This window comes from Prinia subflava, chromosome 3 (assembly GCF_021018805.1).
Source record: "Prinia subflava isolate CZ2003 ecotype Zambia chromosome 3, Cam_Psub_1.2, whole genome shotgun sequence".
Classification (NCBI taxonomy): domain Eukaryota; kingdom Metazoa; phylum Chordata; class Aves; order Passeriformes; family Cisticolidae; genus Prinia; species Prinia subflava.
In genome coordinates this window covers 5,699,408-5,842,590 of record NC_086249.1, presented here as the reverse complement: position 1 = coordinate 5,842,590, position 143,183 = coordinate 5,699,408, and the positions used below count along the sequence as shown (strand labels likewise).

Below are 143,183 nucleotides of genomic sequence, written 5' to 3'. Positions count from 1 at the left end.
GCTTTACTTTCTGAGAAATTAGAGGAGAAGACTTAAAAACTTCCTGAAAATGTAAATAGGGTATCTAAAATGGATGGTTGCATATTGTTTATATGCAACAGCCTTTTGTAGGTGATTAAAACATTCATAGAATTGTTAATTATATTAACTCTAATTCTCTTTCAGTAAAAATTAGATTTCTGATATTCAAAGCTAAAAAAAACTCTGAAACTGGTACATCCCATTTTGGTCTTATATTTTACAAAAAATGGGGTTTTCAATGACTGCAGAACAACAGATTCAAAAGACAATCTCACACGCTACCAAAGCATCAGGCTTGGGGTCTATCGCAGTCTGATTCCTCACACACGATTGTGAGTTTACATACTCATGTATAAGCACTACAGATTTCTGGCCTTGGTGAACTGCCTTTCCTCCCACCAGAAAAGGACTTTGTAGATGTGACAGCACAACCCCAAGCACCATCAGATAAAGCTTCCCAAAAGGCAAGTTCTAAATTCTTTTTGCTGTTTGAAGAACACCTTTTATTTTTCTAAACTGGCTACTGAATTTTGCAGAGTTGCATTACTTTCCTAAGCTGCACATGCTTTTCATAAGAAAAAATTATACTTGGAAGTACTATCAAAGCTTGTCTTCCTCCTACCTAAATGTCTTCTTCCTATCAACCCAGGGACAAAAGGTTGAATTTTATTCCAGATTTGTGACAAAGGAGCCCCACTAGTTGGGCGATAAGTAAATAAGAATTTGGTCAATGGAACTGGCAAAACTGGCTAAGAGTCACATAACCAGACTAATGAGCTAGTTGCTCCTAATCCTTCAGTGGACTATCATAAGTCCCCTCAGAACCTTGAGGTACCATACAAAAATGTCCAAATGTACAGGTGGAGAAAGAAGCATTTGTCACACTTTAACCAAGTACTTTGAACTACACTTGTGGTGATACTTCTGAAGGAAATCTGACTTTTTAATTGGACAATTTCCATGGAGGCAATAGCAGTGAAAGTAGATATGAAGTCTGAAAATGAAAATAAAACACGCACCTATTTGAGGTCACTGCAACAGATGAAGGAACAGAGCACCAGATGAGTGGATGGGGCTTGAGGACTAGAGGTCAGCAGATAAGATAGGAAGGATACATGCTTTATTCTGATGATAGGGGAAGGAAGACAGTGCCAGAAAAGGAAAGAAGAAAGTCACACCAGATCTTGTGAGCTTTTTCTTTATTATGTTGCAAGGGAAATAACAGGAGGTTTTATTTCATTATATTTAAACATGACAAGATGGTCACTGTTTCCAGTGATGTCAAGGACACATTTTTAGAGCTGTTCGAGAAGACAGCAGGGAGCAATACATGTATTTCTTCATGTAAAGGAAACCTGACAGCTGTACAAAAGGCTGTTACAAAGGTTCAGCAGGAGGAAACGTGTCATTTCTCACCACTTCCTGATAAAGCATGATTTGTATTTCTGCATTTAGCACATAGAAGCCAAACAGTTTGCAGTGCTGGAGTTGCTATGCAGCTTTTAAATCCAAAACTGAAATGCAAGTATAGCATATAGGCAAAACTATACCATTACATAAATCCAAGATAATGGGAGTAGAAAAGCCTCAAAGTAAATGCTCATCTGTGGTTCTGGCCTTGTGCTTTTGCCAAGAAGGCCTGGCTCTGGAGTAAAGCTGCAGAGACCAGCTGCTGCCCAAAGTCTCTCACTTATATCACTACTCAGCAATATTGCCAGAAGTTGGCATGGGCAAGTACAGCACTCATTCAGCTTCTTCAGAGAAACAATTTTTAGATTATTCAAGTGATCAGTTTCAAAACAATTGCTTATCCGAATCTGAACACAGGCAGACTGAAAAGTACTGTCAACCACAAATGGCTGGTGCAAACCACAGATAAAAACATTTGCTTTTTAGCAAAACCCATTTAAGACGAGAAATAATTAGTTTGGAAGCATGGTGTAAAGAATAGCAACCTGGGATACATTTAAGAGAGGGCAAATTAACAAATGTATTCTACGAATATTCTAGAGGCAGTAGACTTGGAGGAGACAGAAGCTTTTATTATGAAAGCTCTTGTTCTACTGCCTGTAGCAATCCTTATCCAAAGCTTAATGAAGACAAATTTAACATTTCCACAAAAGGAAATGATGTTTTGCATTGAGCTCTTCATACCTATGTATGCCCACTGGGTGATATCAAGTGAATAAGGGTTTGGGACTTGGAGCTATTAAAAGCACAATAATTGAATTCAAGAATAATTTAGGTTAAAAGGATTCTCTGAAGATCATCAGATTCAAAGCCCTGCTCAAAGAAGGTTCAATACAGAATGAATTTAGGTAAGACAATAGTCTTTCATTGACAGGAATTACTGGTTTGCTTTCTTCCTAAAACAACAACAAAAAACCCCAAAAATTAATACCTTAACTTGGGTCTTTTATCCTCCTCCACTGGGCTGTGTCCCTCACCCTACACACATATACCATGAACAGACAGACAACATTTTATCACAGGTTTAAAAACTGTTCACTTCCCTGCCCACAAATGCAAATCTTACGCCACAGCTATCTGTGCCCAAGATTAGTAGGAGTTTACTCTGAAGCCGAGTAACTGGTTTACCAGAGCTCTGAATCATCATTTTAAACCTGAGGTTTGGAAATTTCTAAACCGCTTTTTTCTGGCTACCAAAATTTTATATTCACCTTGGAATTTTTGCTTGCCACTCACATATTGCAGCCATGTACAAGACTGGTTTCATTTAGAGTGGCACAAAGTGACAGGTAATTTCCCTAAAATCTCTAAATTAGATCACACTCTTACTATGACATTTTAACTTCCTCTTAAAACATGTGTTAGTAACAGTAGGGAAGTTATAAAAGTACATCAGTTTCTTTAAATTTACATACAAAAAAAGATCTCCAAAACTGCCTCATATATAATGTCTCATTTCTCATACGGGCTTTCTTGTTACTTTTTGATTAAATAACAGAAAGGTGGTTGTTGTTTTTTTAAGTGGTTACTGGGAGACCAAAGAGAAAAGAAGCAAGATTCAACTATTTATGAACTCTGCACAGGAGCTGATACTTTATTTCAGAAGGATGGATAAAGAAAAACATATTTCAATCAAGGCATACTTAGCAGAAAACTAAATGGGCATTACTTAGGCCTTTTAAAAACTGCTTGGAAAGACTGTCTCTACAATTCAACCCTTATTACTGATGTAAGTAACTGAAAATTCTAAAAATAGATCAGGTAATTTAATACATAATGATGATTCTTTATCCTTGCTTTTACTGAATATGTTTCTATTTCATTATGTGATTTCTTTGCAGATTTTTGAAACTGCTGCTTTCTATAACTGTATATCCTTGTTTGTTTCCAGAGGAGAACTGATAAAAGGCTGAAAGAAGTAAAAAAGTGTTTAACCTTGGTCAAAAAGATTCAGCACAATAATTTTATGGTCAAAGCATCAGTTAATGGCCTGGTTAATATTATGAAGCAATTAGCAAATAGTTCAATACAGCCAATTATATTCGTTAATCTCCTTCTACCAGTACAAGGGTGTAACAGCTCTGCATATGGATTCTAGACCAGCAACTAAATCTGTCCAACAAGTTTTCTTTCTGCTCGCTTATACCAAAATCCAAAGGAATATTTGCTGCCTAATCATCAACCTCGCATACTGATGAAACCATGATTGTGTTTTAACTCTGTTCTTCACTTCCTGTTAAAGAGTCAGCTCTCCTGAGAGGCATTCTTTTCGTAGTTAAATCGGAATAAATCAAGTCATTTTTGGCTTTGTTTTTTGGGGAGTTTAAAACATTTTGAGAAACTAGGCTTATATTAGAAGTCTTCATTGACAGATATCTAAAGAGATACAAAATATGGCTAGACCATGCTGCAACCGGTACTCTTCTTGCTCACAGCAAGCACAATGCTTGCTCAATGCACTCTGGTTCTCTCTCTAAAAACAATTGCAGGTTTGACTGGGTTTAAATGTACAGCAGATGGTGTCTGTGTATTTAACTCCAATAATTCCCTTTTTGATGTCTCTACATCCTCTGCCATAACTTCCTGGTATTTATTTATTTTTTCTTCTTTTTTCTTCTTTTCTTTTTTTTTTTTTTTCATTTTTCTTTTTTCTTTTTTTTTTCTTTAGGTATATCAATGGGAAAACCCAGTGCTTTGAGTTCTTTTCGTCTCATACTCCAGTCTCTGGAGTTCTGTTGGCTGTACGTTGTTAATGCTAAGCATGATAGGGGTTTTTACCTATGGCTGACTCCTACATGTTAGCATTAACACTGTACCATGCCTCTTACCAGAATTCACACGGAACAAGCTGTTGCTGTGGGAGGAGAACAGAATTAATGAATCAGTCAGTGCTATGCTGGGAAAAAACCTCTGCTCCACATGTAAAAAGACAAGTTGTTCTGCATACAGGCATGCTTGCTAGAATGCTTGCTAGGTGTAGATTCCGGAAAAGCAGCAAAAAATAGCAGCTTTGTGTATTAGCAAGTCCTTATTAGTATGTTGAATGTGTAACATTTTGAATGCAACAACCTTACTTGATCACTTTTTAGCTCTTTTGGTTTTACTTCCTACACAAACATTTCGTTTCTTCATTTTTATTTAGGAAAGAAAAAGGATGGATTATACTTTTGCCATGTACAATTTCTATTAATTTCTATAGAATTTTATCATGTGTAAGAGAAAAACTGACAGAAAATATTTCTTTGAGATTCCATAGTCAGTTCTTTAGGAGAAATAGGTCAGTGGGTCATTAGGAGAAAATGAATATACCTTTAGTTTATTTTAGGATTACCTGTGCATTTTAAACTTTTAGAAGTCTTAGAAATTGTAGAGGAACCGGAAACTATTTTTATATTCATTTTGTGGAAGGTCAAAATGGTTCCTGAATATTCACCATCACAAAACCTGAGTCACAGAGCCAGTCCTTCAAACTCTCCCTTACCTCTACTTTAATCTACTTGGGGAGTAGTTTAGCTATGAAACATTAATTTGATGGGAGGACAAAAAGGAAAACTAAAAAACAAAGTACTCACCATTAATTAAGAAATATGGTTTATGTTTGTGCTGTATCAATATAATCACCTCTTTCTGCTATCAATGTTCTGCCTGTAAATTCCCAGTACCAGGAATGATCACAGAGCACTCAAGACCACAGAAACTTACAAATCAATGGTCTCATTAAAAAGTATCCCATAAAAAGAGTCTCACTGAATGTGAATTTTACAGACAGAACTGCTGTGGGGCATAAATGTTTTCCAATTCAGGCTCTAGGTTAAGTGGCTCCTCCACGATGCATACAGCTGGGGAACCATAACCACCAAAAAGGAAAAGCCACTTTTATCCCTTCCAAAGTTAGAGCCATAGCTCTGAGAGGGAATTCTTGAAGTGGTGCAGCATATTTTGGTAAAGAAGAGCATACTCCTATAAACTTTCCAGAGAAAATGGCTTTAAAAGCAGGAAGAAAATTTTGGCAAAAGAGAGAAAATCTCATTTCTTGGATGACACTTAAGCTCAGTTTGATTTCCCTGTTCATTTGAGGCCACATTCAGCAGTATCCATTAGCTGAAGCAAAGACCATCCTAGAGCATCTATCCTGTAGACACATGCCAATAGAAGGTGTCTTAAGGCAGAAAACAGATATTTCCACTCACCGTCCTGATTCATAGTCATGCCATAAAAATCAAGTATTTTTTCCCTCACATTTTCTCTCCTTAGAAGGTAAGTCATTTGCAAACTTAAGAAATAAATAGCAATTATAAATATGGTCCAATGTTATACCAATTATGTGTATTCTTTCTGCATAGCCGATTCCTCCAAAAAGCAGACATAGTTGGGTTGTGGATATTATATTATCAGATACTCAAATAATAGCTTTTCTTTTCACTCTGAAAAAATGTTAATGCTGTCCATGACTGGGGTTAAGTCTCATGAAAAGCCACAGCATGATAGCATTACCATTTTCAGATGTTTGGTGTTCTTCAGGAAATATCCACTGTCAACTCTTCCTATCAAACACCTTTATGCTGCCAAGCTCCTGTGTCTGTAAAAACTAATAAAATAAATTTAGCAAGTTCACCTGCTTGAGATATAACAAAGTACTGTGCTGAGTGGAATAGTTCTAGGTAAATTACCAAAAAGCAGTAGATTACTCCTTGCCATAAGTTAAAATGGAAAAGGAAACTTGTTCTGGCTGCTGTCATGAAAGGACTTTATGTCTACTGATGATTGTTTTCATCACTTGCATGGCTTCAATTTCCCAGGGAAGACTTTTATTGCCTGATAAGAAAAAATAACTCTTTCTTAGCATTTAATTCCTTCTGTTATGAAATAAGTCATACTATATCCTAATTGCCTTTTCTATCTCCAAAATCCATGATAACATGAAATACAGAATATTTGTTTAGAAAAAAAAATCTGGTTGGTTATATGTGTCAGCTGGAACTGCTCAGCCTTCCTACTGCCACCTCTTAGGATCAAGACATCATGTAGCTTTAACCTTAATACAGGGTTTTCTTTTTTGGATAAAACCAGTAAACAAAAGGGAAAAATTAGAAGTGTCAACTCTTTCAAACAAAATGCAGGAGGAACAGCTTGAATGTGAGAAGCCATGAAGTTACTACTGAGATATGCAATAAGGAAGAAAGCTTTAGTTCCTGCCTTTTCTCCTGTCATCATAAAATCCTGGAATGGGTTGGGTTCAGTCACTTAAAGATCATCCTGTTCCAACCGCCCTGCCACAGGCAGGGACACTTTCCACTGGACCAGGATGCACCAAGCTCCATCCAATCTGACCTCAAACATTTCCACGGCTGAGGTACTCATAAGTTCTCTGAACAACACGATCCTGTGTCTCACCATTTTCACCATAAAAAAATTCTTATTTATTCCTTATCAGAATCTGGCCAGTATCATCTTCTGCTCATATATGTTGGCTTAAGTGACCCTGCCCTCCCCTTTCTCCACTTTGCAGCATTGTGTCCTCCTAAGACTGTTCCTTACCTTTAGCTGGTTCTGCAGTTCTTTTGCTGAGTAAAATCTGCCTCTTCACACACAGAAATTTAATAAAAATAAATAGCCAAGAAGGGGAATTGGCTAAATTCTGCAGTGTCTTTTGCCCATCTATCCATCCCTAATCCCTGCAGTTTCCTACAGTGTTCAATATAGCAAATAACATCTACTTTCTTGTCTCTTTTTGAACTGATCAGTGATGGTGTCTTCTGACTATTTCCAATGGAGAAGATTGGGCTAGGCCCCAGGGTAAGCACGAGAATGCACAAACATCCAGAATCCACACTCAGTCAGAGCTTTGCCATACCCATTTTGGTATTTTATATAACCCCGTAGCTTGAAGTTTGGTATACAGTGATAGTTGCAGGTATGTGTTGGATTATAGCCCCAAACAGCCAGCCAGGCTGGAACTACCCTGCAGTTCAGAAAACCGAAGTCAAAAAGAGAAAGGAGGCATCACTCTAACCCAGCTGCTGCAACAGCCCTCTCAGCAGACAATTTCAGCATTTTATGCACCAACAGTCAATAGTAAAAATGGCCTTGAGCTCAGAGTTGTATCTCCCTGTTGCTCTGTGGCTGCGGGGGGAACTGAGCACTGCTTCCATTTGTTCTCACCCTCATCCAAGGAATGTTCGGGACTTTCCTAGCAGTGTCACCACTTAATACACATCAGGCAGTACTCAAAATACCCTATAAGCCACCCCCCAAAAAACCACAGATGTTCTTGCTTGAACATGTGGCTTTGAATCCCATTTTGGCAGAACAGACTTCAATCTACATTCCTATTTCAAAATGTGTTATAGTGAGAAAGAAATGAACACTATTGCCCAGTTCTCTTAACTGTTGCTGTTCTCTGTGAGAATCCTGGTGCTTTTCAAAGGCATCCTCCAGCTACATCTCTCCCTAAGGATGACCTGCCTTCTGGACCCCATGGAAGTCAAGGTGTGAGATGGTGGAGAGTTCTGTAGAAGTTTGAGCTTCCACCTTTTAATGCACAGGCCTAAAGGGAAGGGTCTGCTACAGACCTCAACAGCATTTTCAGTATTGTAGTCGTGCACTTGCAAAAGTCTCTTTTGTGGGGATTCACCTGTGAGGCGACTTGTCTGCTCCTCCAACCAAAAAAACCTCAAACTTCAAACATAACAAGCAAACAAAAAAAACCTCTCCCCAGTCCCCCAAAAAGAACATACCAGAAGAGCTCTGAAATTCCACCTAGAGTTAAAAAGGTACATTCCTAAGGGACGGCAGCACTCTCACTGTGGTGGAATCCAGAAGGAATTCTAGATACACAAAATAGCAAGCAGACATCAGGGGACTCTCTGGGCTGTAATAGAAGCTTATGATTCAAAACAGACCACCTGGACTGGATCTCAAATCAGATGGCAAAATTTCACCAGTCTTGGGTTAATCAAAGATGGCAAGTAGTGCATTAAACAACAAACAAAAACCAACCAACCAAGCAAAATTAAAAGAAAAACTCAACAGAACTCCAAAAAACAGCACAAACAGCAAATTTTTGTGTTTCTTAAGACTAGAACCAATGCCTGCTTCTTCAACAGCACCAGAACAACAGGTTCAAAGCCAAAGTACACTCTGGCTAGTTCAATTTAATGAAAACATATAGAATGTGTAAATATGTTTGTGTACTTTCACGGTAAACTTTGAATCAACAATCTTATCTGAAAAATAAGCATCTGACACCATTGTAAAAAATCCTCTGCAACATTATTCAAGAAGAAAAAAACCCATCAGTTTTCCAAGTATCCTGAAAAGACATGGGTTATACCTAAATGTATTTTACTGAACTGCCACCCTGCTCTCACAAAACAGTGGTGTTAACTGATTAGGAACCATGTGATGCAGTTAATGGTAAAAATAATAACTGGGATATAATTCAGAGAAAATATTTTCACTTCAAAAAGTAATAATAATCTCCTCTCGTATAATGAGAACAATTCTAATGAGTTAGGGATGAAAATACAAAACGTTAGAAAACATCTAACAAAACCCTCTTGTGAAATTTAATTGAAGTCACCATATTTAAATATCAAAGAAAGAATACGCATAATAAATCTTACTACACTGGGGATGCAAGTAATGAACTACATTCTTGGTATTATTCTGGAAAACAATCTTTAACTGCACTTGTGCAGCAGGAAGAAATAACTCCAAGAACTTTCCAATTTTCACATTCTGCTGTTTTTGTATTGGTAAAGCAATGGCAATTACATACCTTTAAGGTTATCTTTTTAATATGCTATTTGTCTCAATTTTCAGTTGCAGCAGGACACATCCATATGGATAGACACATGCAATTACTGTTGTCCAGGTAAGGACAGGGGCAACTTGCAAGTTATTGCAGATAAAATATTACCTTTCCTCCCTCAGCCTTTTTTTCTTCAAGGAAATCTTAATGGACTGAAACATCTTGTATATACCTGTGTCTACTTATCTATGATTTAGGTCAAAGAATTCAAATTAATTACCCATGACATTTTTGTATGAGGCACAAACGAGTCATGTAAACATTTTATTATGTACATTTAGAGGTTCAACTTAAATTGATAGTTTTTTCTTCTTCAGTTCCATCTTTTGCCTCAAGACACTGTGCTGCTGCTTCCAAATATTCTTCTTCAGTGACCTGCAGAAAGATAACAAATTTGTTATATTTAAAAAAATTATCTCACCCTCCTTGATCCTGAAAATCCTTGCTTCATTTTGCCACTGTAACAAAAAAGGACAACCTACAAAGACTTAATCTTCTTTGAAATTTAACAACCTGAAGGACTTGATCTGAAGGCACTAAAACAGCTGCTCTATTTTAATACTTACAAAGACATCCCTATGTTTAAACATGTCTTGATAATGGTTATTTGGTCATATGTGGGTTATAATATTTTATAGTTCTATTTACCTTAAAATATTTTTAATTGGACAAACCATATCGATCAAATAGTATATGATGTTTTTTTAAATGGTGTAATGCATTTTAATAACAGACCTCAGAAACAGTGCTACCATGTCCTCTAATAAACAAGCAGATGGACTTCCAATTTCCATTCAGCTGTGAATATTTCCATTCCTAAAATTACGTTCTTGGGAATACTACCTGCCTCTAATCATTCAAATTGTCCTCTATCAGAGCATACCTTTGTATTTGGTAACACGTACTTCACCACTAATAAGACTTACCAGCCTCTTTGATCTTTCCAGCAGTTTGTGCCACACAGTGTGGTGAGCCTGTGTGAAATGTCATTAAATGATGTTAACAGAGGTAAAAAATAATTTTATCATAGAATATGTTCTGACAAACGTATAGAAATGATAGTGCAAAACCATAATAATGCCCGGTTCTAAGGCCTCAACTTACAATTTCAGTGTCCAATTTGCCCATATTCATGTGGGGACTTGAATAAATGTCTAGCCATCACATGCCCCACCCCTGGAGGTGTTCATGGCCAGGTTGGATGGAGCTCTGAGCAACGTGGTCCAGTGGAAGATGTCCCTGTCCATGGAAGGGGAATTGGAACTGCATGGACTTTAAGGTCCCCCCATTCCATGGTTCTATGATTTATCCACTGTGTGGAATCCTTGAGGGGTTAATTGGCAAAAATGGGAATTATGCTTAGAAAGGGAGCAGAGATGACCTGAAGAACCCTTGAAAACTTCTCCAACTAAGACAATAGCACATGTGCTAGATCACAAGATGAAAATCGTGTAAGTCAAGAGGAATGGGAATAAAGACTCCCTGCCTCCACCTTCAGTTCTGCAAAGCCTTTGTTTAAGACTCACTAGAGCTAAGACCTTTTTGTTACTGCTACATTTTACTTTGGTGCCATGAAATTCTTTGAATGGTATACTTATCATGACTATAAATACAAAGTTCTGCTTTGTATTTTAAGCACTGTCAGTAGCCTTGATGGCAGAAGACTGGCATGCACAACTTAGGCAAGCAGAATGAAATATCCACACAGAAATTATATAACCAAAACAACACTTTCCATACTGAAAAATAATATCATAGGCCCTTCTCATGCAAACTTTTCTAGTTCTGACTGCACATCCACAACAGTTTCAGGAAAATGAACCCCAAATATCCAACACAGTCATCATCATGGGTCCTCCCTTGCTATGGCTCTCAACTATGAATTCCATTTAGCTACCAACACAGCATCTAACAAAGACAGGAACATAGGCAAAATGCTCTAATTTAAAGAAGGAAAACCTGTGCAAAATGGATTACTTACCTTCAGATGGACTGGCAAGGACACACCCTGGAATCTCCTTATCAATTCGGACTGATCAGTCTGAAGATTATGGGCTGCTGTTATCTCATACTGGAAACAGAAACTTGTCCTTGGAATATGAGGACCTTCACTAACATCTACAAAGTCACCAAACCTGGAGGGACAAAAAAAAACCCCTCAGCTTATATGTCACATACATTTGGAGCGACTAGGAGACTAGGTTTTATTTTTGATTAGCAAATTCCAGTCAAGAGCAAGAAAATACACACAAATCTCAAGCTCAGCATTTTTAAGTTTCCTAAACCGTAAGTACAGGTCACACTATTCCCTCAAAGGAACTTAGGAAATTTAAACCTCAAGTCTAGGAAATGACCTTAATTTTAGGAAATTTTTGATGCCATGTTGGCTCTAAAACTGGGATAACTTTCATTCACGAGAGAAAGATTTGTCTCCAAGATTGCCTGTTTTCCGCAGCACAGTGTTTACAACCTCCACAGTTATTTTCCTTTCCCGTTCTTGAAAAACTGCAAATCAATTAAGAGAGACAGCATAGTACAGTAAAGAAACACTGAGAATGAATCTCTCCCAGAAAGCAATAGGTAAGGCCATTTTCCCCTTTATTGAGCAAATTAGAGTGGGAGGAAGAATGATGCAACATTGTTCTAAAATTTCAAGAACCACCACTGAAAAGATATCTGTTCCTTTAGACAGATGTGAACTACAAAAACAAATTAAGAACTCTTTAGACATCTACAAAACTGAATATTCTACAATGACCTAAGATAGAGAACTGCCTGAGATACAATACAAGCTTCCCGCTGTCTTGATTTGAAAGACAGGTATCTGCTAGGGAGGGGGCAAGACCTCCCTAGAGATGGAGAATTCAAATCCCCTCCCTCCAAATTATTCTAATTTAGAAAATTAAAGGGGCTTTCAGGCAGAGCTATGGGGATAGGAATAACAGTTCTTTACTAGTATATATGACAAAACAAACAAACAACTATAGCATTAATAATAAACAGAACCAGGAACCTCAAGGGCTTTCTTTCACAAAAAAGCCCGGGGCAGTTTGATCTCAGTGCCCCTGCAGGACTCCAAGAGAGACCAAGCTGGAAGGGTGGAAAGTCCCAGGCTGGTGGATGAGATCAGATGCTTTGCGCTGGTTGCTGGAATGGCAGGGATATCCTGGCAGGGCAAGGCAGTGCTGGGCTACAGAGCAGCAGGAGAGCCTCAAAGCTCTGAAGGAGCAGTGGTGGTGGGGGCAGGACTGGAGAAGGCGAGCTCAGAATTCCTGGGTACACGAGCAAACGATGGTAGATTTCCCAGGACAAGATGGAGAGATGACCATGAACTCTTCCTGCAGCGAGCGGCAGCCTGAGCATCCTCCCCGATGCTGAGTGCAAGAGAGAGCAACTTCCCCCCCAGCTCTTTTACCTTTCCCAAAGCTCGCATTATTTCACCCCTCTGAGAGAAACTCCCAGAGACCCAAAAAGAAAAGGTTAGCCAGGTGATACAGTGTTCTTTGGCCACTTCTTTGTTTTAGTCAATGGCTAAGCAATTTGTCTCCTAGGAACTTATGAGGAAAAACTTCTATAAAAAAAGGAAAAAAAAAAAAACAACAAACAAATCTAACCCCCAACACCTGCCTACAGACTAAAAACTCTGTATCTAACACTGTATCACCAGGATGCTGTTCTAGTCTCATCTCCACCACTACAAAGCAGTAACTTGTAAGTTACGAAGACCTTGACAACTTTGAAAGAAAAGTCCATTATAAAATGCTAACTCTTGTTTTCAAACCAGTACCTGGTTTGTATTTTATTTAGCCTGTCAAGCTCTAGAGATTTATTTCATTTTCATGTAAAAGCACTGAAAGCAGTAAGACTTCTCTGGCAGTTACCACCCTTAACATAACAAAAAATAGAAATGTAGTATCACAAAGTATCACAAAAGAATGGTTGTTTCAAAAAAACCAAACAAACCACCCCAAGCAACTTAAGACAGACATAGCCAGTAATGAATACAAGTGATCTTTAAATTTAAAACCATCACAAGTTGTTGGGAAAGATGAAGTAGAGAAGCCTTGTAAATATGATGGTTTAGATTCTGGGAGTATGAAACCAACAAGTGAGATAGAAATGAAGGCAAGCTTTGAGATGTGAAATACCAAGCCATCAGCTAGTGAACAATGGTGTGGCTAGCTGGGGGCAATCTCTCTTGATTAAACAATACCCTTCTGCTTGCCAAAGGTGAAGTGACAATTCTATTGGCTGTATGTAAATACTGTGAGATTTGTATCTTGTATTAGATTTGTTGGTGCAACACAGACTATTCAACTCAGAAGGACATTTATTGTACGGTAACCAGAACCTCTCCCTCTTTTCCCGCTCTCTCTTGGCCTGCTTTAGCTGTGCTTAGCAGCTACAAGCAAGGCAAGGCCCCTGCACTCACAATAAACCACGTGTTCTCACAGCTGCTTTACTTAAAGAGATATTTTGTCGTTGTCCCTGCCATCACCAAGAAGCTCCTACAACGAGTAACTTGCTCTTCTCACTTGCAGAGAGTACTTGCAATATACTCAAATGTTCCAGTCAATCATTACAGAATGAGAGTTCAGTTTTGCTCACCTATGTAATGGTACAATTCCTTCCGTGTTCTGAGAAGCTTTTCTTTCTATCATCTCCATTTTGTATCTGGACAAGAAAAAAAATATTTTAAAAAGCCTCATCTTTAACATCTAGTTCTTATAAGAACACTTCAGAAATTAATTTAATTTATTTAAAATTCCTAAAAATCATGCTTGTATTTATGTGAGCTTCCAGACTGGTTTAAACTCCTAATGACAACACATATTGACATGCTTCATTAACAGACCTGTTAGCTAACCTCAGTTCATGGAAAAATTACAGAGATTTTACTGAGCACTGCAGAAAGACACTTTACAAATAACGTAATCATCAGGCACAGTTAGTATGGGATCCTGAGACAGGATGTTTGGAAATGGTTCAATGCTGTGCTGGGAGGCACAGTTCAGACTGGAGATTAAGAAGCATTTCCTTAGGCAATGGTGTTCAAACACTGAATGGGCTTCTTGGAGTGGTGGTGGATGCCCCAAGCCTGTGACTGACTACGAGGCATCTGGGCAACGTCTTTAATAATTTCCTGTAACTTGTCAGCTCCACATCAGTCAGGCAGCTGAACTAGGTGGTTGGTGTAGGTCCCCTCCTATTGAAACCTCTATTCCAGTCTATTTTATGCGTATTTCATATGAGGGCCATGCTCCCACAGCAGTTTTATTCAGAAGGACACAAAGGACCTACTACTACAAATAAGAGTTCTTCAGGTCACCTGTAAGACTAGACACCATGAGATCACCTAAACTGATTTTATGAAATGTGTAGCCCTCAACAGCTGGTCGTCTGCAATACAGCAAAGTGTTCTCTGTGCTTTCTGTACACAATATCTAAAGGTACCATCAAAAAAATCAGCTCCCACCTGCTGTCAATGCAGCTAACAGAGTGGAGATGATGATACATATATCATACTAAAATCATCTTCAGCATTAAGCTAAAAAATTTGCTATTTTGCAACTTCATCGTAGCTTAATTTTGTTTCACAAATTATTTATCATTCTCTCCCCCTACATCTCCCCAGCTGCCAAAATGCTGTGCACCAGAAACATGGCTCAGGTATTTTTTCAGCAAAGAAGTCAGGAGGTTTTGAACAAACATGTTTTTATAGCACAGACCAAAGTATTTTACCCAGTTTCCCCCTGCAGAGTTCAAAAACTGCATTTCATCAAATCTTCATTTGAAGATACCAGGACATGAAAAATGTACATTTCTGAAAATATGGGAGCCTTTCAGCAAAGGCTACTATGTCAAGGCTAACCACCAGAGTTTCAATTTAACAGCAGTGGAATCTTGAAGCTCGCTAGTGAACAAAAGAAGTCTCAGTCTTTCAGTTTGTCACAGAACTACAGCCAGTAAAGGTGGCTGGTGTTGGCCTCTGGAGAGAATAGTAAGAACTAAGTAAGTTGGTGGAAAGAGAATGGAGACAGGCTCATTCAGAGCAGTGGGAGAAGTACCTTCTTACTTCACCTGTTACATCTTATTTTAGATTTATAGAACCAAGCAGAGATTTGACTTGATTTCTAATTGCCTCTTTGAAAGAAAGGCAAATTCAGACACTCACCTATTATGACGAAACATTTCACGTGCTACTTTTGCTTCAACATGCAGTGTTTCAAAGGGCAGGTCTTGATAAATTAGCTTTTTGGCATCCCTTGTAAGAGAACAGAAGTTGTCCTAAAAAAAGGACATAAAAACTGTAACCACCTTTTCACAGCTATAGTAAACAGATAAAGCACAGCAAACACTAAATATTAGTCAAAACAACAAAGATCATCTACCATAAATCCTACATACAGTAATTTTACACTGGAGTGTCTTACTATTATCATAAGAGCTCTACAGATCATCACTGTTTTAATAGACAGATTCAATGCCCAGTCAAATAAATAGGCAGTTTTCCATCAGAAACAATATTTATTAAAATGCCCAGGTTTTCCCTACATGGTACTACATACACAGTCTTGCTACTGTTACATACTCATCTACGTATCTTGTTTCCCAGAGTGATGTCTTCATTTACAGACAAGCTCTATTGTGATAGGTCAAAGTGAAAAAAGGTACTGAATATTTAATAAATAAAAATTGGTCACCTTGGACCAGAATCCAAGGTTCTGCATAATTCAGACCTACTCATAAGTAAGAAATTGTTTTGAGGTGAAATTACATTTAAGATGTCATGTAGAAAATATTTCTAACTAAATTAGTTCAGTTGCAAGATCATATTGAAGAAAAATTCTGCATTGTACCAATATTACTCCGCAGCCATACACACCTCTGCTGGTTTTTGGGCACAAGAACAAGAACGGGCACCAGATGGGTGAAATATCTGTGATCACAAACAGTTCTGAGATTTAGAGTATTCAGATTATTAGATTTACTGCAGAACATGAAATCTAAGAAAGCTATTAAGGAGAGCTGCAGCTGAATCTGTTCACAGATCTTATTCAACAACAAACTAATTCTGCTGTAAACCACCACAAAATATGTCTTATACACACTTTCATTTTCAGAGAGACTCTATTCACATAAAGACTGTGGCTGCATCTACATTACCAGACAAGAGTAGCTGAGGAGGAACAAATCTGTACAGCAACAAAAATGGCACTGAGGTCCCAATGGCCCCATCAACTGTTTCTGAACTTCTACTTCAGACTAGAATGTTCTCTAGCTCCACAGACTTAAAGCCTGAAAGCATGTGGAAGACAGCACAAGGTTTATTTTTGCCTGAAAGGAAACCTGAGGGCATTCTGCCATAGCACCAGTGTGTGGTAAATGCAGAGATCAGTTCCCAAAGACTACTCTAAATGCGCACTAACAAAAAGGGAAAAAAAGCTCTGTCCCTTCTCCTTTATAAAAAAAGAACATTTGGACAAGGACACAAGCTGTAGAACTCTTTGGGTTTACATCTGAGAAGTGCTTACGTTTGTTGGTTTCCAGTCATTCAGTTTATTGTCCAAAACTACATCATAACAGAAAGCTCCAGAGATCACTGCAATTCCAATCCAAAGACAAAAATATTCATGTTTGTAAAAAACATTTGTAACAAAGTATACATTTCACAATCATACTATATTCTTACAACAAAATGAATGAGAAGAAAAACAGAATTATCTCTAGAAATTAATTGTAAATCAAAAGTTTTCAGCTCTGATTGTACTATAAAGTGGCAGACTGAACTTGTGTTGTTTTAATTTCACTGAATGAGAAAGTAATTTCAGAGAAGTTTTAATGCAATGTCAGTATAATAGAATCTCAATAAAGTGGGGAAAAAATACAGTGCTTCACAAAACTGCTTCTAACACTGCAGAAAAAAACCAACAGCATTCACTTTAAAAATACTTCACCATTTTTCCATTGTATTTCTCATAAAATAAATGTGAGCTATCAAATGATAAAGAGGAATTTTTTGCATGGAGAAATCAGACAATATTAGAGCTGTTTATCCATGACACAAGCATGTCACAAATTTCTGGTAAAGGCAACACAAATTTCTCTGACAGCCATTAGAACACTCTTTTGTGTATATTAAGTTATGGCTATTTAGAAATCAAATCTGTCAACCCAGTAAGATCACTATTTCTGTACATGCAATATAATGACATAGCTGAGTACAGCCAAGATTATTCCAAATTCTGGTAGAACTGAAATGTTTACCTATACTTATCAATCAATTACAAATGTTAAAACTGCTAAAAAAGAAGCAGTTATAGCATTCCACACGATCAGCAACCAATCGTCTCATATATTAAATGCATAATTATGCATGTTTCGTTATTGAAACAACCTCCTCTCTTGTGCATTTTCTCACTTTTCTAAATCTTAGATCACAGATGAGCAGTAGTTGCTAAATAAGCTTGTTTGTACCTCAATAATCTTCCAATTTGGTGTAGACACTGTCACTTTTAGTAACTTAACTGCTGGACAAGCTGATGCAGTTATTAGAGCAAATTCTGCAGAAACACGTCACATCACATCTAGAAGCCTTGCTCATGTCACTCCACAGTACAGAGGTTTAGTTACTAATTTCAACTATGAAATCCTAAGTGGTCTGAAACCCAGTGGCCATATGGACCAATTTTCTGAACATCAATAACAAAATTATCAATGAGTGGTTATTATAAATTAAAGGAAAACTACAACAGCATGTAATACGCATATCAATGCTAAATACCATCAACCATTGGAAAAAAAAGCCTCTGATTTTTTTCTAGGTTTGGTTATTAAACACTCACTTGAGAAGCAGCAAAAGACAATCAATATAAAAAACTTTTATCACCTGGCACTTCTGGAGCTTTAACTAAGTTGACTGAGTATTCATCCTTGAAAGCTCGCTTTAGCACACATGCCATGATCATGGCACAGGAACGCCAATATGCCTGCAAAGAGAATTTCACAACATGAATTTATTGCCTAGAAGCTAATTATTCCAAAAAAAACCCCAAAACTTAACTGGATGATGCGCAAACCTAGCATTCCAGCCCTGGAATTGTTCAAGGCCAAGTTGGACAGGGCTATGAGCAACCTGGTCTAGTGGAAGGTATCCCTGCCCATAGCAGGGGGTGGAACTGGATGAGCTTCAAATGTCCCTTCCAACCCAAGCTTTTCCATGATTCTATGATTACTTTCTTTAGTATTTAAACTTCTATTCAGAGATGATTCTCCAAACAGAATCAAATTAAAAAATAAAAACTGCACTTAGAGTGCAAGCCAGATGTAACCCTAGATATACTTAAATCTGAAATCATAGAATAATACAACAATTGAAAGGAAAGCAAACAATTCACCTAGCCCCCACACTGGTCCAGCTAATTATAGCCATGATGCACCATTAAAAAAACATTAAAAATGTCTAAACTTTAATGACAACAAAGTTCAAGAACGCAGACAGGCATGGAACTGAAAGGTGCACACAGAATCAAGTGGTCATAATCAGGGCTACTTGCAATGAGACAAGGTACAGAGAACCCGGTCACCTACAATGGAACAAGACAATAACTTACCTTGTTTACTTCTTCTGGATCTTCATCTTTGAAGGTAAGGAACTGAATTTCACATGATTTGGTCAGGGGTCTGTACATGTCCCAGACTTCACCATCCACAAAAGCCAGAACAGAGTTCTTGCAATGCCATTCACTTAAATCTAAAGAAAGTAAAAAAAACCCTCAAGTATTAGTTAGTTATTAACCACATTTCTCAGGATCAGCAGTTCAGACTGCTGTATTTCTAAAAACTGCAAGTTTCATATTTGTAAATGACTTGGAAGGATGAACAGTGAAAAAAGCATCCAAAAATTAGCTGTTTCTATTTCAACTGGCAGAACAACATTCACGAGAAGTCCATCCACTTACGCATGGCACAGCTGTATGGTGTAGACAGAGCCTTGTTCATGACAAACACACTGCCAGGAGACAACTTCCCAGTGTATTTCACTTCAATTTTCTCAATTCGTGGGTGAAGAGACAATTGTCTCTCTTTTTCTTTGGTAAAGAGCTCATTACGCATCCGAACCACCTCACCAGGTGTCAGCTGAGTGAAAGCTGGTGTGGAGATGTACCCTGGTGACAAGAGAGATACTGAATAAGCAATAATCCTGGAGTAAGCAATCCTGGGGTGAGTCCAGCAGAGCATCCCTCTTATAAGAAAAGGCTGAGGGAGCTGGGGCTGTTCAGCCTCAAGACAAGATGACTGAGAGGGGACCTCATCAGTGTCTGTCAGTGCCTGCAGGGAGGGGTCAGAGGATGGACCAAGCACTGCTCAGTGGTGCCCTGCAACAGGACAAGAAACAAGGGGCAGAAATGGAGGCACAGGAAATTCCACCTGAACATGAGGAAGAACTTTCCTGTACAGTGACCAAGCACTGGAACAGATGGTCTAGAAAGGGTGTGAAGTCTCCCTAACTGGAGATATTTCAGAACCATCTGGATGCACTTCTGTGCCATGTGCTCTAGGATGATCCTACTTGGGCAGAGAGATTGGACCAGGTGACCCACTGTGGTCCCTTCCAACCTCAACTGTTCTGTGACCCATTCTGAGTTTTCAAAGCCTCTTTATAAGGTGTTCGTTCCTACAGCACTACCGATCACCCACCTGTCTGTCTCAATATGTAAAAGGTAGCACTTCTGCAGCTCTAGCAAGTGACCACACCGGGCCCCTGCACTGCCTGCACAAAGTCACAACAGGAGACTCTGAGGCAGTAAAAGGGCTCAAAGAGATGATGAGGGGTCTCAAGCATCTCTCTTATGAGGAGAGACCACAGAAGCTGAGCCTGTTTAGTTTGGAAAGGAGAAGACTGAGAGAAAATCTTATTAAAGCATGTAAATATCTCCAAGGCAGGTGCCAAGTGGTTGGTGCCAGACTCCAGTGGTGACCAGCAACAGGATGAGAAGCAATGGCCATAAACTAAAGCACAAGAAGTTTCACTTCAACATGAAGAATTTCTTTCTATGGAGAGAGGAGGAGCACTGGAATAAGCCGCCCTGGGAGGGTGTGGAGTCTCCCTGGAGACATTCCAAATCCACCTGGACACGTTCCTGTGTCACCTGCTCGTGATGACCCTGCCCTGGCAGAGGACTTGGACTGGATGATCTCCAGAAACCGCTTCCAACCCCAGCTACTCCGTGCTTCTATGCGAAAGTTAATGTCGCTCCCTGGCTGAAAAGGCCCTTCCCTCCCCCGCGACCTAATAAAGGCACTTCAGTCCCTGAAAGCACCGCCGCAGTACGAGCCCGAGCTCGGCCCGGCCCCGCACTAGCGGCTCCCGGCTCCCTCCCGCAATCTCGGCTCCCTCCGGCTCCCTCCCACACTCACGGCTTCCAGCCCGCAGCCGGCGGGCGCCCCGCAGCCCCGCCATGCTCCACGGCCCCGCCGCGGTGCCGTCCCCCGCGGTTCCGCCGGAAACAGCGGCAGCAGCCGCGCGGTTCCGCCGCTCTCCGTGTGCGCCCGCCGGGCGGCAGGAGCCTCCCGCGTCCCGCTGTGACCGCTCCCTTCAGCAGCCCCACAACGCAGCCCGGCACAACGCAGAGCCACAGAAGGTATTCTGGTTTGGAAGGGACCCGCAGTGATCATCGGAGGATGTCATACTGGTGGGTGAGAGGCTGGACCTGCCCCGGCCTTGTGCGCTGGGAGCCCAGAACCCCCCGTGTGCTGGGCTCATCCACAGCCCCGTGGGCAGCAGGGCAGGGAGGGGATTCTGCCCCTCTGCCCCTCTGCTGAGACCCCACCTGCAGGGCTGCATCCAGCTCTGGGGGCCAGCACAGCAAGGACAGGGACCTGCTGGAGCCAGGCCAGAGGAGGCACCAAGGGGATCAGAGGGATGGAGCAGCTCTGCTGGGAGGAAAGGCTGGGAGAATTGGGATTGTTCAGCCTGGAAAAGACAAAGCTTTAGGGCGTCCTAGTTGCAGCCTTCCAGCAGCTGAAGAAAACTTACAGAAAAGAGAGTCAAGACTATTTACCAGAGCTTGTAGTGACAGAAAAAGGGAAAAATGGCCTCAACTGAAAGACAGTAGGTTTAGATTAGATATAAGAAAAAAATTCTTGCCTGTGAGGATGGTGAGGCCCTGGTACAGGTTGCCCAGAGAATCTGTGGCTGCCTCATCCCTGGAAATGTTCATAGTCAGGTTGGATGGGGCTTGGAGCAACCTGGTCTAGTGAATGGTGCCTCTGTCCATGGCAAGGGGTTGAAACGAGGTGATCTTCAAGGTCCTTTCCAACCCAAACCATTGTGTGAATCTATGACTGTGATTACAGTCCAGCTCCTAGCCCTGACCAGTGCCCTGGAGAGTAGTTCTGAGCATTACTCTAGGCAGGAACATAATCCCAGAATGTTGTACCTCCACTATTCACCACCTGCTCCCTTTTGCTAACACTGCCCACCTGCACTGGGTTTGCATGGCTAGGCTTTGGGAGGTGAAGCAGGGGAGCTACAGGAGAGCACCCCTGTATTTTTATCTGAGAAGCTGCCAGAAGCTTTCCCGGTGTCCAACAGAGCCAATGCCAGCTGGATCTAAGGCAGACTCACTGCTGGCCAAGGTGAACCATCAGCAACAGTGGTAGTGCTCAGGGATAACAGATTTAAGAAGGGAAAAAAGTTACTTTTCAGCAGCAATTGTTGGCAGATAAGGAAGAACTGTGAATGTGTGAGAGGAACAGCCCTGCAGACACTAAGGTCAGTGCAGATGGAGAGGGAGAACATGCTCCAGGCACCAGAGCAGAGGTTCCACTGCCCACAGTGGAAAAGTGTGAGTCCTCATGAGGAGCAAGCACCGGAGACAAACTGACTGCAGCCCTCATTCCCCATCCTCCTGCATTACTGAGGAGGGGAGGAGGTAGAGGAATCAGGACTGAAACTGAACCCCGGGAAGAAGGGAAAGATGAAGGAAGACTTGTTTTTATTTCTCACTTCCCTACTCTGATTTGTCAGTAAATTAAATTAACTTTCCTCGGTTTTGTCTGGTTTGCTGGCGGTGGTCATTTGTGCGTGATCTCTCAACCCGCAAGCCCTTCACTATATTTTCCTTGTCCAGTTCAGGAGGGGAGTGACAGAGTGGTTTTGGGGAGCACTTGGTGTCCAGCTACGGCCAACCCCTCACACCCCCAACGGTCCTTCTTCCCCAAAAGATAGAACACAAGCAGAAACTAGCTGCTGCCCATGCAGGAAAACCATGGTTCAGGTTAAAACAATAAATTTATGAAATAACTCATGAGTTCATTTTGATTCTTTACAATTTAGCTGATGATGGTCTTCATCGCAATCTTCAGCTGACAATGATATGAGTGGCCATCATGAAGTCAGGGTCAGACAGTTACACTGAATTAGTGTCATTAAGAGCTAAACATGTAATTAAACTCAGCATCAAAAAAAAGAAAAGACATGGAAATTTTCCACTGTGGAAACATCTGTGGAGCAGTGGGACAGCTGGGTCCCCTTGGTACCTGGCACTGGCTTCCTTCTTCATCTGGGCTCTCATCCAAAAAACCAGGGGTGTGAATATGGTAGCTATTTGTGCCCTTTGTTTCATTAGGGTTAGAATTTCAGCAAGTCAATCATCCTGCTTCCTTATTTTTAAAACAGGTTAAATACAAGTCACTTAGAATGATGCTAATATTTGCATAATTACAGCTCACCTACACCATTTCTCCTATTAACTCTAGGAATCATATGCAGACAATGATCACATGACAATCATTTTGGTTTAAATGGGAAAAAAACCAAGCAAAACAAGGTTACTAGTTTAGGGTATAAAAAGAACACTTTAATATTCTATGCATAGATAAATGCAGAATGTTCAGAGAATGAGAGACAGAAACAAACCTTTTCTGTCTGTCTCGGGGAGTACTGAGCAACAGGAGTAAAGTCCTACTTAATACTGCACACTCCAAGGCACTGAATGCAAGATCACGGAAGTGATACAAATTACAGGATCAGTACTGCTGAAAGATGTTTTATTCACACGATTCACATTATTTCTTATATTAATTTCCATGCACAAGCAAAGTGAGAGCAGTAATCCATAGCCAGAAGCAGCAACAGCTTGTAAAACAACATGCAGTGTAATTACATCTTAAGAGGTGTATTCTTCATAATACCATAGAATTATAGAATCATGGAATCATTAAAGTTGGAAAAGACCTCCAAGACCATCAAGTCCAATCTTCAACTGAATACCACCATGTCTACTAAACCATATCCCGACGTACCACATCTACTTATTTTCAGAACACTTCCACCACTTCCCTGTGCAGCCTGTTTCAATGCTTTACAACCCATTTCTGTCACAAAATTTTTCCTAATATCCAACTTGAACCTCCCTTGGCACCACTTAAGACCATTTTCTCCTGTCCTATCACTTGTTACTTGGAAGTAGAAACCAAGCTGGCTACGCTGTCCTGGGAGGTAGTTGTAGGGAATGATAAGAGCTTTCCCTGAGCCTTCTTTTCTCCAGGACAAACAACGCCAGGTTCCTCAGCCCCCCCTCATCAGACTTGAGCTCCAGACTCTTCCCCAGCTTTGTTGCCCTTCTGGACATGTTCCAGCATATCAATGTCCTTCCTGAATTAAGGGGCCCAGAACTGAACACAGGATTTGAGATGTGGCCTAACCAGTGCTGAGTGCAGGGGACAGTTGCCGCCCTGGTCCTGCTGACCATACTTCTTCTCAGACAGGCCAGGTGATGTTGCCTTTCTTGGCCACCTGGGCATGTGCTGGCTCATGGTCAGCTGCTGTAACCAGCACCTCCAGGTCCTTTTTCTGCTTTCCAGCCACTCTGCCCTAGCCTGTCCAGCAGGGGATTGTTGTGACCTAAGGGCTGGACCTGATAATTAGCCTGGTTGAACCTCAGACCCCTGGCCTCAGCCCAGTAATCTAGTCTGTCTGGATCCCTCTTGCAGACCCTTCCTGCCCTCCAGCACATCGACATTGCCACCCAACTTAGTGTTACCTGCAACCCAGTGGAGATGCCCTCATCCAGATCATTACAAAGATATGAAACAGGGTTGTTCCCAAGACTGAGCCCTGGGGATGCCACTTGTGACCTGTTGCCAACGGCATTTAACAACACTCGCCAGAACTCTCTGGGCTCTGCCTCAGAGGCATTTTTTTCTCCTAGTATGCAGTAAAGCATTATGAGCAGTGTGCCAAAATAATTCTGAATTCTTCACCAGCAGCATTATGGCTGATGCAGTGTCCACTGTTGCTTAGGTTGAATTGTGTCCTACAATGCCATCCAATGTGATGGATCTTTTTTAGAAATGTGCCTTTGATTGCTACTAAGCTGCCTACTCAGTGGTAGTAATCTTGCAAGTTCAGTTGAAAAAAAAAAGGCATTGATTCTGTACTTTGCAAGTCAGATAAAATCATACAAGACATTCCAGAAAATGAAGGTGGGGTGTAGGGGTTTCACTGAAAAAACTACCGAGAACAAGTAATTTGTATTGCTCTTTACTTGTTCTACCCTCATATTTTGTGGACTTCTTTGTTCAAGTTTGGCAGTCCTTTCAGGTACGAAATATTTTAACAGTCTAATAGCAATACAGTGTTCTATCACAGTACTCTAGTCCATTGCATTACAGCCAGGCAACTAACTCATGGCATGCTATGTCTTTAAACAGCCATCAGTGAGGAAAAAAAAAAATCTGAAAATGGTTTTTTGCTTCTTTTCTCAAAACTATACTTGCTCACAATTTTTAGTTTCAAAGTACAAAATAAGCAGATAATCTGTCAGATAAATCAGATTTTTTTTTCTCCAGATATGAGTTAAAACAATTCACATGAAGCAGCTATAAAAAATAATAAAATGCCACAGAAGTCAAACGGAGACAAGGCCTTCTGTAACCAGGGGAATGGACAGCCATTAAAGCAATACACCAGGACATTGTAAAAAACCAAGTATGGTGATAACTGAAATTACAAAAGAAAAAAATGTCCCTTAAGGTGGAATTATCAGTCTATCCACACACTTACACATGGCTACTGATTATTCTTTACACCTAAAGGGCAAGGTTTTCAAACTGATAGATTCAGTGTACTGCAGGCTGGCAGTCAAAGCTGCACGAAGAATACATTGCATATCAATCAATGGATTTTAGGAAAAATATTTGTGACATGGATTATAAAATATGTATATTGGCAATTGAACTAAATTAAATGGAATATGTTTTAGTAGTTTTACAAAATAGTTTTCCATCAACTTGCTATGCCTGGAATCACATCAGAATGGTCACTTTACAGGTGGGTGCTACTGTATTCATAATTTATTGGAGCAAACATATGTGACAACAATTTAGTATGCTTAGAAAAAGTATGTATACAGAGATCTTATGCACAGGTTATGGCACCAAATCTCAAATGGCATCTCTGACCACTTCAAACATAAAATTTCTCTTTTTACAAATATGAAAAAATCTGTTTCTTCTTCATTAAATATGGAAAAATATTCAAAGGTATCTTCTTGATCAAAGCCTGAACCATGTAAGTTTCAACAAAAGTAAGCTCTTCAACTGTCCATATAAAGAATGATAGGCATGTGAAGCAGAACAAAGACTCCACAACCAAAGATTATGAAGTAGGTATGCTTTACTTGGGGCCCAGAACACGGGGGATAGCTCTGCCAAAGACCTGTGTGCCAAACAGAGCAGGCGCTCTTGTTCAAATGCACTTAAACTCATATATACTTATGAAAGTTTCAACATCGCCTATACATATTTAGAACCTATCCCCGCCTGCTCTCGCTTCATATGTTAATCAGCTTTTTGTCGGCCTGTGCTTGCGCATTTTCTCCTGGTGGTCTCGAGCGGGGGTTGCTGGATGAAGTAAAAATCTTCCTCAGGTGCCCGCAGGATGAACCTGGGTTTTGCACAGGCTCTCTTGGTCCCTCACTGTGCTCCAAGGCTGCTGGGCATAGTCTAAACTACAAACCTAGGTTTATTCCAGTTTTTGAGCACTAGTTTCTACTTATCAGTCTTGAACAAATGAACAGGTCCTGTTTCTGTATGGCAGAGGATTATCTGTTTTTAGCACTTGATTAGACAGCAAATTATAATCTGTTTAAATTTAAGTTCCCTATATCACATGCTTATGCACAGGATTTTTTTTTTTTTCTCCCTTTGTGGCTCCATATTCTATATCTTCCCCACTGCTAGTTTTATCATTATCAGGCACAGTTATCAGCAAACCTGCCGGGTTGTCTTCTATTATAGATAAACCAAGAGATACTAAAACATTTAAAGCGCAATCATGGTAGGAAAGCACAGGAAGAAAAAGGAAAAGCAGTGTAGAACTGTAATCCTTTATGCCTTCACAGGGGTTTCACTCTGCAAACAAGAGAGCAGCCACTCCAGATCATCACACATCTATACTGCCTGCTTACCAATAGGATAAAAAATATGTGCTTTCTTACATGGAACGAGGATTGTATTATTTAATCTACTTAAATTCAATAAGTAAACTTGAGATATGCCTGAATGAGATATACTAGGGAAACATGGTCTTTTGTTAAACGTTTTTCTAAAGTTATTTTTAATGGCAGTACAAGGATGAACATTCATTATGTCTCCCGCAACTATCTTCTAGTCTGGCATGTGTAAGCCATAACAAAGAAGAGATTGCATAGAAATTAGCTTCTTACTCTTCAAGGTGCTAATTAAACAGCCAGTTCTCTTCATGTACTGCAATGCTTTTGCCCCTCTTCTATGCAGGTTTTTGAGAGGAGGAATCACAGTCATCTTCCTTGCTAATCTGTCTGGGATAGGTGTTTGAGTATCTACATTGCAACACCTTTGCAACCAGATTTAGCAGTTCTAATTTGTTATACTGGTTTTTTGTTGTTGTTATTTTACATCAAAGCTATTGAAAAAATCAGCATGCAAATTGTAGAAGAATAAATCTAGACAGATTTTGTTCCCCCTGCAAAATAAAACATATTTTGAGTGGAGAAATCACCAAAAAGGGGTTTTTCTTAATATAATTTAATTTCTCTTTATTCTTTTTTGGTGTCCTATAGCTAGGAAAGATAAAATGTTTCCAGAGTGAAGAGTCAGAGGCTTATGGTGTTTCACAGAATTTTTGCAAATTATTTTTCAAAACAATTTTTTTTTTGTTAGGTGAGGAGAATAGAACTCTTTGTGTCAGGGACTGAAGTGATTCATGCTTTAAACATTGTTATGAAGGAGTTTTGCTCATTACAGGAAAAACTCTATAAAGAAGCTACAACCACAGAAGCCCACCCCTCCTTGAAGATGCCTGACTGGAACTTTGCACTGTGAGTTAAGCAGCCTTGATGAGATAAAGGCAACATTATGTTCAATCATCTCAGGTCTAGGGTGAAACAAACAAGGATGAGGGAGAGGAACGCATCCACAAGAACGCCAAATGCAGCAAAATCATCCCTGGCTGGGTTTGGCTGGGGGAGACCACAGCCCACAGAGACTGCATTTACACAGAGTTCCCCCCAACTGAGGAGAGAGGAGGAAGTTTCGACTGTGTGGTGTAACCTCTGGTGAGAGGCAGTGAACACTCATTCTCCCTTACACAAACCATCCCAGCTGTGAAACCTCCAACCCCACAGGCCACATCCAGGGGACATTCATGTGAGAGGCCGCTGAGGGGGTGTCATAATTCATCAAAGATCCCCAAAGCACTCCTAGAGGCCTTGCACCACAGGACTGCACATGATGCAAAATAATGCAGCAGATCCAGAGTCTGCTCCAAGAAACTGCCCCCACCCTGGGGGAGGTACCCGGGCATTCCCAGCTGGCCAGGTCTGAGCATGTATTAATCCACTGGATTCTATGCTTTTCCTGGAGGGACCTTCACCACAAAGACCAGCTGGAGAGGATCAACAGAACATCGTTCAGATTCACACAATGGTGATTTTTTTTTTTTTGATCTGTCTCTGTTACTCGCTTTCTGTTTCCCCAGCTCCCTACCACTTTTCTATTTCTTTCTTTCTTTCTTTTTCTCTCTCCCCCCTCTCTCTCTCTCTCATATTTACTATTAAATAAAACCCATAATATTGACTTAGGCATATGGTCTTGTTTGCACCTTAATTCAAGCATTTCTAATAACTAAAAATTGGACTGTAACACAGTGATGGTGCAATAATAAAAGAGGTAAACTTTTATTATTAGAACAGACTATCATCAGCACTTCATATTTGCAATAGAAAGTTTCATTAACAAGAGGAAGAATTCCATTGCAATGTAAGAATGTAGATTTATCTAAAAGAGTGTCTAATAAAATGAGGACAGTCTTTCATTTTATTAATTCCTGGGATTGTTACAAAATATCCAAATCTTGAAATCATATTGCAGTTACATTCAATTTTTCAAGGCTTTTCTATGCAAAGAACTTGACTAGAACAGCTATCACAAAATAAGATAGCTATTCTTGACTTGCATTTTATGTGCAGATGTTAATTATAGACTATTTTTATTATTCTAAATAAGGAGTGTCTATGGAAAGTTCTCCAAGAATAACTGTTAAACTGAGCATCTCAAACAAATTCTTCCATTTGGGGTTCCATGTGTTATTTAATGAAAACATTTCTACTACATTCAACTTTAAAAGATAAAAAATACGGATAGCAGTCTTGTCCTCTTCTAAAAAAAGTACTTAACAGTATTTTTAAGAATACCATTGTTGGGCAAAGTACATAGAGAAAAAGTATTAAATTAACTACACGTATTACAACCCCTTTTCCCATAATTCTGTAAATACCTTCAAAATATTGACATTTAATTGCTGATGTTTCCTGCAGTTGTATAAAGCAAACAGAGAAATCATGATCTAGTCATTGCTGAAATAAAAGAAGAGAATGGAAAGAAAATATAAATTGTACTAGAAAAAGTCAGAGAAAGATGGAGGAAACAATCCTGTGCAGTAGGAATTTGCTTCACTTGCAAGAGAAATGAAACAGTGAATAGAAAAAGGAAACTTTGGTCTGACCTCATGTTTATATAAAATCTTTTCATTTAAATGGATTTACTATAGTATGAGAGCTGTGTTAATGTTAATCACAGAATAACAGAAAGCTTTAGGTTGAAGGGACCTTAAAGTCCATCACATTCCACCCCCTGCTATGGGACGGGACACCTTTCACTAGACCAGGTCACTCAGAGCCCCATCCAGCCTGGCCTTCCAGACTTCCAGGGATGAGGCAGCCACAGCTGCTCTGGGCAACCTGTGCCATCATGCTTAAGGGCAACCCATCCCATCATGCTCACTGTAAAGAATTTCTTCCATATGTGTAACCTGAATTTTCCCTCTTTCAGTTTGAACCCATTACTCCTCGTCCTGTCACTACATTTTCTGATGAAGAGTCTCTCTCCTGTCTCATTTCAGATACTGGAAAGCTGCTGTGAGTTGTCCATGCAACCTTCTCTTTTCCAGGCTGAGCAGCCCCAAATTTCTTAGTCTGTCTTCATAGGGGAGGTGTTCCAGCCCCCCATCAACTTGGTGGTCTCCTCTGGATTCACTCCAGCAGGTCCCTGTCCTTCCTGTGCTGGGATCCCAGAGCTGGATGCAGCCCTGCAGGTGGGGTCTCACCAAAGTGGGGCAGAATTCCCTCCCTGCCCGGCTGCCCATGGGGCTTTGGATGCAGCCCAGCTCATGGGGGTGGTCCTGGACTTCCAGTGCATATTAGTTTTTCATCAGTCATCAGTATTAATAAGATCCTATTGCCTATCCTTTAATTTAATTCCATACTGCCATTTTCTTAACATTTCCCATGTTTGTAACTTTTCCACCACTCTTGCCATATATTTAAATGTTATATCAAGACAACATTTCCATCGTCTGACTAAATAGTGATGAAGTCCTACTGAAGTCAATGAACCTTTCTACATGACTAAAGCTATCATGTTCTTGGACACACAAAAAACTTTTCTGTTTTCAATGGGACAGTTTTGATATTATTAAATGCATGTCATCATACCCATAATATAGACTGGACATGTATGCAGATTTTTAAAAGAAATATTACATGCATTTTGTATAAATTTTTTCCACATGAAAAACAAACTAAGAAGATTTTGCTGTGAAGAGCATCATGGCATTCTACTTCCTTGCTCACCATTAAAATAGCTGTTAGAGATTTTATTTATAAATGATCTTTCTTCATTTTGTTGCCCTATAACAAAAAATAGCTGACATTGCTGTTGTGATTACCACCCCCCCCCCAAACTTGCAATACTTTTCTTGTTATAGAACTACTTTACATCAGTTATAATGCATGTTTAAGATGTTATTGGAAACTACTCAGATATACTATTGGCATGATGAGCAATTTTCCTTGATTCATAAATTTAAAGAGCCATTACAACACCTGTATAATTAACCAAAAACTCTCCCAGTCTGATATAAAATAATAATATAAAAGGTTTTGAAGGTCACCGTGTGACCCACCACCTGCTTTAGGTGGGATTCTATCCGGTCCAGCTGTACATACAGGCAATACAGGTGTACATACAGGTGACTTCTTTCACCTTAAAAACGGCGCCTCACCCTCACATGGCTTTTTTGTTAGCCATAATATTCGTAATTTTTGTTAGCTGTAATATCCAAATGTTTGTTCCATGATTTCACCCCGATATCCCTCCTTCCACCCCGGGTGGGGTTTGCCTGAGGGAAACGCACCAAGAGGGACAACGCTCTTCTTTGAGAAATTAAACCTTTTCCTAACGAAAAGTTTATTCTATTGCGACGAATGTCCCTAAGCTTATGAAAATGTCCCAGCTTAAAAATAAACAAATAAATGAACAAAACGGGGAGAAGAGGTGCTGGGTTCAACACAACAAGGGGCGGTAGAGGAGACGGATACTCCCGGAACCGCTGCCTGACACGGCTCTAGAGCGGGCCACCAGGGCACGTCTCCGCCCCAGCCCCGGCGATCGCAGCGGGGAGACGCCTCCCCAGACGCGTTAAAAGTTTGGGGCGGCTCCGGGCTAGGAGGAGGCAGAGCACGGCTGCTTGCTGCAATAGCTCCGCGGGCGCTGAGCCCCCGGCTCGCCGGGCACCGCCCCGCGCCGCCTCCGCGGGAAGATGGCGAGCCGCGGTCTGTGCCTGCTGCTCCTCGTCTGCCTGGGGGTCCCGAGCTGTAAGTGGTCGCGTCCCTGTCCCGCGGGGCTGTCTCGAACCGCCGCCTCCTCCCCGCCCCGCTACGGCGCTGGGCTGTGGGGGAACGGCGATCCGTGAAATCTCTGTGTGTATGTGAAGGGGGATGGCTCCTGGAGGTGTCGCTTCCCCTCCCTCGTTTCGGAGCCAGAGGGGCCAAGTCGAGTCTCTAAGAGCGAAACGCAAACGAGCGCGTCCCCCGCCACGGCCGGAGCGGTGTGCGCTGATTCTTGTCGTGTGTCTCTTGTTTTCGTGCAGATGTAACCTGTTTAAGGCCGGCCTTGTTGAGTGCAAACTTTAGGATGCGGGCTGCATAGTTTGTTTTTCTGATGGCCTGTACAAGGTGAATGAACAAGGGGAGGAAGCGCGTTTTCTGTTGTCAGCATTGGATGCTGCATCTTCGGAACAGATTTGAGTTTTCAGTATTTTTATGACCCTAGCTCCTTAAAAACAAAACGGTAAGGTTAGCGTAAGTTGGACAAAGATTGCCCAGCCAGAAAGCATGCATAAATAATGGGAAAAAGCAGATTGTGGGGCCACATACCTGCAGAGAACCACTGAATTAGCACAGAGTTGGTTGTGCCAGTCATCATAAGGCTGTCACTTTCAGATCCCATCTTAGAGTGCTCCTGTTCTATGCTTCTTGTGTCTTACTATGTTTTGGGGAAAGGGCTGTACGTGAAAATAGTGTTTTGAAAAGATTTATGTAGTACAGTCTTGCAATGAAATGACCACCTAGGACCAGCCCAGGATGGGTTCTCAATCTGCTGTAGATGTGGGACATCCATGGTATTGATGCTGGCTATATTTTGAGGTTTACCTTTCATTCCTTCTAATGGAACATTACCTTACAGAAAGCTCTGTATGTGTATATTCCCTTTTTTTCCCCAGAGTCCTGCAGTGAAGAGATTAGAAGTTATGCATGTCTGATAGGTCTTTGGCTTGGAAATTTTTCTTTTCCTCACTTTTTTCTCTTACAAGACTTTATGGAAATGTTGGGCTGTTAAATGAACAGCTAGTGCAGAAATTCTCTTTCATATATTAATAATAACAATAATAATGAACTTATTACTTCATTTTTTCTTAACTGTATGATATATCTGAGCAGGTGAAACTGCTGTGGGGTTTTTTTTGGTGACAGGTTTCAGTGTGTTCAGGCTGCTTAGCCTTCTGGTTAGTTGCCTGTTGGAAGTGCTGGCTTTGACTGCTAAGGAAATGATAGAGGGAAACCAAAGTCTGGTGCTGATGTTGTTATCGAACTTGGAGGTTTCTTCTTGCTGGGCTTTTTTTTTCCCCTTCCTGTCCCAATTCCAAAGAAACACTAGTGGAAAGCAAGTTTACAAGCAAGATGCTGGTAAGCAGTCTTTCATGAATTGACTGTAGGTGCGTGGGTGTGCAAATGCCTATAGTTTGTGAGAGACGGAGGAAACCCAGGCAGAAATCCAGGCAACCAGAAGTCTGCTGCTGCTCCTGTGGCTGGAGCGTGTTCACATGAACAGTAAGGCTGAGTAATTCTGGTGTCCAAATCAGGCGTATGGGCTGATGAGTCTCTTATGTGGGACCCACGTGCTCTGGAGATGGTGGGGAATGGGCAGAAATTAGTGAGGAAAAGTAGTGGCTCATACCTCACAAGCAGCATAGGAATCAGCCTCTTCTCTCAGGCAACCAGCAACGTGGCAAGAACATACAGCCTCAGGCTGAGTCAGAGGAAGTTCATGCTGGACATCAGGAAGAACATGGAAAAGATTGTAAAGCATTGGAATGGGCTCTCAGGGAGGTGAAAGGGTCACCATCCCTGGAAGTATTCCAGAAACAACTGGATGTGGCACTCAGTGCCCTGGTCAAGTTGTGAAGGTAGTGATTGGTCAAAGGTTGGACTCAATGATCTTAGAGGTCTTTTCCTGCCTCTATGTTTCTGCAATTCTGTAGTTATATTGTGGAGCAGGTGTAGAGAACTTTCTTGGTAGCTGAGCTGCAGAAATTAAAAGCTGTGTAAGATAGTCACAGGGCATCAGCATAGCCAAGGTAGATGAAGTTTGGATTGCTTTTCATTGAGAACTTGCTAAGAAATATTCATGACCATGCAGAAATTCTAGTTTCTGTGAGCTGATCTTCCCTTCCACCTTTAATTTAGGAGAAAGTAAGGGAGCTGGGGGTCTTCAATCGTTCTCTCTCAGCACAAGCTTCTGGAACTGACATCTGAAAGTTGTAAAAGATGCCACAACATAAGACTTGTGAGCTCTGTTGTCAAGACAGAATATGTATAGAAATTATTGTTATTAACCATCATGGCTTCATGGGAGGAGATAGTATGCACTGACTATATGTGATACACAACTGATGTTCTCAAATTTGAGAACCCTCAGTCTTCTGTTGAACCCTCTGGGTTTGCTGGATTAACTTGATTTCTGAATTAGGCCATATTCAGGTGAGATGGGATTTCTTTAATTTGTAAGACTGCATATTTCTCCAGCAATATCTGTTCAACATGATGCTATAAAGCAGACAGCCTGGTTTTGGAGGAGGAGTGGGGGAAGAGGCATCAATTGACTGTTCATTCTCTTGCTGGTTTAGGTGAGTAAAGCAGTATTTCTTTGCTAAAGGCTGCTCAAGGTTTAGAAACATGCACAGACTCTTAGACACTCCAACAGAAGTTGTAGGAGAATAAACTGCTAATATATAAACAAACAAATGAAAACTAATTACAAAAAAGCAATGTTTGTTTCCAATCTTCAGCCTAACATTTTTCATTTATGATGGTGGTGAGACTGCACAAGATACCCAGATGCTTCTAAAACTGATACAAATTGACATGGTGGGAAACACTACTTCTGTCTTTAGAAGGGATTCATGTTTCTCTCTAGCTGATTTAATAACCTTTACAATTTCACCCTCTTGCTTAGATCCTCAGGGCTCAGAAGAAACTGGCTGTGAGTTACTGGCATGCCTCTCAGAAATCATGGCTTTTACTGCATTTCAGCTGGTCATGCTGTTTTCCTTAAACCTGGGCATGCTGCTTAGAAGGGGCTCTGTATTCCTGAGAGGTCTCAGCCAGAAGTGTTGCTGTTCTGTCTCTCTCCAGTCTCTCTCCAGCAGAGAGGAGGCAGAAAGAACTCTTCCTTGGCTGGCCCCATGGTATCGTTCCTCTAGGCTGCTGGCCCCACAGACTACTATTGGATGTGCAAAAGAGAAAATGAGAGTGGCTGTCTTCCCTCGCCGTATACAGGAGACAAGAAACATGCCTGGAAATATTACATCAAGACAGTTGCAATTCCTTGTTTCTTTTTTTAAGGTGGATGTGTATGCAAGAGGAGGACTTGCTTTTGTTATTGCTTGGCGTCTGAGGTCCTGTTTCCTCAGCTTTTAAGTTGCAACAATTCTTTGTTCATGTTGTGGTATACATATTTCTGGTAATTGTAAATATCATAGGGCATCTGGCATTAATAATGAGAGTTAAAACTACCACCGTGATTAGCAGATCTAATTGAGCCTGCATGAAGTCTTCCCATTGGCTATTTAACTGAATTACACAAAAATATTTATGTGATTATTTCCTGTATTACACCTGTAATTCCTGCAGCAGCCTGTTTTGGTAGCTGCCAGGTTCTGCTTCAGAAACTGGCTAATACCAGTGCAAATGATTTGGTGAGAATACAGAACCGAATACCTGGTTTCAGCTTTCATGACCTAGAGCTACCAAACTTGTCTGTGTCCACTGACTAACTCCAGATGTGATTTGGGGTGTGTGCAGACTTGTTTTTAAAGAAGTGAACTAAAGACATTACAGTAGGCTCTTATCCTGCCTGCAAGGATGCCCCAGGTGTTTTGGTTTCTTCTCAAGTGCTGGTGGTGACTAGGGAGAAGTCCTCTTGTGAAGTATGGGAGAATCTTCTGGTACATCTGATATTAAGAATACTCAGTTTCTTCATAAATTCACATGAGTAAATAATAGTAGTATTTCTTCACTGAAGAGAAACAGTGACATGCATGTGAACCTTTTGCAGCAGCAGTAAGCAAGCTTCCTTTATTCAAGGGGGAGTAGATTTGGGTTGGTGGTGCTTTTAGAGAGCCAGGAACAACTAGTAATACATTTCTGCAGTTGAGATGTAAAAGTTTCCATCTGGTACGATCTACTTAGAATCCATCAACACTCAAAATGTAATCTTTGTGTTGGAACACTTCTGAAGACAATTGCTCCCTGCACATGATGAACCCTTTTAGGAACACTTTTTTAAAAGTAAGGCCTAGTGTCATACTTTCCCTTAGAAATGCTAGAGGTGACTCCAGTACAAATTCTTATGTAAAGGAAGGTTACTTAGAAATATGCACACAGCCAGAAATGTCCACATTGCGATATAAATATCTCGTATATTAAGGCAATTGAAGCACAAGGTAGACATTTGTATTTGTCCTTGCAGGTTTGCCAGGACCATATGGAGTGGCTAAACTCCCTTGAAGTTCACTTGAAGTTATATAATGATATCAAGCAAGACAAAATTTGCATAAAAGAGTGTCCTTGTGGATGTGTACAATGAGCTGACTTATTGCTGCTTTTTCTCATTTTGCTGGGGTTTTTTCCTCCATCTTTATGGAGTATTGCATATATGTGGGAAAAGAGATGGTTTATAAGTTCTTACTGTCTAGTTCAATGGCTATTTCAGTACCATGGGTGAGCACTTTTATGGAAACTGAGGGAAATGTTATGTGGAAGCTGTCTATTTTGTTTCAAGTCATTTATTCTGTTCCGGTTAGCTCACCCCTTCTCCTGCCACTCCCACCCCAGTTTTGTTAAGCTGATTTTGTTACCATTTTACCTTCTGGCATGTCTTCTCCCATCGCCAGTACTTTTGAAAGAACCATCAAAACATTTCTGCAATAATCCTGTCGTCTTCCTAAAAGCACTGTGATTGTGCTGTAATTCCACTTCAGGAAGCTTAAAACAAATATTATGGTGCCTTGTAATCAAGACAAATTATTCGTTTCCTTTATCTAAATGCTGGGTTTTTAAAGAGAATGGAATATGTATTTCAAAGAATGAGACAGCAGATGAGGCTGGAGAAGCATTTGGATGATTGCCATAGCTTGTATTTCACCTGTATTTCCAAAGTCACTTTTTTTCCTGGAGGACTCCAATTAGTTATGTCACCTCTGTGGTCACAATATATCATCAGGCACTCAAGGGCTTACATAAAATTTCTTAAGCCAAGCAGAAAGTAAGCTTGGCAGCTGAACATCTGGTCCTGTTCACTTGTTGGTTTCTAACACAGTGAGAGGTGAAGGAACTTTTGGAGAAAGAAGAAGGGGAAAATGGCAATTTCTGAACAAGACAAGTCATGTAATAATCATAGTTGTTGAACCACTAGTAAGTCAGTAAACCTTTCTGGTTAATAAAAATTAAAGCCGACATCAAATTTCTCCCCAAAATTATTTGCAGGAGAAAACACACACACACAAAAAATAAATCTGGTAATGAAACTTTTTGAATGATTGCTTTTTAAAAGTTCAAAACTTAGCAGTTTTTAGTAAGACATGGGAGAATAAAACTTGAATTGAAATAGCAATTTGATTCTGAATGTTTAAAGAGGTAGGAAACGGTCAAATTTGAGCTGGAAAGAATAGACCCTACAAGTATGAAGTTTCAGTAGATATATTTCACAGCTCTTAGGTGGATTAACATCTTAAGGATTGAAAATGCTTTTGGCCCCATCCAAACCACTGGATAAGATTCAAAGGGGAACAAAACATTTTTTTCTGGGTGGAAAAATGATGTATTATAGGGTTATTTTGATACTAGATAATTTTAACAAAACAGGCTATATTTGGTGTTCACAAACTTCTACTCTATTACTTGGAGGTAATGATGGAAAATTCTTGAGAAATTACATTTGCTCAAATTAATATAATACACAATCCAAAATGATAGTGTTTCATCTTACAGAAAGTACCCAATATGAATTGAGAAACAGTCTGGGGAGTGTTATGCTAAGGACTTGTGTATGTTTGTTAGGGTTGGACAAGCGTTTGTGCTTGGCATACTTGTAAAAATATGAGGAAAATATATGCAGAAAACCACAATTTAAATGCCTATTATGTGAGTCAGACAGCAGTTTGCCACTAGAATATATAGACAGTACTTGTCTCTGGAGGTCCTGGCTCATAACTGAAGCCTTCTAGTAGTTGGCAAAAATGAGTAAAATGTTGGAGGTTAGGATTTTTCCTTTTTTTTTTTTTCTTTCTCCCAAGGAATTGTCTTCCATTTGTTGCCTAAGAGATGAGGCAACTTATGAGATAAAAGATGTAGCTGAGAGGAAGAGAAGGAGGAAGGGTGCAGTTGGCCACCCTCTTAGCTGAAGGGCTTTCTCTTGGGAAGTGCAGAGATACCGTGAGATTTTGGCTGGGGAAGTGGGAGGGTGAGGGCACTGGAGCTGGGCTCAGCTCCTTGCTCTCCCTTGCTGTCGGGACTAGAGGAGAATGGGTGGGCTGGTGCTGCTGTCAGGAGAATTCGCTGCCTCCATGAAGTGCTGTCCTTCACTGCTTCTCCTATTGTGAGTGAACCTTTGCTCGTAAGAGCAGCTGTTGTACCTTTTCAACACCCGACCTCACTGGAAAGGACCCTCACCATCTGCGCAGGTGCATTATGAGAAAACCCGGGATGTCCAGCCACTGCAGAGGGAGCATCTCCCGGCTGCCACTGTGCAGTCCCTCTTTTCTGCTGCTGCTTCAGGCGTTTTGCTACACTTTAACTTGACAGCCTGTGTCCACCCACATGCCACAGCTCAGGAGATTTTGCTACACCTTGTTTGGTCACCCCAGCTGTGCTTGCCTCTGCTGTTCCAGCCTCCTGCTCTGAGGTTCCTGCTATTGTCCATTTTGCCATCTGGAGGAGCACTGGGACTGGCTGTACCCTGCCCCCCGACTCTATTCTTCCGTGAGCTTGTATGGGAAGCCCCATTTCTCTTTCTCCTGCTGGCTGAGCTGCCACGACCATGCTGGGAGGGACTAAGCTCGTGTGACAGCGCCCCCTGCAGCCGTGGAGGAATCATTGCACCTGCCCTGCCCGGCCAGGAGCCAGCAGTGCCCCTGCTGGCTGTGACAGTAACTGCACTAAAGGCAAGGTTGCTTGATGGATGAGAGAAGGCTGTTAATGGGTCTCTGGAGGTTTTTTTTGTTTGCGGTTGTTGTTGTTTGTTTGCCTTGTTTCATACATACATATATATTTATATTTTCCACTAAAGCACTGTTATGCCTTTTCTTATATCTTTACCTGAAAGCCCTGTAATTTCGAAGTTATAATAACATGGAGGGAACAGGGTTATGTTTTCTATTCCAAGGGAGGTAGGGAGGTTCCTGTCTTTCAAACCAAGACAAAAAAATCTCTAAAACTATGTCTGTAGAATGCATTCGTGTGTTTAGGTGCATGCCCTGGGTCACTTTTGTGCTCTGGTACTCTTATGTTTCCATGAAATGGTCTTAAAAGTAAATACTGATTCTTTGCATTTTAGACTATTGGACCACCTAAGCTGATTTTTCTGCCCTTTCTCCAGTCTTTGAGGAGGCCACCCACAAAGGAGAGAAAGTCTCTCTTAAATTACTGGCTTATTTGTGTCTCTTGTTTAATGTACCCCTGAGCCATATTGACTGGGATTTTGGGAAGTGTAACAGGACTTTGATTCAGCTTTGATACTGTCCAAAATAGGGGTGCTGAGCACTTCTGAAACTGGGATTCAAGCAACCTGTCCAAGTTATTTAATAACAAAAGGCAATATTCTGTATTTGGGCAGTCTGATTCTCTGCCTAAATAGAGAAAAGTCTGGGTGGGGATGAGAAGTGATGACTTTGGTGTGGCAGGACATAGGAGTGCTGCTGGCCAGGAGTCCCTGCAGTGTTACCCTCTGAGGGTGGTAAGACCCTGGCACAGGTTAACCAGAGAAGCTGTGGTTGCCTCATCCCTGGAAGTGTCTAAGGCCAGTTGGGTGCAGCCTGGAGCAACCTGGTCTAGTGGAAGGTGTCCCTGCCCATGGCAGACTGGGTGGAACGAGATCTGGAAGAAGGTATATTCTTTAATAAGTTCTACCAGGTAAATGCCTATTGTTTAATTGCTTGAAACTTACAGTTTTCCAGTCAGGAATTAATACTGCACATAAACAATTCCATCTTGTTTCAGATGTTTGCAAGACTTGTAGGAATAATAAAACAGAAGAGGATTATCTCTATACCTGAAGTATTAGAATATCAAAAAGAGACATCTCTGATATCTTCTTAGTGCTGTTTAAAAACAAAAACATGTGAATAATGTTGCTGGGTCGAGTTCTTTTGTTATGTTATTGGTTTATTGGAGGGGTGGATGGTTGTCTCTGTCCACTGCTCATGCACATTTTTTTCCCCCCCAAAACCAGACATGTATCACAGGGTTCCCCTTGAAAGGTAGGGTAAATCTCCACTTTTTTTTTTTTTTTTTCATTATTTTTTGTTTCTTTATGCTCTAATGTCTACATAAAGCTCAATTAAAAGTCCATTAATAGCAATGTTCAGATGGTGGAAGAGTTTATGCAAAAAAGGTCTTTATCCTGCAGGGAGCCTGAGTAGCTTTCCATTTAAATGTCAGTAAATATTTTCATGTGAAAGGTAAATGCTTTCTTTTTAGTCAGTATTTGATTATTATTTGTATCTTGCAATGAATGCTGCTGTGGCATCTGTTCACTAGCATAATGGTCCTCCCTGGTGTATTAATGTGAGTGACTGAATCATGAGAATCTCATAATCATTTGAGAGGCTTCTCTGAGGAAAATCAGCATTTCAGTATTGGAATAGAGCAATACAGCACCTGAAAATGTAAAAAAGGAGTTTTACATTAAAAAAGGGTTGGGACAGACAGGTAGTAGCAAGTGCTTATAAGATTTTGATGATGCTGTTGTATTATTGGAATGACTAGTAAAGCAAAGACATTGAGACACTCCAAATTTTCTGGTAACATCAAGTTGATGCCTGGGAGAAGAGGTAGAATAGGGAGATGCATCTGGAATGGAAGTATGGTTAGATATCAAAAAGTGGCCTTTTGGGCTGAAGTAGTTCATGGGTTTGTTACTTGCCAGTCTAAGAAGCCTTCACATAATTCCACTTCTAAGTCAATTGCGTGTTTTGGGGGTTTTTCCCCCTTTCCTAAACAAGACCTACATCCTGGACATCAGCTAGTGCTGTTTCAATCACGTGATACAGAGCTTTTTCTGAACTGTGTTAGGCATAAAGAGTAAATGGAGTTATTCTCTATGTGTTCAATGAAGTGTTGTTGAAATGATGGGTCAGGGTATTTGCAGAAGTTAATGTCCTTATAGCACTTTTCTTCAGGCTCTTTCAATAAATAATGTTTTGGGGGATAAAAAGTCATCTGGGAAAGCTCTGTCAACAGGGAATCAGCAGTATTTGTAGAGAGACTAAAAACTTTTTCAACTCTGCTTTTTCCCTGCCACTGCACATTGTTTCTTATTTCATTTATGTTCCGACTGTATCTCTAGCTGAGTCCTCAAAACAGGAACAATCCACACACAGTTACTACTCCCTTTCTAGTTGTTTCAATTCTTAGGCACCTTTCCAAGGGTTAAGAAGGGAGGGAAAACAGTATTAAAGAGCCTTTGCCCAGTTGCTGAAAGACAGTGGCTTTCTAACATAAATAGCTTTTTGGAGGACTGAGTTTTGTGAGAGAATGAAGTCATGTCTCCACAAGCATTTACACATATTTAAAGTTTATTCAAAGCTTTGAAACTATGTGAACAGAGAACGGGGAGAGAGACAGACAGTTCTTGTATGTACAGACTTTCAGGTGCAGAACATACCTTCTAAGCTAACCCTGTCTCAAGGCACACTCTTTAAATTATAGTGTGTTCAGTGTAGATATATTAGTAACTTAAACACCCTCGGTTTTGGTATGGGACTAATCAGTTTTGAAACAGGAAAAATTATCTATTGCTTTATGTTGCTGTTAAAGCTGCAATCCAGCCACTGTTTGCTGTGTTTGAATCCCCTGTACCTTTATAGAGCCCTGCTGAAATCTTGCATGTAAAAAAAATCTGATTATTTTAGATTGCCAGTTGTGTTGACTGAAGAGTAGACAGTTTGTTCTTAAGATGCCTCTGCTGTGGAGTGGGATAAATGTGCTGGGTGAACACATAGTCTCCAAGGAAGTTTTATGGCTAAATGGGTTAAAAGGCTTATTTATAAAATTAGACTGTTTAAGTAGAAGATATGTGTAGATTTGGCTATGAAGAGTTGCATACAAAGAGTTGCATTACAGATCTGTAAACTCTGAAGTCGATAATCTTCCCCATATAAGAGTCATTAGTTTTGTCCTGTAAAGGACAAAAAAATGAAAAAATGTTAATTTCTTTTCTGCCCTAAAACATCACCTGGCACTCAAAAACAATAAAAAACTTATAGGCTTATTTTTCAAAGGTTCTTTCAGCAAAACTGTTGAACTTTGAGTTAGTGATGAGTTTCTCTTTGGGAAGAGAGATGCTGGCAGCAATGTATTATTCAACAAGCCATCTTGTACCCTTTCTTGATTTTTGGCCACTCATAGCTGTGCTGATGCTCTGTACCATCCAGGCTCATTGCAATAAGTTCAGCCATGCAACAACACTGGAAATAAGTCTGTAAATTTACCTAGATCCTCTTATTAAAACAAAATTGTTCTGTGAATTAAGAGCTGAAATCTGAAGACCTTATTTTGTGTTAGGGTTCCTTGTGATCACAGTGTTTATGCTGATGTGCATCTCCCTGAGTAAGCTGTTTTCCAATATAGTGCTTGGACTGTTCTTCAGTTAAAGTGGCATTATTTTGTCTTAATATAATCAGGACCAGGGCAATGATTTGTCCCCCTGTCCTGGGCACTGGTGAGGCCACACCTCAAATCCTGTGTCCAGTTGCAAGAAAGACATGGAAGTGCTGGAGCATATCCAGAGAAGGGCAACAGAGCTTGGAAAGGGTCTGGAGCATAAGTCTGATGAGGAGTAGCTGAGGGAGCTGGGAATTTTCAGCCTGGAGAAAAGGAGGTTCAGGGGCAACTTTTCACTCTCTACAACTCCCAGAAAGGAGGGTATAGCCAGGTGGGGCCAGTCTCTTCACCCAGAGAACAAGTAACAGGACAACAGGAAATGGCCTCCAGTTGTCTCAACATGTGGGAACATTCAGGTTGGACATTGGGAAGAAATTCGTCTTGAGAAGAGATGTCAAGCATTGGAATGTGGTGTCCAGGAAGGTAGTGGAGTTCCCATCCCAGGAGGTGTGCAAGGAATGACTGGACATGGTAGTCAGTGCTCTGGTCTGAGAGACAAGGTAGGATTGGTCACAGGTTGGACTTGATGGTCTTGGAGGTCTTTTCCAATCTTAATGATTCTGTGACTTCTAAAGGAAAGTTTAGGCAATAGTTGTGTCACCCAAGTTTCTAGAGCATCAATATGCCATGAGCAGTTGGTTATAAAGCAAATATAAGCAGAAGTAGGGAAAAGTAGATGACAAAACAGTGCCTTAAAGCAGTATATATGCTTATATGGCAGGCATGGCTTAATAAAATGTGTCAATCTATTGACTCTAACAAGTACTCTAGAAATGTAATGTTGATTTCTTTTAATTAACCTTCTCCTTTGAGAATGAAAAACATCTTCTGTTTGTTCTAGCTTCTCTAGGCATATGTTAGCCTTAATGGAATTAGAGTGGCTTCATTCTTGTTCAAATGTGCCAGAAAATGTTTCTATAAAATTTGGTATTAAGCAACTAAATTGATGATATTATATGTGTTGTAGAGATATTGCTGACAGCCATTTTAACCATCAGACTTTTAAGCATGGAAGTTGTGCTGGAGATAGTAGTGACCCAGGAGGCAGAATCCTTAATTACATATGGGTTACCCTAAAAAAAAAAAACAGCCCATGGCTTAAAAAAAAATTATTATGTTTTTACAGAATTGCAGGATTGCTAACATCGGGGTTTTTGTTTCATTTTTGTCTCAGTTTGAGATGATTTAAAGGACAACACTCTGGAATGAATTGCTTCCTCTAAAGGGTTCTAACAATCCCTCTCCAGCAACAAGAAATGAATACTAATAGATGAAAATGAAAAAAACGCACAACAGTTTATTAACAAACAGAATGCCAACAAGGCAGGAAAAAAAATAAATAACTGTAAAAGTCAATATCAAAGTGTTAGACTTCATCCCTCACACAGTGGAACAAAGACCCAAAATGCCAGAGATTACCTGCTCTCAATATGCAATTCAAGATGGCATCAGCTTCCATCTTGGCAAGCCAGGAGCTTTCACAGCAGACAGAGGCCTGGTGGCTCATCTGGCATCAACCCTCTTCCCATGACAAAGTACAGCAGATCACGGCAGATAAAGCAGCTGGGCTGGAGCCCCTCAGTCTGTTTTCTTCCCAGCTTGGTGTCTTTCGCTGGGGTTTGTGTCAGAGTGGGGCACCGATACTGCTGGCACAGTGTCCCTGGTCTCCAACAAGGAGCTGCTCAGTTCGCCTTAAGGCAGCCCAAAGACTGCCACAGCAACTCCTCTGAGCCAAGGAAAGGAAAAGCTTTTTGCCTGGGCCAAAAACCAAACCAGGACAGCAAAACCTACGCCACACAGAGCCATGAAAAACCTGGGCAGGGAGCTTTTAAAAGTGCTCATGCAAAAGCAAAATTCATCTGCCTGGTCTCCCACACACCAAGTCTTGGGCTACAAGGTCTTAAAGATCCAATACCCATTTTTGGGCACAGAGCAGAGGATCATGGAATACACTATCATAATAAATCACTTTAGGATAATTTTTGTGGCAGTGAAACAGGTTAGTGTAAGTACCTGCAGACAAGATCATCAAATCCCATTACATGAAAGAGCAAACCACTGAACTGTGAATATTGGCTCCTGTACTGAGCATTCCCTTCTTCTGATGCAAAGCTGCAAAGCGATTAATCAGGGAAATACTCTTGAGGATGTGGCTCCTAAAACATTCTTTCCTGTGGAAAGCTGTGATGATCACAGAGTTAAAATCTACACTTGATTTAAAAATAGATAAGGCATAGAGTTTGTTTATTCTTTTTTCCTGTGTAACTTTCCAATATTGTTCTAATGTTTTTCTAATTTGAACGCCTTTGCTTGTGTAGGTTTTACTGTGATGAAGATTGTAGTGTTTTGTAGTTGGGTTTTTAGATTTTCTTCGTCCCCTTTAAGGAAAACTTGGCACCTCTTACACTGTGACCTATTGTTCCTAGCTCTGCTTTCCGGAGGATTTCTTCTAATCAACCTTCTTCTTTGAGTGTGAAAAACATCTTCTGTTTGCTGTAGCTTCTCTTGGCATGTGTTAGCCTTAATGGAATTAGAGTGCTTTCAGTCTTGTTCAAATGTACCAGAAAATGTTTCCATAAAATTTGGTATTAAACAACTAAATTATCTGTTAAAGACCTGTAGAATTAAAGTTCAAAATATGCATTCATACTCTAAACTACAATGTTGATTGAAGGTACTGGTCATCAAACATGACCATTAGTTGCTTCTACCAGGAAGGGACTATTGAGCAACTTTGGCAATTTAAAAGATCATATGTGAATTAAAATGGGATGAGCAATTTGGCCATTGCATTTGGATTGTTAGGAAGGGTTCACCATATTCTTTTAGCTGTGAGAACACGTCCCTGCTCATATAGGCAAAGAACCTAGTCTTTAGTCTGGAGGACAAAAAGCTTAAAAACTAAGTTCAGTGCTCAGTAGGATGCAGTCCTAAAATCCATGTTTCACATGACATTTACAGAAGTGAAACCATCAACCCCACCCCAGTTACAGAAAACATCTCAGAAATCCTAAATTAACAAAGAATTGCACAAGACCTTTGCTGAATATTTAGAGAGTGTCCTACCAGTTTTGGAAGGACCTTCTTTTTCTTTTTTTTTTTTAATGAGCATGCTAAATAGAATATCATGGTAGTGTGTTCCAAAGTCAGCAAAATTTAATGAGAAAAAGCATATGTAAAGCCCTTTTTAAAAACTCACCTCAAGGAGTTACATGCATCACATATAGAACTATATTCTAGATGAATGTTTGCTTCAGAGAGAAGGGCTTTTAAAAAAATTTAAAATATTTTAGATGTTTTATCTCCTTCATTGGGGAGGACACAGTGAGATATAAGGTCAATGCTGACTTGGTTTTGGTTGTTAAACTTTGCTGCAAATGAGACATTTTTCTGTCGTTGGCCAAATTAGCTATCCTGCCTGCTATTTGAGATGTTTGCTGTGCACAATTCTGGTCAGTTAGCTACTTCCATACCTTTAGAAGCCAGAACTTAATACAGTGTTGTATATACTCATCCTCTGCAGTGTAAGTGCTTTGTGGAAATATTGAGATTAATCAAAAAAGTGTTGAGAAGATCCATTTGAGAGGGACTGAGGGTGGCAGACAGGTAGAAACTAGATAATCTTTAAGGTTTTTTCCAGCCCAAATCATTATATGATTCTGCAATGCACCAGAAATTCCATTCCAGCTTAAATTAACGGAACTAACTATAGAATGAGACACCTGCTCACTTTACCAATGGATTTATTTAGAACAATTTTTAATTATACTATCAAGGTGTTCCTCCTGAACATCTAGAAACCTGCTCCAATAGTAAGGGAACTTGTGTGACTTCACTGGTTCTGAATGAGCAAGGACTCCAGTTTCACATGGAGTTTACTGGAATTGTCGCTACTACTGGTTGATACGATTTGAAATTAAACTGTTTTCAGGATTTTAAGATAAATAATGTGTATTTATAAATTAGGTGACTTCATGAAAGTGTTTATTCCTTCCAAATTGTTTGGCAATTCCGGCAAAAGTCACTTAAAGGTTGTAGGAGACTTCAGAGATATTTATTGTAAATTGTGGGCCAGAATGGTTGTGTTCATTTAGGGAGTGGTGGGGTATTGTTAGTTTCTTCTGGTTTCCCAACTCTCTTGTGTTTCAGAGACTGTCTTGGTTTGGAAAGACAGGCATCTGTCAGGGAAAACTGGAGTTTCCCTTGGAATGGAGAATGTAAAAACCCCCTCCCTCCAAATTATTACCATTTTGCAATTAGGAGCTTTCAGGCAAAAATACGGTAATAGGAATAACAGTTATTTACTAGGAATATTAAAAAATCAAATGCAGTAGTACAAAAAAAACAAACAAGCAAACAAACAAAAGTCTTAGAAAACCCTGACAGTCAGAGATACAACCTGACACCCTGCTGTCAGGGTGTTGGATGCAGTCCAAATAAGTCTTCCTGGAGTAACAGATGTTGTTCTGTGAAGTAGAGATGATCCTGTAGAAAAAAAGGGTCCAGTGCTGGTGAGATGGGTCCAGTCTTCCTCAGAGAATTCAGTGGAAAACCAGCTGCATTAGTGTTTGGGATTGCAGGTTTTATCCTGGTGGAAAGGCTTTGGCTCCTCCCACTGAGTGGAGCATCTCCCAATGGGATGAGGTGATGTTATCAGTCATGTGAGAGGCCTTGAATGGCCCATTCACAGGTGATGTCCCTCAGAGAAGGATGGGTGGAGGAAGAGATAAGAAGGTCCTGCCTTATCTGGTGTTATCAGTTGTCCCATTAACAGAAGGCATCTGCCCTCTTCCCCCCCTAGAGTTACAAGAGATAAAGAACAGTATCTCCCAGCCGGTTTCAACAGATGAAAATAGAATACACATTTTTGGGTACATTTTTCAACCCAAGACAGAGCTGATTTTACAGTTGATGCAAATACATCTTGGTTGACTTCAGAGGAACTTGCTGGTTTGCACTGGGTACCAAGCTTTGTTTTGCAAATTTAATAACATTATGCAGTTACTCTAGGTGTTTGCACAGGCAAGTGTTTCTGCTGGATTGTTATCCCTAGAAATGGAAAGGGAAATCTGTTTGTTCAGCTTCTCACTGTGTGATATGAGGGGGTGGGACAGCAGTAGGAAGGGGCTTCCACACCAATGGCCTGTTCACATAGTATTTTGAAACATGATGGCACTGGACACATGTCCTCAGCATATTGATGCATCTTAAAATAAGCAACAGCTGAAGCAGCTATAGGTATTCACTGCATTTACAAGCTGTCTTTGAGCTGCCAATGAGTTACTGTGGAAACCATTGCTGAGCAGGACCAGGAGATGGCTGGAAAATAGGCTTTTTTGAGAGCCTGACTAGTTTAAACCCCCATCCCCCATTTGCAGAAGCTCTCTCTGAATTGCCATGGAGACAAGAGGAGTGCTGGTGTTTTGAGACTTGTAAAAGTGTGAGCTATAAATATTTATTTGGCTAACAGCATATGCTTTCTGTGATGTCTCTCAGTAGGAATAAACTCCATGCTACATTGAACCTTTGCAAGTTGCACATTCTGTACATTCAAACTCTTTCTCTCTTCTGTGTGAGTAGAAAAGAAGGAAGCAATATAAACATTGAAGGGAATTAAATTTTACATTTTGATTATTAATTATAGAACATTAAATTATAGTTTTTTCCTCAGCATTTCCCCCTCTCATGTAGTATTCTTTCAGTGTTGGGGACTACTGAAAGCACTTAGGAGACTATTGAGTTTATCTAAAATTGTTGTACTTTTGTGTTCAGTTTTTCAGGAAGGCTGACCTAAATAATCTCTTGCTTTCTTACCCTATGCTACTTGATTTTTTTTTTCCACTTTCTCCTCTACAAGCACTTCAAGTTTTGTGTTTCCAGAGCCAGCTGTCCTTGGAGCTCTGAAATGAATTTAATCATTAACATGACCTTAAATTCTTGGGACTCCTACTGATAAGTTTAGATAATTGGCTGTGAAATCTTCAGTTTTTTGTTACTTTTACTTTCAAGGTTTTTGGGGGGGATTGTGGTTTTTTGTTGTTGTTTTTTTGTTGGTTGGTTTGGGGTTTTGTAGTTTTGTTTTTGTTTGGGTTTGTTTGTTTGTTGCTTTTTGTTTTCTTTTCTTTCTTAACTTGAAAGTTAAGAATAAAGACACCATGATGGATGTGCTGGTCATTCTTAGGTTGGCAGTATAAATAAAAATCTCCTGCTTGGTCTGATCTGTAGTTATGGCATTTACCACAGGAACTTCTTGTCCCTGTGAGACCGAGTACTCCTCAAATCATCCAACACCAGCTTTTACTACAGGTAGAAATACTGCTCTTAGTCACTTTCTGGAAAAGCTTATCTTCGCTGGTTAAATAACTCCTAGCTGAATGAAAATGCTCTTCTGCATTCTGTTTCTTATGTGGTTTCCACTATAAAGGTGGTTACTGAAGATGCTTAAAACCTATTTTCTGTAAAGATGTCTGGGAAGGATTGTTTTTCAGTTAATGCTGTATCTAAGTAAAAGAATACTTTTTGTAGTAGGGTCTGGAACTCTGGATATGCAATTAGTAATTCCACACATAGTTCCTGTTCATTTTCCAGTTGTGTCCAGATTCTTAGCTGCTTTTTTTAAGACAGAGAAGGGAGGGAAAACAGTTCAATAAAGGCTTTGCCAAGTTGCCAAAGAGCAGAGTGGCTTTATAACATAAATAGCTGTTTTGAGAATGCACCGGTGTTTTTGAGAAAAGAATAAAGTGATGTCTCTAGAAGCATTTAAATATATTTAAAGTTTGTTCAAAGATTTTGAAAGCTATGTGAAGAGAGAAAGAGGAGGGGGACAGCCAGTTCTTCTTGTGTATGTAGACTTTTAGGTGTAGAACATTTTTCCTAAGTTAACCCTATTTCCAGGCATGCCATTTAAAATAGTATGTCCAGTATAGATATAGTTAGTAACTTAAACTTCAGCTTTGGAATGGGACTAATCATCTGAAAACAGGAAAAATTACTTACTGCATCATGTTGCAATAGAGGAGATTTCAAAATGGGCAGCCATTTAAAATCTGTCACTTTAGCTTAAGTTTTGGTTGGTTGTGGTTAGGGATTTTGGTTGCTGGTTGGTTTGCTTTGGGGTTTTGGTTTCTTCTTCCTCTAGTACTTGTCAGGGGAGGAACCTCCCTAAAATGCATTTTAAGGTGGCACCTTGCTTGTTTTGTTGCAGTAGAAGACCTGCAGGCAGGAAACCTTAAAACTTGATGGGTTTGCCTTGAGTGTCTGTAGATAAGTATTTTAATAATTTGACTGCTTTTGTTCTTGAGATCTTTTATTTAAAAAGTTGAAGAGTGTCTGCTGACTTCCCAGCAAAACATTTAATATCTGTGTCACATACCTAACTGACCTACTACCTAGATGTTGGCCTCGTTGTAAGTCTCAAATGTATACTCTTGCTCAGAAGAGCAAGTAGAGTTGAGGATTAGGCAAGGTAGAAAGTTGGGCAGAGAGGAACTTAATGAAGTTCAAAAAAGGCAAGTGTAGAGTCCCAAATATGAGTAGCGGTTGATCCGCTGGGAAGCAGTTGTGTGGAAGGGACCTGGGGATCTAGGAGAACAACAAGCTGTTCCTGATCCAGCAGTGCCCTTTTGGCCAAGAAGGTATCACGTTGCAATGTAAGGGAACTGCAGAGGGATTCTTTTTAACACGTTTCTTGGATGAAATAAAGTGCAAATGAAGCAAATATTATATCTGAGAATTGTTTATTGATGTGTCTTGGTTTGGAAGACAGGTGTCTGCTAGGGAAGGCAGGAGCCTCCCTTGGAATGGAGAATGTAGACACCCCCCCCTCCAAATTATTGTAATTTTGAAATTAAGGGGTTCTCAGGTAAAGATTTGAGGGTAGGAATAACAGTTCTTTAGTAACAACAATAACTATGGCATTAACAAAACAGAACTAGGCTGAGATGGGAAGGGATGGAGGAGAGGCTTTGCTTCACAAAACCCTGGGCAGTCTGATCCCAGTGCCCCTGCAGGACTCTGAGGAGCACCAAGCTGGAATGGCAGGAACGAGCAGAAAGCCTGGGCTAGTGGATGAAATGTACCAGAAGCTCCACGGTGGTAGGTGGAACTGCTGGGACATCCCAGCAGGGCAAGGCAGTGCGGGGCTACAGCGTAGAAAGACCCAGAGCAACGCTGAAGAAGCGGCAAAGGCGTGACAGCGGTCGCCCAGCTCCCAGCAGGGCAGGGAGAGGCGAGCTCAGGATTACTGGACACGCGAGCAGATGGTGGTAGGTCCCCAGGACTGTACTCCGGTGGTGACCATGAATTCTCCCTGCAGTAAGCAAGAGCTTTACCGTTCTCCTTCCAAGCCAAAGCGAGCAGCTGCCCCCTGCCCCCAAAATCTCATGGTATCTCTCCCCTGGACAGAAACTCCCAGAGACAAAAGAAATGTAGCCAGATGCTACACTCCTCTCCCCACCATAGCAGCTTCTTTTGTTTTTTCTTACGTACCCATAAGTATGCAGCATTTCTTAGCAACTTCTGTGAAAAAATTCTGTAAGTAAGAAAAAAGGAAAAAAACCCAACCCCCAACAATAAGGAAAGGTAAGTGTTTCTTACCGAACCAGGATAGAAAAGAGAGATGGAGAGAGAAACAGAAAACAGGTACCGTTAGAAGCCCGCGGCACCGTGTTGGTAGCCGCTCAGCAGGTGGAGCGGAGTTGCGGTGAGCCTGCGGGCTCTTGTGAGCAGCATGGGCGTGAGTTCCCATGGGCAGCGGGCAGCGCGTCTGCCGCCTCGGCGGAGAACGGCTGCAGGCCGGCTGCTGCTGGGCAATGCGGGAAAAGCAGCAGGCAGGCTGTGAGCCGTGGGAATACATCGGAGCAGGTTGTCGCGGAGCGATAGGCTATGTCGGGGAAGCAGCGAAGCAGGGCACACGGACATGTGCAGACAGGAAAGGCAGGGAAGAAGCAGGACCGCAAGGAGAAGAGACGAGCAGGGAGCTTGGAAGGACTGAATGAGCTGAACCTGCAAGTGACTCCCACTCCCTTCAAGAAGCCAAAACAGTGGGAACGCAGTTATGGCGCAGTTAACTGCTTTAATGGGATTTTTTTTCCTGGGCAGCAGGGTTCTTGCAGCCCAGTGGTAGAAGCTTTCTCTTCCCTGATTGTCTGCCAGGCAAAGTTCCCCCAGACACAGAACTTCTCTCCATTTTCTAAAAGGGTTGTCTGCTTAGAGACTCTTATGTCAGCTGTCTCCCCCCGCCCCCATGTCCGAGCTGCCCCCTGCTCATGGCACGTGTTAAGGCTCGCTGGACACGCACAGCCCCTATGCCAATTTTTCATCCTGTGTTACAAAGTGGGTTTATAGCATAAACCTGGACAATGTTGAGGGATAAATAAAAATTAAATTGGATCCTCACAGAAGGCCAATGGGATCCTGGAGCACATTAGGAAGAGCATTGCCAGCAGACGCAGGAGCAACGTAATCCTGGCCCTCTGCTCAGCCCTGGTGAGGCACATCTGGAGAGCTGTGTCTAGTTCTGGGTTCCTCAGGACAAGAGAGACAGGGAGCTCCTGGAGCAGATTCAGTAGAGGTTACAGAGATGATGAAGAGATGGAGCATCCCTCTTATGAGGAAAGGCTGAGGGAGCTGGGGCTGTTCAGCCTCAAGAGGAGATGACTGAGAGGGGACCTCATCAGTGTCTGCAGGGAGGGGTCAGAGAATGGACCAAGCTCTGCTCAGTGGTGCCCTGCAACAGGACAAGAAATAACAGGCAGAAATGGATGCACAAGAAGTTCCACCTGAACATGAGGAAAAACTTCTTTCCTGTGCAGTGACCACACACCGAAACAGATTGCCCAGAGAGCATGTGGTGTCTCCCTCACTGGAGACATTCCAGAACTGTCTGGACACAATCCTTTGCCATGTGCTCGGGGATGACCCTGCTTGGGCAGGGAAGTTGGACCAGGTGACCCACTGTGGTCCCTTCCAACCTGACCCCTTCTGGGATTCTGTGAATGCATGCAAATATACAAATATATATTCTTATATATATATATTAATAATATTTATATATTTTCGTATATTTAAAGGGCATGTGCCAAGAGCATGGGACTCTTTTCAGTGGTGTCCAGAGACAGGAGAAAGGACAGTGGGCACGAACTGGAAAACAGGGAGTTTCATCTGAATGAGGAAAAACTTGGTTACTGTGAAGGTAACAGAACACTAGCACAGATTGCCCAGAGAAACTGTGGGGTCTTCTTCTCTGGAGATATTCCAGAACCTGCAACCAGCTCTAGGTGACTGAGATATCAGGAGGGTTGGACTAGATGATCTCCAAATGTCTCTTCTGTCAGGAGAATTCCACAAATGCCAGAGGCTTATGTCCAAAAACAAGGCAGAGGAGTCCTTCAGCTTTATTTGAATAAAGGGAGAGAGCCCACTGGGGTACACACCCACAGGGTTTTCTCTCTCTTGGTTTTGGAGGGCATAGCCTCCTTTTAACTTAAACTCCCAGCTGCATATTGCCCTCTTCCTTTCTCCACTGGCTGAGGTACTAGGAAGGTACAGCCTTCCAGAACCACCTATCACATATTCCCCTCTTCAACCCCTAAATGCAGAAGTTCAGGCTAGTGCAGACTCACTTGTCTGTTTTAGGAGACAAGCTGGCTGGGCTCTGCAACAAACCTGCTGCCCAAAGTTAGATATGTTAAGACTCATTTCAAAGATTTAGCACCCATACCTTGATCCATCAAATTGTTTATAATGATACTAGCTTTCCTCTCACTTCCAATCCCAACCATTCTGTGATTTACTCCATTCTGTATGATTCTGAGCCTGGGCTAGAAGCAGAGAAAATGCTTTTGGGTTTTGGGGAATTTCTTTTGGTTTTGCTGGAGATGGGGCAAAGTCAGTTTTGTATGTGTAAGATACTCATCTGTAAAGATGGAATTTTGATTTTGTAATAGCTCCTCTTCCAAAAGAGAAATCAAATCAAATATTTGATTTAAGTATTTGCATCCTTCTGCCCCCGCTCTCTTCTTTCTCCAAAAACCTGGTCCATTTCACCATGAATAAAAAAACCTGCCAGGGATTAGGTGAGGGTTTGTATAAAATAAGGGGAGGGACAGCTAACTAAACATGCTGTGTTTAAGTCATGCAGTTTCCAAAACATGACTACTGACAGCTATAACATAAGATAAATGGTGTAGAAGAGAAGCTCTTCAAGTTCCTTTTGTAGTTTAGACCCCTTTAGCTGCCCAGCCAGAGACTGTGCCTTCTCCCTTAGACTGTCCTTTATGCAGTACACCATGCTTATTAAATACAAACTTGCTCCTCACATCTGGCTTTAGATGGCTTTTATTGCTCTTACCCTGCAGACCCTCCATTCACACTCCTTTATTTATTTTCTGTGGCTGAAGATATGCAAGGGTTTTATTTGTGAATCAGATAAGCTCTGCCCAAAGTAAATCTTGTTCTATTACTATTCCTTAAGATTTGAGAAATTTTGTAACTTAAGGTAACTGAGTGACTGAAGTTGAGTTTCTTTTGCCTAGTTTTTCCCCTGTGATGAGGGATAACTTCCTTTAGCTCTTGTGCAGAATTTGAGGTCTTAATGGCGTGTTTGTTTTGTTAACTTAATCACAGGGTCACAGAATGGTTTGGACTGAAGGGATCTTGTTGGAGACTGAAATGTTATGGTTTATGGCTTAAACATCTTTATGGAGGACTTTTGCCTGTTATAGCAAGGGTGTGTAACAACACTGTAGCACCAAGGCCCTCCACTGGATGGGCCTCCTGACTGAAACCCTGAACTGTGCATTAAATCACCTAAGGCAAATTGAGATAAAATGACACTATTGTTTGAAGCATCTGGAAGAGCATCCACGGCAGGGTCCAGCCCAGCACCTTTGGGGTGGAGGCCACAGCCCCAGGTTTTTCTGCTGCCGGGCTCCCATAGATCCCTACACCAAAGGGGGGAAGGAGGAGACGTTTTGGGTGTGTGGCACGGCCTCTGGCCAGATGCAGTGAACGCCCATCCTCCACTGGGCAGACTGGCCCAGCTGGGGGTCTCCCACCCCTGGAAGGCCACATCTGTGTGAGGGCCAGCCACGTGAGGGACAACAGAGGGGGTGTCACAGCCCATCAAAGGCTGCCCCCAAAGGGGTCCCCGGACGCTGCACCAGAGCACTGCACGTGATACTACAAGATGCAACAGATCCACAGTCTTGCAAGGGACAGTGTCCAACCTGACCCCCCCTCCCCCAAGGGAGGTACCTGTGTCTTCCCACCTGCCCAAACGTGTATTAATCCATTGGATTCTATACTTTTTGGTGGTGGACTCACACCACCAAGAAGCGTAGATGGAAGGAAGCAGTGAGACATCATTGTGAACCTTGGAAGGGGTAATATGTTTCTATTTAATCTCTGCTGTTCTCCCTTCTCCTCCCTTCTCCTCCCTTCTCCTCCCTTCTCCTCCCTTCTCCTCCCTTCTCCTCCCTTCTCCTCCCTTCTCCTCCCTTCTCCTCCCTTCTCCTCCCTTCTCCTCCCTTCTCCTCCCTTCTCCTCCCTTCTCCTCCCTTCTCCTCCCTTCTCCTCCCTTCTCCTCCCTTCTCCTCCCTTCTCCCTCTCCTCCTTCTCCCTTTCTTCTTCTTTTACTATTAAATAAAATATATCAATTTTTTGGTATCAACATCTAACCTCGTTTGGTTTAATCACATTTTTAGGTATAGTCAAACCTTTCAGGATTCATTGTGTTCTATTTGCAGAGAGTCAGTTCTGTTTCCTCTTCTCTGCTTAGAGTGGATCTTAACATACCTGAAAGTTTATCTGGTTCCGGTCTCCTTTCTGGGGGCAAGGACTTCTTCCACTAGACCAGGTTGCTCAGAGCTCCATCCAGCCTGGCTTTAAACACTTCCAGGGATGAAGCATCCAAAACTTCTCTGGACAACCTGTTCCAGTCCCTCACCACGCTCACAGGGAAGAATTTCTTCCCAAATATTTAATTTAAACCTGCCCTAATTCAGTTTAGAGACATTCCTCGTCCTGTTGCTACATACCCATGTAAAATGTCCCTATCCACGGGTCTCGTAGCCCTTTTAGGTACTGAGAGATTGCAATAAGGCTCTTTTCCAGGCTGAATAATCCAAATTCTCTCAGCCTTTCCTCATAGCAGATGTTTTCGAGCCCTCTGATCCCCTTGGTGCCTCCTCTGGCCTGGCTCCAGCAGGTCCCTGTCCTTGCTGTGCTGGCCCCCAGAGCTGGATGCAGCCCTGCAGGTGGGGTCTCAGCAGAGGGGCAGAGGGGCAGAATCCCCTCCCTGCCCTGCTGCCCACGGGGCTTTGGCTGAGCCCAGGACATGGCTGACCATACTGACATTCATTGACTTAACACAATGAAGCTGAGTTTAGTCCAGTTATTTCAGGTTATGTTTTGATGCTTAAATCACCAGTTTCAGAGATGGATTAAGGGCTTTGGGCAGCTCAGGAGACTCCAGTAGAGGCTGTGAATACTCCCAGTCTCTCTCCAGCATACCTGCTGGAGGTTGGCATTCACTAAGCAGAATGGATGCAAAGGGAAGGCTGCTTAGCATGTACCCCATGTACAGGAATGTGAGTGGGGAAGAGTGATGGATCTGAGCCCTTGGGTTGTCAACAACTGTCAGAGTTAACATGGTCCAGCCTGCTGATGCCACTCTAAGCAGGGTTGGTAGCCTTTGAGTTGTAGCAGCCACATCTTGGACTACTAAGAAGAATGGGAGTTTCTAGTTGGCGTGTTTTCTGATAATTCATAACCAATCCTGTCCAAAGGTATGCAGCTTTTCTTTCCCTTTCCCCTTTTATGGACTATGTAGTCTGTGGGCTACTTCTGCTAGGAAGTATGGCAAAAAGGGAGTTAAAATAGGTGTGCTTAAATGACGTGACAATGACAAAACTCTGGGTATCGTTTGAGTGCCTTGTGGTAGGCAGTTCGATGACTGAAAAGTTTGCATCACCACCTAACAGTGCTGTTGAGGCTTTACCCTAAAGTGGTCTGAAGGATACTAACACCAAACAGATGTCTGGTTTCCTATTCTCTTTCAGGGACTTCAGTAAAAGAATTGGCTTTATTTTTGAGATGTTGGACTTCCTAAATTTACAGTATCCTCAGAAACTCTTTTTTAAACTTCGCTTTAGACCACCTGTTGTTTAGAACTTGGCAAAACAAATGCAAGACTGCTTTTTCTCTTGTACTTATAACTTTGTTTTGATTCTGTTCTCATGTAATTTCCTCCAGGCACACAGTTTCTTTTGATTTGCTTTGACTAATATGTTTTTCCTTAATGATTTGTCCAGCTAGTAATTTCAGTTTACAGCTGTGTTTATCAAATGGAAAGTGTGTTTTTTTGGAGTTTACTTCTAAACAAGCATAGTAACTGACACGCAAAAGCAGTAAAAAAACAGCTTTTTTTTTTTTCTTCCCGGTCTTTAAAAAGCAGCCTAAATAAAAGGTTTACTAGTACAGTAATATGTCATCTTTTCACTATTGCTGTTTATATGGTCAATTAAATCCAAAGCCAAAGATTTGGATTCTGAATATTTGGCAGAGGCGTTTCTTGAAGGACATCTAAGGGAAGAGATATTCTAGCTTTAAGGACCTCTCCTATCTTTCTTCTTGTTCAGAATATATAATGGTTTTAATCCAATCTGTCTCTGGACCACCTTACATTACTCCTTGAACTCTACAGCTTCTTGAAAAGGGTCATGTATCTGTGTGGTTTGTGTGTGTGAGAAGGGCTGTGTATATGTTGAACTTCTTTATTCCCCTTGTCCCCTTCCTTCTCATATTTTCTACTTAATTGTATTTTATAATAGAATTATCATGTATCCTATAAATCCCTCGATGTAAGGGTAGATATGGAGACTTTGTGCAATTGCAAGCTCCAAATAAAAAGCATGCAAAGTAATTCTGTACTGACTTCCATTGTGGAAATGTAGTTGACCATACAAAGGTCCTGCCCCAGAAGTTATAAAATGTGTTTTCCTCTTGTGGCTTCATGTTCTGTGAATGTTTTGATCATGACAGTGAGCTGAATGACACCTGTACTGATGATGACGAGAGAAATTTTCATGCCCAGGAAACAGTGAATGTAGTACAGTGGTGAATTGCATGTACTTGAGCTGTTTTGTGTCAAGACAGAAGAGCCAATTATTTATAAATGGTTTTATCCACACACTGGAGACCTAGAAAGGCTTCCTTTTGAAATGTTATCACGCATCAGCTGCTGTCAGAGTCTCAGAATAAAAATGCTTCTCCCCATCATGAAGGAAGAGTTTATTTCAATAGATAAATGTGATTTGTTAACTATTGCCATCTAGAATATGGGGGAAGAGGAGGCAAGAGGGGTATTGTTCTAGAAACATGGTTTGTGTAAAAGTAACAGGTTAATTTTTTTCCTATAAATCTAAATAGGACCTAATAGTTTAAAAAGAAAATTACTTACTGACTTCATGCTATTCTAGACCAAGCCTAAACAAAAACAAGGAGCTGGGCTGTGTGTGGACTTGCAGGAAAAATTATTGCTTTGGAAGGGGCTGGAGAAATGGTTTCCTCCTCTGGGTTCGACAGGATGGGAGGGGGCTTATATAGAGGATTTAAAAAATTTCTTTCTTTAAAGTTCAGTAGGAAAGTTTTCTTTCTTGGAGGGGTGGAAAAATTTCTAAGTGCTATTTGTAGTGCAAATACTTTTTGCTATTTCAGTATTGTCAGAGTATGTAAATGTCATTGCTAAAATTCTTCATGTCTTATTTCTTTCATATTATAAACTTCTGATTATAATTCTTTTTTGGGGTAACATGATATTACAGACAGGATAGCTACACACAATTTGGATCTTTTAGTATATGTGCCCACATGAAAATTTACAGTGTCAGGTGTAAGGGCAGTGTTCTTTTAGACACAAGAATTGTTGGACATGTATTTGGAAGGGGATGTGAGATAGCTAGAAAGCACCACAAAGAATCCATGTTGGAGCAGGCTCCTGGCAGTAACTGTGATCTATAGAAAGCAGCCCATGCTCCAGTACGGGAGAGTGTGCAGAGGAAGGAGCAGTAGAGAGGAGCTCATTCCCACAATTACTGCATTTACTCTGTTTTAAATTGGCAGTAAATTTAATTATTTTCCTAAAATTAGTCTGTTTTGCCTGTGATGGCAACTGCTAACTGAACTCCCTGTCTTTCTCTTGAGCCATGAGCTTTTTAATCTTATTTTCTCCCTGGTCATGTTGAGGAGGAGGAGTGAGAGAGCAATTATGGGGATGTCCAGCAGCCACCCAAGGTCAACCCACCACAATATACAGTGAATGAATAACTGAACTCTTGCTACAGTGCCAGGTCTCAGATACCAATTCTGACTGTTGCTCCATGACTCAGAGGCAGTGGTTATAGATACTGGTAGAACTGTAATTTGTATTTTTAAAGAATGCTGAAAAAACCCTTGAAAATTAAGGAGGAAAAAGGCCATGGGAACAGAATAAATGAAGAATTTCCTCTGTTGTGCAAGACTAAACCATAAGAAATTATATTTAATTGGGAAGAAAACTGTGATAGGGTGCTATGGTGTATGGGATCAGTGCTGTTTAATGTCTTCATTATTGACATAGACAAATCAATCAAGTGCACCCTCGGCAGATTTCCAGATGATACCAAGATGAGTGGTGCTGTTACCACACTTAAAGGATGAGATTGTCATCCAGAAGGACCTGGACTAGTTCAAGAAGTGGCCCGTGGGAACATCATGAAGTTTAAAAAGACTGAGTTCAAGGTGCTGCCCCTGGGTCAGGCCAACCCCTAGTATCAATCCAGGCTGGGGGATGAACAGATCCAGAGTAGACCTACAAGAAGGATTTGGAGGTGCTGGTGGGTGAGAGGCTGGACATGTCCTGGCCGTGTGCACTGGGAGCCCTGGAACCCCCATGTGCTGGGCTGCATCCAAAATTCTGTGGGCAGCAGGGCAGGGAGGGGATTCTGTCCCTCTGCCCCTCTGCTGAGACCCCACCTGCAGGGCTGCATCCAGCTCTGGGGTCGCAGCATAGAATGTACATGGACCTGTTAGATTCAGTCCAGAGGGCCACTAAAATGATCATGGGGATATGACACCTCTCCTGTGAAAACAGTCTGAGAAAATTGAGGTTGTTCACCATGTGAAAGAGAAGGCTCTGGGAACACCTTATTGCAGCCCTTCAGTACTTCAAGGGGACTTACAAGAAAGATGTGGGCAAACTTTTTAGTAGGGTGTGTTATGGGTTAGGGCAAGGGGTAATGGCTTAAACTAAAAAAAGGGTTGATTCAGACTAGATATAAGGCAGGAAGTTTTTACAGTGAAGGTGGTGAAACACTGGCACACATTACCCAAAGATAGAGTGGATGCCCCATCCCTGGAAATATTAAGGCTGAATAGGGTTCTACTCATTGAACAACCTACTTGTTAAAGATGTTTCTGCTCATTTGCAGGCAGCTTGAACTAGATCCTTTAAAGATCCCTTCCAACACAAACAATTGTACGGTTCTACGATGGTGTCTTCAAACAAAAAACCAGCATAATTTTAAGCACTGAAATCCCAAATGGACTCCAAGGCAGAAGTGAGGCATTAACTTCAACAGAAATAATCAACTGTTAACGCCATAAGAATCAAGAGATTGTTCATTTGTTTATGACTTCAGGTCAAGACTAGATATTCATCTGCTAGAGTGTGTGCAACTTTTCCCCCATTGAGCAGGGGAAAGTGAAATTAATTATTTAGGCATGGACAAAAGAGGTCTGTGTGCTTAAGAAAGTCTAATCTTACTATTTTCCTAGTTTCTATCAGTTTTTAACCAAGTCAAGTTTCTAAACATTCATGAGAACAGGTACTCAGTTCTTGTCCATACCCGCTATAGCAATTGTTCAGTTGGCTGATGCAAATCGACTGCATTAGAAGTGTCCATACTATCTTCAAAATGAATCTAAGCCAAGGGAACTTGAGATGGTTTTGGGAAAAAATTAGTAGGCTGGTGTAAAGAACTGTGTTCAGCTGTTGTTAAGCACTTGTTAGCCTGACATGGATTAATTGTAATACTTGGCAACCACCTCCTGGTAGCTGGGTGGGGCTTGATGTAGGTCTAGTGGCTATTTCACTTGTTCTCTCAGGAATTTCAGTCTTCCCAATACATGAGTGTGAAGAACCAATTTAATTTAGAGTTCTGTCTCAGTATTGTTTGAAATTACCAGAGGTGTGGCAGAAGGGGCTATACAAGTGCTACTTGCAGCAGGCAGCTAGGAGAAGATAGCCTCACCTCTCAGGAGACTTTGCCTGGCAGCCATCTCACATCTCACATATAATAGGCAGTCAGTAGAAGGCCACTAAGGACACTGACCTCCAAAGAACAGATGGTGAAAGGGCAATGGACTGCAGTGGAATGGGCCAATGATCTGTCAGCATTGCAGACCTTGGGAGGAGCGAGGGGGGTATAAAAATTGCGTCACAAGCTTCAGAGCTCTTTGTTATTTTGCCCTTGTTATAAATACATATTATAATATTGGCCTTTTGCAAATATTAAAATGGATGGTATATGTATAAGTAACTTTGCTATAGAGATTTAGGTTTTATTTCTGCTATTAACTACACTTAGATATAGTAGTAAAATAGCTAATATAGTTATGCTTGTAATTGAATTGCTTGCTTGGTTAGGATAACATCCAATGAACATATTATGAAGACCCCTACTACTGATATGCCAGCTATCAGCACCTGCTGTTTAAAGAAAGTATAGACCAAAACCCAAGCTAGAGGTAATAATAAGAACAGACTAAAACCACAGCCAAGAAATTCACATGCTCTGAAAAAGCAGACCCAAGGAGGAGCCATGCTAAACTGTTCTTAGAATATGTAAACTAGCTTGAGGAAAAGTTTAAATATGCATAATTATTTATAAATATGCAATAGACTGATGCAGTAGAAAAAGTATATAAAGGGTGTCTCTGAAATAGCAGGTGTGCTCTTGCAAGCACCCGGCCATTAAAAACTGCTTTATTGTCTTTGTCTCCTATTGTCCTTTATTAAAGTTTTAAATTTTACTGGGAGAGTGAATCTTGTGTTTCACATCCTGACCAGCTGGTTCTTTTGCCCTCATTTTTGCCTTCACTGGCCCTTGCTTGCCCTTGCTTGCTTGCTCTCCCTCTCCCTCGCTTGACATTTGCTGACTCCTTCCTGTGTCTTGCCCTACCACTTCATCTCCCTCCTGTGCTTCAGCTGCCACCTGTCCTGCCTACTTGCGTTTCTGCCCAATACCGTACCTGCTTTGTCCCTGTCTTCCTTGTTCCTGCCTGAGCCACCTGCTTCCAACTCTGCATTGCTGATCTAGCCTGTCGCTACCATCCCCACCATGACCCTGTGCAAGGTTCTACGCCTCCTGCCCAAATGTCCACTTACCTCATGTCTGGCCGCCCATTGATGCAGAAGCTGTGCCTTTGCTCCCAGAGCTGCAAAGGCTCCTCCCAGCAGGACACGTGCGCACGCCACCTGCCAGCTGGACCTCAACAGCACACTCTGAAATTCTCATGAGAACACCCATGTTTTTCTCTTCATTGCCCCCTTCTCTTTCTCTGCCCATTCTTTTTCCTTCCCCTTGTTCCTTTTCTGTCTTTTTTATTCTTCCTTAGTAGGGCAACATCCTTTTCACTACCAGTAAGTAGTTCTCAGATATAAAACTTGCCTCCTTTCACTTAACTCCATCGTAGGTCGCCTGTTTTAAAAGAACCCCCTGCAGTTCCCCTTTGGTGGAACACAACAATGAGATATCCAAGAGTGTATGGTGATTTTTTCTCTCTTTGAGTTAAAACTAGATAAATCTTGATTATCTTCCTTCCCATTTCAACAAGAATTTGAAGTGATTGCAAATTACTGTACATATTTTTTACCCTGTAGAATCTGTAAGTGGTATTCTTCAGCAAACATGTATGCCTTGTAATAAGAATGTAATTGAAAATACACTTATGGATTATTAGATGTCTCCCCAGTTATAAACAGACTGAGACATTACCCCAGTATAAAATATTTACTGTTTATATAGAACTGCTCACATGTAAATATCATTATGCTATTGTAAAAAAGAAATTTTTTTTTTCCCAGATGCCAGAGACTGAAGAAAAAAAGATGACCCATTCAAGGCCAGCCCTGGTTCTAGCTCTTAGCTTGTACTCTTTCTCATAGGCAATGTCTAACTTGTACAGTGTGAGGAGGTCTCAAAAATGTTGCTTGTAGCTGCCTGAGCACATATGAAATCACAAATGTTTATTGCTGAATTGTCTTTTTTTGCTGTCCCCTTGCAGATCCTGATGTGTCTGGAATCTCCATTGAAACTGATAACAAAAATGTAAAAGCAGAGGAGTTTAAGGGTACAGTATGGGTAATGTTGTGATAATTTTTAATATATACACAATAAATGTAAACTGTGTATACAGAAGCTGTGCAGCTATTGAGATTGTCTTCCTCTTTCCTGAGGGGTCTTGTGCCTACTCTCCACTGATTCTGTGTTATATTGGTCTTGTCCCCATTTTCTCTTACTTGAGGTGGGGTTGAACTTGGTGCTCCCCAGAGATCCTTTTCTACCTCACCTGTTTTATGGTTCTGTGACTTGTTTGTCAGTCCTATAACTTCTGCCTGGTTTCCTTCCACGCAATATTATGGGAGCTGATGGAAAGGAGAAATATTAAATATCTTACAAGACAGAAAACTAAGGGACTAGAGAGAACAGGTAAAAGTTAGCTAATTGTAAGTAACAATAATTTAATGACTATTTTTACTTGTCAGTAGCTGTCATGGCTATTTGCATAGTTATGTATGTATGTGTCATATATAAAATGGCAAATTACTTCCAATAACAGGGTGGGGAACCTAAAGAGGCAAAGAGGAAAACCTGTTTGCTGGGTGGACGAGAAAGAGATGTATTGTAGTGTGAGGTTTGTGGGTTATGTGGGTTTGTTTTTTGAATTTGGTTGGAGTGGAGAGAGGTGGGAATTTGGGATTGAAAAAACTGAGCTTTAAACATTTTTCAGCTTCATGAAGTAATAATCAAATATTTTAGAGGTCTCTAAAGCTGTCATCTGGACTTCTGTTAAGTGTTCTTCTCCTGAGAGAATACATTTAGAGCTCAAGGCAGGCAAAAGCAGAGAGAAATGCAGGTAATATTGAAGCTTGATTAGGTTTTGTCTTTTTATATGGTACATGGCTTGCATTTTGTTCTTTTGTTATTTGTACATTGAATGAAATCAGTTTATAACAGCACACATGCCAAGACAAGTTTTCCATGTGTAGCAGCACTACAGGATGGCAGGGCCGATAGACATAGTTATTCCACTGACTGCAGCTGGTCTAAAGTGCATTTTCCTTTTCTCATCTAACTCCTGTTACTGTAGAGGAGGATGGTCAGGCACTGGGAGAGGCTGCCAAGGAAAGTGGTCATGGCACCAAGCCTGACAGAGCTCAAGGCGCATCTAGATGACACTCCCAGTGATGGTTTAGTTTTAGTAATTCTGCAAGGAGCAGGGAGTTGGGCTCACTGATCCTTAGGGTTTCTTCCAGCTTGAAATATTCTATAATTATATCACCAATGATAGCATCCAGACCAGAAGTAAATCCAAATTAAACATTTTGCAGATCTCTCCAAGATTCCAGAGGGCATTTGCAGGCCTAGCAGTACCAGTGCTGATGCATAGTATCCTGTGGGCCTACTTTAATGCAAATCAAGTACACCTGCTCTGGAAAATACCTCTCCCTGACTCCATTACTATAGGAAAAAGTGGGAGAGGGGAGCTATAACTAAGGATGATTTCATTATGTTGTCTCTGTTCTGTGCACACTCCCTTTCTTCCATCCATTCCTTTTCTCTGAATAAGATTAGTGGGTGGGCATCAGTGCTGGGTTTTTTCTGAAGCAAACACACATGGCATGCAAGAAAGGGGCAGCTCATTCAAGACAGAGGTGTCTTATTCAGCTGAGAACACTTCAGCTGAGCTGTCTCTGTGTCAGCTTATAAAGACCAGCTCAATTGACAAGCCAGCTGTCACAAGGCCAGTAGCAAAAGCAAGCTGAGCTTGACTGATGGCTTTTCTTTGTTAGAAGAATACAAAAACAAAATGGAAAGGAAACTAGCAAATCTTAAGATTCAGGAAGCCTCCACCCACCCACTCAACCTGAAGTCAGGAACTTCAGACTTCCTGAATGTGCAGTATGTTTTTCAAAACAGCCAGTGCATGTGTAACGTGTTTCTGGCAGGGAATGCCCTCCTGCCTCAATTTTTCTTTCAAGTCTGGATATATTTTTCCCCTGTGAGATATCACCAAGGCTACCAGTCTGGGATTTTGTTTCTTTTCAATGCAGACCTAGGAAATCAGACTCTGAAGGGCAAGTGAGAAGATCTCTTAGTAGCTCTTAATTGCCTTCCAGCCTCATTTGTTGAGACTGGAAAGGAGGATGGTGGTTGATTATGTTTAAGCAGTGCATATTTACATCAGGAAACCTAGACTGTCCTTGTCAAAACTATAAAGACTTTTGTTCCTGATACTGTGGCCTGTATTGGAAAATGAGTAGTTTACAGGTAGCAAGGTCTATATTACATTTGTTTCTTTAGCCATCTTACGGGAATATTTTCCATCTCCATTAAGTTATTCATTTAAACAGAAAAACTATTGATACTGAATTCAGAATGAATTCAAAAATACATTTGTATCAGGGTCATTTTTATCAACCCTTTTCTAGGGTTGATCTGCTCAAAAAGTGTTTAAACTAAAATGAGGTTAGTAATAAAGAATGTAATTGATGAACTAGATATTCGCATGTTGGATGGGGAAAGTAATAAACCCTATCTAGCATGGGAATATCTAGTCCCCAGCATCTGAAGTTTGACTGAAGGCCACTGAAGTACAGGAAAATTACTGGTTTCTTTTCCCCACTGTGTTTGTGTAAATCTGGAGAAGCATCACTTTGAGAAGTAGATCTGGCCATTGCCAACTCTACAGATTCTTTTGAAGGGGGAACATGAATTTCATGGAGCTTGAATCTGTGCCAACACAATACTAAAATTTCTAATTTTTCCTGTTGTCTTTCTTTTTTCTTCCCTCTAGAGGCTATTCTTAGTTGCAAACACAAATTTTCGAAAGGGATGAGTTTAAGAATAGAGTGGAAGAAAATCCAGTCTCAAGGAGTCTCATTTGTCTACTACAATAGTGAATTTACAGGTACAGTACTACAAACAGATGGTTTAACATGCCATTCTCTAGCATAGCTATTGACTCTCTCTTGGGGAACAACACCAAGAATATGATTGAACAAGAAGGCTCTTGACTGTTCATATAGAAGAGCTGTCCTTTTGAGAAGAAGAATTCTTCTCTGGGGAAAAAAACCCATTTCTTTATAATATTGTTAATTATTAGTTACATTTTAATGAAATTAAATACAATAAAATTCTTTAGACTAAGAAAAATGGTACTGCAGATTCCTTGAGATTTTTCAAAAATGAAATTACATGTGGATGTAAACTGCCCTAAACTACTGCAGGCACTCCTATCCTAAAAAGAGGTTTCTGAAGCTTCCTTCAGAAGCAGGAGGCTTAGATATGAATAATGCAGCATTTTTATATACATAAAATATAAACTCAGCTGTATATTTTAAATTATTTGTATTCTTTTCAGAAGTAGAATTTCTCCTTGTATGTTCTGAAAATTACTTACCTCAGCTTTGTGTGTTGAAGAACATATGGGTCTCTATTACATTGTACACAATAACTGAAGTTTGGGAAGTAAAATAAAAGCACAGAAATTTTGTTAGCTTGTAGAACTAGCAGATGTGTTGACCTTGTTGATGAACTTGGCTTTATTTCTGTATATATTTAATTTAGAGAAACACTGGAATTCATGGTTGTATGTGTGCATGTAACTTGAATTTCCTAATAAGCTGTAGAATTAAAAAACTTCTTCATTATAAAAAGTCTGATGACAATGTCTTTGCTAAATCCATCAAGTTTTTCTTGCCAAGTTAAAATGTCAAATTCTCTGCTGTGGTCTCACTCACAACTTTTTCTTTAGGATAATTAAGTTAGTGATGGCCATCTCTCTAATGGAAAGGGATGTCTTTCAGTCACCTCACTACTGCTGTACATATTTTCTTGAAATACCTGCAGAAAAATGCATTCCATTTTCCAACAGGATAATGTATGGCAGATGGAGGTTTTTTGAATTGAGAGTGTTTTTTTGGACTAAATGGAAGGTTTATACTGTCTTGAGAAGGGGATTACATATTGCTCTTCGCTGATAGGTAACTAACACTGAACAAATGAGCAGTAGTTTCATGTACAATATGACATAAAATATGAATAAATTGTACATGATTTCAGAATAAGCCAATAACCCATAGATACTTGCTTCAGACTGAAAGTGGGGAAATTTAAGTTAGATATACAGAGGAAATATACAAAGGAAATTCTTCCCTATAAGGGTGGTAAGGCACTAGCATAGGTTGCCCAGAGAAACTGTGGCTGCTCCATCCCTGGAGGTGTTTGAGACCAGGTTGGATGGGGCTTGGAACAACCTGGTCTAGTGGAAGGTGTCCCTGCCCATGGCAGTGGGAGTGGAACAAGATGATCTTCAAGGTCCCTTCCAATCCAAACTATTCTGTGATTCTATGATTCTATAAGCAAAGAGCAGAAACCTCTGTGTCTGTTCTCCCTAAAGGTGATCTTCGAGGCCGAGCAGAGATGCTGAATACAGGAATCCGAATTAGGAATGTGACTAGAAGGGATTCTGGGACCTACCGCTGTGAAATCAGTGCCAAGAGTGAAGAGGGGCAGCGCCTGGGAGAGGCTACTATTACTCTCACAGTATTGGGTACAAACTTTATTACTTAGGCTTTTTAAAGAAACTGGATGATGGGGTGTTGGGATGTTGAAGGTAGGGTTGTCCACACAGTGTGTGGCTGCTGGGTTTCTGGGTCTTTTTTTGGCTGGGTTTATAAACACACTTGCACATGAAAATTCTACAACATCGCAAAACAGCTTGGCAAAAGTCACATTTGCATTAGAAAGGGACAGAGGGTTTTATTATATCAAAGTAAGATTCAGTTCTCAAAACTGAAATAGCTCAGTGACTGAGAATCTGGATAAGATGATTGTGGTATTTGGCACTGGAAAGTCAGCATCTGTCAACTCTTATCAAATATTTATAAGCAGAAGTTCGTTCCAATATGCTACAGTCTCCTCCTGGTTTTGGAAGGACAGAGTTTTTGTGCAATGACAGTCAGAGAGCTGGCAATCAAGTGGATTTTATTTACAGGAGAGATGGTGGTGCCTACTGGGCAGCTGTTGTTCTTTGTGGGTTTTTTTTTCTTTCCCAGTTAGGGAATGGATTTAAAAGTGAGTACTGAGCACATTGTTCTCACATTGGGTTTGGTGTTTCTTCCACTGGATGAGTGGTAGAGGCCAATAGTTTTCCTTTTTTACTTGTACAGGCACAAAAGAAAACACTTGCTTTTGTAGATTCTATATTTTTCCTATTAAAAATAATAATAATTGGTCTTTTTAAATTATATATAGAGTCTCTATGTTCTTCATAAAGGATGATAAATGCACGAACTTCTGATTAGCACCAACAATGAGGTAACCTTGTGGCTGCTGAGCTAGCTAGGATGGATAATACCTTAGCCCAGGTAGCCTATGCAGAAACCATAAACCTGATAATGTCATGACAAACACACGTTCATGGTTTAAGTTTGCTTCCTCTACCTTCCTCCTGTGTTTCAAGTGAGCTAAATCCACACTTTAAGAGCCATGGTACGTGTATCTTCCCCTGGGTAGGAGCCTTTAGGGTATGACCTTTTAACCATCACCTTTTAAACCAGTTCTGATAACTCAACACTGATGGAGGCCCACACATCCCATCAATTTCTGCATGGAGGTACTGACTGAAGCATCAAAATTAACATATGTGCCAGAAAAGCAGCCCCAAAGCTGTGGATTTCCCAACTCTAGGAAAACCATGAGACTGCAAGTCCCTTTGTTGGTCCCATTCAAAGGGCAAGAGGTGGACATTCAGGCAGTGATGAATGAGGTGTGTGCATCACTCACAGGGATCACAGCACAGCCCTGAACAGGACTGGCTCAGCATCTCAAACCAGCCAGGCTGATGTGGGCTGACAGCCAGGGAAGTCCCTGGGATGGCAGAGTGCTGTCCACAGTCAGAGGTTCACCTGAAAATGAGCCCAAGCTTCTGGGGTGACAGTCACCAGTGAAGCCATGAGCCTGCGTGCACTCCCGTCACTCCTGCTGGCCAGATTTAGCCCTCAGACATCTCCATGGTCTCCTCTGGACTCCTTCCCATGGTTTGCTAAAAGTTTTTTGAAACGTCCGTATAAGTCCTGTTCTAAAGTAAAGAGCTTCAAACCCATTCTGCAGCCCAGCAAAACTTGGATGGGGTGGGATATATCCCCCCTATAAGGGTAGGAAAACGGGAAAAGCTCTGTCCCTCTCTGCTCACCTGCGTTCCTTGCCGGTATCTTTTTGAGACAGCTGGGCTTCCTCCAACAACCATCTCGCCGAAAAGTATCAGGCCTGATGATGAGTAATCCACAGGAGAGAGGAAATTTCCTATCAGTTGGACAAGCCAAACAGAACCCAAGAGGTTCCCCAATATGGGTGTCCCAATTCAGGCACCACTTATCACAATCGGCAGTGTGATTCTGGGCCCAGTCCGGCCAGGTGGAGCGTGGCAAAATAAACGGGATGGGAACAATGGAGTGCCCAAATGCAGAAATTTAATGGTGGTCCAATCACAAACGCAGTGACCACATGGTTTGGGAGGCAGCATCCAAAGATGTGGGGGCATGGCTAACTTAATAGCATATAAGGTTACCTGGGGGCAGGAGTCCAATCCCAAACAGGGGATAGGGGTTTGTCTATAGATGTCAGAGGTCTTGAACCAGTGAAGAACTAGAACCAGAGACATGACCTGTTTTGGACTGATGCCATAACATCCTAATTTCCTCATCCCGCCTCCCATGGTCTCAGGTTTATAGTTTCTGCATAGGCTACCTGGGCTAAGGTATTATTCATCTTAGCTAGCTCAGTAGCCACATAACCCCACTTATTCCTTCTTTCTTGTACTTCCTCAACAGCTTTCCTGTTTTAAGTGTGGCCTCTTAATTTAAAGTTGAAATCTTCAAGGACAAAGGAGAAAAGGCAGGGTGGGGTGCACCGTGTTGCTAATAAACCTTTTTGAAAGTTAATGTGAATTAGTATCACTTCTCAAGACTTGAGAAGTATCATTTCTTAAAATTACTTCTCAAAAATTGACTCCTTTTAATACAAAAACTCTTTTTCCTCTTCCTCACTTCAGTTTTTAAATACTAGGGCAGGGAAGGGGCCAATTACTGGGCTACAGATTCTGAGTTAACCCATCTCTGTCTGTGAACAAGAGGTTCCATACAAGAAACAAAGTGAAACAAGCTCTCTGGGGTTGGATGAAAGTGCACAAATTTGAGACAGGATGACACAGCATATGGTGGGGGGAGGCTGGCAGTAAGCACCTCTTTCATTTTTAGCAACTCATAAATTCTACTGTGCTCTCAGCAGCAGGATTGTGCCTTGTAGCCCTTCTTCTGCACCTCAGTTTCACTGATGTGGTAGTTATCAAATGTGCCCAAGTGCTCACCTCCTCACAATGACTGTCAGCCTGTTGGCATGTTGTCATAATCCCATTACTAAAGTTCTTAAAAATGCTCCTGCCTGAATTAAGGTGCAAATGAGGCCATATGCCAGTGACAATAGTTAGGGGTTTATTTAATAGTAAATATATGAGAGAGAGAGGGGGGGGGGGAGGAAATAGGTGGAGATGACAGAAAGAGAGTAACAGGAACAGAATAAGGAAAATATCACCACTCCGTGAATCCCAATGATGTTTCATTGATCCTCTCAATCTGGTTTTCTTGGTGGTGAAGGTCCTCCCCAAAAGTATAGAATCTTAATACACACTCAGGCTAGGTAGGAAAATCCAGGCACCTCCCTGGGGCAGCAGGGGGAGTTTGTCATTATCCCTTACAACAGACTCTGAGTTTGTTGCATCATGTGCAATTCTGTGGTGCAAGGCTTCAGGAATGACTTTTGGGAGCATTTTCAGGAGTCTTTGATGGATTAATGCACCCCCTCATCTGCCTCTCACATGAATGTCCCGTGGATGTGGCCTTCCCAAGGTTGGGGGTAACATAAGCCAGTTTGTGTGAGGGAGGATGGGTTCACTGCCCCTCAGCAGAGGTTACAACACATTAAAAATTCCACCCCCCACCTCAGTTGGGGGGTAGTCTATGTAAACCTGCTCCCAGCAAAGGGGTTTGTGAGCTATGGCCTCCCCCACCCCACAGCAAGCCAGAGATGATTCTTAGCACAGCTGCTGGGCTTGGCTCCCATTTGTTTACTTGTTTGTTTCAGGGTATTGAAGAATGGGTTTTCCCTTTATCTAATCTCAGCAGTTTGACTTTCAGTCCAAAATCCCAGTCAGGTATCTTCAGGAAGGCTTCTTTTGTTGTAGCTTCTTTATACAGTTTTTGTTATAATGGGCAAAACTTTATATCAATGTTTGAGGCATGAACTATTTCAGTCTCTGAGGCATGTGGGCAGTATAAGTACATGTGTAACAAGTGCAATTTCACTGTCCAGTTGCTCCGGCTACTCCAGTGTGTGAGGTACCCAGCTCCGCAATGACAGGAACGGTTGTGCAGATGAGCTGTAAGGAAACTGAGGGCTCCCCTCCGTCTGAGTACCAGTGGTACAAGAATGGTGTTGCCTTGCTGGAGAAGACAGGAACAGGCAGTGCTAGAGCAGCAAACATAACTTACACCATGAATAAAAAGTCTGGCACTCTGGTAAGTGTAATAACGAACTCTGTCATAGACAGCTATCAAGGACACCAAATTTACTGTTCAGTACAATGATGCACAGGGATCTAAATCCAAAAATTCACAAGATCTTTGTTGGAGCTCAATGTCTTGCTGAAATATGTAGTGAGAAATGTAGAAGGTAGTTTCTGCCTCAAACCAGTGACAAGCCATAGACATTGAATGATACACACAAATTGGGTGAGAAGCAAGGCTGCAGATGTGTTAACTGAGAATCTAGAAATACATGACAAATTTTACCTTGTCAGTTGGTCAACTAGTGCCAGGTGAGAATGCATTTTCGGTACGGCAACAGAGCCATGTTCGACAGAACCTTAAAATTTGGAATAGTAGCTTCATACACTTCAGGAGGAATCCAGCACTCAGGGCAGTACAGAATCTCTGCAGTCTTGTGCCATTTGCAAGTTCCCATCCAGAACCTGTAAAGTCAGTGCGAATGAGCTGGAACTGTAAGTAAGCTTAATTCTTCATTTTAGTTATAGTTTGTTTTGTGGATTGTGGTGTTGGGGTTTTTTTTCCTTCAGAACTGGCTGTCTCTCTCATTCTTCCCCCATTAGCTGATCCTTCAAAAAACCTTGACGCTACTTAGAGTTCTGAGATTTTTCAGAAGTTATTTACCAACACTACTCTTGTGGAGAATCAAACATGGAAACTGAAGTATGACTAAGCATTCCGATATTCTGAGGATAATTCAGCACATCACGGAAATCAGGTCGACTACTCAAACTTACTAATCACTTCTGAAAATATTGAAGTATGGCATACATTAAAAAGAAACAGTTAACAAGTCTAATGAGTAAAAAATAGAAACACTGGAATTGACATGAGGTCAGTCTCTATCCATCTCTTTGTTAAGGATCAAGTGAGAGCTTTAGAGAAGCCCTGCCTTAAGCCTAGATTTTTGGCAGCAGCTTTTCTTAGGTGACCTGCACCTAAATCACTCTGGCTCACAAGTTCTTAAGAATGGACTGCTAGGTCCATTATAAAATGAGTTACTTATTGAATTGGCAGAAGGTAAGGGACAAGAGGCCTTAAACAGTTACTTATTACACAGTATAAAATAAAAGAACTACTAGTAGATTACATAAAACAGTGCCTGACATTAAGGTACCTATATTATAGCTAGCAAAGAAATAGTATAGATCAGGAGTCAATGTAACTTACCACTGAATTCCTGATAGTGTACACAGAGTCCTTTCACTCAGCCCCCAGAAGAGTAACCACAAAGTGGTGTCTTGACACTGGGGAGAAGACCCTGCACATTTCCTGGGAATGTGCAGAAGATTTCCGCTTTGTGAAAATATGGTATAGTTTTATAATTTGTAAAGTGAAGTGTATGTCAGTCAGAAATTCCAGCTTGTCTGTCCACATCTGCTTCCACAGGAAGATGTCTATTCTCAGCTGAAAGCATCAATCCCATAGTGATGCAATAATTAGCTACAAGACAAACTGTCCTGACTGAGTTACTTCACCACGGCTCATGTGAGGCTCATGTGAGAGCAAGATGCCCTGAGTTATTGCACCAGCTAACAAGAAACAGATAAGCTCTTCTGTGGTAGGGGAGATGTCCTGCTACAATCTCACTTTCTCATTTTCAGTTTTACAGTAGCAGTACTTGATAAATAGTGTGGTTTAGCATTTCTCTGTTGGAAGAAGACAAAGTGTGTTTTTGGAGTGTTGAGAACCACCCAAACAACTCTTTATTTCTGAAAAATTTCAGCTGACAATGCATAGTACTGTATGTGTCAAGTTTTTTGAAGGATCAATTAATGGGGTTGTTGTTTTGATAAAATGAACAAACTGTTTTATTTCAGATATTCTGAAATTAGGACATATCTAGAAGAGTGGATATTATTGGAAAGTTCTGATACTGAAAATGAATTTCATTCTGAAAATGAATTTCCTTGTAGATACACTCCACTTTGTTAAATGTCCATCTAAAGGAACCTCTTAGGCAACAGACAGAAGTTGAAGGACCAAGGGAATGTGACTACGGAGCTGTTACAAGGTTGAAATGGACCTGAATTTCTTACTTGCCTTCAGGGTTTTTTTGGGTTTTATTTGTTTAAAACAAATCCACACGTTGACATGTCAACATTTCTATCCTACAGGAATTTCCGCCTCCATTCTGATAATAATTTTGGACTCTTTCTCAACAGCTGTTTAATACCGTTACAAAGAATGACACTGGAGAGTATTTCTGTGAGGCCTCCAATGGGATTGGATTATCTCAGAAATGCTCAGTGAAACGAATGCAAGTAGGTATGTATTAAAGAAAATAATGGTGGAAAACAGTCTTGCAGTAGGATTTATATAATTGCATAGTACAACTAAGAAGCTAAGATTAGATTGAATTAAATCTTTTTATTTGGTTATGGCATTTGGGGGGAGGAGAAATAGTAAGTTCCTAATTGAAGTAATTAGCTTTTAGGTTGCTAAACACTGAACTTCACAGAAAAGTATCAGCCATATGAGAACATTAATATTTCCAAATGTTTTTGTGGAAGGCTAACAGAAGAGTGTGCCAGCCCACTGGGGTGTTTTCTTTACATAATCCTTTTGGGATTCATTCATGGGAAATCTTGATGTAACAGTCTGTAATAACTCAAAATGTGTGAAGGTTTTTGCAAAATATACAGCTGGTTCTTGCAGATATCATAGGAAAGCAAATGGTAACAAATCCTAATAACCACTGCAGAGAAGATACTGTCCAAATGCTCCATAAAGCAGCACATGGAACTGCCAGGTTCCATATGGTGCTTTCTTGGAACTTAACTGAAAATCACTGTCGTGGATTTTAATGCAATCCTGGTGGATTATGACCAAATGTTCCTCAAATTACTGAGATGGAATCGCTCTGTGAAAATACACACTAAGTCCTAAATTGCTGTCGGTTTAAATTGTACAAAAATTGATAGGTTTTGGAGTAAAAATCTCAGCCGTATATTAATGTATGCCAGAAGTCGGAATCCAAATAAGTAATTGGAAACATAACAAAAACCTATGAAAATGTTTCTGCTTGTTGATGATTTTGGTTTTCCTAAAATGGATGATAGTCTGAAGCTCTTAGTGATTATATCAGGATATGAGTGTCATCCTTGTCATGGTTGAACTCAAGCCATCTCCTTCAAAATAAAAATGGCCAGATGTTTCAATAGCCTGGTGTAGAGTTTAACTTCAGGAAACTCAGCTTTATTGTGTTGTATTTTAAAAGCCTTGCTATCTAAAAATTAAAAAATCACTGTGTTTCAAATAACTCATTTGAGGAGTTCTTTAGAAGTGGAACACAATTGCCATCAGCTGTTTCAGTTGTGTTAAGCAAATTACCTTTAAAAACTTGTTTTAATACTTACAAAGATTTCAAGATATTTTTCCTCAGAGACATATGACTCTGGTAAAACATATCTGGGGTAGATATGATGAGGAGTATGTATGCCTTGGTATTTCTTATTCTTTCCTTACTTTTGACCCAAACTAAGCAGTTGATGTATACCAAGCACTTCTGCTGAAGTGCCTGTGGCACATTAGTGCTTTTTACTGCTTAAATACATCTAAGTGTTACTAATTAACTTATGCATCTTGGGTCAAAGACTACTTAAAGATACAAAAATGCCTGTGGTAATTAGGGAAAAATCCAACCAGTGGAAATCTTTACAATTTAGAACATTGGACTTCTGCTTTATAATTACAGATGACCTTAATGTAAGTGGTATCATTGTGGCTGTACTGTTTGTGGCTCTGGTGATGGTACTGTGTGGCCTTGGAGTATTCTATGCCCAAAAAAAAGGCTACTTTGCAAGTAAGTAGAATAAAATCACTCCTTCCTTGTGTCAAAAAATATCTTTATTTACCAGAGTTTTCATGACTCTCTTGCCTAGAGAAGCTGTGGATGCCCCATCCCTAGAAGTGTTCAAGGACAGGTTGTGATTTATTAAGATATGAATAGCGATCTAATATCAATATCCAACTGTGACGGACAAAAAACTCTCTAACAGTTAAAGTTAGAAAATGTATGTTTATTGTATGTTTGTTGCAACGCCAGGGGCAGCGCGTGGGATAGCTCCCTAATGCGCACTGCAAAGATCACAGGTAATTACAAAGCCTTTTATTTACAAAAGTGTTGAATACACAAAATACAAATGCATATTCATGCCCCTGTCACTTCCTCGTTGGTGGTCCTTTTGTGAGGAGTGGTCACTAAAAGGAGGAAATAAAACGAGTCTTTGTCGTTCTAAACTTTCAACCTTTTCAATGCAGATGTGATTATTGGATGGTAGAACTCCCTGTTTCCTGTTTTCCAGGACTATTTCAGTGGGTTTCTGGAAACAGGAGGTCTGGTGTTGTATTGATTAGTTTCTCTGTTTGACAAGCAATGAGTTCTTAGATCCGGGATAGCTTATCTTAAATCTGGTTTCTTTTAGCCATGTCCTAACTTTTAACTGATTTCAGCAAAGTTTACCTATTCATTTCAGCTAAATCAGCAATGTCTGTTGTTAACTATAACCCTAGCTTTTCTCAAATCTTCAAAATTAGTGTCTCAGTTGGAGAGAGTCCTGAGCAACCTGATCTAGTGGAAGGTGTCCTTGCTAATGGCGGGGAGTTGGAACTATATGATCTTTAAGATCCCTTCCTACCCAAACCATTCCATAATTTTTTAATTCTGATGACATGTCCTCCTTTTCATGAAGGTTCTAACTTGATGGTACTAAGGCTGGAAAGCATTAAAACCACAACATTTTGTGTAGACATTTTTATTCTGCCAACATCTACTGCAAAAGGTACTTTGAAAATGACAAGGAGATGTTTGTGCAGTTGCTTAAGGCTACGAAACAACAACCTAGGGAAAGCAACAATCCAGACTGGTTCCTGGAGCCTCTCCACTCTAGTTTTGAATTAGGAATGCCTAAGAAAGGTAACAGAAATAAAACCATTCTAGTAAGGGAAAATAAATTAACTGTCTTCTTCCTCTGGATCATGGAAAAGTTTTGCTTTTAGGGATTGCTGCAAAAAGCTTGATACCCAGCAATGCTTTTCGTAGCCTTTACATTGGTACCTGCAGGGTTGAGTACAGCAACAATGAATACCAAACATTGGAGTCTGAAAAGGTCAGCTGCTTGAAAGTACCAAAGGCTACAGAGCTGCTCCTTAGAGTTCATTTGGAGCTTCATTTACCCTTGAAAGCAACCTAATCTTTCTTCTGCCTAAACTCACTTCACCAAAAAGTGACATTTGGTTCAGAAACTCCTTCTAGAAACTGAAGAGCTATATTCTAGGAATAACTATTGCAAACAACTTCAGATCAGCTAAGGAAACTGTTCTTGTGCTAATTCTTTTTATTTTTCCTTTCTTTTTCAGAGGAAAGCTCTTCCCAGTAAGTATCTTGATGCAAGTAGTACATAAATCACTGCAAACCTCATCTGTGTTTCAGGTGATTTAGTAACTGTAATGGTTTTTACAGCCTTTCTAACATGATTCTTGTGCAGTAGCTTTCTTCACACTGAGATAAACCTGATCCTACACACTAGCTGGTTTCCTTATTAAAAACCATTGTGCTGGTCAGAAAGTGAATCATTACATTACTGTGGTAAATATGCAAAGATGTGTCTTTTTACATAGTTATAGCTTACACCCGTAACTCAGCTATAAGCATTCATGTGCCTCCTCAAACTAGACAAAAGACAATTAGAACCAAATTGAACTGCTCTCATATCCATATCTACAGGTTATTTCAGGAAGTGTTTTGTAAAAAAATAACTGGTGGAAACTTTCTGACAGTGCTTGGTCTATTCCTTTGATATGGATTGTTTTCACTCAAATTTCTTTGTAGCAAGTCAGAATTCCTCGAGCTATTTTAGTTTTGGCCATGAGCTAGACAAAAAGCATAACTGGAAGACAACCTAGAGAAGGTGTTTGGCAGTGGTTTATGAGACAATGACTCAAAAAGCATTCAACAGATTTGTTATTGTAAGGTTTTTTCCTAAGGGGGTGGGGGGGAACCCCTGAGGATTGCTGGAAATCTGGAAAAATGCATTCATATATAAGGCTCCCAAAGGCTCCTATAAATCCAACACCAGAAAAGTTGCTATTTAACCTGTATTCCTTTCCTGCTCTGTTAACAGAAAGAAGACAAACTACCAATCTACAAGTGAAAAGGCAAGTCTTTTGCGTTCAATAGTGTGCTGTAAAAGCTTTAGATATCTTCCAAGTTCCGTAGATCTGTAATATCTTTGCACATGTACACGAACTCCTGACTCCTGCCCTACCGTACCTGGCATCAGTACCTCGAGATACTTTGTCTCTGTCTGCACTTAGAGCTTCCTATTTCATAGTCTCAAGTGCCACACAACCACATCACCTTGCTCCATACTTTGCATCTTTTTGTACATATTGATTAACTAACTGAGACACAGTCCAAGACAGCAATGACAGAAAGATTGGGGCCTAACTCTTCTGAGAATAATGTGGGTCAAAAGACTTGACTAAATATGGAAGCTGAATTTAGTACTTCCATCCACTTCCTTGAGTGGGCTCAAGGGCTTTAACTACATGTACATCATTCCAGCTTTTCAGAATGGTGCAAAAGGAATAGAGTTCAAAGTAAAACTTCACCTAAGAGTGACTTAATATCACTATCTACAGTTTAAGGACATTAGGAGTTTGAGTACCATGAGTAATATTGATGTAAGCTTAAAAGATCCCCAAATACCACCCATTTCCTTAATCAAAACAAAACGTAATAAATTGCATAAGCTTATTCCTTGACCTAGTATGTATATAGGAAACTTCCTGAGACCAACTATCTGTTTGCTCTGAATGAGAAGGATAAGGCTTTTAAGAGCTATGGTATCTGTTTATGAATGTTAATGCATTGTTTATCTGTTAAAAATCAGATGCTGAACAGAGCTGTTTGATACCTATATTTGTGAATAGGTTACTAGTTCTGTGTAGAATGTATTTTGTAGACACCCCATCCCAGAAAAGAATAAACATTTACTAACTGTGCATCAGACACATTTCTTGTCAAGTTAGTGTCTTCTGAAAGACAAGTTAGTGTCTTCTAAAAAACAAGCCTTAGTGTCTTCTGAAATGTACACTAAATATTAACCTGCTTAAAATCTTTGAACTATTATTTATATAACCTTGTTTGCTTCATTTAGGACTTCAAGCATACCAAGTCCTTTGTTATTTAGAAGATTTCAGCCTCTGTGAGGGACATCAAATGATTACTTGTTATACAAAAGTATCAGTGTCCTGGTTTCAGCTGGGTAATTTTCTTCCTAGTAGCTGTGTTTTGGCTTTAATATAATACAATCGATAATGCACTGGTGTTTTAGTTGCTGCTGAGTAGTGCTTACTCCAAGTCAAGGAGTCCTCAATTCCCGTGGTCTTCCAGTGAGGAGATGCAAAAGAAGCAGGGACATAGCACAACTGGGACAGCTGATCTGAGCTGTCCAAAGGGACATACATAGAATCACAGAATCATAGAATAAACTGAGTTGGAAGGAACCCATCAGGACTGTGAAGTCCAACTGCTGGCTCTGCACCAGACACTCCCAAGAATCACACCCTGTACCTGAGAACGTTGTCCAAACACTTCTGGAACTCAAACAGGCTTGGTGCTTGGTGACCACCTCCACACCAAAACATCATGTTCAGTATTTAAATTGGGTAAGTTGGCCAGGAGGAGCCAACTGCTGCTGGAGGACAGGCTGGGTGGTGAGAAACTGTTGCGCATCACTTGTCTTTCTTGGGTTTTACTCCTCTCCCTCCTTTTCACTACAGTTCATATTACTGTTGTTGTTATTATTATCATTAGTATTATTAGTATCTTATTTTATTTTGTTTCAATTATTAAACTGTTGTTCTCTCAACCAACCAATTTTACTTTTTTTTCCCAGTTCTCCCACTGGGCTGGGTGGGGACAGTGAGCAAGTAGCCACATGGGGCTAAGCTGCTGGCTGAGCTGTTTGCAGTCCTTTTTGGCACCAAACATGGGACTCAAAAGGTTGAGATAAAAACAGATCTGACTAGAGCATATTAAAACAAGTTTGTTACAAGCCTTCATTGTATTGGTTTAATAGTTCCTGGTCACCATATTGATTCATTTGCTCTCGGCGTGGGTTTAAGTAACCACTGTGTTGTTCTGTGTTGTACTGGCCTGTGATATGATAGAATGACTGGTCATGAGCCTGCTGGTGTGTGTCCCTGCCGTCCTTTGGGAGCCATCTGGTGGGAACTATCCACAGTTACATCTACTGCCTTTTACCCTACAGAGAGCCAACCCATGGGAAAAAAAACCTTCCTTCCCCTCCAGGATGATTACAGTAGCACTTGAGAACTTTAAAGACTTTGCATATCCTGTGAATACCCTTGAAACCAACCTGGTCCTTTTGGTAACAATCAGTATGTTGTTGCATATGGTTCAGGCCTTCTTTAGGGTTAAGAAACAATCTGTGGCTACCGAAACCCTACCAACATGTACTGTGCCTACACAAACTTCAGTGACAGGTCAACAAGAGGCAACCACTCAATCCTTATTCCTGAGTGAGCTGCGGCATATACATAAATATTTCAGCTGTTGTCCTGATGAGCGTACTACCACCTGGCTGCTCTGATGCTGGGGTAATGGGGCTAACATTAGAAGCTTGGAATTAGAGGGTAGTAATCACTTTCTAAGAAAGCAGGCATTGACAAGGTAATTCGACGAGAGACACAAGTCCTCAGCCTCTTGAAGCGACTCCTGTCCGGCATGAAGGTATCCTTGCAAGAAAGATGTTAGACGTCACCATGCAAGTAGAAAGAAACGCAGTACTTGAGGGAATTAGCTGTGCTAGAGATGATTTATTTTGACCTGGACAACACAAAGTTCCCCACATATCCAGACCAATTCCTCTGCACATGACCCATGTGGTAGAAGTTTGTAGAGTGTACCAAGAATACACACCAACACACTGGCAATGTTAATCTCGAAAGACATCACAACCATCTGTGGCTGCAGTGGCTTGCCATCTCTGGGAATTTGAAGACAACCTCTCTTCCTCTCTCATCTCATCTGTAGAAAAACTCTCAGACAAACTGTCTAGGAGTTTCAGCAGTTCAAAGCAGATATGTTCTATTCTCCACCTCTCCAGACCCATGCTAATGACAGTAAGCGTTGGCTCAAGAGGGAGGATATGGAAGGAACACACCATAGCATGGATACCTTGTGGGTTTAGCTGAGAGACAACAGAGAGGGCACGAAGAATTGGGATGAAGGCCTACCTTGACCCTAGAGACATGGGTATATGAATTGTAAGGAAAACAGTCCCAAATGGGGGTCCTTCCAGGAAAGCTGCTACTCCCATCTCCAGTGGATGGTTTCCCAGGCAGAGTGGAAGGGCTGAATTTAACTCGTGGTCCTATGGAAAGAAATTCTAATCCATTTCTTCAAAAATTGAATTCTCTTAGATGTTTTGGGTTTTTTGAAAAATACCTATTTCAAACTAGTCTGATTATAAGCCCTCTTTATCAAGTGACTCAGAAGAAGAAGGATTTCACATGGGCCCCTGAGCAACAGCAAGCCTTTGAACAGATTAAACTAGAAATACTTGGAAAACGCTCACAGATGCTTGGGCCAAGGAATATGGCATTTAATAGGTCTACTGTATCATGCACCAACTAAGAAAACCACATGATCCAATGGACTGTTAGACTACACTGACAGCAATGGGCAGGAGGACCTTCAAACATTGGGGATGCACACTGGCAAAGGCTACCTGGTGAGTCAGCACTAGAAGATCTGCCAAGTGGGCTGGCCCTGCCCAGTCAAAACTTTTATCGTAGAAGGAAATAAAGTTCCTGCAGTGAACGTGAAAAATGTACTGCGGAAGACAGTCTGGGTTATTCCTGCCTTGGGCAAAGGCAAATTCACCCCTGGGATTGTTTTTGCCCAAGGACATGGGCACACTTGGTAAGACAGGATGGTCAAGTCTGGTTTGTGCATTGAGTGGATTTGCTTGAATAGCCAGTGAATTGTGTGATGCTAATTGCTGTATAATGCTGTGTATGAGCACTTCTATGTCAGCTGCATGCCCACCATTGCACACCTCATGGTGCCTCTCTTCATCCCTCCAGCTTTGGGGATCTGAACCCAACTCCCCTTCAACTGCCACATTAAAATAAACTTTGATGGAACTGGACAAGCAGAGCACTGATGGAATCAGACCTGGCTTCAACATGCAACGATCTAACACCAGACATCCTCTTTCCTGCCCTGAGAAATTGTTTAGGACATTCATAAGTCATGACTGTCATAAGCCAAAAGTCATGGACTAAATGAATTCAATACTTCTATGGGGATTGTCTGTAGATTAAGGAAATGGTATCTGTGTGTGCATCTGTAAAAAGATGGGAAAGGTGGTGGTGTATCACAAAGTGTAGGATCTGGCACGACACACATGGTATGGTGTCTTGGGTTATTTTAACAAAATAAGTGTATTCTATTTCATCTGTTGAAAGCAGTTGGGGACATGTTTTTCTTTATCTCTTGTACCTCCAGGGGTGAGCGGGGTGGATGCCTTCTGGTAATAAGCTGCTGTTAAAACCAGGTGGGGCAGTGTTTTGTATCTATTTCACCACCCTTCCACCCTCCAGGGGGATATCTTCTGTTAATGGGCCATTAAGACTCATCAATGACATGGCACATTACATTTTCCCATTGTGAGATGCTCCACCCAGTGTGGGGGAGTCAACTGTTCCTACCTAGATAAAAACTGAGACGTAGGAACACTAGGTAGCCTGTTTTCCACTGGATTCCCAGAGGAAGACCAGCCCCATCTCACCACCACTGGACCCTTTCTACAGGATCTCTACTCCAACAGAACCACATCTGTTTCTCCAGGAGGATTTATCTGGGCTGCTTCCAACACCCTACCAACAAGGTGTCAGGTTGTATTTCTGACTCTGTCAGGGTTTGTAGGTTTTTGTTTTTGTACTACTACATTTCTATTTTTAATATTCCTAGTAAAGAACTGTTATTCTATTTCCCAAAACTTTGCCTGAAAGCCTTTAACTGCAAAATTACAGTAATTTGGAGGGAGAGGTGTTTACATTCTTCATTCCAAGGGAAACTCCTGTTTTCCCTGCCAGACATCTGTCTGCTCAAACCAAGACATATGGAATAAGCAGCTGATTCTTTTCCGGTTTCAGCTGGAAAACAATTTTCTTCCTAGTAGCTGGTACAGAGCTGTTTTTTTAAATTAGTATGAGAATAATGTCAATAACACACTGTTTCAGTTGATGCTCGCAATACTTACCCTGAGTCAGACTTTTCAGAGTCTGACGCTCTGCCAGTGAGAAGGTGCTCAAGCCATGAGGGGGCAAGGCCAGGACTCTGACCTGAACTGGCCAAAGGGATATAGAACATCATGCCTAGTATATAAACTGGGGGGAAGTTGGCTGGGAGGGGTCATTTGCTGCTGGGGAACGGGCTGGGCATCAGTCAGCAAGTGGTGATGAGGACTTGGCTGTGCATCACTTGTGCTTCTCAGGTTTTCTCTCTTGCTCGCTTTCCCTTATTATTACTTTGGTTCAATTATTTAACTGCTTTATCTCAACCCATGAGTTTTGTTTCCAGTTCCCTTCCCTACAATAGGGGGAGGGGACAGGGAGTGAGCCAGAGGCTATAGGATGCTTAGTTGCCAGCTGGGGTTAAACCACACCACCAAGGGATCTTTTGACCTCTGCTCTGTAAATAGCTCCCCATGTCTTATATGCTGAAAATAGAAACTGCCAATATTTAGTCAATCTAGCTGTGATGGCATTTCAAAAAAATAATAAAACCCAAAAAATCTTAAAGACAAATCAGCTTGTATATTCAAATTAGGTCTGTGTGAAAGCTTTTCAATTTGTTCATATGTACATGCAGCAATACAAGATTCACTCTTGCAGCTTGGAACAATCTATTCAATTAACTTTCATACATGATCTCACTATTGTGTCTCAACCACTGTCAAGGGCACAATTTCTCCTGCAATTCTGATTTACTAGGATTTGGAGATGATTTTGGCAAATCTGATACAATTTCATAGTGTGTAGCTGTGCAGAAATAAACTGACTATGCTGACAAAATAAATCTTCCTGTAATTAAAGCTCGAGCAGTGTTTTAGTGTTTAATGTGGAAGTTCCTCTCTCTGTAGAATGCATATGTAGTTTCATTCTGAAGAAAACTCATGTCAATACAATTCAAACTAGTATGTAGATTCTAACTCTCAAAGTGTTTATGTAGCTTCTTAGATAATAATTATTATGAATAATTGCTCCTCAGAAGCTGAAGTGTTTTTGTCGATAGTTCAGTTGCAGAAATTCACATCTTCCAACCCTCTTTAGCAGATTTGAGTTTCTTTTGGAAGATTAATTTCATCACCTTTGTGTTCATTTATGCAGCATAGAATTAGAGCATTTGTGCCTATGCTTTTGGCTGTGCAGCTCCATCACGACTGTAGGGCTTTGCTACAGACTTAGGGTTCATGGAGTTGTTTTTTTTTCTGCAGAATTTGTTTGGCTAAACTCAACAGAATCAATAGTTCCTTCCTGGTATATCATTACAAGTGTTATAATATCTAAGCATTAAAACACAGCATACAATGGAGTTTTGCAGTTAACATTGGGCAGCACTACTCAGCTGTCTCTATCATGTAAGAATTGATGATTATAGCTAGCTATGCTCACCATACACTTAAGAGCTTCTTCACACCACTGAAATCAAACTGAAGCACTACATTTATTAAATCACGACTGATGCCACGTTCAGCAACTCCATGGCTGCACACTGCTGTTCGGTATACAAGCTGCAGAGATCACTTCTGAGTCTCCTCAAACTTGGGCTCTACAGGAGGAATGGAAGAGAGAAAATTCCTATTAGTCTCTTTTTATTCCATCTTCAAACACCACAATTAATTTGTAATTCAAAGAAAACTAACCATTATGTTGGCAAGCTAAAGCAGTACATTGCAGTCTACAGCCCCACTTACTGATAAATGTGGGTAGCAGTATACAGTAACTAGGCTGGAGACTGGTCTTTTTTACCTTGCAGGAGTTATGTATAAAGGCTAAACCTCAGTAATATTCTGCCAAAACAGCTTTTAGCAACATCTGGGATATGGGGAGAAGACAGCAAAGAAACTGAATAAATCAACCAGAATGTTACTGGGCAAGTATTTCCAACATAACTCTGACACAAGAACAAGTAATCAAGCTCTTCTCTCCCTTTCATTAGTGTATTATCAGTATACATTAACAGAGAGGAGCACACAATTTCAACTTGACCCAGCAAGATACTCTCCACATGCAAACACTGACCAAGGAGTTCTTGATGTCAAAGGTGCAGGCTCACAAAGGTTAGGGCTCTGGGTTACTAGTGCCTGCTGTCTTTAATACAAAGTCTGAAAGGCAAGGCCCAGCTTATAGTAAGCATCCCTCAGCTAAAAAAACTGAAGTTCCTACACATATAATTACTCATATAATTACAATTTGAAACCTAATTGAAATTAGATCAAGGATAGGCAATAGTGCCAGAAGAACATGGTTGTGGTCTGTGCTTTGCTCCATTCCTATGGTCACACAAATTTTCTTAACAAAAAGAAGTAAAATTTTAATATGCACAGTTTCACACATGACACAGAATTAAAATTGATTATAGAGAAACTAAATCCCTAAAATTGTGGAAAAATAAAAAAACCACAAAAATCATAGATCCTATTTAACAGGTATTCTGGTTCATCTGCACCAGTAACGACCTGACACCAACTTTACCCAACTGAAATACTACCAAAACCCAAAACGTTTTGCGTTCCTAGTCTAAATTAGAATTCCCAGGCAGTCTGATCAGAACAACCAGTTGCTGATTACGGTGGCTTGGCCTTGACTGGCTGCCAGATACCAACCAAGCCTCATGCTATCTGCCCTTTCTCTTCCACACTAAAACAAACTTAGAGCAGTCAAACAGAAGTTGTACCCAAATAGCTGAAGATAAAGGTTTAATATAATTTAGCCACAAAATATTCATAAGTAAGAAAGTTAACTCCTATGTTCATTTTCTAAAATCAGTGCCTTTCCCGAGGAACTTACAAAATCAAAAAAGTCAGTTTAGATGATGTTAAGACTAACTGATATTCACATTACAGTCTGCTGATCTCTTTGGCAAGGTGAGAAAAATACAGACTGTAGGCTATTTCTATTTGAGCTCATTTTTTAGGGTGTTTGAAGGACAATTAAGATAGCCTCATCTGACTGCAAGTTTTGTTAATCACTAGTATAAGGATGACCACATCTCTGCTAGAAAAGGCAAATAATCAAAATAGAAATCCTATGGAAACAGATGTGAACTGTGCAAAAGCATAAGATTCTCACAGGACATTTTACACAAAAATAATGGTACAAATACAAACTAAAGGGGAATTAAAACCTGAGAATGAATCTCTCTCTACTTGCAATTAGAATTTAGTAAGATTGTTAACTCACCCTCAAATTTAAATTCTGGAAACTTGGTGAGATCTCCCTCACCATACGCCCGCTGGAGTCTTGCAAGGGATTCATTCATATCTTTTTGAAAGTCAGGTCCTGCATCAACAGGCCCTCCAGCTTGCCTAATAAATATTAAAAGTTGTGATTAACAACTCAGTTCTAACATTTCACATGGAAAATTCTACATTTTTGTAGTAGTGTATTCTTACACCCAAACAAGTTTTCTATTTAAGGGAAAGAGTTTCAGCTTACCTTGAAACATATAAGGAAGTTAAACTAGAATTTTCTATAGCCTGCTCATTGTAACTAGCTCAGTACCAGCACAGAGACAGTGACTGGGCTTTAGAAGTGCACCTCAAAGCCTGTTACCAAGTTCATTGGGCAAGGTGCCAAATAGCCCACCTGAACAATCAAGTACTAAACAGACAGTACAGAAGTGATCGAAGCTTTTTTGGAATGCCTTAGTCAGTGTTAAGAGTGGTTTCTATACCGTGTTCACCTTGTATTTCTTTGTTTTATAATGTTTTGTTATTTTTGTTGTTATTAAAAGCTTTTATTTTACAAAGCATGTCCAGAGAAGCCGTCTCACTATTTATGAAGCCATTTCTCTGCAAGGCTGGATCCTCGGAGGTATTGGAGCTTTTCCAATACATTTTCAAGCCCATTTATGAACTAAAACCTTTTCAACAACCAACCAAAGGAAGTAATTTAAAGTTATTTCCCAAACTCAAGATATGACATCTTAGGGCCTCCTTACCTTACACATAAACAAGATTCTCAGGGTAAAGATTTCCTGCTATCAGTGATGAAAATCCAACCACACATTTTGAATGCTGAAGAAGCAAAAAACCCCCACCAAGACAGGCTCTTCTTGGATTCAAACATCAGACAACTGAAATAGTAACTCCTTAGATTGCCAGCACTCAGTTGTACCAGCACAGGATCCATGCTCAGAACTGGTAAAACCACCAAATATCTGCCTCCCTACACAGATGGGCTTGTAGGTAAGGATACACACATCTTCCACTAGTAGAGCTAAGAAGCATCTTAATTCCTTCCCAAGAATAAATTATACAGAATTACTATAATTTTAGTTTCCTGGTCAGTAGTTCATTCAAACATCACAAGAATCTAAGATTCCATTTGAAGGAACTGCTTATTAACTGAAGATATTAAATGAACCATCCTGATAATTCCATTAACTTTCACTTGCTTTTGGAGGCTATTTCCATTCAGCTTCTGGGAACAAGACTATAGAATAACTGTCTTCCCCAGTCAAAAAAAAAGAGTTTGTTTGGCTTTTTCACCCCTATTTATAGAACATGTAGATGAGTAAAAATTAACATACCAGTATATTCATGCAGTGTGCAAGAGAACTTAACTGTGTGCCTTAACTTAAAAGCTCAGGAATAATGATGTTAGTTTTTTTCTTTTTTAAGGGAAAAAAAAATTTCTATTAGATATGCAAGAACAAGCTTTCCCACTAGTGAAACCATCACTAGGTGTTGCAGGAAAACCCACTTTAAATATTTATAGACTAGTCTACAAAACTATCAAATTGTTAAAAATCAAATACTTCATGTCTGATGTTTTTATGTCAAAATCAACAGATTTTCCCCTTTTGCCATCAACCCCCTCATTAAGACAGTTTCCTTTACTTACTTGCTCTTCGTGTTGTACTCTCTGATCTTGTCCAAGAAGAGCTTCTGAACCGGGTCGAGTTCTTTTGTCTTGTTGAACACAATTGCAGAGAGCCCAATGTTCCTGCGCACATGAATGGCCACAGCGGAGCGGAAAAGGGTGGAAAGCCGCAAGATCTGTCGCAGGATCATGATGGCACTGCTGCTTTAACCATTAACAAAACACCAAAGCAGGAATAAAGAATTAGTCACAGCGATATAAATGCATGAAAAAGCAGGAAAAAATAGCTTGGAGCTGAAACTAGCAAAGTATTTAAAATATATTTCCTTTATTAAGATAAATGCATAAAGAAAGAAAAACGTACGTTGGAGCTGAACTTCAAAGCAGAGGTATTCAAAGGTCACTTAAAACAGCGGGGGAGAGGGGAAATCCCAGCACTCATTGAACCCAAGGGCACCGTGATCCCATGGGTGCAGCTCCGCGGCCCGTTCGGTACAAAACCGCGACAGAACAACCCACACAAACGTTGAATTCCACTCTTCGCGTTGTTTAAGTAGGAAACAAGGTGACAATCTCAACGCAGCAAACCTCCCCAGAGTCACCTTGGCCGAAACAGCGCCTCTGCTCGGCCCCGCCGCCCTCGCGATGCGCGCCGGGAACCACCACCCTCCCTTCCCCCGCCCCCCGCGCACACCCGGGGTTACCCCAGCCCCACAGCGGGGATGTTCGGCCCCCTCAGCGCCCGCCGGCACCTGAGGCAGCGCGGGAAGAGCCCTGGCACAGCCCAGCACGCACCGCTTCCACACAGCTCCTTCCAAGCGTGAGGGGAAGCGGCTCGAGGCGTTCCGGGGCCGCGGGGCCGCCGTTCCCGCGCGGGGGCCGCCGGGAGTCGTAGTTCGCGCCGGGGCGCGGCGGTGTCTCGCGCTTTCCCCGCGCTGGGCCTGCGCGCCGCCCCGGTCCTGGCGCAGCCCGCTCCCGGACCGCTCTCGGAGCCGATCGCGGACCCGGAGCTGAGAGAGTTCCCGGACGCGGACGGACGGCGGGACGTGTCTGTGCGGCGGACGGACGGACGGACGGACGGTGGCGGCGGGTGAGCGCGGCCCGGCCCGTGTTTTGTTTCCGTTTCTCCCCCGACGGCGATCCCATTTCCGTTTCAGGTTCAAACAACGACACGGAGGCACCGCGGGAAGCGGGGCCTAGAGGGAGGTGGCGCCTCGGCAGCCGCGGGGAAGGGTCCCCGGGTTAAGGATCGTGTGATACCGCCGCGGGGCTCGCGAGGCCTCCCCGGCGCGGGAGAACTTATCTCCCCTTATAAAAACCTTGTTTAGGGTGAAAACGTAACAGGATGTGGCGTTTTGTGATTCTCCTCTTGCAGTGGTGAGAAGCCCCTCAAGTGATGTGTCCAGTTCGGAGCCCCTCTTTCCGCGAAGGACGTAGAGAGGCTAGAGCAAGTCGAGGGAAAGGCAGCGGCGCTGGACAAGGGTCTAGAGCACAGGAGGAGCTGGGGGGACTCATCCCGGGTAAAAGGAGATCCGGGGAGGAGATCCATATCTCTCTTTACAATTCCCAGACAGGAGGTTGCAGCCAGGTAGGGGTCGGGCTCTGCTGCTCCGCAAATCAGTAATAAGAGTCTTAAACTGTGCTAGGGGAGATTTAGGTTGGACACCTAGAGGAATTTCTTCACTGAAAGGGTAATTAGACATTGGAACAGACAGTCCAGGGAGGTGGTAGAATCACCGTCTCTGGAGACGTTAAAGGAAAGACTGGATGTGGCACTTAGTGCCATGGTCTAGTTGACATGGTGTTCGGTCATGATGATCTCAAAGGCCTTTTCCAACCTGATTGATCCCATGATCTTCCATAGTTTGCTTCCTAATGTTCGGGCAGGTACATCCTGCACAGCCACAGCTTCTATTTTGGCTTTATTTGTGCTCCACTGTCTCCATCATTAAACTGAACTGGTTCATGAGTCGTAAAAGCTGATCTGTAAAAAACAGACTATCTGCTATGTTACCTGCTTTGTGTTGGTATTTATAATTTGGGTAATATGGATGGATAGGAATCATGTGCTCCACACACCAGAGCTTCTCTGGGGCACAGATAACCCCAGTGACTGGGCTTCAGTATCAGCTGATTATGTGTATGAGCTGTAGAACTGGACCCCATTTCACAATTAGCTGGTAGAATACATAACATAATTCTGTTTTGAGAGTTTGTGCCTATTTCAGAGTGGACTCATTCCTTGCTTAACTCCTTGTTTTCTAGGGAAAAGATAGATATTAAACAGAACAACGGGACTACTCTCTTTACTGTAAAAGATACTGGAGTAGCTCTGGGCTGTCATACAAGGGAAGAAGGCTCTGTTGCCTTCTTTTATGTTAGTGGAGGTCAGATTTCTTCTTGGCTATCAGGTAAGTCTTAGGGCTTGTTAGGTTGAAGGAAAAAGTAGGAACAAGCAGAAATCAGTAGGCTGAACCTTCCAGGAATCAACCACAGTTTTTATGCTCCTTTGAACAAATGCTGCTTTGTAGTGTTCCTGCCAAATGTACCCTCCAAGCAAGCCAGGCTCTTCAAGCCTTCTTGTCTCAGTAGCCTTCAGGGAAGGGTAAGGCATCTCAGTCCCATCTGAACCTATGTTCACTTTCAAACTCTGCATCATCCTGTAGGAACAAACTGCTAGACTTCATGTGAAATGTATATATCATAAGAAGTCTCTTTATGCTAGTATAGGGAAGACTGAGTAATTTTCCCCTTTAGGCTTCTAGGAACTTTAATGAGTTTATGTGTTTGCATTATGTTGTTCTTCTTTATTCCCATCTCCCTTCTTTGTATTTGTGCTCAGCAGAACCATCTTTCTTCCTCTTTGTGTACTTGCTCTTTGTGCACACGCTCTTTGTACCTAGGTTTCTCTTTCCTGCCCCTCCAGGGATTAAAAAAAAAAAAAAAAAAAACCAACAAAACAAATCCTGAGAGATTCAATCACAAACTGCCTTTGAAGAGGGAGTGAACAGTTACTAGTCCAGCTGCCAGTTTGGAGTCTAATCCCTAGGGACTTCTAAATGTCTTACCTAATTTTGTGCTGTTACTATGGGCAGTAATATTTTATTACTCTGCATCACTCTGCATTTAGCCATATTGAATATTCTCTGCCAGAAATCTATCAAGATGATGAGTTCTTACTGTAAATTTGCACTGTATTTTCAGTAAATGAAGTATGAATATGTCAAACAACAGAAATCCCAGCTTAACCCCTTTGTGACCTTACTGGTAAACTCCCTTCATCACAAAAAAAGAGATAATTTACCTTTGTTTTGTGTTTTTAATCTGATTGCTAATACAGAAAAGACATTCACCTTTTTATATCATACCACTTTGTGACAGAAACAGGAACACAGCATTAACACACTGAAGATCATGTAGCAACAGCCGCTCTTTATTGTTCATCAGCTCCTTTTATAGAGCTTCCAAGTTTCCCGTGCTTACAGACGTGATTGGTCAAGGCTCTTAACTCTGCCTAGCTCAGTGGCCAATGATATGGGTGTATCTGTGCTTCAGAGGGGTTGGCTGAGGTGTTGTGTCTGGGGCCTTTTTTGCTTTGAGCTAGGCTGGTCAAGCTGGTATCGATTAAGCCAAATCATCTGTCCAGATACAGTCCAGCTATATCTGTCATACCAGTTTGCTTCTTTGGGAGTTTTCAGTAAGAGACATTGCTCAAATCTCAGTTTTGAAATATTTTTTAATAGTCTGACAGATCACCTGTAACCACACAAGTGTCAGTGCATTCAGATATTTAGGCCTGTCTACATTCTTCAGAAGTTGTGTTTCAGTCTTTTACATTTATCATGGCAATAATAGGCAAGATTAAGTGATACAGGAATTGGTCTCTTGGGGCCCTGTTCAGTGGACACTACACTGGTCCTTTGGAGATTTTCACAGAGCCAAATCTGGAACGGGTTCTATGTTTCCTTCTAGTAATGAGATATTGATAAGGTCATTTTTTTTACTTCCTAGCCTTAGTAGCTTCTTACAAAATGAACCATATGCAGCACTTGATTTCTTCACAACTGATCTTACAAAATAGTTTTTGAAGGAGATGATGAGTAGTTTGAATTTCTTTAGACAGTTTACATAGTAGCTGTAAAACATAATTGGTTACTATTACTTCTGAGAAGTTTTAAGGATTGATACATATCCTTATTATCTTGTCTTTGGTAGATATTCTTGCCAATAGTTGGGTTTGGGATAGAGTAGTACCTGGGAAAGGATGATTCTAGGATGGAGATGTTGGTGACCTCTTCTATTTTGGATATATAAAATGTTTTATTTTTTCACCAATGTGGGTTTTTTTTCTTCCTCTGTGCTTCTACTTCCTGCTTCTTTTCCTATGAGTTGATGATGTTATTTATTGTACATTGTTAATATAATTGGGCCTGGTTTTTATCATATGAATTTTATAGTTATGGTATATGTGCTGGTTAGTGAAAAACAGCAATACCAGACAAATTATGTCTTTACAGATCAAATGCTGTAATTCTTTGTTTTCTAGTTACGTTCCCAACAGACTCCAGTGTTCTCCAGGGCATGAAAGTCTGCAGTGTTAGTGAGAATGTCATCACAGAATAGCTTTTCCTTTCATGACTAGCATCTTGCTTTAGTTTGGGACTTCACAAGATCTGTTTATTGTGCTCATATCATCAACCATTCACCTGTGGGAAGCATGGGTGGAAAGATGGGGTAGTCAACAAACACTTTGTTGTTGACTTCTATTTGCTTATTAAGAAATCATGGATCTTCTCCCTCACTGCCTCCTGCAGCATTTCACGTAATAAAATGCTGCTTAAATTTATAATCATCATTCACTCATGCTAGGAAGGTAGTTTGAATTTTCAGATATGCTTTGCTGTAGGTGGCCTATAGCAACAAAAACAAAAAATCCATGAATTTGGATGACTGCAAGAGAATCAGGCTTTATGCTCTGTGCAAATGTCTTAATAGTCCCATGTTTGCTCCTAGAACATTTGTTTGCAGACAGGTATAGTAATACATTTTGTGAAATCTGCATTAGCTTTTGGATTTATCTTTTTAAGATGAATTCTTGGCTTTAAAAGGCTGTTCTGGTACGGGATTTAAAAATTGTGTGATAGGACACAAAACATTGTCTAGTCATGTTGGTCTGTGACTTACACAAAAAATTTTTTTCTGTTCATAGCTCTGTTCTTGAGACATTGCAGCCATGACTAAGAGAGAGGCAGAGGAGCTGATAGAAATAGAAATTGATGGAACTGAGAAACAGGAATGCACTGAAGAAAGGTATGTACTGTCTTTGCCTTTTGGGATCCTTAAGCAGCAATTAATTAATTAATTAATTAATTACTTTTTCTGTTTCTTATCTAATTAAATGGTGGTTTTCCAGAAATTGAAATGTATCCAATGTAGGGACTCAGTATACTGCTACCATTTTCCTCAGCCTTAGTTACCTAAATCCCCAACTGTTTTGGTTACCTCTTGCTACATTATTAGTACTTTACTTTTCCTATTTTAATGTCTGTAGTAGTATGTCTGTGTGTGTGCTTGTTCTTGGGTTGAAAAATGTAACCAAAAGTGTGTATTCTATTTCCATCTGTTGAAACTGGTTGGGGGATACTGTTCTTTATCTCTTGTAACTCTAGGGGGGGAAGAGGGCAGATGCCTTCTGTTAATGGGACAATTGATAACACCAGATAAGGCAGTGCCTTCTTATCTCTTCCTCCACCCATCCTCCTCTGAGGGACATCACCTGTGAATGGGCCATTCAAGGCCTCTCACATGACTGATAACATCACCTCATTCCATTGGGAGATGCTCCACTCAGTGGGAGGAGCCAAAGCCTTTCCACCGGGATAAAACCAGCAATCCCAAACACTAATTCAAATGGTTTTCCACTGAATTCTCTGAGGAAGACTGGACCCATCTCACCAGCACTGGACCCTTTTTTTCTACAGGATCATTTCTATTTCACAGAACATCTGTTACTGCAGGAGGACTTATTTGGACTGCTTCCAACATCCTGACAGCAGGGTGTGAGGTCATATCTCTGACTCTGTCAGGGTTTTCTAGGACTTTTGTTTGTTTGCTTGTTTGTTTTTTTGTACTACTGCATTTGTATTTTTTAATATTCCTAGTAAACAACTGTTATTCCTATTACCATATTTTTGTCTGAAAGCTCCTAATTGTAATAATTTGGAGGGAGGGGGTTTTTACATTCTCCGTTCCAAGGGAAACTCCAGTTTTCCCTGACAGATGCCTGTCTTTCCAAACCAAGACAGTGCTGCAAACCTTTCCACTTCAGTGGATCCTTCTGTAATTGAGATGAACCTTTCTATATCTCCAGTCCTTTGCTTTACTGTTATACAGGATTTATACAGGATGATTTGTTTTTAATAGAGCAGAGATCAGTGTCAGGTATCCTGTTGTTCAGGCCATTGAAATTGTACATAGTGAAGTAGGATACCCTCTAATTTAATTACCTCAACCTGGATTTTTAGTTTCCAATGCTTCCCTTCTAATTTTCACTACTATGTGTGGAAGATCAGACAATCAGTTATTGTGTAGGATAGATGCTCAGAGCATCAGATAATGTGTTGCAATCTGGTCTAAGCACGGAAGAGCAAAGAAACTAATTCTCTGTGAATAAAACAGATCAAACCCAGAAAGGTATGAAATATACTCCAAAAGTTGATTAAAACCAAATGAGGTTAGATGTTGATACCAAAAAAATGATATATTTTATTTAACATTTAAAGAGGTAAAGAGAAAAGAAAGGAAAAAGGAAATAGAAAAAGAGGTGGGGGGCAGGATCAGGGAGAGTGACAAATATTAAGTAGAAGCATATCATCCTTCCAAGTGTCGCAACAACATCTCATTGCTCCCTTCCATCTGGTCTTGGTCATGAGGGTTCCCACTAAAAAGTATAGAATCCAATGGATTATTATACTTTTATATTTCGGCAGGTGGGAAGACACAGGTACCTCCTGGGGGGCGCAGATTTGACACTGTCCCTTGCAAGACTGTGGATCTGTTGCATCTTGTAGTATCACGTGCAGTGCTCTGGTGCAGCATCTGGGGACCCCTTTGGGGGCAGCCTTTGATGGGCTGTGACACCCCCTCTGTTGTCCCTCACGTGGCTGGCCCTCACACAGATGTGGCCTTCCAGGGGTGGGAGACCCCCAGCTGGGCCAGTCTGCCCAGTGGAGGATGGGCGTTCACTGCATCTGGCCAGAGGCCGTGCCACACACCCAAAATGTCTCCTCCTTCCCCCCTTTGGTGTAGGGATCTATGGGAGCCCGGCAGCAGAAAAACCTGGGGCTGTGGCCTCAACTTCAAAAGTCCTGGGCTTAATCCTCTTGTGAATGTATTCTTTTACCCCACCTCAAACTTGAGTCACTTTATCTTGTCTCTGTTAACTTGCAGTCAAGGGCCTCAGTCCAGAGGTGCATTCAGAGTGCGCTGGTCTTGGATGCAGCTCTTGTTACCCGCCTTTGCTATAATAGGCAAAAGTATTTCATAAAGATGTTTAAGCAATAAACCATAACATTTCAGTCTCTGACAGATAGAGAGAACTGAGGCTGGTTAGGTTAACTACTCTTTAAGAACCTATTCTGGAGAATTGACTCAAAACCACTTACTAGTTTCTTACTGTTCTAATTTCTTTGTGTATTTTTACCACTGACAGACTATATCTGTGTGCATTCTGGTTTCCTTCTGTGTAAATGAAGAGAGCCCAACTGCTAAGGTCATTGTTATAACATGAGTCCCATAACAGTGACATTTCCAAATGCCTGTGCCAATACTGTCATTGTTGTAGTGTGGGACAACCATGTCATGTGACTAATAGTTCCTTCAAGGCTCCATGTTGCTGTACTTCCTTCTGGTTGTCACTTTTATGTGTTAAGCTTGTTATTCTTGTGCTGACTGGTGAAAAGACATGGAAAGTTGCTGTGTATGAGTGTGAGCATTTTTTTCCTTCTGTTTTCCTTCTCTGTTAAGTTTCTGTGTTTGCTTTTAACTTGGATATATTTTAAATGCAGTCCAGGCAAAGCAGTGGTGGCAGAGTGAAAGAAGAGTTACCCAACCGTAAAATTAATGAACTCAATTCAGTAATCGACTCTGTACTCAAACAAAGAGTACTCAAACTAATACTGCATCATATTAAGATTTCAGAGTCAGTATTACTTTTTGTCTAGTTTACTTCTAACTTGTATTAAGCTTTCTTATACCTGCTCTATTAACATGTAGGTAATGACTTACTGTATTAATTTGCTATTTAAGCATCGTCGAGCAAACCTACACCACTGCAGAATTTGTGAGTCAGGCTATTGACATCAATGAACCAATTGGAAATCTTAAGAAGTTGCTGGAACCCAGACTGCAGTGTTCCTTGGATGCACATGAGATTTGTCTGCAAGATATCCAGGTAAATTGAAAGGTTATGAAAGATTTAACTTCATAATAGAGAAATGTTTTACATACTTTTTCCCTCTTTTCCATTTTATAGAATTCATGCTTCATGTGAAATATTAACTACAATTATGAGTTTAATTTCATGTCAGGTTCATTATAATCAGACCATGTAATATATACGCACTTGTTCAATGTGAATACAGTAAAAATATTCTTGGAGTTCCTGGTGTGAGGTTCATAAACCACCTTGCAAGTGAAAGAAGAATGAGGGCGATGACCATACTACTTTCTTTTGAGGTAGCCCACATCATTTGTTGCTGCTGAACTTCCATGAGTTTAATATTATTTTGAATATAAATGAGAAGGTTTCTATATACGTATAGTGTATACGTAGCAAAGCATTACTCAAGAAATCCACCCCTGTTTTTACAGGCATTGCCACATGTTAGACAGTATAACTGTTTTGCATTTCATTTACCTATGTGTTTTATTTGAAGTTACAATCAGTCATCCATGGCTTTTCCAGAAACAGAAATTCTTATAAAGATAAGAATTTTTATGAAGTTGTTAAAAACTCAGAGAAGGAACTGTAGATAGTTTTCAGGTAGTGAAGGTACCTCCCCATATTGCATTGCTTCTTTTAGATAAAAAAATGTTCCTGTAGGCAAAAATATCTTAAACAGATTTCAAAATATGAGCAAATCTTTTTTGCTATGTGCTATTGTCTAGACAGTACTAAAAATATTTACACAGTCCTTCAGAAAATTTGCTGCAGGCACTAAGTGTTTCTGAAGTTTAAAGGAGAATAAGTTTGTTGTAACTGTGAGACTAATACATATTCTTAATTTTTTAATTTTTAATGCTTTTATCAAGCTGGACCCAGATCGAAGCCTTTTTGATCAAGGAGTGAAAACAGATGGAACAGTGCAACTCAGTGTGCAAGTAATATCTAGACAAGGTAAGCAGTTACATTTGTCTTCTGTACAGACAAAGTAATATTGTAGAAATGCTTGTGAGGAAACCTGATCTTCTATTCCTAGTTGTAAAATTGAGGAAATCAATGAATGGGCACAGAGCTTCAGAATGTCTTTTTCATTGTGTACTGTAGTTCTAAGTAGTAAAATTAAAATAAATGTCAGGGAATTTCAAATCATTTTTTAAGTAACAAAATCAACACAAATCCAGAACCCAAACAATTCTGTGTTGAATAATGTCTATTACACTATGAGGTTTTCCTCAAGGTCGAGTAATTACTCATATCAGACCAAATATCGATGCCTGCTAAAGATTTTTGTGTAGGCAGGTGACAGTTTCATCCCTGTGAGGTGAGTGAACTGGTGTGCTTTAGAAACAATTACATTTTGAAAGTAAATGTTGCTAACTGAAGATCCTTGTCAAGGTTCAGGATCACTGCCTAGTGTCCGTTTTCTTTGGATGAGAAGTCAGAATAAACCATTGTGTCAGAGGAACGTTAACCAGTTGGATACGGATTTGTTGAGGCATAGTTTTTAGTTGTATTACCTGGTGTGACAGGATTTCCCCTTGTCAAATTCTTAGGAACTAGCAGCTTCATTGTTTTGCTTTTTGTCCCAATTTTCTGCTTTGCCCCCTCCATATATCTTGATTGGAAGGACAGCCACCACTCTTCAAAGACAATGTACCTGTTGGGCTGTGGGAACAGCTACAGGTGTTTATTTCTGTATTTTTAAACAGGGACAAGTTCATACAGAGTAGATTAGTTATCTCTTTTGAGTTACATCAGCAAAGCAAACAAGCAAAATTTGGGGAGCACTTTTTGTTTCCTTGTGGCTTCATTGGAGGTTAAACTGAAGAAAACTTTTTTGCTTTGTATTAGCAGTCTTCAGTAAGACACAATTTGCATTTAATGCTGAGTGTCAGGTGACCAGTGCCAGGTTGAATCCTCAGTTCCCCATATGTAATGTACCTTTCTGCTTATAAAATAGAATGGAAATATCCTTCAGGGAACTAGAATAACTGCTCTTAATTTGTGCCCAGTAACTTCTAGTATTCAATGCTCAGACCTCTATTTTCAAAAGGATGTGAATGATGAATATCTTTACTGTCATCTTCCATGTTCTTCCTGTGTTACTTTTTTTTCCCTTTAATGCAAAACCGAGGTTCGTGATCCTATAGCACAAGGAGCTTCTTGCTCTCTGAACCGATCACACCTCTCTCTCTCTCTCTCTCTCTCGTAAAAGAAACACTTGAATATTAAGTATTTCTGTATCACTTTGGAGCACTCTTCAGTGTTGTTTTTCAGACCTTGATACTTTAGTAACTCATAAGAAATCTGTTTGTTGAAGGCATGTAAAATATGGCAGGGCAGAATATCAAAAAACAAATAGCATGCATATAACAAAAGGAAGATATTTAGATCACTAACAGGAAAATGGACTTGTTACTCTTGAGCATAGTACCCCTTTGAGCCAGATGGGAAAAAACGGCTTGTTAACTCCATTGTCACATTTTAGTTGTGTGAATGAGGTTTTGAGAGATTCTCAGTTCACTTATGTTTATTTTTCCCTAACTTGTGTAATGTATAGAATTCAGCTAGGAGTAATCAGTGTGGTAGATTGCATTCTCTTATTTCTTGAAAGAAAAGCTGTTATGTCAGTTCAAATGTTCTACCAAATTTAAAACTGGCTTTAAATTCAAAGACAATATATAGGGAACTACAGCTCTTCTTCTATAGTTGAACTTGAGTGTAGTTCTTTTATAGCATTTCATTCTACAGCAGGTAAAATACCATTCCTGTTTTTCATTTTACTAGTAAGACTCTTATAGTGCTCTGCCTTGCCCTAACTCATTTCCTCTGGTTGGAGGAATGGCAATGTGTGTGGTTTTCCTTCCATTGTGAGAACAGCAGCTTTGAGTGCAGCCCAGTTCTCTACTGCTCTGAACTGGGCCTCTTGCATATCTGTGGAACTAACGTGTTCCATTGTACGTCAAAGAATTTGAAAAAAAAGCTTTCATTATGAAGACCTTCACAATAAAGTATTTTGGGGATTTTTTCTGTACTAATTCCTGAAATAAGTAGTCTTTCTTATTTTTAGTATGTAAAGGAACAAATCATAAGTGTAACGACACTTTCTTAGATTAAAGATACTGTTGGACAGGTATCCTGTCTCTGGCTGTGGTTAATACTAGAAATTTCAGGGTGGGTAAAACCAAGCAGGCTGCCTGTAGGTCAGTCATCACCCCAATATATTCACTGCCTTCAGACAGTTGGCAGTACTGTCAACATCTACACGTGTCTTGATTGCTCCTGTCCTGAAGCTTTGTATTGCTTGTACCAGTTTAAACTTCTGGAGTGTGTGGCATTGTGTTCCACAACTTGGGTGCTTGGGTGAGGAAGACTGGTCGTGTCTTATGTGGTAGATAAAGGGAGAAGAGATGTGAGGAGATATGCAGACAAACTCAGGGAGTGAATGTTGATCTAGTGTAGCAGTAAGTTAGACAGCAGACTGTTAATTCACATTTTTACTTACAAGGCAAGGTGTTTCCTCTACAGAGACTCATTGCTTTGATCTCCATGTTTGTATTGTGGATAAAGCACAAAGTTTTTTTGACATGTATTTTTATGACACACAGTGATTTTTTTTGTTGAGCAATAATGAACTGTACTTCTCTAGAAGCTCTTTTCTTTATTTTTTGAAGATCAAAAATAGAATCTTAACCCTTAGTGGCTTCCCTTACCCATTTTCATATGATTTTGAAAGAAGCCTGTGTTGTGCATGTTAATTTTTCATGGGCTAGGTAAAACAATCTCCTAAGTAAGATATTTGTTTGCTTTTTCTTCATGTTTGCTTCTCATCTAGTCAACCACTTACTGGTTGTAAACATCTCTTCTCATGTCCTTGATTTCACATTGCTGAGTTTTGTACTCTAGGGTCTTGGTAATGTTTGTTCCCTTTCTAATATTTTTTTCAAGCTAAATGCTTTTTAAAATCTAGAGGAATACTTGTCTGAAAAAGACTTGTTTTTTCTTACTTGTAATACATACTTCATTTGTTTTCCCTTACAAACTGCAATGGGATTGTGGATTTAGTGCTTAAGGCTGTTACCTGTAGAACCATCTCGTGCTGTGCTTTAATATAGATTAGACAGGAAGGACACAAAGTAATCTTTTATGGTACAAGATACTGAAGTTACTCTGGCCATATGATGTTCTGTGAGTCCTACTTTCATCAGCCTAACCACAGTCAAGCTTTTCCAACTCATGATAAAAGAGAATTGTAAAGATTCTTTCTTTATGTGAAAATATGTTTGATAAAAATCTCTTAAAATAAGTGTGGTTGTTGGCATTATAGTAAAAATTGTATGTCACAAAAATTGAAATAATTTTGAAAAATATTCTGTACTATGTCAGAAATTTGGTGAGGCACCAGCTGGACAAAACACCTCAGAAGACAACAGAGAAGGGGTTTATACAAAGCATTAGTGAATGTGTTTTGTCTTGCTGCAGTATAGATACAGACATACCTTGTTCGCTCCATGATCTAATATCTGAAATGACAGACATGAAGCTGAAACATGAATAGCTGTTGAGGCCTAAAATGGGAAGAATTTTTTAGGTTTCTTTTAACTTGCTGTTTAACACACTGCCTGCTGCAAAGTACTGAAAGAAAATGTTAACTGCTTTACATAGACCCCAGAGATATCAGAGAAGTATTGTAAAGGCTGAAAGAAATGCTTTATGGTTGGAATAAAGCTGGATACCTGTTTTAGGTCCTTTTGGAGGTTGCCTTTTCTATTTGTTTTGGGTTTTTTTATTTGGTATATTTCTTACAGACCAAAATACTCGTACTTTATGCTCTCATGCTGAACATTCTGTTCAAGATCTGTGAAATAGATCACTTAACTAAAACAGGAAGCTGTAATACTGAGGGAAGAAGGAGGGACAGCTTTGTTATTCACCTTACTAAAGCATATGCTCTTTAATAGAGTATGTTGTTCTAATTAAGGACACTCGCAGAAATCTCATGGCACTTTTGTGTCCTGCTTCTTTCCTTAATTTGCTGACCCTACTAATCAGAAAGCATTAAAAAATGTTTTTGTCATATTTGCATTACTGTTTTTAAGTTTTGTGTTGTTTCCTTGCTTAGGGATAGAGCCCAAGTTGAACATCCTGGAAATTGTGAAGCCTGTAGAGACTGTGGAGGTTGTGATTGATCCAGATGCTCATCATGCAGAGGCTGAAGCTCACCTTGTTGAAGAAGCTCAAGTGATAACCTTGGATGGGACAAAACATATTGCAGCAATTTCAGATGAAACGTCTGAGCAAGTGACACGATGGGCTGCAGCACTGGAAGGCTACCGGAAAGAGCAGGAGCGCCTTGGGATACCTTACGGTAATAGTGCACAGCTCTTTGGCTGGGCGCTGGGCTCTTATGTTCTGTATAGGGTTGGTGCTCAAGGACCTTGGAGAAGGTTTTTTAACGTATGGGTTAGTGGTATGTGGTGTGGGTACAATGCAAATATCTGCAAAATAATCTGCATAAAGGAATTGTAAAATCATGGAATGGTTTGGGTTGGAAGGGACCTTAAAGACCACCTGGTTCCAATCCTCTGCCATTGGCAGGGACAACTTCCACTAGACGAGATTGCTCCAAGCACTGTCTGGCTTGGCCTCGAATACATCCAGGGATGGGGCAGCCACAGCTTCTCTGTGCACTGTGCCAGGGCCTCACCACCTTCATAGTGAGGAAATTTTTCCTAGTACCTAATCAAAAAAACAAGGAGAAGTAAAATTAATGCTCATAATAGTTTCATTAAATGAGTGCTTTTGTGCTGTAACTTACCTTGTAAGTGCAATCTTTAGAAAGCAGTTCTCTTCCTGCCCTCCTCAAAAATGTTTGTATTAGTGATAAAGCTCTTCAGGTGTGTGTGGAATTGAACAGACTCAGTAGCTGGTGTTGGGGTATTGCCTGTAAATTTGCTGAAACAAAATGTTCATGGACTGGAGGATGCTGAATATTCTGTTTAATCAGATTTTGTATGAGAAGCTGTACTGGACTTCATCATACTGGAGGAAGATGATTCAGAACTGAAAATAAATATTCTTCTAAATGATGATTTTTTTTGACTTAATGTTGTTACTTAGCAGGTTGCTCTTCTACTGTTAGTTTAAAAAACATCTCTGAATGTCTGTTTAGGATTGATCTGGAACTGTGGGATGTAGACCTATATCATGTTTGGGAGATTATCCAGCTGAATTGCTTCATTTGACTGGCAAAAATGTACTGTCAAGGCATATTCAGGAAGCTGTTCTATACAAGCAGACCTGTAAAACCGGAATATATTTGGCAAGGAGGATGTTTGGAAGGGTTTAAGAATTCCAGTCAAGTCAAAGGTCTTTGCAGGACATGTATCTTGACAATATTTTGAGCATATTTTTGATAACTAATGCAAAGGCTTTTTCATTAGTTTTCTCATTGGTAAGCACTTCAAAAATAGTTTTCCTCATGTTATCTCTGTTGATAATTGGGGATTTGATGTGGAATGTTTGAAAAAAAAGTGAGGGATTATCCTAAGCAGACTAACACTTTTCATCACACTCTCACATTAATATTAGAAGAAAATTACTGAGACAAATGTTATGTTGAAGAATATTTTTAATAAACGTTAATAATATTGATGCTTTAAGAAAACTCTATAACCCACAACTGTAGCTTTAAAAGTTTAATGATTTTTGGGCCATAAGAGTGCAGATTTTTCAGGAAAATCATGTTAGTTCATTATGACAGAGATCCATGGATTACGAATAATGGTGTTCTCTTACTATCAAAAATGTGCTAAATTGCACTCCTAGAAAGAACATTTTAAACGTTTTCTGAGTAGACATTACAGGGACTTTGATTGAAATAAGGTGCCCCTAAGTTCTACATTATAATCCAAAATTATTTCTTGAATCTTTTCAGAAGACAGGATAGGTTGATGTAAAGAGTCAAGGCTAGTTAATAAATAATCATCCAGAAAAGTTTTTGTTATCTGCATCCTTACAGGCTTCTCTACTTTGCTGCAAATTGAAAACTAGCTTTTAGCAGGTCTTTAAAATGTTATGGCCTTCTCTTTATGTTATGGTTTGAGTGGGTTTTATTAGAGATTATAAATATTTTTCTGTTGAAAGTATTTCTACTATTAGAATCCAAATGTTTGGTACCCAGAAGGAAGGAAAACATTAATTGTTGTGAGAAATAAATGCAGAAAACCAAGCATCAGAAAGAAAGCTTGGAAACCACAGAAGTCGTTAGAGAAAGTAATGATTTTTTTTCCTTGCAAATTGCGTTTGTGAGAACAAACGAATAGCTTTTTAATGAAAGTTCACTGCTGCTGATGTTTGATAGATCAACCCCCTTGTGGTGTCTTTTGCCACAGGATTGCATTGCATTGTTTTAGGGAGCATTAGTGAAAAATTATGCCATGTAGCTGTCCTTTGTTAACCAAAATTAAATTTGTAGCTCCTAGATAAATATTTATAGACTTAGGATACTTTGCTTTCTTTAATTCTTTATTTTCTTAATTTTTCTGAATTCTTGATTTTATTTCTTTTAAATCTTAAAATAAAAAATAGTCAAGGTAACATCTGCTTGGGATATTAGAATTTAAAAAAGACATAATCACTCTACTCCAGTGAAAAGTAGGTGTTCCTACTTTAGTTTCTAGTTCTTACCTGTTGACATATATTAAAATATATTGTATACAACATTCCAAAACTTGGCTGAAAAAGTCATGCAGAAGCAATCACTTGCCTCCAACAGGCCAATGCTCAGCCAGGCTCTATGCAAAAAAAATGGTCCTCAGTCTTATTGCTCAGTATTCCCTGTAGTGTGGAATATCCCTTTGGTCAGCTGGAGTCAGCTGTCCCTCCTCAGTTTCATGTGCACCCCCAGCTCCTTGCTGGGGTTGACTGAATGAGAAGCACAGAAGGCCTTGCATTGGAGTCCAATAGTCTGACCAGGTTCTTTTAGATATTCCATGTGTGGAGGATGTAATATTAAATATGTAATAGGAATTATCAAATTTACTTGAAAATCATTGATATTACATGGGATTTCTGGTTTAGTAGAGTGATATAAGGTACATTAAAACCCAGCATAAAGGTTAGTTATACTTAGATGAATACAGCAATTGCAGAACATTACACAATCCCAGTCTCAATCCCAACAGGATTCCTGGTACAGGTGTCTGTAATATACTCACCATCATGAGGTTAGGTGTCCCTAATGGCCAGGAAGGAGAACATCGTTTGCAGCCAACTCAAGCCCATTGTTCTCTTCAAAATTCTCTTGCTTGTTTTGTGGTTTATGTTCTCTGTTGTATGTTGGACTGAGCCACATCTTCGTGGCTTTTGCAAGCATTTCTCAGCAGTAGACAGAACATTTTAGTATGTTACTAACAGTGGTTTGGTCACCAGCCTAAAGTACGACACAATAGAGACTTCTGGGGAGAAAGCCAGTGGTGGTTTTTGTCAGCAGAAACTGAGATGATGTGAATAAGTTTACAGTGAAGTATTTTGTCATAATCACAAACTGATCGACATTTTTGAAGAAGACTATCCTTCTTTGGGAGAGAGTACTCTTTTTTTTGAAGCTGAAGACCTGTGGAAAAAGAAAGTGCTTTTTTTCCGTGTGTTTAAGATATGTCAGGCATAGTTCTGATGTAAAAACTTTCTCTAAAATAATCGCTTTTTCACCCTTTCCTTCACCCCACCAACCCACACCATTCCATCACCATTTGAAGTGCAGTCACCAACTTTCCAGGCAGATTTGGTCTCAGTAATTTTGCTTCTTGATGCTGTGTTTTTTACTCTTATGGAAGTTATTATATAATCACGGAGGAACTTTGCAGCGTATGGTGAGGTGACCTGCAGTTTCATCTGTCTTTTCTAGACCCAGTGCAGTGGTCGACAGACCAGGTGCTCCACTGGGTGGTGTGGGTGATGAAGGAGTTCAGCATGACTGACATCGACCTCAACACGCTCAGCATTCCTGGGCGGGACCTCTGCAACCTCAGCCAAGAAGATTTCTTCCAGCGTGTCCCACGGGGAGAAATCCTCTGGAGCCACCTGGAGCTTCTTCGAAAGTGTATGGCAGTTTGGGTTTTTTGGGTTTTTTTGGGTTGTTGTTGTTGTTGTTGTTTGTGTGTGTTGGGTTTTTTTGGGGGGGTTTTTTAGACTTTTTTCTTGAACTATGAAACCAATTTTGAGCAGTTATTTTTCCTTTACTTAATGTTGGGGGTAAAAATTAGGGTATCAATACAAGATAAGAGGATGTATTAGAACGTGCTGCCATGAAACATTGTCTGCATACTAAACACTGCATTTATCATTTGTCTTTTATCAAATCTCATAACTGGTAGATGGTAGTGGTTGGTTATTCCACCTTTGATTTTTATAAAGCTTCATAGTTTGTGCATCTACAGAATTTGTTAGTTCTATAATTAAATATTGATTGTGAGTTATTAAATGTACATTTCTGTGTCATATAGAAGTGGAGATTATTAAGCACAGGAAGTGAAATCCTTAGTAAACAACACAGCTGCTAAGTGATGCATTGTATGTGCATAATACAGTAACATATATGTGCATTTCAAATGTACCATGGTTGGATGTAACTTGCCAGACTAATAACTATTTCCATCTTCATTTACATGATATAACTGAACATTTTTGGGGATGGAGAATGCATAAGGTAGTGGAAATTTGCCGTGTACACTCTTCTAAAACTTGAATGACAGATGCTAAATATCTCCACTTGTAAGACCATGAACTGTACATGTCTCTTGCAGACTGATAGCAAATTTTTTTCTTTTCCTCCACAAAATATTAAAGTTTTTGGTCTTCAGGTGACTTATTATTTCTGGGTTAAATATAAACCTGCTGGGTTTTTTTCCAACTTGTAGATGTGTTGGCTAGCCAAGAGCACTCTGGAGAAATAGCAACTGTTACAATTGATCAGCGTAAGTACCTCTGTCAGCATTAATTCCCATGATTCACTGTTTGCAGATTTCACATTGTACTGTGGTTCAGCAGTATTCGTACAACATTTAGAAAAATCACTCGAGAGAGTATTTTTCCTTGGTGAAGGGAGGAGGACCTATTTTAAACTTCAAAACATAACGTTGAGTTTCTCTGTATTTTGGCTGGAAGGTAGTGTTTGACCTGAACTATGGAATTTTATAACTTTAATTTCGAATGGTAGATTTTCCACTTTCTTGAAATAAGCTGTCTAGAATACATATTTGAGGTTTTTAGTTGTTTCAGGGCTTTAAGTTATGTATTGCATTAATGAATGGATCTATTTAAATACTAATGTCAAATAAAAACGTGTTTCCAAAAACAGAAGGGTTTTGTGGAAGAAATGACTTGCTTAGACACCAGTATTAGAAATAGTACATTAAAGTAACTTTCCAGTTACTTGAAGCACATTCTTTCAGCTAAGCAGTGTCATCAGTTATTAAAATGAATCAATTTTCAGAAGACTTACAAGCATCTTATATGTTAAATAGACTGTTTATTACATCCTGTGCTTGTGTCTAGTTAAAGCCAGCTTGAGTGGGGCATCTGCAACTTCCTACACCACTGCAATAGAAGGTGTTTGCTGTTTGAATATCAGGAATGGAGGTTGTGCAGTGACTGTAGAGAAAAGGACATTAGGGCAGATCATGTGGGAACAGCATGAAGATGAAAACAAGGGCTTGAGAGAGTTTGGGTTCTTTTTGTAGAAGCATGTAATATGCATGATAATAAACTAAAGCTGCTGTTTTATCTCTAATGTGGCATTTCTGCAATGAGTCTAAAATGACAGTTTTTGTATAAGAGGTAAAAAGGTCTTTAAATTATGCTTAGGATTGTGACTTAATGCATTGTGCCTTTTTAGCAAAGGAAAAACCTGTTATGATGATACAGGTAATAAATAAAGTATGCCTATTTCTGTGCCAGCAATTTATAATTGATGTTCTGTAACATTCTCTGCTCTACAGCTGTGCAGATTATACCAGCATCTGTACAGCCTGCTACCCCAACCACCATCAAAGTGATAAACAGCAGTGCAAAGGCAGCTAAAGTACAAAGAGCTCCAAGGATCTCCGGGGAAGATAGGAGTTCCCCTGGGAACAGAACAGGTATTGCCTCCATTATTTTTACATGCTAATGCACTAAGCACTGACCCATTAATTTGAATTACAGTTTGGTAAAACATGTCTTTGTAGCTCCAAATGTGAGGTGTGTAGGAGTCTATGTGGTGTGAAGGGAGCCGTAGGTACAAAAATCTGTGGTAAGCACAGGCAGCCCTGGCAATTTAGTCAGCTCATAAAAGGACCATGTCAACATGACACTGCAGTTTTTCCACCCTGCAGCAAATAAAATGCATACATTCCCCCATCACTTAACAGTCTATCCTCTCAAACCACTGCATAGCATTTATTCAGGCTTTTAACGACTTTCTGTTTGCAGAAAGGGAAGAAAATAAACTCTGTATTGTATAATGTAGCCTAGCTGCTACTTGCACTGTCTGTTGTGCTCCTCCTCTGTTTTTCTCCAATCTGGTGACTTCAAAATTTATATAGTTTTGTATTTCTTCTTTAGTTAAATGAATGCATGTCTGGAAAACTGCACACTAAATTTGCAGTTTAATTTTGGAATTACTTAGGGTTATTTGTATATACTCTTTGATTATTGATTTCTTTATTCTTGCTGTCATTTTTGTTTTGCTTCTCTTTAATGTTGTGATTTTTTTCAAAGGACAAGTTGAAGTGAAACTTACTATTCCTGTTTTAACAGGGAACAATGGCCAGATCCAGCTATGGCAGTTTTTATTAGAACTTCTCACTGACAAAGATGCTCGAGACTGTATTTCTTGGGTTGGTGATGAAGGAGAGTTTAAATTGAATCAACCTGAACTAGTTGCACAGAAATGGGGACAGCGCAAGAACAAGCCCACAATGAACTATGAGAAGCTTAGTCGGGCTTTGAGGTAAGAAAGTTAAGGAGCTCATGGGATATGATTTTCTTTCATTTGGCTACCTCAGTTTTAATTAATATTATGCAAAATTTGCAACTGTTTTAGTAAAGGCATAACCAAATCTTATGAAGCTGGTCCTTGCAATGAGATCCTGCTAGTCTTAGGGGAGAGGTATTTGTTGGGCTTTTTGCCTTTGTTTTGATTTTTTTTCTTCATTTTTAAAGAAGCTAGAAGAATAACTTCTTGAAAATAGATTTTCTTTTTTCAAGATGGTTAATTTGGGTCACTCACTTCTAGAAATATACCTCTTTTTTATTTATCTTCAATATTTATGCTTTTAGTACCATGCCAAACAATATTGATTATTGGTGAAAGATACAAAAATATGTGAATTATTAACTTATTTTTTTGTTCTGCTGCCCATGTTCTTCTTGCTCTTCTTATGGAATAAAGCAGATTACTTCTCTCTAATTGTTAGTGGTTTTCTGTATATAACAACCTTTTCTAAATTTAGATATTCATTGTTTCATTTCATTGTTCTTATTGTGTGGATTCTAAATTGAAAAATACAGTTGACAGCTATGTTTCAACAGCTGCAATTCCAACATCACAGTGATCTGAAGAAATGGAAGTGCTTCCGTGTCTTCATTTCATTGTGATTTTCTAGTTTGACATTGATAAAAGAGACTTGTGTTATTGATTCACTGTGGATGAAGTACTTGAGCAGGGGGAGGAATGCAAGTACCTGAATTTTAGACTACTTTTCCGTGGTTATTTTAGTCTCTGGAATCATTTGAAAATTCATCTACATTCTTTGAAATCATTGAGAGTGAACTTCTGATTTCTTATTCTGATATTCTTAAATATATTTCTCTTGATTTGTTTTCAAGAAAGATGTTTTTTGCCTAATCCTGCAAATTATTCAGGCTGATTTAGAAATTCTTTTTGTATGAGTGAAGTTGCATTTTGATTGAGGCCTGTGTTTTACTTAGTAGCATTTTCACTTTTGGATATGTGTTGTTTGCTTGGTTGGTTTTTTTTTGAAGTAAACTCCTCTAGTGTTGTATAAAAATATCAACTTCTATTTCAAAATACATCTGTAAGAAATTATGGTTAAGTATCCTATTCTGGCTTTCTTTACCCTTTTAGGGAGGATTTAGATAGTATTTGACAGGCAGGAAATACACAGCTAAACTGTACCCTTTTGTTTGTCTTAGAACTTCTTTAGGCACGGTATTGTGGATGTTGGAATTTTGTGTTTGAAAGACAAGTGGGAAGATTAATGAAAAATAAGTATTTTGAATGATACTAGGTTGAAAAATTAAAAGATGCAACTTGTAAGAGTTCCTGAGCTTCAGGTCACTTAAAGTAAGGACGAGCACTGGTAGATGCTTACTCTCATGCTTTTCCTTAGGTGTTATGTTTCGGTCTGTTGGAGTCTCTTCCTGTTCTAGATGGTCTGTCTGGTCTTGTATGGCTGTTCTTGCATTATTTGTATATTAATTAGAATGTTAATTTTTTTCATAGAATCACAGACTCTGTTGGGTTGGAGGGGCTGCAGGAGGTTTCTAGTCAAATCTCCTGCCGAAAGCAGAACTGTTCCAGTACAGTTCCTCTCCAGCCTGTATTGTTCCAATGCTATTCCCAAGTTTCCAACCTGTGTATCTGCGAGTCTGTGTACTAAAGGCATATGTGAAAACCTGATACATAAAAATTATGTAAACCATGCTGATGTTTTCAGGTTTCATCAACAAGCTCCACAGAAGATGCCAAGGGCAGCTGAAGAACTTTGGAATAATTCTTATCAGTGGGATATTAAACACCAGTTTGCATAAATCACTATTAGTAAAGTTTTACATTTATATTTATTCACAGAATTACAGAAATCACATTTGTCAAAGTGATGTCATTTTGGCAGCTGCATCAATATTGACATGTTTTCTAACAGTTTAATGTCTGAAGGGATATTTAATGCCTCTTGCTATTCCTGTGATAAACACACAGCTAAAGTTTAATAAATGATTATGTGTTTTGTTTACTAATGTATTGAAATCACTGTGTCAATTATTGATTAATACTGGAAATCATGTTAGTATTATTGAGAAATATGCTGGCTCTTCTGCCAGCTGTCAGAAAAGCAAGCATATAGACACCAGGGGAGAGCAGCAGAAAGGGATGAGCAACTTTTTTTTGTTATACATATCTTGGTAAATCTTTTAAAAATCCAAGTCTGTTTAGTTATCCAGTAGGGAGGTGAGACTTGAAGAAAAATAATTCATCCATCTCCTGTATTCTTGTGAAACAAAGTTTCCGTGTGTCTTGAAATGTTCTGGGAACTTTATATACTTGAGGGGTATTTCATTTTATTTCTTTTTATCTTTCTTTATTTTTGAGTAGGCAAATGCTGTAATCAGAAATGCTTTCAACATAATATAGAAAATATCCTCTTGTCACAGTGGCTGATTCTAACTTGAATGTTTCAAGCATGAGATGTGGGAATCCTGCATATTTTGGACATTCGTATAAACATGATCTAATTTCTTGTGATCCTTTTCCTTTCTGATCATATCAGTAATGTGGATTAAATAATTTAAAGTATATTCGGTTTTTAAAGCATTTTTCCACAGCATTTTTTGAGACAGGAATGATTATATGGAATTGTACAGTAAATGTAAAGGCTTGTGCAGAGTTAACTAACTTTTAAAAAATGATGACCACTGCCACATGACATATGCTATGGCCGCATATTACAAACTGTGTTTTTCTGCAGGTGCTTCATAATGCCCCGAGTGAGCAGAGTTCTGTTTCTCTATGTTTCTCTATGTTTCTCTATGTTTCTCTATGTTTCTCTATGTTTCTCTATGTTTCTCTATGTTTCTCTATGTTTCTCTATGTTTCTCTATGTTTCTCTATGTTTCTCTCCGTTTCTCTATGTTTCTCTATGTTTCTCTCCGTTTCTCTATGTTTCTCTCCGTTTCTCTATGTTTCTCTCCGTTTCTCTATGTTTCTCTCCGTTTCTCTATGTTTCTCTCCGTTTCTCTATGTTTCTCTCCGTTTCTCTATGTTTCTCTCCGTTTCTCTATGTTTCTCTCCGTTTCTCTATGTTTCTCTCCGTTTCTCTATGTTTCTCTCCGTTTCTCTATGTTTCTCTCCGTTTCTCTATGTTTCTCTCCGTTTCTCTATGTTTCTCTCCGTTTCTCTATGTTTCTCTCCGTTTCTCTCCGTTTCTCTCCGTTTCTCTCCGTTTCTCTCCGTTTCTCTCCGTTTCTCTCCGTTTCTCTCCGTTTCTCTCCGTTTCGTTTCTCTCCGTTTCGTTTCTCTCCGTTTCGTTTCTCTCCGTTTCGTTTCTCTCCGTTTCGTTTCTCTCCGTTTCGTTTCTCTCCGTTTCGTTTCTCTCCGTTTCGTTTCTCTCCGTTTCGTTTCTCTCCGTTTCGTTTCTCTCCGTTTCTCTACCTTTTCGTATTCAAGTAAGAGTCTGCCCAGTGTTCCCACACACAAGAGACGCACCAGAGACACACCACACATCATTGCTCATCCTTCCTCAGTTCTGCCCAGTAGAGTATTAAAAGACTCTACTTCAAAACTAAACATAAGCCATCATTCCACCCTCATGGTTATTCAACCATGAACCTCAGAGTTCATTCAACCCTCTGCAACTAAACCTCAGTAAGAGGCTGAAAGTACTGGACACCATTCCACAACAGTTCCTTTAACTGGGGCTGAGGTGTTTTGGAGGACAGGGCTGACATAGAGTATTGCTGAGTGGAAGCTGTAGTAGCAACCAAGAATAAATAGAGATGTAGAGAAGGAAACAGGAGTTGAGGGAGGCAGGTGGTAGTTTGAGGGGTAGAGTGAGGAGAAGGAGTGAAAAGGAAGCTTTTTTATAATTGTATGTCATTCAGGAGAAAGCTGAAGGAGAGCTTTAGCAAAGAAACCATATTGTCTTTACCCACAGAGCATAATAAGCTACTCTGACACTTCCTGTACTCCTTGACAGACTGCTTTGGCTTCTCTCAAGATCTCAATAATCAACAGGTTTACCAACATTGTTTTCTACACAGCCTGTCTCTCATCTTTCTTTGGTGCTGCTGCTTAGGTCCTGACCCTCAAAAGTAAGAAATTGAAAGGCTTTTTTTCCAGAGCTTGAGATGTCTGAAGAATCTGCTTGGTTTCTTAGTTACTTACCTCTTTTCCACTAGAGCTGGGAGTAAGAAATTCATCTTTTATTGACTTAATTTTGCTAGTGAACAAGAATCATCTTTGCTTTATGAACATGTCACAGGATTGAGTTTTAGACAGTCAAGAGATCTGCGTTCATTTGTTCTACATTTGAGTGATGGTTTTGAGGAAATTATATTGTGTTGGTTGAGTTATTATTTTCCAAAGTTATCACAAGCTTGTCAAGCTCATCAAATCCAAGTTACCTCCCAGTCACTTAAGTTCCCTTAATAAGAAATGTGATACACATTCTATCGAAGCTTGTTCTGAGAGAAGAACAGCAACAAAACTGCAAAATTCTAAATTCTGTATTACTGGTGTGACCTAAACTGTCTCTGGAGTGGAGGGGGATCACGTAGACCTTGTTATCTCACTACATTTCTGCCCAATCTGATAATTCTTTTGTCACACAATTTAAAACATATTTATAGTTAGAGAATTCATTTTAGTTGTAAATAAAGGCTAAGATGTAGTTTTGACAGCATATAACAAAAAACCAACTAAACAAACAAAAAAAGCCCAACAAAAATGAAAACTAAGCTGACAAAACCCCACAAATCCAACCCATACCTTTATAGTTTTATTTCCATCTTTGAAGACATTGTAGAGAGAGAAGCTGCTTTCATATCATAGAAACTGCTTGGTAATTTTCGACCTGTTTCCAGCATTAATTTTTTTCTTCAGAAAAGCAAAGCAAAGGACAATAATGTGGGAAAAGACAATATTTTCATATTAAGGCAAAGAACTATATATAAGACATCTTCCCTGCCAAGCTGTTTTTAAACTGCTTTAAGGCTTATTCCTGATCTGATGCTTCCAATGGCCTGCAAAATAATTACTGCGTTTTGTTTCTCCTTAATATTCCAAGGTACAGAGACAATTTCCAACACTTCCCTTTTCTCATGTAAGAAAATGGCTAAAGCATATCTTGATATATGAAATTATGAGAATCTCAATGAGAAAAAGAATAATATTTTAGCCTCTGGTAATCTTAAGTAAATAATGGATGCATATGAAAATTACAGATGCTAAAATTCTCTGTTGCTGATTTCTTTTTTGCAGGTATTACTATGATGGAGACATGATCTGCAAGGTGCAAGGCAAGAGATTTGTGTACAAATTTGTGTGCGACCTGAAGACTCTGATTGGGTACAGTGCAGCAGAGCTGAACCGCTTGGTCACAGAATGCGAGCAGAAGAAACTGGCCAAGATGCAGCTCCATGGCATTGCACAGCCAGTTACAGCAGTGGCACTGGCTACAGCATCCCTGCAAGCAGAGAAAGATAATTAAGCAATGGGAACTCTTAACTGGGAACCTGAGGCCTTTCCTCTATAACCAGAGCAGTTGATGCTCTTACCTTTATCGGAATTGGAAACTTATTTTGTTTCTTGACTATACAATATAGAGCATGAATTTCTGTAAAGAACTCAGACTCACATAAATTTGGATCTTTTAACAGCACAAATTTTAATGTAAGTTAAGGGACCACCCCAACTTCTGCAGCTAGTGAGAGGTGGAGCTACTCACTGCTGTGACCACAGCTGTGCAAAGTAATTTCTGCAACAGTTTTAACAAAACTGAAGTCCCTGTAGTCCCCAGGCTGATCAGTTGTGTGAATGCAGCCTTTTCCAGTCTTTTGTTCTCTGCTGAACTACCAAATAGCATTTGATGCTTTCAAAGTTTACAGTATATTCATTATTCTGTTAATCAAGTGGAGCTGAAAGACATGTTAAATGTTACAAAGCATCAAGTTCTTAAAATAGCTTCTGTGTTTAAAAGAAAAGGAAACTTAAGAGTTGACTTAACTGGAGATCAGTGCTGAAGAAGGAGATCCAGGTTTAAATATGGCTTAGGTGAAAAGCCAATTATGAGTATTTCATTGTAATATACGCATAATATACATATACGAGGGCAAATATCTGTTTTGAAATACGTACTTGATGTTAGCCATTTCACAGAAAGCTAAAGTGAACTTCTTCCCCCACTGCCATCCCCCATCAGGTAATTCAAAAACTTGAAATAACAGCCCTCATCCAAAGAGTGGATTGTTTTGGTGGGGAGTATTAATGCTGTGTTCTGCAAGGTGCTTATATACCTGCATGGTAGTCAACCTTAGTATCTGAAGACTTAAGGTAATCACAGTCAGTACTCCCAGATTAGGAACAGAAAGCAAATTGAAAATAGTTTTACAGAGAACTGAAGTTTAATTTTCCAATCATTGTACAGTCTAACATATTACCTAAAAAGAAGTACTTTTTATTTAAAATTTAAAATTAAATTCTCTTTGAATTTCAAGTGATGTTTTTGAAGCTTCTTAAGCCAAGTGCATGCTCCAGAGCTGGGTGCAATTTGAAGTCTGGATGATGGGTCAGAAATAATTGGGATGTATCCTGAATTCTGAGCTACTTAGTGCTTCTTGCAAACTTAGACATGCAGTAAAAAAAAGTAAAAAGTAGGCTTCAGCTTTTGATTTTCCATATTGGTGCCTGTTAGACTGCTTCTTTTGATGTCTGAGAACGGTGTGATTTGGGGACTGCTTTTGCCTCTTCATATTAATAAACAGCATAATTACTATGTCACCATTGATATTCACCAACTTTTTATAAATTAAACCCTCTCTGGTCACACTTAACCATTACAAGGGAAGACCTTTAATTCTGTTAGGTGTCAAGCTACTCTTAAACCTTAAATCCAAAGTCCTCGAACAGTGAGGTTCTGACCATAAAGTGTGTTTGTGCTGAGCAGTGAGAGCACTGAGCTGCTGCTCTTGAGCGGAGCAGGAATGGTTACACTTGCAGGCAAAAGGCAGAGAATACAAAGACTTGTGCGTATCCTAAAGATGTGTTGCAGACAAGGATTTTGTAGGTGGATGATCATCCACAGATAGTTTTTGCTTGACTAGAAGTTTTGAAATAGTTCTAACTTGTGTTTTTTCATCATTGACACGACTGTAAAATCAAAGGTTTTTTGGTGGATTCTTTTGGTAACTCTTACTGTCGTTTTTATCCTTGAGTTCTTACAGCACTCCATCTGCTGAGCATGCTGATGTCATTTTTCTTCTTAAAAAATTGTATGCCCTGAGCAAAAATTGTAAATGTATCTGTCACAAAAGATTAACATCACTCCTTTTCTTGCTGTTAGAGTTGATGTTACTGATTGACAAGTGTTAGAGGTGGCTGGTGCAGGCGATGCAGGTTTGCTTACCAAGAATTACGTGAAGCTGGTATTTGAGGGTAGCAGCTCTGCATGGAACAATCTTCTGTGACTACACACAAGTCAAGTACAAGTCACTAATTCTAGTTAGCAGAGTTCTTGAGGTGTTTTTTTAGTTAAAATACAGGATAAAACGAAAAGAATCTTAAAATACCAGCTTTCTAGATCAAATTGAGCTGTGGGTAAACACACAGCAAAATTAAAAAGTAGTATTAATACTTCATTCCCCTGCCTCTTCATGTTACATAAGTCCCATGGGGGAACCTTCTGCTCCCACCCTTTTTGATTGCATCCTGTTGTTGCTTTGCAGTCTTTCAGTAGAAGTAATGGTCCTTGGGTTCTTTGTTGTGGCTCCATCTGCTTTTCCACCATGTTCTAATTAGTAAAGAAAGAATCTTTCAAGCAGTATAAAATTACTATCACGCTCTCTGTAGTTGAGGGAGAAATCTGTGACTAACTTGATGTCTTCAGTGAAACAAAAGATATAGAATATATTGTCAAAGGATTTTCTGTTGCTGCCAGAAAGAAAACAGAATATTCCCAATTTTTGTAAAACAGAAGGGATTTTGCATACTTTTTTCTCTTTAGATAAAGACCCTTATGCTCTGCTAATAATTACATATTTCTTTTGTGGTTTGCTTTTTTTTTTTGTAATTTTACATGATGCAGTTATTTTCTATTTTTACTCTGAAAAAGTATTTGTGCATAAAATGTCAATATAGTAAAATAAAAATACTATACAGTTAATTTGCCTTCTTCATTTTTCAGACATTTTTTATGTCTTTCAAGGACAAGCAGTTCAAAGGTGAATACCTGCACTTTATTGTCTTTTCTCTTAAAATCAGAAGCTCAGTATAGAAAGAAGGCAAACTCAGCTTATGTTCTGAAAATGCATCTTCTTTGACTCAATATTTGGCTATGTGTGTCTACTTTTAAACTCAGTGTCCTTTATTTCTGTAGCAGCTTTCTTTAACACTTTAATTATAAATCTCAGAATGGTGCTTAGATTAAACAAATTATGAAAACTCAGTAGTAGGGTAGAATGGAGCCCTGTGAAATGATTCAGTTTATGCTTTCATTAATGTTTAAATCAGAAAGGTTCATGTTTACCTGTAAACTTTGGACTTTTTCATTCCTGCAGAAAGCCCCATTTACTTCATGTGGCTCTAGTAACAAAACTGCTAGTACTCTCCATGTTAAAAACAAGATAAAATTCTGATTGTACAGCTCTTACTTTATTTCTACTGAGGCACAATTTTAAAATATTCTCGTTATACTTCTGAACTCCTCCGTCTGGACTGCCAAATTCAAGACTGAAATATTTTGACATCTTTAAACCTACCACATTACTTAATTTCAAAATATTTATGTTTAGCTTAGCAGCAACAACATGTAATGGACTGCAAATACTGGTTTTCAGACATTTCAGTAACTTGTTGGACAAATCTTTTCCAACATAAATGAATCTATGATTTTAAAGTTCACTTACAAGTGCTCCAGTATCATATTAATGGAGGACCTATTATTTGGATTTAAAGCTATTAGTATATTTATCCAGTGTGGGTTTCTTTTGGGATTCCTGTCATACAGAATTTGGTATTGAAACAATGTAGGAAATTGCTAACGGCTTGCAATGTCTTTCTTAATCAAGATAAGCTAACATGGGACTCTACTGCCTAATCAAGAAACTGTTATATGATCCATGAACACAGATTTGTGGAGAATATTTTTACTGACTGGACTGGAGTGTCCTGTGCTTCCAGATCATATATGTTCTTAAAGGTTGCGGATTTGATATTGCTAAATCAGTGCTGTTAAAATATATTTGGGTAGATGTTGTTTAATTTTTTTTCATTTGGAAAAGTGTCATGGTGCTGTGTTTCGAGACCTCAGCGCGTCTCCATGCACGACCAGCAAGGAACACCGTGACAAGGGATGAGGACCAGTTCGTGTGCCGTGCGCCGATACTGATTCCTGTGGGTTCTTTGTTTTGAGAGATGCTTGGCAGCGATGTTAAAGTGACGAACAGAGGCCGAATGGAAGGCAGTGAGGTAGCAGCGTTTATTGTGCGGGCAAGCGCGATATCGCCGAGCCTGCATCTGCTCTCGCAACTGCCCCGAGGGGTGGTTCTGCTTAAACTTTTATCCAGATGGTATTAGGGAGGGGTAAAGGCAAAAAAACCAATAAAGGGGATTCTAGGGACCATTACACAGGTGCGATATTTAAATTTTGCCAACCACAGAAGTGGGGAGAAATACAAAAACTCGCGGGCTTCATGACTGACAGAAAACTGACAGTTACATAACTTGCTGCAGGAGTACACGTGGAGGAGAGGGAACAAAGGAGGATATAACAAACTTAATAAACCAAATTTCAAATACCACCACAGTAACGTGGCGAGATGAGTTGCCTTTCCCATGGAAAAGGGCCACCATTTGTGTCCACCTCCATGTGTTGGACCCAGGCCTGGAGTCTGGGCTTTGGCCATCCCCAAGTCCATACAATTGAAGATTTCTCAGAGACGGAAGTTGCTACATGTTCAAGTCCTAGCTGCACTTGGAGGGCCAAAGGTCTCCTACAGACTGAAATCAGGGACATGGGGAGGTGAGTTGACTTTCCAATGGAAAAGGGCCACCCTTCGTGTCCACCTCCATATGACTTTCCCAGGCCTGGAGTCCGGGCTTTAGCCTGTTCCAAGTCCATATGATTGAAGATTTCTCCCAGATGGAAGTTGCTACATGTTCGACACCTAGCTGTGCTTGGAGTGCCAAAGGTCTCCTACAAAGTGACATCAGGAACATGGGGAGGTGAGATGAGTTTCCCATGGAAAATGGGCCATCGTTCGTGTCCACCTCCATGTGACTTTCTCAGGCCTGGATCCTGGGCTTCGGCCTGCTCCAAGTCTGTATGATTGAAGATTTGCCCCAGATGCAAGCTGCCACATTTTGCAAGCCTGGCTGCGCTTGGAGGGCCAGAGGTCTACAAACTGACATCAGGAACATGGGGATGTTGGTTGAGTTTCCCATGGAAAAGGGCCACCGTTTCTGTCCACCTCCATGTGCCCTGCCCAGGCCTGGATCCTGAGCTTTGGCTGTCCCCAAGTTGACATGATTTAAGATTTCTCCCACATGGAAGTTTCTACATGTTCGAGTCCTAGCTGCATTTGGAGTGCCAAAGGTCTCCTACAAACTGACATCAGGAATGTTGCAAGGTGAGTTGAGTTTCCCATGGAAAATAGGCACCATTCGTGTCCACCTCCATGTGTCTTTCTCAGGCCTGGATCCTGGGCTTTGACCTGCTCCAAGTGGGTACGATTGAAGATTTCTCCCAGATGCAAGCTGCCACCTTTTGCAAGCCTGTTAGCGCTAGCAGCGCCAGAGGTCTCCTACAAACTGATATCAGGAACATGGGGAGGTGAGTTGAGTTGCCCAAGGAAAAGGGCCAACATTCGTGTCCACCTCCATGTGCCTGGCCCAGGCGTGGAGTCTGGGCTTCGGCCTGCTCCTAGTGAGTACGACTGAAGATTTCTCCCAGATGGAAATTGCTACATGTTCGATACCTAGCTGCGCTTGGAATGCCAAAGGTCTCCTACAAACTGACATCAGGAACATGGGGAGGTGAGTTGAGTTTCTCAACGAAATGGGCCACTGTTGGTGTCCACCTCCATGTGCCTTGCCCAGGCATGGAGTCTGGGCTTTAGCCTGTTCCAAATGGGTACCATTGAAGATTTCTCCCAGATGCAAGCTACCACATTTTGCAAGTCTGGCTGTGCTTGGAGTGCCAAAGGTCTCCTACAAACTGACATCAGGGCCATGGTGAAGTGAGTTGACTTTCCCCTGGAAATGAGCCACTGTTGGTGTCCACCTCCATGTGCCTTGCCCAGGCCTGGAGTCTGGGCTTCGGCCTGCTCCTAGTGAGTACGATTGAAGATTTCTCCCAGATGGAAATTGCTACATGTTCGATACCTAGCTGCGCTTGGAACGCCAATGGTCTCCTACAAACTGATATCAGGAACATGGGGAGGTGAGCTGAGTTTCCCTTAGAAAATGGGCCACCGTTGGTGTCCACCTCCATATGCCTGGCCCAGGCCTGGAATCTGGGCTTCGTCCTACTCCAAGTGGGTACGATTGAAGATTTCTCCCAGATGCAAGCTGCCACATTTTGCAAGCCTGGCTGCGCTTGGAGTGCCAAAGGTCTCCTACAAAGTGACATCAGAAACGTTGCAAGGTGAGTTGACTTTCCCCTGGAAAAGGGCCACCGTTTCTGTCCACTGTAGTCGTGCATTTCTGTACCCGAGCAGGTGTTTCCATATAAGGAAGTGAAGCTAGAATTTTCTATAGCCTGCTCGCTGTAATTGGCTCAGTCTCAGCACAGACACAGTGATAGGGCTTTGGAAGTGCACCTCAAAGTCTAGTGTCCATCTCATTGGGCAGAGAGCCAAATAAGCCCACCTAGACCATCGAGTACTAAAGGGCCTGCATAAGGGTACACGAGGCTTTTTGGGAGTGCCTTAGCCTGTGTAGCTGTGCTTGGTACACTGTGCTCGGCTTATCTCTTTTCATTTTGTAACGTTTATTTTTTTTGCTGTTATTAAAACTTTTATTTTACAAAGCATATCCTGGGAAGCCGTCTCGCTATTTTATTAAGCCATTACTCCGCTGGCTGGACCCTCGGAGTTATCGGGAAAAATCCCCATAATTTGCGCCCGAACAGGGACCCTACATTAGGGTAACTGAATCGAAGTTTGCTGACAGAGCCCTCATGTTCAGCTAGGCCATTTTGCTCTTGGTTTTCGTTTTTTCAAAAGCGAGCTCGTTGTAGTTTTTTTGGTTGTGAAAATAAAACCACATTTTTGGGTCAAAAAGGCTGAGAGGGAGCCTTTTGACTGAACCCCTATACCGGTGAGAGGGGGTCTTTGCCGGACACCGATTCTGGTACAAAGTAGATTACTTTTCAAAGAGAGAAGCTGCAGTCTAGCAGAGGTGGAGACAGAACAGCTAATCACCGAGTGACCTGAGAGAGTCGGAGACAAACCAAGAGCTGCCGGGAGATCACAAGAGCCATTCTGGTGAGTGATAATGGGGACCCGGCAATCCGTAGAACAGCGAGAAACCTTTTGTTATTTTAATTATAAACTGACTATTCAAGACTATAAGTTTGAGAGGAAAGAACTTAAAAAACTTGTGAAATGGGTCTATAAAAAGTTTCCGGACACTAATACAGCTGAAACAGTAACAGTAGAATTTTGGAACAAAATAGGATTGAAGTTGTATAATTCAAAGAAAAAATCTGTGTTAAAATTAAGACCCATCTTTAAAACTGTGTTAGACTTTGTAACAGAAGAAGGCGAAAGGCTCAGCAGTGAAAAAACACTTGAAACTGCAGAAAGAGAAACCTTGGAAAAAGCCTCTAAAAGCAACGATAAAAAAGGAGCCCAGAAAGTAAAATGCAAAAAGGCTCCCAAAGCCCTCCCCCGAGCCCTCCTCAGTCCCCCGGAGTAAGACCTGTGCCAGCCTTGGCCACGCAGGCTAAGGTTCCATTCCAACCACCCTCCCCACTCCCTCAGTCACCTAGTACGAGATTCGGGCGATCCCGGACAGTTAATTTTGAGCGCGCGAGTTTTGAACAAAGCCCTGAATGCACGGGCTCACAGAACAATGAAAAACATGGAATTCTCCCCATCTCTGAGGCAGAAACTGTAGCTCCATGTGGGCGGGCTCAGTACAGCCCAACCCTGCGGCACGCCCCATCCGATGTGTCACTCAGCTCCTCCCACTCCAGCACGGGAGGCTCCCCCTCCATGGGCAGTCCCAAGCCTCAGGCACCGCCCCGGGTTGCCACCCACAGCCTGGACAGACACGCCCTGGCTGTGACGAGCGTGGGAACCGGATGTGACATCCCGGAACTTGCCCTCCCCAAGATGGCGGCGCCCATGCCGGAGAAATGTAAACAAACTCCGATGAAAAATCAGAAGGTTTCCCACACGTCCTGTAGTTTCTCTGATGATTCAGAAGATTCATCAGCCAGCATAGATCCCTGGCACAAGATAAGGAAAGAAACCAGCACCCCAGAGCCAGCCCGGCTCTGGCGACAGGAGACCAAAACAAAACAAAAACAAGGACAGAGCAAGACTGAAGCAGTGAAAGTTTATCATCGTCTAAAACCCTCCAAGAAAACAGAACACAGACAGCTAACAGTTCAATTCCAGCAGCCAAGATACCAAGTAGACTTCGTCCAAAAGAAGACTGTCATGAAAACCACCACAAGAATCCACCAAAGCAGCAGGCTCAAAATACCTTAAAACCCTGACCTATTCTTTTATTTTGCAGTTTTAACAAGAAATCCAGAATTTTATAAGTTAATTTTTTCATTAAGATCTGAAAAAGACTACCAAGTAATTCCAAAACAAAAGGTTTTTCTTTTCTGTTTTGTCAATTAAGCAAGAAGATTGTAATAACTTGCCCAAAAATTTATATTCCAAACTAATTATAAAAGCTAATTCCTAAATAATTTTTCCTTTACAGGAAAAGATTCTGCAAAAATATTTTGCTTGCTCGTATCTTTAATTGAAATAGTTAATTCAAAATTCAAAAGTTTTTAAAAATGGCCCGTATAAATATTACAAAAAAATCTCTAATTATTAAATTCATCTCTATAATTAAATTGAAAACCTTTCAAAATTCATACACTTCTAAAAACAATTCGTTTTATAAATAAGTCAAGAAAATCTAAAATCTCATAACCATGTAGTAAAATCCTAACACCAAAAAATAAAAATCAGATTTTAAGAAAGTCCAAAAACTATATCTCAAAACCAAAAAAGAACAACTGTCTACATGTTTTTCAAAGTTCATATTTTATATTTACAAATTTTTGTTACAAGTTTAATAGAAAAAGCAAAGACCTCTCAAGAAAAATTTCTAATCAATTGTCAAATTCACATTAAAATACTAATCTTTTTCCTTTTTTCTCAATAGCAACTGTATTGTGTCACATGTTAAAGCAAACACTAAACTCCTAAGTTTTATAGCCAATAGCAATGTAACAGCAAACTTTTAACCATACATCAAAATACATCAGCTCTTGTAAAAAGTGTCGCATATATCTCAAAATCAAATTAAGACAATTGTGCAACCATGCCCAAACTACCAAACACTAACTACGCCATCAATAGCAGCAAAAGTTAACCCTCAAAATTAAAAACAAGTATCATGCAATATCAACCATTTAAACAATTCAAACAAATTCACTTGTATAACCACACACTTTTTAAAGTATGTTCTACCTCAACACATAAAGGAGAAAAAGACCAAAAAACACAATTAAAACATCTCTTGTAAACATTTCTCATTCCTAAATGTACAGTTCTTAAAATTACAGAAGTTTTTCAACATATCAAATCTACCACATATTATAACTAATTCATTCAAAAGCCAATCTATTGTTAAAAAGCACACAAATAGCTAAAAATGCTCTTTAAAAGATAAAAATGGGAGAGGGTGTAGTGCTTTCTATTATAGAAAGGTTGAACAAAGTTATATATATGTTTTTTAATCTCTCATATTCATAAAAATTCTGAAAACAAGACAAATTTTAGAGCCTGTCCTTTATGGCAAGGAGAGAGGTTTTGTTTGTCTCCACAGGTACAGACTCTAAGAAAGATCCCTGCAAAGAATGTGAAGCCGCAATTACAGCAGATAGAAGAGCAGCAGAGCACACCTGAAGAAGAACACACCAAAGATGCTAGATGACTGCGGATGGTAGCTTCAAGAGGACTTCTGCATTCTGACACAGCCCAGCACTATAGACACTGAAATACATTTGAAGCAGAGACTTAAGTTTTATAAAAGTTGCACTGTTAAAATTTTTGAAGTTATTATTGTCATGTCAAAATTGTTCGTTGTTGTATGTTAAAAGTTATTATAAAACCTTTATGCAGAAGAAAAAGAAAATATAGTTCACTTGAAAAAATCTCCCCAAACAAAAGGTAAAATAAGATTCATATGTAATTTGAGACTAAATATTAATTTTAAAAGATTGGCTAATAAAAAGAAAGTACCAAATTTAAAATTTTGTAATCCATAAAACTACAGCTTAACTATAAACCAAATTGTTAAATAACAAAAAGTTATTGACACAATCACAATTATGAACAAAAGTGAGAATTTTTTCAAAGTAACTATTTCTCTTTTTTTTTCTTTCTTTAATATGATTTTACAGGGTGAGATGTAGTCGTGCATTTCTGTACCCGAGCAGGTGTTTCCATATAAGGAAGTGAAGCTAGAATTTTCTATAGCCTGCTCGCTGTAATTGGCTCAGTCCCAGCAAAGACACAGTGATAGGGCTTTGGAAGTGCACCTCAAAGTCTAGTGTCCATCTCATTGGGCAGAGAGCCAAATAAGCCCACCTAGACCATCGAGTACTAAAGGGCCTGCATAAGGGTACACGAGGCTTTTTGGGAGTGCCTTAGCCTGTGTAGCTGTGCTTGGTACACTGTGCTCGGCTTATCTCTTTTCATTTTGTAACGTTTATTATTTTTGCTGTTATTAAAACTTTTATTTTACAAAGCATATCCTGGGAAGCCGTCTCGCTATTTTATTAAGCCATTGCTCCGCTGGCTGGACCCTCGGAGTTATCGGGAAAAATCCCGATTGTCCACCTCCCTGTGTCGCGCCCAGGCCTGGAGTCTGGGCTTTGGCCGTCCCCAAGTCGATATGATTTAACATTTCTCACAGATGGAAGTTGCTACATGTTCGAGTCCTAGCTGCACTTGGAGTGCCAAAGGTCTCCTACAAAATGACGACAGGGACATGGGGAGGTGAAATGAGTTTCCCATGGAAAAGGGCCAACATTCGTGTCCACCTCCATGTGCTTGGCCCAGGCCTGGATTCTGGGCTTCGGCCCATTCCAAGTCCATACAATTCAAGATTTCTCCCAGATGGAAGTTGCTACATGTTCGAGTCCTAGCTGCGCTTGGAGTGCCAAAGGTCTCCTACAAACTGACATCAGGAACATGGGGAGGTGAGTTGAGTTTCCCATGGAAAACGGGCAACATTCGTGTCCACCTCCATGTGACTTTCTAAGGCCTGGATCCTGGGCTTCGTCCTGCTCCGAGTGGGTACCATTGAAGATTTCTCCCAGATGCAAGCTGCCACATTTTGCAAGCCTGGCTGCGCTTGGAGTGCCAAAGGTCTCCTACAAAGTGACATCAGAAACGTTGCAAGGTGAGTTCAGTTTCCCATGGAAAAGGGCCACCGTTTCTGTCCACCTCCTTGTTTCGGGCGCAGGCCTAAAGTCTGGGCTTTGGCCGTCCCCAAGTCAATACGATTTAAGATTTCTCCATGATGGAAGTTGCTACATGTTCGAGTCCTAGCTGCATTTGGAGTTTCAAAGGTATCCTACAAAATGACATCAGGAACATGGGGAGGTGAGTTGAGATTCCAAAGGAAATAGGCCACTGTTGGTGTCCACCTCCATGTGCCTGGCCCAGGCGTGGAGTCTGGGCTTAAACCTGTTCCAAGTCGGTTCAATTGAAGATGTCTCCCAGATGCAAGCTGCCACATTTTGCAAGCCTGGCTGCGCTTGGAGGGCCAAAGGTCTCCTACGAAATGACATCAGAAACATGGGGAGGTGAGTTGAGTTTCCCATGAAAAATGGCCACCGTTCATGTCCACTTCCATGTGCCTGGCCCAGGCGTGGATTCTGGGCTTCGGCCCATTCCAAGTCCATACAATTAAAGATTTCTCCCAGATGCAAGCTGCCACATTTTGCAAGTCTGGCTGTGCTTGGAGTGCCAAAGGTCTCCTACAAACTGACATCAGAGCCATGGGGAGGTGAGTTGACTTTCCCCTGGAAATGGGCCACTGTTGTTGTCCACCTCCATGTGCCTTGCCCAGGCCTGGAGTCTGGGCTTCGGACTGCTCCTAGTGAGTACGATTGAAGATTTCTCCCAGATGGAAATTGCTACATGTTCGATACCTAGCTGCGCTTGGAATGCCAAAGGTCTCCTACAAACTGATATCAGGAATATAGGGAGGTGAGTTGAGTTTCCCTTAGAAAATGGGCGACCGTTGGTGTCCACCTCCATGTGCCTGGCGCAGGCCTGGAATCTGGGCTTCGTCCTGCTCCAAGTGGGTACCATTGAAGATTTCTCCCAGATGCAAGCTGCCACATTTTGCAAGCCTGGCTGCGCTTGGAGTGCCAAAGGTCTCCTACAAAGTGACATCAGAAACGTTGCAAGGTCAGTTGAGTTTCCCATGGAAAAGGGCCACCGTTTCTGTCCACCTCCTTGTGTCGGACCCAGGCCTAGAGTCTGGGCTTTGGCAATCCCCAAGTCAATACGATTTAAGATTTCTCCCAGATGGAAGTTGCTACATGTTCGAGTCCTAGCTGCACTTGGAGTGCCAAAGGTCTCCTACAAAATGACGTCAGGGACATGGGGAGGTGAGATGAGTTTCCCATGGAAATGGGCCACTGTTGGTGTCCACCTCCATGTGCCTGGCCCAGGCCCGCAGCCTCTGCTTCGGCCTGCTCCAAGTCTGTATGAGTGAAGATTTCTCCCAGATGCAAGCTGCCACATTTTGCAAGCCTGCCTGCGCTTGGAGGGCCAAAGGTCTCCTACAAAATGACATCAGGAACATGGTGAGATCTGTTGAGTTTCCCATGAAAAAGGGCCACTGTTCATGTCCACCTCCTTGTGCCTGGCCCAAGCCTGGATCCTGGGCTTCGGCCTGCTCCAAGTCCGTACTATTTAAGATTTCTCTTATATGGAAGTTGCTACATGTTAGACACATACCTGCACTTGGAGTGCCAAAGGTCTCCTATAAACTGCCATCAGGAACATGGGGAGGTTAGTTGAGTAACCCATGGAAAATGGGCCACCGTTGGTGTCCACCTCCATGTGACTTTCTCAGGCTTGGATCCTGGGCTTCGTCCTGCTCCAAGTGCGTACGATTGAAGATGTCTCCCAGATGCAAGCTGCCACATTTTGCAAGCCTGTTTGCGCTAGGCACGCCAGAGGTCTCCTACAAACTGATATCAGGAACATGGGGATGTTGGTTGAGTTTCCCATGGAAAAGGGCCACCGTTTCTGTCCACCTCCTTGTGTCGGACCCAGGCCTGGAGTCTGGGCTTTGGCAATCCCCAGGTCAATACGATTTAAGATTTCTCCCAGATGGAAATTGCTACATGTTCGATACCTAGCTGCACTTGGAGTGCCAGAGGTCTCCTACAAACTGACGTCAGGAACATGGGGAGGTGAGCTGAGTTTCCCAAGGAAATGGGCCACTGTTTGTGTCCACCTCCATGTGCCTGGCCCAGGCGTGGAGTCTGGGCTTTAGCCTGTTCCAAGTCCATACAATTGAAGATGTCTCCCAGATGCAAGCTGCCACATTTTGCAAATCTGGCTGCGCTTGGAGGGCCAAAGGTCTCCTACAAACAGACATCAGGGCCATGGTGAGGTGAGTTGTCTTTCCCCTGGAAATGGGCCAGGATTTCTGTCCACCTCCTTGGTTCGGACCCAGGCCTGGAGTCTAGGCTTCGGACTGCTCCTAGTGAGTACGATTGAAGATTTCTCCCAGATGGAAATTGCTACATGTTCGATACCTAGCTGCGCTTGGAATGCCAAAGGTCTCCTACAAACTGATATCAGGAACATGGGGAGGTGAGCTAAGTTTCCCTTAGAAAATGGGCCACTGTTGGTGTCCACCTCCATGTGCCTGGCGCAGGCCTGGAATCTGGGCTTCGTCCTTCTCCAAGTGGGTACAATTGAAGATTTCTCCCAGATGCAAGCTGCCACATTTTGCAAGCCTGGCTGCGCTTGGAGTGCCAAAGGTCTCCTACAAAGTGACATCCGAAACGTTGCAAGGTGAGTTGAGTTTCCCATGGAAAAGGGCCACTGTTTCTGTCCACCTCCTTGTGTCGGGCCCAGGCCTGGAGTCTGGGCTTTGGCCATCCCCAAGTCAATACGATTTAAGATTTCTCCCAGATGGAAGTTGCTACATGTTCGATACCTAGCTGCCCTTGGAGTGCCAGAGGTCTCCTACAAACTGACATCAGGAACATGGGGAGGTGAGTTGAGTTTCCCTAGGAAATGGGCCACTGTCTGTGTCCACCTCCATGTGCCTTGCCCAGGCGTGGAGTCTGGGCTTTAGCCTGTTCCAAGTCCGTACAATTGAAGATGTCTCCTAGATGCAAGCTGCCACATTTTGCAAGTCTGGCTGCGCTTGGAGGGCCAAAGGTCTCCTACAAACTGACATCAGGGCCATGGGGAGGTGAGTTGACTTTCCCCTGGAAATGGGCCACCGTTGGTGTCCACCTCAATGTGCCTGTCCTAGGCCTGGATCCTGGGCTTCAGCCTGCTCCAAGTCCGTACTATTAAAGATTTCTCCTAGATGGAAATTGCGACATGTTCGATACCTAGCTGCACTTGGAGTGCCAAAGGTCTCCTACAAACTGATATCAGGAACATGGGGAAGTGAGCTGAGTTTCTCTTAGAAAATGGGCCACCGTTCGTGTCCACCTCCATGTGCCTGGCGCAGGCCTGGAATCTGGGCTTCGTCCTGCTCCAAGTGGGTACCATTGAAGATTTCTCCCAAATGCAAGCTGCCACAATTTGCAAGCCTGGCTGCGCTTGGAGTGCCAAAGGTCTCCTACAAAGTGACATCAGAATCGTTGCAAGGTGAGTTGACTTTCCCCTGGAAATGGGCCACCGTTTCTGTCCACCTCCTTGTGTTGGACCGAGGCCTGGAGTCTGGGCTTCGGACTGCTCCTAGTGAGTTCGATTTAAGATTTCTCCCAGATGGAAATTGCTACATGTTCGATACCTAGCTGCGCTTGGAATGCCAAAGGTCTCCTACAAACTGCCATCAGGAACATGGGGAGGTTAGTTGAGTATCCCATGGAACATGGGCCACCGTTGGTGTCCACCTCCATGTGACTTTCTCAGGCCTGGATCCTGGGCTTCGGCCTGCTCCAACTGGGTACGATTGAAGATTTCTCCCAGATGCAAGCTGCCACATTTTGCAAGCCTGTTTGCGCTAGGCGCGCCAGAGGTCTCCTACAAACTGATATCAGGGATATGGGGATTTTGGTTGAGTTTCCCATGGAAAAGGGCCACCGTTTCTGTCCACCTCCTTGTGTCGGGCCCAGGCCTGGAGTCTGGGTTTGGCCGTCCCAAAGTCAATACGATTTAAGATTTCTCCCAGATGGAAGTTGCTACATGTTCGAGTCCTAGCTGCATTTGGAGTGTCAAAGGTCTCCTACAAAATGACGTCAGGGACATGGGGAGGTGAGATAAGCTTCGCATGGAAATGGGCCACCGTTCGTGTCCACCTCCATGTGCCTGGCCCAGGCGTGGAGTCTGGGCTTTAGCCTGTTCCAAGTCTGTATGATTGAAGATTTCTCCCAGATGCAAGCTGCCACATTTTGAAAGTCTAACAGTGCTTGGAGTTCCAAAGGTCTCCTACAAACTGACATCAGGAAGATGGGGAGGTTAATTCACTTTCCTAGGGAAAAGGGCCACCATTTGTGTCCACCTCCATGTGCCTTGCCCAGGGTTGGAGTCTTTGCTTTGGCCGTCCCTAAGTCAATACGATTGAAGATTTCTCCCAGATGGAAGTTGCTACATGTTCGAGTCCTAGCTGCGCTTGGAATGCCAAAGGTCTCCTACAAACCGATATCAGGAACATGGGGAGGTGAGATGAGTTTCCCATGGAAATGGGCCACTGTTGGTGTCCACTTCCATGTGCCTGGCCCAGGCCCGCAGCCTCTGCTTCGGCCTGCTCTAAGTCTGTATGAGTGAAGATTTGTCCTAGATGCAAGCTGCCACATTTTGCAAGCCTGGCTGCGCTTGGAGGGCCAAAGGTCTCCTACAAAATGACATCAGGAACATGGCGAGATCAGTTGAGTTTCCCATGGAAAAGGGCCACCGTTCATGTCCACCTCCATGTGCCTGGCCCAGGCCTGGATCCTGGGCTTCGGCCTGCTCCAAGTCCGTACTATTTAAGATTTCTCTCATATGGAAGTTGCTACATGTTCGACACATACCTGCACTTGGAGTGCCAAAGGTCTCCTACAAACTGCCATCAGGAACATGGGGAGGTTAGTTGAGTAACCCATGGAAAATGGGCCACCGTTGGTGTCCACCTCCATGTGACTTTCTCAGGCTTGGATCCTGGGCTTCGGCCTGCTCCAAGTGGGTACGATTGAAGATTTCTCCCAGATGCAAGCTGCCACATTTTGCAAGCCTGTTTGCGCTAGGAGCGCCAGAGGTCTCCTACAAACTTATATCAGGAACATGGGGATGTTGGTTGAGTTTCCCATGGAAAAGGGCCACCGTTTCTGTCCACCTCCTTGTGTCGGACCCAGGCCTGGAGTCTGGGCTTTGGCAATCCCCAGGTCAATACGATTTAAGATTTCTCCCAGATGGAAATTGCTACATGTTCGATACCTAGCTGCACTTGGAGTGCCAGAGGTCTCCTACAAACTGACATCAGGAACATGGGGAGGTGAGTTGAGTTTCCCTAGGAAATGGGCCACTGTCTGTGTCCACCTCCATGTGCCTGGCCCAGGCGTGGAGTCTGGGCTTTAGCCTGTTCCAAGTCCGTACAATTGAAGATGTCTCCCAGATGCAAGCTGCCACATTTTGCAAGTCTGGCTGCGCTTGGAGGGCCAAAGGTCTCCTACAAACTGACATCAGGGCCATGGGGAGGTGAGTTGACTTTCCCCTGGAAATGGGCCACTGTTTGTGTCCACCTCAATGTGCCTGTCCTAGGCCTGGATCCTGGGCTTCAGCCTGCTCCAAGTCCGTACTATTAAAGATTTCTCCTAGATGGAAATTGCGACATGTTCGATACCTAGCTGCACTTGGAGTGCCAAAGGTCTCCTACAAACTGATATCAGGAACATGGGGAAGTGAGCTGAGTTTCTCTTAGAAAATGGGCCACCGTTCGTGTCCACCTCCATGTGCCTGGCGCAGGCCTGGAATCTGGGCTTCGTCCTGCTCCAAGTGGGTACCATTGAAGATTTGTCCCAGATGCAAGCTGCCACATTTTGCAAGCCTGGCTGCGCTTGGAGTGCCAAAGGTCTCCTACAAAGTGACATCAGAAACGTTGCAAGGTGAGTTGACTTTCCCCTGGAAATGGGCCACCGTTTCTGTCCACCTCCTTGTGTTGGACCGAGGCCTGGAGTCTGGGCTTCGGACTGCTCCTAGTGAGTTCGATTTAAGATTTCTCCCAGATGGAAATTGCTACATGTTCGATACCTAGCTGCGCTTGGAATGCCAAAGGTCTCCTACAAACTGCCATCAGGAACATGGGGAGGTTAGTTGAGTATCCCATGGAACATGAGCCACCGTTGGTGTCCACCTCCATGTGACTTTCTCAGGCCTGGATCCTGGGCTTCGGCCTGCTCCAACTGGGTACGATTGAAGATTTGTCCCAGATGCAAGCTGCCACATTTTGCAAGCCTGTTTGCGCTAGGCGCGCCAGAGGTCTCCTACAAACTGATATCAGGGATATGGGGATGTTGGTTGAGTTTCCCATGGAAAAGGGCCACCGTTTCTGTCCACCTCCTTGTGTCGAACCCAGGCCTGGAGTCTGGGCTTTGGCAATCCCCAGGTCAATACGATTTAAGATTTCTCCCAGATGGAAGTTGCTACATGTTCGATACCTAGCTGCCCTTGGAGTGCCAGAGGTCTCCTACAAACTGACACCAGGAACATGACGAGGTGAGTTGAGTTTCCCTAGGAAATGGGCCACTGTTTGTGTCCACCTCCATGTGCCTGGCCCAGGCGTGGAGTCTGGGCTTTAGCCTGTTCCAAGTCCGTACAATTGAAGATGTCTCCCAGATGCAAGCTGCCACATTTTGCAAGCCTGTTTGCGTTAGGAGCGCCAGAGGTCTCCTACAAACTGATATCAGGAACATGGGGATGTTGGTTGAGTTTCCCATGGAAAAGGGCCACCGTTTCTGTCCACCTCCTTGTGTCGGACCCAGGCCTGGAGTCTGGGCTTTGGCAATCCCCAGGTCAATACGATTTGAGATTTCTCCCAGATGGAAGTTGCTACATGTTCGAGTCCTAGCTGCATTTGGAGTGTCAAAGGTCTCCTACAAAATGACATCAGGGACATGGGGAGGTGAGATGAGTTTCCCCTGGAAATGGGCCACTGTTGGTGTCCACATCCATGTGCCTGGCCCAGGCCCGCAGCCTCTGCTTCGGCCTGCTCCAAGTGGGTACCATTGAAGATTTCTCCCAGATGCAAGCTGCCACATTTTGCAAGCCTGGCTGCGCTTGGAGGGCCAAAGGTCTCCTAAAAACTAACAGCACAAACGTTGCAATGTGAGTTGAGTTTCCCATGGAAAAGGGCCACCGTTTCTGTCCGCCTCCATGTGTCGGACCCAGGCCTGGAGTCTGGGTTTGGCCGTCCCAAAGTCAATACTATTTAAGATTTCTCCCAGATGGAAGTTGCTACATGTTCGAGTCCTAGCTGCATTTGGAGTGTCAAAGGTCTCCTACAAAATGACGTCAGGGACATGGGGAGGTGAGATAAGCTTCGCATGGAAATGGGCCACCGTTCGTGTCCACCTCCATGTGCCTGGCCCAGGCGTGGAGTCTGGGCTTTAGCCTGTTCCAAGTCTGTATGATTGAAGATTTCTCCCAGATGCAAGCTGCCACATTTTGAAAGTCTAACAGTGCTTGGAGTTCCAAAGGTCTCCTACAAACTGACATCAGGAAGATGGGGAAGTTAATTCACTTTCCTAGGGAAAAGGGCCACCATTTGTGTCCACCTCCATGTGCCTTGCCCAGGGTTGGAGTCTTTGCTTTGGCCGTCCCTAAGTCAATACGATTGAAGATTTCTCCCAGATGGAAGTTGCTACATGTTCGAGTCCTAGCTGCGCTTGGAATGCCAAAGGTCTCCTACAAACCGATATCAGGAACATGGGGAGGTGAGATGAGTTTCCCATGGAAATGGGCCACTGTTGGTGTCCACTTCCATGTGCCTGGCCCAAACCCGCAGCCTCTGCTTCGGCCTGCTCCAAGTCTGTATGAGTGAAGATTTGTCCCAGATGCAAGCTGCCACATTTTGCAAGCCTGGCTGCGCTTGGAGGGCCAAAGGTCTCCTACAAAATGACATCAGGAACATGGCGAGATCAGTTGAGTTTCCCATGGAAAAGGGCCACCGTTCATGTCCACCTCCATGTGCCTGGCCCAGGCCTGGATCCTGGGCTTCGGCCTGCTCCAAGTCCGTACTATTTAAGATTTCTCTCATATGGAAGTTGCTACGTGTTCGACACATACCTGCACTTGGAGTGCCAAAGGTCTCCTACAAACTGCCATCAGGAACATGGGGAGGTTAGTTGAGTAACCCATGGAAAATGGGAGACCGTTTGTGTCCACCTCCATGTGACTTTCTCAGGCTTGGATCCTGGGCTTTGGCCTGCTCCAAGTGGGTACGATTGAAGATGTCTCCCAGATGCAAGCTGCCACATTTTGCAAGCCTGTTTGCGCTAGGAGCGCCAGAGGTCTCCTACAAACTGATATCAGGAACATGGGGATGTTGGTTGAGTTTCCCATGGAAAAGGGCCACCGTTTCTGTCTACCTCCTTGTGTCGGATCCAGGCCTGGAGTCTGGGCTTCGGCCTGCTCCAAGTGAGTACGATTGAAGATTTCTCCCAGATGGAAGTTGCTACATGTTCGATACCTAGCTGCGCTTGGAATGCCAAAGGTATCCTACAAACTGATATTAGGAACATGGGGAGGTGAGCTGAGTTTCCCTTAGAAAATGGGCCACTGTTGGTGTCCACCTCCATGTGCCTGGCGCAGGCCTGGAATCTGGGCTTCGTCCTGCTCCAAGTGGGTACCATTGAAGATTTCTCCCAGATGCAAGCTGCCACATTTTGTAAGCCTGGCTGCGATTGGAGTTCCAAAGGTCTCCTACAAAGTGACATCCGAAACGTTGCAAGGTGAGTTGACTTTCCCATGGAAAAGGGCCACCGTTTCTGTCCACCTCCTTGTGTCGGGCCCAGGCCTGGAGTCTGGGCTTTGGCCGTCCCCAAGTCAATACGATTTAAGATTTCTCCCAGATGGAAGTTGCTACATGTTCGAGTCCTAGCTGCACTTGGAGTGCCAAAGGTCTTCTACAAAATGACGTCAGGGACATGGGGAGGTGAGATGAGTTTCCCCTGGAAATGGGCCACAGTTGGTGTCCACCTCCATGTGCCTGGCCCAGGCCCGCAGCCTCTGCTTCGGCCTGCTCCAAGTCTGTATGAGTGAAGATTTGTCCCAGATGGAAGCTGCCACATTTTGCAAGCCTGGCTGCGCCTGGAGGGCCAAAGGTCTCCTATAAAATGACATCAGGAACATGGTGAGAACAGTTGAGTTGCCCATGAAAAAGGGGACTGTTCATGTCCACCTCCTTGTGTCGGGCCCAGGCCTGGATCCTGGGCTTCGGCCTGCTCCAAGTCCGTACTATTGAAGATTTCTCCCAGATGGAAGTTGCTACATGTTCGACATATACCTGCACTTGGAGTGCCAAAGGTCTCCTACAAACTGTCATCAGGAACATGGGGAGGTTAGTTGAGTAACCCATGGAAAATGGGCCACCGTTGGTGTCCACCTCCATGTGACTTTCTCAGGCCTGGATCCTGGGCTTTGGCCTGCTCCAAGTGGGTACCATTGAAGATTTCTCCCAGATGCAAGCTGCCACATTTTGCAAGCCTGTTTTCGCTAGGAGCGCCAGAGGTCTCCTACAAACTGATATCAGGAACATGGGGATGTTGGTTGAGTTTCCCATGGAAAAGGGCCACCGTTTCTGTCCACCTCCTTGTGTCGGACCCAGGCCTGGAGTCTGGGCTTTGGCAATCCCCAGGTCAATACGATTTAAGATTTCTCCCAGATGGAAGTTGCTACATGTTCGAGTCCTAGCTGCATTTGGAGTGTCAAAGGTCTCCTACAAAATGACATCAGGGACATGGGGAGGTGAGATGAGTTTCCCCTGGAAATGGGCCACTGTTGGTGTCCACATCCATGTGCCTGGCCCAGGCCCGCAGCCTCTGCTTCGGCCTGCTCCAAGTGGGTACCATTGAAGATTTCTCCCAGATGCAAGCTGCCACATTTTGCAAGCCTGGCTGCGCTTGGAGGGCCAAAGGTCTCCTAAAAACTAACAGCACAAACGTTGCAATGTGAGTTGAGTTTCCCATGGAAAAGGGCCACCGTTTCTGTCCGCCTCCATGTGTAGGACCCAGGCCTGGAGTCTGGGCTTTGGCCGTCCCCAAGTCAATACGATTTAAGATTTCTCCCAGATGGAAGTTGCTACATGTTCGACACCTAGCTACACTTGGAGTGCCAGAGGTCTCCTACAAACTGACATCAGGAATATGGGGAGGTGAGTTTAGTTTCCCAAAGAAATGGGCCACTGTTGGTGTCCACCTCCATCTGCCTGGCCCAGGCGTTGAGTATGGGCTTTAGCCTGTTCCAAGTCCATACAATTGAAGATTTCTCCCAGATGCAAGCTGCCACATTTTGCAATTCTGGCTGCGCTTGGAGGGCTAAAGGTCTCCTACAAACTGACATCAAGGCCATGGTGAGGTGAGTTGACTTTCCCCTGGAAATGGGACAGCGTTTCTGTCCACCTCCATGTGCCTGGCGCAGGCCTGGAATCTGGGCTTCGTCCTGCTCCAAGTGGGTACCATTGAAGATTTCTCCCAGATGCAAGCTGCCAGATTTTGTGAGCCTGGCTGCGCTTGGAGTGCCAATGGTCTCCTACAAACTGACATCAGAAACGTTGCAAGGTCAGTTGAGTTTCCCATGGAAAAGGGCCACCGTTTCTGTCCACCTCATTGTGTCGGGCCCAGGCCTGGAGTCTGGGCTTTGGCCGTCCCCAAGTCAATACGATTTAAGATTTCTTCCAGATGGAAGTTGCTACATGTTCGAGTCCTAGCTGCACTTGGAGTGTCAAAGGTCTCCTACAAAATGACGTCAGGGACATGGGGAGGTGAGATGAGTTTCCCATGGAAATGGGCCATCGTTCTTGTCCACCTCCATGTGCCTGGCATAGGCCCACAGCCTCTGCTTCGGCCTGCTCAAAGTCTGTATGATTGAAGATTTGTCCCAGATGCAAGCTGCCACATTTTGCAAGCCTGGCTGCGCTTGGAGGGACAAAGGTCTCCTATGAAATGACATCAGGAGCATGGCGAGATCAGTTGAGTTTCCCATGAAAAAGGGCCACCGTTCATGTCCACCTTCATGTGCCTGGCCCAGGCCTGGATCCTGGGCTTCGGCCTGCTCCAAGTCCGTACTATTGAAGATTTCTCCCAGGTGGAAGCTGCCACATTTTGCAAGCCTGTTTGCGCTTGGAGAGCCAGAGGTCTCCTACAAACTGATATCAGGAACATGGGGATGTTAGTTGAGTTTCAAATGGAAAAGGGCACAGATTCGTGTCCACCTCCATGTGCCAGGCCCAGGCCTGGATTCTGAGCTTCGGCCCATTCCAAGTCCATACAATTCAAGATTTCTCCCAGATGCAAGCTGCCACATTTTGCAGGCCTGGCGGTGCTTGGAGTGCCAAAGGTCTCCTACAAATTGACATCAGGAAGACGGGGAGGTTAATTCACTTTCCAAGGGAAAAGGGACAACATTTGTGTCCACCTCCATGTGCCTTGCCCAGGTCTGGAGTCTGGGCTTTGGCCGTCCCCAAGTCAATACGATTGAAGATTTCTCCCAGATGGAAGTTGCTACATGTTCGATACGTAGCTGCACTTGGAGTGCCAGAGGTCTCCTACAAACTGACATCAGGAACATGGGGAGGTGAGTTGAGTTTCCCTAGGAAATGGGCCACTGTTGGTGTCCACCTCCATGTGCCTGGCCCAGGCGTGGAGTCTGGGCTTTAGCCTGTTCCAAGTCCGTACAATTGAAGATGTCTCCCAGATGCAAGCTGCCACATTTTTCAAGTCTGGCTGTGCTTGGAGTGCCAAAGGTCTCCTACAAACAGACATCAGGGCCATGGGGAGGTGAGTTGACTTTCCCCTGGAAATGGGCCACTGTTGGTGTCCACCTCAATGTGCCTGGCCCAGGCCTGGATCCTGGGCTTCGGCCTGCTCCAAGTCCGTACTATTAAAGATTTCTCCCAGATGGAAATTGCGACATGTTCGATACCTAGCTGCGCTTGGAATGCCAAAGGTCTCCTACACACCGATATCAGGAACATGAGGAGGTGAGCTGAGTTTCCCTTAGAAAATGGGCCACCGTTCGTGTCCACCTCCATGTGCCTGGCGCAGGCCAGGAATCTGGGCTTCGTCCTGCTCCAAGTGGGTACCATTGAAGATTTGTCCCAGATGCAAGCTGCCACATTTTGCAAGCCTGGCTTCGCTTGGAGTGCCAAAGGTCTCCTACAAAGTGACATCCGAAACGTTGCAAGGTGAGTTGAGTTTCCCATGGAAAAGGGCCACCGTTTCTGTCCACCTCCTTGTGTCGGGCCCAGGCCTGGAGTCTGGGCTTTGGCCGTCCCAAAGTCAATACGATTTAAGATTTCTCCCAGATGGAAGTTGCTACATGTTCGAGTCCTAGCTGCATTTGGAGTGTCAAAGGTCTCCTACAAAATGACGTCAGGGACATGGGGAGGTGAGATAAGCTTCGCATGGAAATGGGCCACCGTTCGTGTCCACCTCCATGTGCCTGGCCCAGGCGTGGAGTCTGGGCTTTAGCCTGTTCCAAGTCTGTATGATTGAAGATTTCTCCCAGATGCAAGCTGCCACATTTTGAAAGTCTAACAGTGCTTGGAGTTCCAAAGGTCTCCTACAAACTGACATCAGGAAGATGGGGAGGTTAATTCACTTTCCTAGGGAAAAGGGCCACCATTTGTGTCCACCTCCATGTGCCTTGCCCAGGGTTGGAGTCTTTGCTTTGGCCGTCCCTAAGTCAATACGATTTAAGATTTCTCCCAGATGGAAGTTGCTACATGTTCGAGTCCTAGCTGCGCTTGGAATGCCAAAGGTCTCCTACAAACCGATATCAGGAACATGGGGAGGTGAGATGAGTTTCCCATGGAAATGGGCCACTGTTGGTGTCCACTTCCATGTGCCTGGCCCAGGCCCGCAGCCTCTGCTTCGGCCTGCTCTAAGTCTGTATGAGTGAAGATTTGTCCCAGATGCAAGCTGCCACATTTTGCAAGCCTGGCTGCGCTTGGAGGGCCAAAGGTCTCCTACAAAATGACATCAGGAACATGGCGAGATCAGTTGAGTTTCCCATGGAAAAGGGCCACCGTTCATGTCCACCTCCATGTGCCTGGCCCAGGCCTGGATCCTGGGCTTCGGCCTGCTCCAAGTCCGTACTATTTAAGATTTCTCTCATATGGAAGTTGCTACATGTTCGACACATACCTGCACTTGGAGTGCCAAAGGTCTCCTACAAACTGTCATCAGGAACATGGGGAGGTTAGTTGAGTAACCCATGGAAAATGGGCCACCGTTGGTGTCCACCTCCATGTGACTTTCTCAGGCTTGGATCCTGGGCTTCGGCCTGCTCCAAGTGGGTACGATTGAAGATTTCTCCCAGATGCAAGCTGCCACATTTTGCAAGCCTGTTTGCGCTAGGAGCGCCAGAGGTCTCCTACAAACTTATATCAGGAACATGGGGATGTTGGTTGAGTTTCCCATGGAAAAGGGCCACCGTTTCTGTCCACCTCCTTGTGTCGGACCCAGGCCTGGAGTCTGGGCTTTGGCAATCCCCAGGTCAATACGATTTAAGATTTCTCCCAGATGGAAATTGCTACATGTTCGATACCTAGCTGCACTTGGAGTGCCAGAGGTCTCCTACAAACTGACATCAGGAACATGGGGAGGTGAGTTGAGTTTCCCTAGGAAATGGGCCACTGTCTGTGTCCACCTCCATGTGCCTGGCCCAGGCGTGGAGTCTGGGCTTTAGCCTGTTCCAAGTCCGTACAATTGAAGATGTCTCCCAGATGCAAGCTGCCACATTTTGCAAGTCTGGCTGCGCTTGGAGGGCCAAAGGTCTCCTACAAACTGACATCAGGGCCATGGGGAGGTGAGTTGACTTTCCCCTGGAAATGGGCCACTGTTGGTGTCCACCTCAATGTGCCTGTCCTAGGCCTGGATCCTGGGCTTCAGCCTGCTCCAAGTCCGTACTATTAAAGATTTCTCCTAGATGGAAATTGCGACATGTTCGATACCTAGCTGCACTTGGAGTGCCAAAGGTCTCCTACAAACTGATATCAGGAACATGGGGAAGTGAGCTGAGTTTCTCTTAGAAAATGGGCCACCGTTCGTGTCCACCTCCATGTGCCTGGCACAGGCCTGGAATCTGGGCTTCGTTCTGCTCCAAGTGGGTACCATTGAAGATTTGTCCCAGATGCAAGCTGCCACATTTTGCAAGCCTGGCTGCGCTTGGAGTGCCAAAGGTCTCCTACAAAGTGACATCAGAAACGTTGCAAGGTGAGTTGACTTTCCCCTGGAAATGGGCCACCGTTTCTGTCCACCTCCTTGTGTTGGACCGAGGCCTGGAGTCTGGGCTTCGGACTGCTCCTAGTGAGTTTGATTTAAGATTTCTCCCAGATGGAAATTGCTACATGTTCGATACCTAGCTGCGCTTGGAATGCCAAAGGTCTCCTACAAACTGCCATCAGGAACATGGGGAGGTTAGTTGAGTATCCCATGGAACATGAGCCACCGTTGGTGTCCACCTCCATGTGACTTTCTCAGGCCTGGATCCTGGGCTTCGGCCTGCTCCAACTGGGTACGATTGAAGATTTCTCCCAGATGCAAGCTGCCACATTTTGCAAGCCTGTTTTCGCTAGGAGCGCCAGAGGTCTCCTACAAACTGATATCAGGGATATGGGGATGTTGGTTGAGTTTCCCATGGAAAAGGGCCACCGTTTCTGTCAAACTCCTTGTGTCGGGCCCAGGCCTGGAGTCTGGGCTTTGGCAATCCCCAGGTCAATACGATTTAAGATTTCTCCCAGATGGAAGTTGCTACATGTTCGATACCTAGCTGCCCTTGGAGTGCCAGAGGTCTCCTACAAACTGACACCAGGAACATGACGAGGTGAGTTGAGTTTCCCTAGGAAATGGGCCACTGTTTGTGTCCACCTCCATGTGCCTGGCCCAGGCGTGGAGTCTGGGCTTTAGCCTGTTCCAAGTCCGTACAATTGAAGATGTCTCCCAGATGCAAGCTGCCACATTTTGCAAGCCTGTTTGCGCTAGGAGCGCCAGAGGTCTCCTACAAACTGATATCAGGAACATGGGGATGTTGGTTGAGTTTCCCATGGAAAAGGGCCACCGTTTCTGTCCACCTCCTTGTGTCGGACCCAGGCCTGGAGTCTGGGCTTCGGACTGCTCCTAGTGAGTACGATTGAAGATTTCTCCCAGATGGAAATTGCTACATGTTCGATACCTTGCTGCGCTTGAAATGCCAAAGGTCTCCTACAAACTGATATCAGGAACATGGGGAGGTGAGCTGAGTTTCCCTTAGAAAATGGGCCACTGTTGGTGTCCACCTCCATGTGCCTGGCGCAGGCCTGGAATCTGGGCTTCGTCCTGCTCCAAGTGGGTACCATTGAAGATTTCTCCCAGATGCAAGCTGCCACATTTTGCAAGCCTGGCTGCGCTTGGAGTGCCAAAGGTCTCCTACAAAGTGACATCAGAAACGTTGCAAGGTGAGTTGACTTTCCCCTGGAAATGGGCCACCGTTTCTGTCCACCTCCTTGTGTTGGACAGAGGCCTGGAGTCTGGGCTTCGGACTGCTCCTAGTGAGTTCGATTTAAGATTTCTCCCAGATGGAAATTGCTACATGTTCGATACCTAGCTGCGCTTGGAATGCCAAAGGTCTCCTACAAACTGCCATCAGGAACATGGGGAGGTTAGTTGAGTATCCCATGGAACATGGGCCACCGTTGGTGTCCACCTCCATGTGACTTTCTCAGGCCTGGATCCTGGGCTTCGGCCTGCTCCAACTGGGTACGATTGAAGATTTCTCCCAGATGCAAGCTGCCACATTTTGCAAGCCTGTTTGCGCTAGGCGCGCCAGAGGTTACCTACAAACTGATATCAGGGATATGGGGATGTTGGTTGAGTTTCCCATGGAAAAGGGCCACCGTTTCTGTCCACCTCCTTGTGTCGAACCCAGGCCTGGAGTCTGGGCTTTGGCAATCCCCAGGTCAATACGATTTAAGATTTCTCCCAGATGGAAGTTGCTACATGTTCGATACCTAGCTGCCCTTGGAGTGCCAGAGGTCTCCTACAAACTGACACCAGGAACATGACGAGGTGAGTTGAGTTTCCCTAGGAAATGGGCCACTGTTGGTGTCCACCTCCATGTGCCTGGCCCAGGCGTGGAGTCTGGGCTTTAGCCTGTTCCAAGTCCGTACAATTGAAGATGTCTCCCAGATGCAAGCTGCCACATTTTGCAAGCCTGTTTGCGCTAGGAGCGCCAGAGGTCTCCTACAAACTGATATCAGGAACATGGGGATGTTGGTTGAGTTTCCCATGGAAAAGGGCCACCGTTTCTGTCCACCTCCTTGTGTCGGACCCAGGCCTGGAGTCTGGGCTTTGGCAATCCCCAGGTCAATACGATTTAAGATTTCTCCCAGATGGAAGTTGCTACATGTTCGAGTCCTAGCTGCATTTGGAGTGTCAAAGGTCTCCTACAAAATGACATCAGGAACATGGGGAGGTGAGATGAGTTTCCCCTGGAAATGGGCCACTGTTGGTGTCCACATCCATGTGCCTGGCCCAGGCCCGCAGCCTCTGCTTCGGCCTGCTCCAAGTGGGTACCATTGAAGATTTCTCCCAGATGCAAGCTGCCACATTTTGCAAGCCTGGCTGCGCTTGGAGGGCCAAAGGTCTCCTAAAAACTAACAGCACAAACGTTGCAATGTGAGTTGAGTTTCCCATGGAAAAGGGCCACCGTTTCTGTCCGCCTCCATGTGTCGGACCCAGGCCTGGAGTCTGGGTTTGGCCGTCCCAGGTCAATACGATTTAAGATTTCTCCCAGATGGAAGTTGCTACATGTTCGAGTCCTAGCTGCATTTGGAGTGTCAAAGGTCTCCTACAAAATGACGTCAGGGACATGGGGAGGTGAGATAAGCTTCGCATGGAAATGGGCCACCGTTCGTGTCCACCTCCATGTGCCTGGCCCAGGCGTGGAGTCTGGGCTTTAGCCTGTTCCAAGTCTGTATGATTGAAGATTTCTCCCAGATGCAAGCTGCCACATTTTGAAAGTCTAACAGTGCTTGGAGTTCCAAAGGTCTCCTACAAACTGACATCAGGAAGATGGGGAAGTTAATTCACTTTCCTAGGGAAAAGGGCCACCATTTGTGTCCACCTCCATGTGCCTTGCCCAGGGTTGGAGTCTTTGCTTTGGCCGTCCCTAAGTCAATACGATTGAAGATTTCTCCCAGATGGAAGTTGCTACATGTTCGAGTCCTAGCTGCGCTTGGAATGCCAAAGGTCTCCTACAAACCGATATCAGGAACATGGGGAGGTGAGATGAGTTTCCCATGGAAATGGGCCACTGTTGGTGTCCACTTCCATGTGCCTGGCCCAAACCCGCAGCCTCTGCTTCGGCCTGCTCCAAGTCTGTATGAGTGAAGATTTGTCCCAGATGCAAGCTGCCACATTTTGCAAGCCTGGCTGCGCTTGGAGGGCCAAAGGTCTCCTACAAAATGACATCAGGAACATGGCGAGATCAGTTGAGTTTCCCATGGAAAAGGGCCACCGTTCATGTCCACCTCCATGTGCCTGGCCCAGGCCTGGATCCTGGGCTTCGGCCTGCTCCAAGTCCGTACTATTTAAGATTTCTCTCATATGGAAGTTGCTACGTGTTCGACACATACCTGCACTTGGAGTGCCAAAGGTCTCCTACAAACTGCCATCAGGAACATGGGGAGGTTAGTTGAGTAACCCATGGAAAATGGGAGACCGTTTGTGTCCACCTCCATGTGACTTTCTCAGGCTTGGATCCTGGGCTTTGGCCTGCTCCAAGTGGGTACGATTGAAGATTTCACCCAGATGCAAGCTGCCACATTTTGCAAGCCTGTTTGCGCTAGGAGCGCCAGAGGTCTCCTACAAACTGATATCAGGAACATGGGGATGTTGGTTGAGTTTCCCATGGAAAAGGGCCACCGTTTCTGTCCACCTCCTTGTGTCGGATCCAGGCCTGGAGTCTGGGCTTCGGCCTGCTCCAAGTGAGTACGATTGAAGATTTCTCCCAGATGGAAGTTGCTACATGTTCGATACCTAGCTGCGCTTGGAATGCCAAAGGTATCCTACAAACTGATATCAGGAACATGGGGAGGTGAGCTGAGTTTCCCTTAGAAAATGGGCCACTGTTGGTGTCCACCTCCATGTGCCTGGCGCAGGCCTGGAATCTGGGCTTCGTCCTGCTCCAAGTGGGTACCATTGAAGATTTCTCCCAGATGCAAGCTGCCACATTTTGTAAGCCTGGCTGCGCTTGGAGTTCCAAAGGTCTCCTACAAAGTGACATCCGAAACGTTGCAAGGTGAGTTGACTTTCCCATGGAAAAGGGCCACCGTTTCTGTCCACCTCCTTGTGTCGGGCCCAGGCCTGGAGTCTGGGCTTTGGCCGTCCCCAAGTCAATACGATTTAAGATTTCTCCCAGATGGAAGTTGCTACATGTTCGAGTCCTAGCTGCACTTGGAGTGCCAAAGGTCTTCTACAAAATGACGTCAGGGACATGGGGAGGTGAGATGAGTTTCCCATAGAAATGGGCCACAGTTGGTGTCCACCTCCATGTGCCTGGCCCAGGCCCGCAGCCTCTGCTTCGGCCTGCTCCAAGTCTGTATGAGTGAAGATTTGTCCCAGATGGAAGCTGCCACATTTTGCAAGCCTGGCTGCGCCTGGAGGGCCAAAGGTCTCCTATAAAATGACATCA

The 143,183-nt window shown here is 41.9% G+C and overlaps 4 protein-coding genes across 18 annotated transcripts; 2 read left to right on the top strand and 2 right to left on the bottom strand.

Moving 5' to 3' along the window:
- Positions 1-9,532: 9,532 nt before the first annotated feature.
- MRPL39 (mitochondrial ribosomal protein L39) lies at positions 9,533-20,838 on the bottom strand. The gene is made up of 10 exons (XM_063393878.1): positions 20,726-20,838; positions 19,267-19,473; positions 18,919-19,058; positions 18,195-18,294; positions 16,840-16,907; positions 15,480-15,592; positions 13,913-13,978; positions 11,286-11,439; positions 10,231-10,278; positions 9,533-9,679 (listed from the first exon to the last, which is right to left on the bottom strand). The coding sequence occupies exons 1-10, from the start codon at positions 20,766-20,768 to the stop codon at positions 9,590-9,592; spliced, it is 1,029 nt and encodes a 342-aa protein (XP_063249948.1). The 5' UTR covers positions 20,769-20,838; the 3' UTR covers positions 9,533-9,589.
- Positions 20,839-31,269: 10,431 nt separating this feature from the next.
- Positions 31,270-83,830, top strand: JAM2 (junctional adhesion molecule 2). Of its 7 annotated transcripts, none has more exons than XM_063393866.1 (10): positions 31,271-31,506; positions 62,677-62,742; positions 65,470-65,583; positions 67,075-67,227; positions 71,046-71,251; positions 73,444-73,546; positions 74,976-75,083; positions 76,640-76,655; positions 77,404-77,437; positions 78,442-83,830. In XM_063393866.1, exons 1-10 carry the CDS (start codon positions 31,452-31,454, stop codon positions 78,472-78,474), a joined length of 888 nt encoding a protein of 295 aa, XP_063249936.1. In that variant the 5' UTR covers positions 31,271-31,451; the 3' UTR covers positions 78,475-83,830. The 7 variants fall into 7 exon arrangements, 6 of the variants coding, with proteins under 6 accessions (XP_063249935.1, XP_063249936.1, XP_063249937.1 ...); XR_010079893.1 differs by having other exon boundaries at positions 31,273-31,506; positions 76,640-76,712; XM_063393865.1 differs by having other exon boundaries at positions 31,270-31,506; positions 77,404-83,830.
- A 190-nt stretch (positions 83,831-84,020) lies between these two features.
- On the bottom strand, positions 84,021-88,356 carry ATP5PF (ATP synthase peripheral stalk subunit F6). 6 transcript variants are annotated; one of them, XM_063393874.1, is made up of 4 exons: positions 88,223-88,356; positions 87,449-87,628; positions 85,784-85,908; positions 84,021-84,149 (listed from the first exon to the last, which is right to left on the bottom strand). In XM_063393874.1, exons 2-4 carry the CDS (start codon positions 87,616-87,618, stop codon positions 84,121-84,123), a joined length of 324 nt encoding a protein of 107 aa, XP_063249944.1. In that variant the 5' UTR covers positions 87,619-87,628; positions 88,223-88,356; the 3' UTR covers positions 84,021-84,120. The 6 variants fall into 6 exon arrangements, with proteins under 6 accessions (XP_063249944.1, XP_063249943.1, XP_063249945.1 ...); XM_063393873.1 differs by having other exon boundaries at positions 88,180-88,304; XM_063393875.1 differs by having other exon boundaries at positions 88,132-88,263.
- A 22-nt stretch (positions 88,357-88,378) lies between these two features.
- On the top strand, positions 88,379-116,029 carry GABPA (GA binding protein transcription factor subunit alpha). 4 transcript variants are annotated; one of them, XM_063393861.1, is made up of 10 exons: positions 88,379-88,517; positions 92,637-92,737; positions 95,735-95,879; positions 96,740-96,824; positions 100,993-101,238; positions 104,779-104,973; positions 105,791-105,847; positions 106,871-107,011; positions 107,670-107,862; positions 113,131-116,029. In XM_063393861.1, the coding sequence occupies exons 2-10, from the start codon at positions 92,661-92,663 to the stop codon at positions 113,357-113,359; spliced, it is 1,368 nt and encodes a 455-aa protein (XP_063249931.1). In that variant the 5' UTR covers positions 88,379-88,517; positions 92,637-92,660; the 3' UTR covers positions 113,360-116,029. The 4 variants fall into 4 exon arrangements, with proteins under 4 accessions (XP_063249931.1, XP_063249932.1, XP_063249934.1 ...); XM_063393862.1 differs by having other exon boundaries at positions 88,503-88,804; XM_063393864.1 differs by lacking the exon at positions 88,379-88,517 and adding an exon at positions 88,833-89,015.
- The last annotated feature ends 27,154 nt before the right edge of the window (positions 116,030-143,183 follow it).

Coding starts and splice junctions, on each gene's coding strand:
- JAM2 (XM_063393865.1), top strand. CDS start 31,452: ATGGCGAGCCGCGGTCTGTGCCTGCTGCTCCTCGTCTGCCTGGGGGTC. Junction 62,743..65,469: donor AAAAGCAGAGGAGTTTAAGG/GTACAGTATGGG, acceptor TCTTCCCTCTAG/AGGCTATTCTTAGTTGCAAA. Junction 71,252..73,443: donor ATAAAAAGTCTGGCACTCTG/GTAAGTGTAATA, acceptor CTTTCTCAACAG/CTGTTTAATACCGTTACAAA.
- ATP5PF (XM_063393874.1), bottom strand. CDS start 87,618: ATGATCCTGCGACAGATCTTGCGGCTTTCCACCCTTTTCCGCTCCGCT. Junction 85,909..87,448: donor GAGTACAACACGAAGAGCAA/GTAAGTAAAGGA, acceptor AATATTTATTAG/GCAAGCTGGAGGGCCTGTTG. Junction 84,150..85,783: donor TCCAGAATTTAAATTTGAGG/GTGAGTTAACAA, acceptor TTCCTCCTGTAG/AGCCCAAGTTTGAGGAGACT.
- MRPL39 (XM_063393878.1), bottom strand. CDS start 20,768: ATGGCGGGGCTGCGGGGCGCCCGCCGGCTGCGGGCTGGAAGCC. Junction 15,593..16,839: donor ATGACTGGAAACCAACAAAC/GTAAGCACTTCT, acceptor TCCTTTTTTTAG/GACAACTTCTGTTCTCTTAC. Junction 13,979..15,479: donor GAAATGTTTCGTCATAATAG/GTGAGTGTCTGA, acceptor TTTCTTGTCCAG/ATACAAAATGGAGATGATAG.
- GABPA (XM_063393861.1), top strand. CDS start 92,661: ATGACTAAGAGAGAGGCAGAGGAGCTGATAGAAATAGAAATTGATGGA. Junction 101,239..104,778: donor GCGCCTTGGGATACCTTACG/GTAATAGTGCAC, acceptor TGTCTTTTCTAG/ACCCAGTGCAGTGGTCGACA. Junction 107,012..107,669: donor TTCCCCTGGGAACAGAACAG/GTATTGCCTCCA, acceptor CTGTTTTAACAG/GGAACAATGGCCAGATCCAG.